Source organism: Micromys minutus (genome assembly GCF_963924665.1).
Source record: "Micromys minutus genome assembly, chromosome: 29".
In the NCBI taxonomy this organism is placed as follows: Eukaryota; Metazoa; Chordata; class Mammalia; order Rodentia; family Muridae; genus Micromys; species Micromys minutus.
This window is the reverse complement of record NC_137964.1, coordinates 8,092,379-8,236,557: the sequence shown is the minus strand read 5'-3', so window position 1 is coordinate 8,236,557 and position 144,179 is coordinate 8,092,379. Positions and strand designations below refer to the sequence as shown.

General features: G+C 46.2%; 2 protein-coding genes across 2 annotated transcripts; one reads left to right on the top strand and one right to left on the bottom strand.

Annotated features, from left to right (window-relative positions):
* The first annotated feature begins 15,652 nt into the window (after nt 1-15,652).
* On the top strand, nt 15,653-34,900 carry HSPH1 (heat shock protein family H (Hsp110) member 1). The gene is made up of 18 exons (XM_080941200.1): nt 15,653-16,001; nt 18,165-18,222; nt 19,887-20,027; nt 20,527-20,649; nt 21,163-21,262; nt 21,555-21,688; nt 21,987-22,231; nt 22,555-22,783; nt 24,176-24,282; nt 24,428-24,561; nt 26,419-26,627; nt 28,003-28,134; nt 30,849-30,986; nt 31,540-31,665; nt 32,424-32,531; nt 32,632-32,751; nt 32,942-33,103; nt 33,837-34,900. Exons 1-18 carry the CDS (start codon nt 15,895-15,897, stop codon nt 34,038-34,040), a joined length of 2,577 nt encoding a protein of 858 aa, XP_080797326.1. The 5' UTR covers nt 15,653-15,894; the 3' UTR covers nt 34,041-34,900.
* A 4,316-nt stretch (nt 34,901-39,216) lies between these two features.
* On the bottom strand, nt 39,217-114,262 carry LOC308439289 (cilia- and flagella-associated protein 337-like; the record flags this gene model as incomplete). Its single annotated transcript, XM_080941017.1, is given in 22 exon segments — nt 39,217-39,247; nt 39,249-39,446; nt 43,972-44,069; nt 50,088-50,281; nt 51,839-51,927; nt 53,035-53,074; nt 53,910-54,051; nt 54,409-54,467; nt 55,975-56,070; nt 60,605-60,770; nt 63,770-63,829; nt 65,097-65,142; nt 66,875-66,929; nt 67,891-67,970; nt 68,052-68,158; nt 69,772-69,874; nt 76,408-76,559; nt 84,574-84,679; nt 86,583-86,826; nt 98,178-98,247; nt 101,327-101,444; nt 114,201-114,262. Coding segments are annotated over 22 exon segments (2,316 nt in total).
* Nucleotides 114,263-144,179: the final 29,917 nt, after the last annotated feature.

Here is a 144,179-nt window from a genome sequence, read left to right as displayed (position 1 = left end):
CATCTCCCCTCATCTTCCTCTTCCTTCTCCTCCTCATCCTCCTCTTCCTCCTTCTCCTCTTCCTCCTCTTCTTCTTCTTCCTCCTCCTCTTCTTCCTCTTCCTTCTCCTTCTTCCTTCCTATCTCTCTTCCAACGAGGTCACTCCTTACCTACCTCTAATCTCTCCAGTAATTGGCTGTAGCCAATTTTGTTTAACCAATAGTTTTAAATCAAGGAACGAGGCTTTCGGAACAAATGCTTGTAAACAGGAGCAGCCTAGAGCTTGCGGAATAGAACTGAGCTTTACAATACATAGCAAGAGGCCAAACCTGAACAAAGGGCATTTGCGATTCATCTTTAACTTTCCCCCTAGAAGACAAAAAAAAAGAAAGAAAGAAAGAAAGAAAGAAAGAAAGAAAAGACCATTGACTTTTTCTAATGACAGAACATATTTCATTACTAAGCCAAGAACAGACAGAGAAGACTCTGATTTCCAAGGACAGATAGGGTTCCCTCAGGCCCACACTGGAAGATGCTGAGGATGCTGTATGCTAGAGTGCTGATTAGGGTAGCCATATTTTGCATAAGAATCTGGGATAGAGATGTGGAGGAGGCTTCTAGATGCTTAGGTAACCTCTAGGGTGATGGTCTAGTCTCCCCACTGTTGGGAGAACCCCTAGGTTCTGAGGAGGCTCCTGGGTGCTGGAGGAGACTCCTAGGCTCTGGAGAAATCTTTAGAATGCTTTGAAAGGCTCCTGCCCGCTGGGGGAGCTTTCTGGGCACAGGGCAGGATGTGATGAGGACAGTTTTAAGCACTAGCTAAACCAACAAGTGGTCTACACCAGGAGTATTTCCTTCCAGGAAGCTGTGCTGTGGAGACAGGACTTGCTCCCTCTTGAGGTTTCTGTTCCTCCAGGCAGCTGAGATGATTCTGCCTGCCCCACCCTCCCACACACACACTGGCTCTGTTCCTAGCCTTGTCTCACTGCCGTGTCATTCCAAAGGCTTCTGCGAACATTCTTTCTGATGATCTCATTTCCACCCTGGCCCCTATAGTGTGGACCTGTACTATACATAAGCCACATGAGACACTTATGATGCTCTACAAGACAAGAATGCACAGGTTTCAATGACATCATGTATTTAGAATGATACGCAAACTCTCACTATAATAAAACACATTGCTTTGAGCTGTTAACAACTTAGATGTATTAAGTTAGGTCAAATATTCTTATTCTCATATTTATTTTTGCCTCTAACTAATAAAAAGTAAGTGTTATGGGGGGCTTGGTGTAGATGTTTTGAATGTTATTTCTTTTCTTTTCTTTTTTTTTTTTTTTTTTTTGAGACAGGGTCTTACTGCATAGCCTTGACTGGCTTGAAACTCACTGTGTAGACCAGGCTAGCCTTGAACACACAGAGAGCTACCAGCATCTGCTTCCCAAGTGATGGAATTAAAGGCATATGCCATTACACCCAGCCTTAGGAAAAAATGTTTAAATGATATACATGATTCACATTTGTAGCTCAGTGTGTGTGTCTCTGTGTGTGTGTCTCTCTCTCTCTCTCTGTGTGTGTGTGTGTGTGTGTGTGTGTGTGTGTGTGTGAGAGAGAGAGAGAGAGAGAGAGAGAGAGAGAGAGAGAGAGAGGGAGAGAGAGTTGGTTGGTTTGAATGAGAATGGCTCCAACAGATTCATATATTTGAATACTGAGTCCTCAATTGGTAGAAACATTTGGGAAAGATTAGATGTGCCTTTGCTAGAGGAAGTGTGTAGCTGGGGCAGGCTTATGTTTCCAAGCCCACATTATTTTGAAAGACCCTAGGGACTTTTTCCAGCCTTACACCCACCTGCCTCTGGTCAAGGCTAGGCCAAGTTCCATTCTTCACCCACAAGAACATTCTTGAATAGAAAATTCTCAGAATGTACTGACTGATGCTTGCTAGCCAGTAGATTTAAAGGTTAATAAGATTAGCCAATAGGTTTAAACTGTAACCTTGCCGAGGTAACTTGTGTCCCTAAAAAGTATAAAAACTGCTTATAATAGCCATCCAGGAATTAATTGAGGGTTGACCCCAGCGCGCTGGAAAATAAACTTCTTGCATCAGTCTGCATCTTAGTGTCTCACTCAGAGGTGGCTCAAAGTAAGTACCACTGACTGAGGGTCAGGGTCTTACAATCTTTAGTTAGATTCTCTTTCCACACATACGCCTCCCAATGGGCCCTGCCTCCTGCTTCTGGATCAAATTTCTGCCTGCCACCATGCTTCTGCCGTAATAGTCATGGACACTAACCCTCTGAAACTGTAAGCCTTCAACAAACTGTTCCTTCTCTAAGTTGCCTTGGTACCAGTGTCTTAGCACAGCAATAGAACAGTAACTAAGATAAAGTATGTGAGCATGCATGCATACAGAAGCCAGAGGTAAGCAGCAGATGTCTTCCACCATTGCTCCCCAACTCATCTTTTGAGACAAGGTCTCTCACTGAACCTAAAGCTTATTGATTTGGGTGGATGTCATCTCCAGAAAGCCCCAGGGATCCTCCTGCTGCTACCTGTCCAGTGCTGGAACCACAGACGTGTGCTACTGCACCTGTTTTTTATGTGGGTGCTGGGTATTTGAACTCAAGCCCTCACTCTTGTACAGCAAGCCCACAACCAGATGAGCCATCTTCCTAACCCTCAAATTATGTTTCTACCCAGGACTTTGTGTAAGCTAGGCATGATGGCCCACACAGGTGGTATATACCTTTAATCCTAGCACCAAGAGTCAGGTAGGCAGAGCTCTTCAGGCCAGCCTGGTCTACATGGTGAGTTCCGGCCCACTCAGCTTATACATAGACTTTGTCTCAAAACAAAACAACAACACAAAGGACTTCATGCAGCATTGGGTCCTTTGAGAATCATGTCATGTCATGTGTCTACTCACAAGCAAATAAAATATCTTACTGTGAGGTCTTTTGGACCGCTAATGACCTTAGACAACACTGAGTACCTGGCTAATCCACTGTCTTGATGAAGTTTGGTCTGTTGCTATGTATTGTAATACTAATTGCCTAAGAGTGAATTCTCAGTTACCCGATTTTGTTGTGCAAATCTTGTTGCTTAATTTAAAACTATTAGTTAAATAAAAATGGCTACAGGCAATTACTGGGGGGGGGGAGGGATGTTTGCAGGTGGGGGGCAGTTAGAGTTACCTGGTTTGGTTGGGGTTTTGGAACAGAGAAGAGAAGAAGAAGAAGAACAAGAGTAGGAGAGACAGAGACAAAAGAAAGAAACTGCCACGAGAGGAGGTGGACCATGAACACATGGCCAGGAGAAACAACACGTATTTCAGGTACACTTCTGAGGAAGCAGCCAGACTGGCAGCTGGAAACTCAGAATAGGGGTTAAGCCCCAGTAATTGTCAAAGCCAAATAAAATAACCACAGTCTGGGTCTCAGTCACTCGTAGGCGAGACTGGGAGAAGTTTAAATTGGCTCAAGCACACTGTGTATCACAGCTTCGGCTGCCTCTCTGTCCAGAGCGGACTGGAAAACATGTCAATCAGGACTTCTGAGAGCTCTCCTACTGCTGAGGCTTTCTCCAGAAAGCAGGATGTCATTCCCTTACTTCTGCTCATGAGGTATCTCCTTATTTAAAATAAAGCAGGGGTCCACACAGTGATTCCTCTCTCTCTCTCTCTCTCTCTCTCTCTCTCTCTCTCTCTCACACACACACACACACACACACATACACACACACACACACACACACACGCACGCACACACACACGCACGTACGCACGCACGCACCCCTCCCCCACTATTCCACTTTCGTTTCTGCACAGCACTTATTGTAAGCTGTTCCTTCATTCTTCTGTGATATTCACAGGGCAAACATTTTTGTCTGCACTGCTTACCACTTGAGAGCCAGAGCACAGAACAATGTCTGGCACTTAGCAGGTACTTGCTGGATGCTTGATGGCTGTGCCATCACAGACAGGGGAGTGATAAATGCAGAAGAAGGAAGCCCCCAGGTCTGCTGCTAACCTCGGTAGGACCCCCTCAACTGCCATACAAGACATCCTCACTGCAATCCACAGCAACAGCTCTCATAGAATGAAGAACTATTGACTGACTTTGCTCTCCATGGCAACTAACAGAAGTGGCTGTGCCAAGGCCAGACTGAGGTGGAGGGGTGGGGGTGGGTGCCTGGTGCCATCTAAAAGCCATTAACTCTATACTATTTATAAAGGTCATTGAACTTTCTTTTCTTTGTCTAGTGTGTGTGTGTGTGTGTGTGTGTGTGTGTGTGTGTTTCAAAACTCTTAAGTAAAAGCAAAAGAAAGCTAAGCCATACAAATAGCATAAAAGCAATTACCGTGGAGCCAGGCTATGGGCCGGCAAGAACAAGAGTCAAGTCAGAGATTGATTACATTTTTATGAGCAAGGCCAGGGTTCCTCTGGCTGCAGCTTCCATCTGTGTCCGGGTCACACTGGCTTCTGTTATCTCCTTTTCCACTGCACAGGTGCCTGGAACATTCTCCTCTGTTCAAGGAGAAACTGGGACAGCAGCTTTCTTGTTACAATCCCTCGTTTTCCAGAGCCCTTTGGCTCACAGCTTAAAATCAAACCAGCTTAAAATCAAACGCTTAAGAACCGTGAATACCTTTCCCCCACCTGGTCCAACTTCTCCACCCCACCCCACCTCACCCCGCTTCCCGCTCAGCCATCTGTGTTAGGTCCCTGTCCCCACTGGGGACTTTCCAATCCCCCACAAGGATTAGTTGCTTGGTCTCATTACCAGGGAGATTGAGTAACAAAACTAAAGCCCCCAGTGGATAATGAGCCTCTGAGGACTGGAGTTATCTTGAGAAAGCAGCCTCTAAAACAGGGCTGTCTCCAGGGTGAAGGACTGTGTGTTCTTTGTGAAACCCCACCCAGACTCATGAAGCTTGGTCCTGTCTCAGCCCCACAAGTTGCTGAATACCAGCCACTAGTCTCTGCCACAAATGGAACTCAAACGTCACGTTCTCTTAAATTTACCCATCCAGAACCTGTGGCTTAAGTGTGCCTAAAGCCAGGGTGAACATTCCTCCAAGGCACTCTGTCCCATTGCCCACATCTGCCTGTCCCAGATCCTCATCCACTCTGTCCCTCCCCCTTTTTGTTCCAGCAAGGGCTTCGGGACCCAAACTCCATTCTTCACACACGTTCCTTCTGGAAACTCTTGAGTCTAGCAGGGCTTCACTCTCATTAGTAAATTGGGGTTAATGGTGGTGTAAGGAGCCATGATTCGCCAAAGATTGGTAACCTGGACTCATATAGTATGTAAACTCAAAGAGTGTTTTATTCTGCAGAAGTCCAGCATGCTGGGATCTCCCATTACCAAGAGAGACCCGGAAGTGAGCTTGCAGGTCCAATTTAAAGCACCTTAGGGGAAATCTTAAGGCTTGTCTTACTCTATCTCTAGGCATTTCAAAACCTTTACCAGAGAATGGTGGCTGAAAACTATTTTGAAGGAATCCCGGGGTAGGTGGGCTTTGTCTTACTCTATCTCTAAGGACATTCCATGACTGGGATGTGGGGCTGTCTGGAAACTGCTGACCCATCGTCCTTGTTTCAGGCCAGGTGATGGGGCAGTTTCTGACTAGCTGCCTGAAGCCTGGGTTTTTAGACTTAGTCTTCTTAACTGCTAATTTGAAGCCTGTCATGGAACCAGCCTAGCCTTCTCCATGGAAGGCATCTATCTATGAGGGCTCTTGAGGGGTTATCTGAGAACACAGGAGTAGTACCTAGCAGTGGACTGAGATGCTATTGCTTTCCCCTAGTCAAAAACCCTGGCATTTACTTTTTCTTCCTTCCTTCCATCCTTCCTTCCTTCCATCCTTCCTTCCTTCCTTCCTTCCTTCTTTCCTTCCTTCCTTTCTTTTTTATGTCTGTGGTGCCACTCCAAATGATTTGGCTGGGGTCTTGAGGTCCACTGGGGTTAACAGTCCTACACTTGCATGGGCCAGGTGTCCCTGTGATATGAGAGGAGACAGGTGACACATGCTTGCTCCTTTCTTCAAGGCTGAAAAAAATAGTGTTACTCTGGAGCTCCTGGGAATGAAACCAGCAGAGAATACCTCAGGTAAGCACCCACACACATCCACCCACCCTAAGTGGTCAAACCAAGAGTTCCCTCCAACCTCTGGACCTAAGAATTAATGCCTCTTCTTTCCTATTGTTATTGTTTTTTGCTATGGTCGTTATTGTTGCATTTTGCTTCCTTCTGTTTCTTTGTTTGCTTGGGTTTTTGTAGCCAGTGACTAAGTCCAAAGAGAAACACTGTTTCTCTGCGTCTTTGGCAGCTTGTGTGTGATGTTCATGAATCTCTGGCTCCCCTGAGTGGCAAAGAAAATAAATTCACGTCTCCAGGATTCGACTCGCTGAATAACGATGCTCATTTCCACAATTTATTTCCCATCCTGTGCTCTAGTTCAAACAGAACCGAGATTATTCCTCATTCGTAAGTGTTTTGACAGGAATTTAGTTTGCAGGTCAGGCGGCTTTCTCATTTGTGGTTGGGCCTTCATCAGGACCTTCTTGCTTTCATCATCCTTCTTGCTTTGTCCTGGTTCTTGGATGTGGGTCAGAGGTATGGCAAGTGGCTCGAAGTAGGGGGCATTGGATCACTCTTCTGCAACTGTTTCTGCAGAAACAGTTGGACAAAAAGCACCACGTTGGCATGACAACAAGTTTGGGCTAGCCAGCTACAAACACCAGCCCAGACTCCAACATAAAAACCAGCTTCTTCTGGATTATCCTGAGGAGGAACTAATTAGAAATAAACAAACAAAAGCAATTGCAAACTGATAAAATAGCTTCGTTGTATCGTTTTTTTTCAGCACAGGCTTAAAGTAAAGGCTTGTCCATATTATTTATGTCTTCTGTCTGTCACCATTATTTCTCAGGGATTTACTGCCCATGCAAGAGGAGTCCTACGAACCCCTACATGCCTTTAAACACTCAGAGACAATCTCCTGCCTACAGGTCTTAGAGCACCGGGGGGGGGGGGGGGGTAAGGTTTTTTTTTTTAAGAGCCTAAGTAAATGACAGTGATGTGTACCCAGGACGAAGTGGATGTGTGTGTTGAGTGAATGAGGGAGGACCCACATTTTAGAGCTAAAAATGGTGGAAGTGTTCAGATGCCATCAGAATTTAATTGAGGCCTCTCTAGTCCCCAAGCTGGGGGCTTCGGTGGCATCTCAGGGTAGTTTCCCTCATTATCTGACCATGCTTTCTTTCTTTTTTTTTTTTTTTTGTTTGTTTGTTTTTGGTATAGGAGAGCAAGTCTGCAGCCTCATATCATGCCACACAAACCCTCTGTACCACTAAGTCACACCCCAGCTACATCCCTCTATTTCTCACCTTAGCAGGCCTGCTACTTTTATTGTTGATGATAATTATCTTTGAAACAACTGCATCCCTTTTTCATAATGGGGATTCACGGGAGGAGTTCCTCGGGCATTTGTTGCATACATGCATGAGTGAATAAGCTAAGGAAACTTCCAGTGCTGGGCCATCAGAGATGGGTGGCTGGCTCATTCATGTATGATACCATGATAGTCTTTTGGGAAAGTTTATAAGCAATGTGCCACCATGGCCTCTGCTTCAGTTCCTGCCCCTGGGTCCCCATCTTGAGTTTCTGCCCTGACTTCCCTTTATAATAAATAAACTGTAATCTCAAGATGAATAAGCCTGGTTCTCCTCAAGTTTATTTTGGACCTAATGTTCAACGCAGCAATAAAACAGCCCTCCATCATGATGCTTCAGACACAAGGACAAGGCTTTGCCAGGTGTAATAGAAGTCAGAAGGCTGAGGCAGATGAACAACATCAAGTTCAAGGCCTCTCTGGGCACCATGGCGAGTGTGAGACTAGCCTGGTCTACAGAGAGAGACTCTTAACTCAAAAAAATAAAATAGAACCAAAAAAGCCAAGCTAAGGTCAGTCCTATACCCACTGAGCTATCTCATAAGCTCACCTCCTTCTTCTGTGTGTGTGTGTGTGTGTGTGTGTGTGTGTGTGTGTGTGTGTGTGTGCAGATTCTCAGTAGTTTTAGTTTCTTGAAAAAATACAATTTAAGGGAAAAACACCTTTAAAATTGAAGGTTAACAGGCTGATTCATTATACAAGTATACAGATGAAGTGGAAGTCATAAAAATTTGGCTGTATTGATTTTGTTATGATCAATTTCATGGAGCCCACAGTGTTGTGGTTTGAATAGGGAATGCCCCTCCACAGGCTGGGAAGGTTGTGAAGGTTTGGGGAGGTAGAGGCTCACTGGAGGAACCTGTTCGTTTCCTTCCCCACCAAATGGAGGCCTCTATCCCATCATGGTCCTCCTCCTCTTCCTCCTCCCTGCCTACAACAAACACACAGGATGATGTCCCTTCGAGAATAAATGTGGGATCAGGAATGTAGCTCGGTTGGTACAGCGTTTGCTGTACATGCGGGAAGTCCTGGATGCTGGTCCTCTATAAGAACAGCCAGCTCACATCCCCACAATTCTTCGTTCTTAAAGAGACCTCACTATCACCAGCAGCACTTAGGGCTGCCCTATGCACCATATTCTTATGTGTTAAAACTCACACTGAACAGAGCTCTCTGGGTTGCACAAAGAGGATGTATTTGTGCACCCGTCTTTTATGTTTGAGACTTCATGTAGCTGAGGCTGGCTTAAAACTCTCTATGAAGTGGAAGATGGCCTTAAACTCTTGATCCCCGTTTCTACCACCCAAGTGTGGGATTACAGGCATGCACCGCTATACCTGGCCTGGTAACTGTGCCTTGCCAGGAAGTTGGAGGTGTGCATGTCTTGCAAAGCCTTGATCCTTTCGATTTTAACCTTGTTTTTCCTGACACACAGGCAGCTGAAATACCTATTTAGAGTGTTTCACCATTCCAGATTGGCAAGAAACTCCCCGTGTGCAATTTCTCCTTTGGGTCTCGGAATTAAATATAGAACCTTGATCTGTGTTTCTTGGTGTAAGTTCTCACTTTCACAGTAGTCTAGCCGGGTTCCACTCAACAAGGTAACTGTGATTACATCCATCCTTGCCTGCCAAAATGTGACCGAGGCTTCAGGAAGGTACTGAGCTCTCCCGGAGTGTCCAGGAGGAAGAATTTCACTCCACGTGGTACAGATAAGGTAAAAATCATCCCCACTTGCTCGATAAAGACAGATCGTGGATTTGAGGGGGCACCTGTCACCTACTGGTCAGGGTTGTCTGGCTGGCTAGGTGCTCTCCCCTTCCTCATCATTTGCAAAGCTCCACACTCGGTCAAAGAGAATAGACAGAGAACTCTTCTTTGGTCCAAACTGTGTGAGTAGCTGCCTTCTTCTGACAGAAACTCAAACAAGCTCTTCGGGTCCATTTTCAGGAGGATGGAGACACAAGCTTCAGGCCTCCAGGCATGTCCATGCTGCGTGATACCTTTCTTTTTAAAAATAAAACTCCCATGCTGCATGATGCTAGCCTGCTGGTCTTTTTAAAAATAAAACCCCAAGGTCTTTCTTTCTCCTTTAATTCTGCCATTCTCATTTTCCTGTGAGAATCATTCATTCCTTTGGGGAAGTGAACACACCCACCCTTGCTTCAGATCGCTCACTGTACCGCCGAGACAAAGGCACATGACTGCAAACGTCTGTACTTAGCAGACAGATCCCATCCCAAACCCGCCATCTATCTGACCCATTTAAGGAAAAAAAAAAAAAAGTACACCAAGACTCTGGGGAACATTTTTTTGTTTGGGACAGGTAACCCCAAAGTGTCTGTGTACAAGGATCTTTGAATTTGCCGATCGAGCTCAGAATAGAAAAGACTCTGGGCATGGGCTCTCCTTCCTGCTCCCCTTTTCTCATCTGCACTGACGAAACAAAGCGCAGAAGAAAAAGAGCCTCTATTTCTGGTGTGTGAATTTAGTCCTCGGGGCGGAAACCCGGGATGTTATGTAAGGCAAGAACTGATCCTGCCTCCCCCTGCAGTGTGAATTGGTTATCCCGTTCTGTGTTCCTGACAGGTTGCTCACCCACCCAGGGGCTTTCTGAATTCAAATGAAAGACAGACAGACAGACAGACAGACAGACACACACACACACACACACACACACACACACACACACCAGTTAATTTTTATATACCTTGGCTAGCTCAAAGGCTGGGCACTTCAAATCTTTCCCTCGCCTAGCAATCCCCCCCATACTTTCTCTCCCCTCAAGAGAACGGCAAATAAAACAAGACTGGTGAGGGGAGGCATTATTCAACTTTCATTAACCACGCAGGCATTCAAATGACCATTTCCTAAGTAAGGAGACGAAGGAGTCCAACAACATTGACCTAGAACGGCTGTGTCCACTTTCACAACAGTGGGCACGTTGTGGGACCTCAGGAGACATGGTGGGAGCTCCCTCCTGTGGGATCTACTCAGGATGCAGCTGTCTGGCTTGTGACCTCTTCTCTTAGGCTCTGTGGCTCAGAAAGCAAACCAAGAACTCTTCTTGACACGTACATCCTAATGCCATACTGTTTTGTACCAGTCAGGCGTACATCAAACTGTCTAGACAGAGAAGGAGCCTCAGTGGTAGCAAATGTGCCTTTAGGACATTTGACAATATCTAGGGACAATTTGGGTTGCTGTGGAGTGAGCAGAAGACAGATTCCCCACAGCTAGTGGCCTGGGATGAACTAAAACCTTTAACACATATAACACAGCGCTATCTAGTTCAAGGTGTCTATAGAACCAAGGCTGATAAACTTGGATCAGAGCCATGGTTCTCAGCCTTCCTAAGGCTGTGGCCCTGTAATACAGTTCCTCGTGTTTCGGTTACCACCAACCATGAAATTATTTTTTTATTGCTACTGTAATCTTGTTACTTTTATTAATCGTAATATAAATATTTGTGTTTTCCCATAGTCTTAGGCGACCCCTGTGAAAGGGTCATTTAACTCCTGAAAGATTCACGATCTACAGATTGAGAACCACTAGATAAGAGAGAGGCAAGCAAAATGACAATAAGGTCAGTGGAATGGTTTTCCATCTCAAAACTTCTATTACAGAAACCAGCAGGAGAGGGAGAGGGAGAAAGGTGGGGGGTGGGGCGGAGCAAAGGAAAATAAAATGGAGAAGATAATGCTCTGTCCCAGAACGCTATAGCCCCTAGAATCTAAAAGCCACTCTGATTGGACTGCTGGATCACATGCTAAACCAATGAGCATGGCCAGCAAGCAGGATTGGGATGTGCTGGTTGGCCCAGCCATTGACCACCTGTCAGCACCAGGGCTGGTCCTAGTTTCTCTCAAAGAGAAAGCACAAAAGCTGGTGCACCTTTGGGATGGGTGGTATATTTCCTGGATGGGTACAGAGTCCTCCGCTAAGAGAGATTAGATCAGGCGCAGTCTGAAGGGTGAGAGGGAGCAGGACTACCCAAGATACTAAGGGAGAAAATGTTTCCCAAACAGGGTAACGCATGCAAATACAGATGAGTCCATGTGGGAGGACGCCGATGCAAAGTGACGTAGTGATTCTCAGAGTCTACCGGACAGGCATGCCACAATTGCCCATGTGTTGCTTCTTCTTCTTCTTCTTCTTCTTCTTCTTCTTTTTTTTTTTTTAGCTATATTTGTTATGAAGGATAGCAATCTTTTCGTAAATTAGAAGTGGGGACAAAAGCTCTAATAGACCTTTTCCGTGTCCTCATTGTTAGAGGGTGTGATAAAGTCCCTTACTTAAAACAATGTTTTAAGGTTTTTACCATGTTTATGTGCTTCAGTGTTGGCATATGTGTTTGCACACCACGTGTGTGCAGCACCTGTGGAGGCCAGCGAGGTCATAGGGTCCCCTGAAACTGCAGTTACAAATGGTCTGCGCCCCACGGTTTCCCCATTCATTGGGGAATTTTTTTTTTCACCGCTCATTATAATATCGATGAAAGACAGAGTAGATTTTTGGCAGAACCGATTAAAGAACAAGACTTAAATATACAAGAAAACAAAATGGATAATCTCGGGTAGTTGAGCACTCTGGGCAGAAAACATAGCAAACATGCCTTTATTTAGACCGGGTTTTTTGCTCCTCCATAACCCTCAGCACATGCTACTGTGCTGAATTAAACTCACCCAGAGGATGCAGGCCTTGTGCGCTTTTCCTATTTCTCTGCCTTTGTCCATCCCTCGCTTTCAAGGACACCGCTTATAGCTTTTTTTGTGTCTGCTGTGAGCGGCAGCTTTGTTTGGACTTTTCTTTATTTCAGTGGTGCATTTTTATTTTATTGCTCTTTAAGGGCCGTCTCTACTTCTAGTTTGAGGCCTTTTCGTGCTCTCTGAAACAGAATAAAATACAGAAGCTGTTATGGATAGCAATTGGGATAAATCCATGTATCTCTGGCGGTAAGCTGGGCCAGACCTTCTAGAACAAGGATTTGTTGGGGCTGGGTTGTTTTATTATTATTAAAATAGAAAATGTATATGAATGTTTTGCCCACATCTATATATATGCATTACTGTACAGATTCAGATGCTGTCAATAAAAAAGCCTATGGCCAATGAACTGAGGCAGGATTAGAAGGTGGGACATCAGAGTTGTGGAGGGGAGGGAGAGGAGGGAGAGACAGAGACAGAGACACAGAGATTGATTGGTTGGTTGATCGATTTTGGGAAAGAGTCAGGAACAGGGATTTGCCTAGGAACTATAGGGAAGATAATCACATAAACCTGCGAAGAGGTAACTAACACCAGGGCAGAAGTTGGACTAGTTTAAACGGGTTATATAAGGAACCAGTAAGTAAGGGAACCGGCCCAAGCTTATAGTCTAAGCATTTATTAATAGGCTCACAGTGGTCATTCTGGGAACAAAGTAGCTGGGTGGGAAAGCTCACGGATATAAATTACTGTATGCAGTGCCCATCAAAGCCAGAGGAGGGCACTGGATCTCCTGGAACTAGAGTTCCAGATGTCTGTGCCCTGCCACGTGGGTGCTGGGAACGGAAACCTGGGTCCACTGTAAGAGCAGCCAGTGCTCTAACCACCGAGCCATCGTTCCAGCAGGGTTTGTTTTCAGGAACTCAGTTTCCACCTAAAATTTCTAACACTGATAAAAGTAGCACGGAACACTCCATGAGTAAAAATTGAGGAGCACACAGTAAAACGGAATGAGGCCAATAGAACGACAAACGGGGCTTCTTACGGCCTCCTGAGAACAGACTCACTCTGTTCAGGCAGAAGCAGATAAGGGAGCTGGCTAAATAAAGACAAGATGGCCATACATCCCTCCACAAGCAGGCAGTAGGAGGTGAGGCTGCAGTTCTGTTATTGAGTTTGAACGCTTCTTCTTATGATCTACCGAATGCTCATTAGCACAGGAGATGTCTTCTTTACATCCAGTCTGTTGGGATTCTGTAAGCCCCACCCCTCAATTACCTGGCAGTAGCCAGGTATGCTCCGCCCCAGTGACCTGACACTATAAAAGGGGCTGCTTGCCCCCTCCTCTCTTTCTTGCCTCCTGGCTCTCTTGCTCTCCCAACCCTACCCCTCCTCTTCCCCTCCCTTTCACCCCTCTCTCTCCACGTGCTCATGGCCAGCCTCTACTCCTCTATTCCTCTCTCTCTCTCTCTCTCTCTCTCTCTCTCTGCCTCTACCACCCTCTTAACTCTCTCATGACCTGAATAAACTCTATTCTGTACTATACCGTTGTGTGGCTGGTCCCTCAGGGGAAGGGATTCCCAACATGAACCCCCCAGAGGCATCTCCCTTGCCCCCAGGCCTTGCCGCACCTCCATGGGCCATATGCCCCCCACTCTCTTCATCCTTCCCCTAACATTGGTGCTGAAACCTGGGACCTCATCTTTTCACAACATTGGTGCCCCATGACTTTTCCTTTCAGTGACTTTTCCTTTCATTGGTGCCCTGTCATCTTTTCCTTACACAGTCCTTCCAAAGTCCCAGCAAGAATGGGTGTTACTGACATTTTACAGGTAGCCCAGCATTACAGACATTAAGTACAATTACATGGTAATTACGTGGTTAGTGTTTTGTATAAGGTTTTGATCATTACAAAACCCCATGAGAGATGACACAGGAAGGACTGATAATTACCAGTTTGCATAGCCCTCAATTTAATAAGAACAGGCAGAACACAAGCCCATGAAGTCCAAATTTGGGTGCTATATTTTATGTAATACATATTAGCAATGAGTGCTAAGATTTGAACCTGACACAAATCTGTCCAGGTCCACATCTTCTCTCCGCGGTTTATTCATATAAACATATAGAATGTGGGAAGTAAATCACATAATTTTGAGGTCTTCTTTGTTAAAAAAAAATAGCTATGATTCTAATGATTTTAAAGTTTTCATATACTAAAAAAAAAAAAAAAAAGGTTGGGGAGTTTATATACAAATACCTTCTCTGTATTTGTATATAAACTCCCATTTAACCAACCTCATCTGTCTTGCTGGAGGAGGCAGTGCCTTATACTTCATCAGTTAGAGTTTAACCTTAGGCCCCAACTCTATTCAGTTACACACTTAGCAGCACACGGTTAGAACTGTGTATATTTCCGTATCCTACAGGCAAAGTCCACACGGGGTTCTCAGGCAAACTTCTACATTTTTAAGGGTACATAAAAATTGAAAGGAGCAGGCAGCATCCACCTCTGCTTTCTCTGTGTCTTCATGGAACCTACGCTTACTTTCTGAGGGAAGAAAATGAAAGGTTAGGTTAAACAAGGAAGAACCCATACACCCATTTATTTAGCCATATTATTAATCATTATATTAAACCATAACCATATATTAACGGTTAGGAGTGGCAGGGTTAAACAAAGTCGGCTTAAACTAGTATCCAAAATGTACAAAAAGAGACACCACCAGCAGCCTCCCAAATTGTGTAGCAATCAAAAGTTACTTTCACTTTAAAATAAGAAACCCCCTCTGGTGTTTTGTTCTGCAACAATCAACAAGCCGATTTGAATGTCTGCAAAATACAAACCACGTTTGCGGCTTAAACTGACGTTCCTAAATCGCAATCCACAAGCAGTCGAAAAAACGGACAAGAACGGAACACAGAACAAAGCATACACTAGAGAAAGCGCGCGAATCAGCAGCAACCAGCTGGGCCTCTTTTTCCTAGCCCTTAAGACAAAGCGGGATCCGGGCACGCACCTCGGACTGGACTACATATCCCAGCATGCAGTGCACCGAGGCCTCACCACTGGACTGCGTTCCCCGGCATGCAAGGCGCTAGGGTCTCCCGGCTAGACTACGCTTCCCGGCATGCTCCCTGCCGACAGCAAGTGGGTGACCGGAGAGGCCTGGGGTCCCGGAGTAGTGGGTTCTGTCTCCTCCCTTTCAGTAGTTCTTCGGCATCGGGAGCCCGGCACTGCCTTTCAGGGGCATTTCAAGCGACAGAAGTTCCCGACCGGTTATTTATCGCAGGGGCCAACTAAAATGCAAACTGCCCCCAGGCTGGGGAGGGCGGGATAGAGGCCGGGCAAGCTCGGTCGGTTTCAGCCAATGGCGCCCCAACAGCTGCCATGTTACCATGGCAACACAGGCCGCCCGCGGGGTGACCAGCAGTCCATTGGGTGGAATCTTTCTCGAAGGCTCGAGAAGAAGGAAGCGGAAGTGGCACGTGGAGGCGCCGGTGAGTAAAATGCCGCAGATTCTGGAAAGTTCTCCTCAGTAGGCTACATAAGGCTGAGCGATTGAGACCTCCCCTTTTGGATTGGTAGCTGAGCGGCGGCGGCGGCGGCGGCTGCGTGAGAGAGGCGAGCGGCGAGAGCGGTGGCAGAGACCGAGCGCAGTCTTGCAGGGGTAAGCCCAAGGCATCTTCCCTGCCGGTCGGGAGCAGGACGAGCACGCAGCGGATCAAAGGCAGAGGCGGACCGGGCCAGCCATGTCGGTGGTTGGGCTAGACGTGGGCTCGCAGAGCTGCTACATTGCAGTGGCGCGGGCCGGGGGCATCGAGACCATCGCCAACGAGTTCAGCGACCGCTGCACCCCGTAAGTAGGACCCTGGGTGACCGGGGAGGGCTCGAGCTCGCTGTTTCCCTTGGGAGATTAGTAGTCCGGGGATTCAGAGAATCGTGACACTGGGCGACCACCTGGTCCGGCTGGCCTTCCAGACTCGCCCCCGACTCCCCGCTCAGCTTCTTCAAGCTGGCACCGTCTCCCACCTCAGCTAGGATCTCTGCGGTGTCTGGGCTCCTGAGCCTTTTCTTCCGCATGGTGAATCTCCAAATGACCTAGAAGGTTCCAGAGCCTGTTCGCTGCTGCTTGCCTAGGGAGGGAGCGGACTGTTGTTAGCGACCACAGAAACACGCTATGGTGGAGGAATCCATCCACCTTCTCTGCTTCCAACCTTCTCTGGATTTGCTAATGTTGCCCTGGTGCCCCCGAATCGCTTTTTGGAAGCAATTTAAAAATCTAATTGTGAAAGACGATCGTGAGAGTTTGTAGACCCCGGAGTTTGTTTATTTTAACACCATTTAGAGTAAGCAGTACACATTTCACGTTGTTGCTGCTAACACGCTGCTATACAAAAACTCAGTGGGAAAGATGGATTTTTGTCTTGGAATTACATATGCTGCAGCAGCGTGGGTGGGTAAAGGGAAGCACGGTAGAAAGCAACTTTTTGAGGGGGTTAGTTTCTGAAGGTTACATAGAGGCAATCAGACCCGCGTGTACACTCTCTGACAACAGCTGCGTGCTTTTTTAAGGAAATCTTTGTAGGTTTTTTTTTCCTTACGTGCAAAGTCCAAGATAATAAATGTTAAACATTGAACCCGAAGGTAAAATCATTCCGACCTTATTAGAAGAACATTTATGAGAGTGGATAGGAGGAAATGAGCCTTGCTAGTAACTTAGTCTAAGCACGCATTGATTCTCTGTCTCTATAAAGCCATGGTGGTGGTCTGTGATTCAGCAATTAGTAGGAAGGATGCCAGTCCTTCATGCCTCCCTCCTATATGCCAAGTGCTTCTTCGTTCTCTGCCTAAAAAGAAAGGAACAAAAAGGTGTTTTAGAGGAAAGTAGGCAGAGCTACCTGGGTCAGTGTGTTGTTGACCAGAATTTTTGACTGAGGTGTTTTATTACCGTTGGTCAAACTAGTTGAAAATGGAGGTGGCCACTGACTCCTATTACAGATGATTGATTGACTTGGAAAATGAGACGAGCCAGTGTTACAGGTCCCTCGGCTCAGGAGCACAGGGCATGTAGACTGAACCGTACAAGATCCAACCATTGATTGAGGCTTTTAGGGTGCATTGAGTACCTGCTTAGACTAGCATCTGGGTCTGCACTGTTTCTGTTACAGCAAACTTAAATGTCCTCAGTATAGTGCCAGTTTACTCATCTCGGTTACCCATGTAGGAGGGATGGAACCCAAATTAGATTTGGATTAGTAACGCACAATGGATTACTCTCTAATCCAAAGCCTTACTCACTGCCTCCTCCACACACTCCATCTTGTCTCTGTTCTGGTTCCATGTATCCCCTTTCCTCTGCCGAGAAAGCTGTCTCTTCATCTTGTCAAAGCAGGTCCAGTGTGACTGCTTGGCGTCTGTTCCCCTCAGCATTTGTTCTCCAGTCAGCAGTAACTTTGTTTCTATTTGACCTTATAGAATCCTCAGGATGGAAACCTACCTCATCCATATCCTTTGCACTCCACAGGCATACCATAGACCTCTTAGGGTTACATAAAAACTTGAAACGTCTAAGTCTAAAGCAGGTGATACATCGGACACAAATAAGTAACAGTGACATTTAGGATCCTATGAAGCTGATGACAGGTAGAGAGTTAGGTTTACTTTTTGTTGGGTGTGCATAATGCCAAGTTCCCTATGCTTTGTGACCTGGTGGCACTGTATTAGCACCCTAGGTATTGACAGCAGCAGACTAGCAGATTTTTTTATGGATATGAGCAGGGACAGAATTGTCAAAGGTGTGATTTTAACCTGCCAGACTTAGTTTTGAGTATCTAATGAAAGTTGTAAACTGCAAGATTGGGCTTCATTTTTGTTGAAATTTCCCTCTTGTCAGCCTAGAAATGCCCACATGGGCTTTCTCTCTTTTTTTCTTTCTTTTCTTTTCTTTCTTTTTTTTTTTTTTTTTTTTTTTTTTTTTTTTTTTTTTTGCCGTGTGTGAGACATTTGTTTTATATTTTAGGTCAGTCATATCCTTTGGACCAAAAAACAGAACAATTGGAGTTGCAGCCAAAAACCAGGTATGTTCTTGAAGAGAATGTTCATCTGTCTTAAAGGAAATCCCAGAAGCACCAGAGAATGTGCTGAACTTGATCTAATTTAAGTTTTATAAATATACCTTGGGGCTGGAGAGCTCAGCCATTAAGAGCACTTGTTGCTCTTTTGGGGTTGGTTCCTAGAACTTACTCGATGGCTCACAGCTGCCTGTAACTCAGTTCTTAACACTCTGGCCTCCTCCATGGGAACCAAGCACACAGACCTACCTGCAGACACTCATCTGTGCACCTTCAAAATAAAAATAAGGAAATCTTTAAAATCTATGTCTATCAAGTGATACCTCACCGCCCCACATTTGTTCCTGTTCTCTTGTTTCTGTTACTTTTAGGTTTTTAGTGGCATCCTTCCTTTTGGGTATCTGGACTTCACTTTAGAGATAGATGAGTGGGGAGTTGGGTGTCTCACTGGCTGGCCTGTAACTCCCTCATAAAGGTGTGTGCCCCTGCTTCCCGAGTCCTGGGATTAAAGGCACATGATGCCATGCTTGGCTTTAAAATTTTTAGATTACAGACATTTTCTTTTTTCTTGTTTGTAGTTTCTCTTATACTTTTGGTTGTGAACATAGCCTGTAATGGCTCAGCCCCTTTTGTAGTTTCTCAAAGGCTAGTGAGGTTCAGGTTCCTCAGTGGGTAGAGGTACCTGTTGCCAAGCCCAACAACAAGAGTTCCATCCCTGGGACCTAAGTGGTAGCAGGAGAGAATCATTTCCTGCAAAGTATCTTCATAGTTTTTGTTATTTGTCTAACTTATGTGGGTTTTAGGGTACATGAGCATACCTACCACACCGCTGAACTTTAGGTACCGACAAGCTGTAGAAGAGAAAAGAGATAATCTCTAGGTGCCTCCAAGTTTAAATGGCTTCAGAAATTTAATCTTTCTAATCTCCATTTTTAATGAGGAGCCTACCTTTGAGTAAAATGGACTCTGAAGTGGGACTACTTTAATTTAGATCTATGCCCCAAAGATGAAGAAACACCATCTCAGAACAACTTGGCATATTTCCATCCAGTTTTCCTGAATTTCATGCCCCTTATTGCTATGTGTACCTGAGAACACCACATTCCAGGAAACAGGTTGCTGGATGCATTCTTTAATGAGCATGTCCACCTTGTTGGATGGGCGTTAGTTTAGTGATTATAAGATCTGTGTGCTGCCCTCCCCGCCCAAAAAAAAGTAATTTGGAAACTTAAAATTATCCTCACCTTCTCCACCTCTGGCATGGCTCAGGTTGTAGGAAGAGACACATACAGTCATTCTGACAGTCCTCCAAGTCTCACTGTAGTTGGGGTGTTGAGCTCGGGTTAGTTTGGGGGAGAAGATGGGATACAGCAGTACAGTTGCTGGAGAGTTTTAGAGATCTGGAGACAGTTGAGTCGTCTTTTCCTTTATCTTGCAGATTTTGAGATCTGCCCCAAAGTCTGATGACACCATTGCCTTTCCTTCTGGCATTTTCCATAGAAGAAAGTACAATAGGAGCTATCCATTCATGGAAAATCGAGGACTGAGGGAAAGTTAGGTATACCTCTCCCAGAGATGGTTTGAGTTGCAAAAATGACTGTCTGAAGTTGCTGTAGGTACTGGAGGTGATGAAATTAGAAAAAAGTTTAAATGTTACATTTCTCTTGCAGCAAATCACTCATGCAAACAATACGGTATCTAGCTTTAAGAGATTTCATGGCAGAGCCTTCAATGACCCCTTCATTCAAAAGGAAAAGGCAAACCTGAGCTATGATTTGGTCCCAATGAAGAATGGTGGTGTTGGAATAAAGGTAACAACTTATCGCCTGGGGTCTGAGCTATCTGTAGAAGGAAGTGCTCACACCTTAGTATTTGTGCTCAAATTAATGGGATGTGCTAGGGTCTGTTCCCTTTCATTTGGCTTCTTTTAAAGTATAGTTAATATAAACTATTTCCTGAGAAGTACTCCACTGATAATGCTTTTCTGTATATTGGTCTGTGTTTCTTGGTTGCTTTGGTATTAAAAATCTAATCTCAGAAATGATCAGACGGAAGTTTGTGCCAAGCAATAGGGCAACAATCAGACATCCAGCTAGGAGCAGTTGTCTGGCTAACATGTGTCTTGGTGACTAGTTTTCCCTCTTTTTTCATCTCTAGGGAAAAGTTTTTTCTTCTTTCCTCCCTTTCTTCTTTAGTTCCTTTTTTCTTTCCAAACACATTTTGTGGAGCAGGGTATATGCTAACAGTTGGAAGTTCATACTAACATTTAGCTGAAGAGTTAAGTATTTAGTCATTTTCTACTTCATGTAGGTCATGTATATGGATGAAGAACATCTCTTTAGTGTGGAGCAGATAACAGCCATGTTGCTGACTAAGTTAAAGGAAACCGCAGAAAACAACCTCAAGAAGCCAGTAACTGATTGTGTCATCTCAGTAAGTAGAGCCCAGCCAAGCAGTGTAGTTTGCTTTCGGCTTGTCTTTATTTTACTCAGTACTGCATGTGTGCAGAATATTCCTTTACCAGGATGCTCTAAACTGAATATTCTGGAGCATTTCAAAGTAAGCTGGAGTGGTAGCTTTTTTAGGTAGCAGTTATAAAGGTTCTTGACTATAGAGATGCACAGGGCCACAGGGTCTCCCATGAAGCTTTCTAAAAATATAGGGTGACTGGTGTCATCTGAGTTCTCTCTCCATGGCAGTTGGCTCTTCTAATACCAGGGCTTGGTATTCTTGAGCTTTTCACAGTGAAAGTCTTCCCTCAGTTGAAAATCAGTGCTTTGGGAATTATTATTTTCTCAAAAAGGTAGCTCTGAAAGTTGAGGAAATTGTTAGAAACCAAGGCTACATTTGTTTCTTTTGGGGGAGCTGGCAGTCACTGTTGGGAATTAAGATTGTTTGTGAAGCAGTTGGAAGCCCTGTGTCTAGAGTTAACATTTGTCTTTGCAGGTCCCGTCCTTCTTCACAGATGCTGAGAGGAGGTCTGTTCTGGATGCTGCGCAGATTGTGGGCTTGAACTGCCTGCGGCTCATGAATGACATGACGGCTGGTAAGGAATGGTGTTTGCTAGTCACTAGAGGGCCTCTTTACTCAGAATGCTTTTAGAGTTGAGAAAGACTAAGTCCGTAGATTAGCGGTCTCTTAGCAGGTTGTGCTTAGAACTAGGTGTTGTATAGAGTCTGATACCATTTGTGACTTGTAGGCAATTGTGGAGTGATGGAAAGTTACCCAAAAGTCAAGAAGAGAGTAGTCACTGGTTCCTTGGAAAATGCAAAGGGTCTTATTATGACGAGAAATTCTCAGAAAAATGACTGACAGACTTGCTTTTGCTTTCCTCATAGTTGCTTTGAATTATGGAATTTATAAGCAGGATCTCCCAAATGCAGAAGAAAAGCCTCGGATTGTGGTGTTTGTGGACATGGGACACTCCTCTTTCCAAGTGTCTGCCTGTGCTTTTAACAAAGGAAAACTGAAGGTAAAGTTGAAACGGCCCAAACTGGAGACAGGTTGTGTGAAACGCTGCATAGAAATAGGTTGTGTGTCCTCTCAACACACCCTGCAGGGTAAGGGCCTCTTCAGTGTCCATAGTCAGAACAGAAAATACTGTGAGAGATTTAAAGAGATTGGCATTTCTTTAGTTACAGCCCTTCTGACTTGGATTTAAATAGAAGCTGTGAGCATGTCAGTTAGCCTTTTGTGTGAATAGGAATATCCAAGATTCTAATTAAAACATGATTGAAAATCTCTCTCCTTTTTTTTTTAACTAACCTTAGGTTCTAGGCACAGCTTTTGATCCCTTCTTAGGAGGAAAGAACTTTGATGAGAAGCTAGTAGAACATTTTTGTGCTGAATTTAAAACCAAGTACAAATTAGATGCAAAATCCAAAATTCGAGCCCTTCTTCGTCTCCATCAGGAGTGTGAAAAGTTAAAAAAGCTCATGAGTTCTAACAGCACAGACCTGCCGCTGAACATTGAGTGCTTTATGAATGACAAGGATGTCTCTGGAAAGATGAACAGGTATTTGTATCTTTAGTTCTATTCCTGAAGTGGATGAAAGTTGAAATTTCAGCCTCACATTTTTTTGTGACCAGTTGACTTACAGTTCAGGATTATGTGCTGTGTCACTTATGGCTGTGGACAGTACTGCTTATCACTTAGTACTTAGGGGAACTTCTGAGAGGAATGCTCTAAGAGTGTGTGTGTGTGTGTCTGTGTGTGTGTGTGTCTGTGTGTGTGTGTGTGTGTACTTGCACGTCCTTACCATGATGCACATGTGGAACTCACCACAAAGTAATACTGACATAAGGTAATGTTTCATGGTGTGCCTTCTGTTTACTAAGGTCACAGTTTGAAGAACTGTGTGCTGAGCTCCTGCAAAAAATAGAAGTCCCCCTTCGCTCATTGATGGAACAAACTCTCCTCAAGGCTGAAGATGTGAGTGCCATTGAGATAGTTGGAGGTGCCACAAGAATCCCAGCTGTGAAAGAAAGAATTGCCAAATTCTTTGGAAAAGATGTCAGCACCACACTCAATGCAGATGAAGCTGTGGCTAGAGGGTGTGCATTGCAGGTATGTGAGTTCCCATGGTCCTCACCTGGTGGTTCATACGTATACACCCTGTTCCTGCTTATGTTCCAGAGGAAGCTACTTTTAGATAAATCCTAAAAGACCGGAGAGACTGGAAGGTGCAGGAAGTGGGAGGTGAAACGGACCACCCGGCTGGTGGTGTCACATGAGGGGTAGAAGCAGACCTGGTTCTGAGGGCAGAAGCCGGCTATGTGGGAACAATTGCTTCCAAGCATAGGAGGCAATTAGAATGCTAATCAGTTGTCATAAAGAATTGATTTGAGGGTGTGTGTGTGTAGGTTAAAAGTATTAGTTAACAAATGGTTTTTAGAAAATAGATACTCTCCTCACTCCCAAATGAATTTTTAATCTGCTTCTCAAATGGTGCAGTGCAGGAGCTAGAAAGTTGGTGAAGCAGAAGCACATAATCTAGACGTTATTTATTAGTGAACAGAAAATGCTATTTACATTTAAGATACCATAGTCAAATTAGGTCGAATCCTCGTGACTGCTGCTTCTGTCAGCCATGTTTGAGCTGTGATGATCTACTTGACAGTTGTTTACAAGGAATGTGAGATTGTGTGAGCAGAGGGGCTCCAGAGGGCTTGCTTTGGGTTCCACAGCATAAGAGAAACAGCACTGCCTGGTGTCTTCTCATAGCCTGGCCTGGCTTGTGGGTTCATTAATGTTTGCTAATTGTACAGAATAGTAGGCTGCTTTAAGGCACTGTCACGTGTGTGTGGGTAGGGTATACTTAGAGTATTTGGCCTATTTGCTGGAACCAGCCCCTTTCCATAGTAGTCTTTTACAGGAGGGGCTTTGTTCTTTTTCCTTCATAGGGAAACCTGCACCCTTACTTCTGGCTCCCCAGAGTGTTGGTTTCTAAGAGGTGGAGCTGAGTTTTGGCTTCTTGTTTTAAGGACACCACTGACCCTCCTTGGTTCTGCGTCCTTTTTTATTTGTTTAGTCAGTTCTGTGTGTCCTGTCCCAACTTTGAATTGCCACTGCTTTTTACTTACATATTCTGTTGAAAATGTGAATGTTTTGAGTTGTTCCCTTTTTTGTTCTTTGACATGAAAGCAGTAAAGCAGAGCTTCCCGTGGGTGTGCACATCAACAGAGTCAGCTTGTTACTGCAAATGCCACCAGGGAGGCAATGCTGGAAAAACCTGTGTTCTCAGTCTAGGAAGCTTGGAGTTAAAATTGCTGGCCCAGGATTCATGATTTGTCTTTATGGCTAGTGATTAGCATAATGTTAAGATGGCACGTTTAAGGAGATAAATGCTGCAAGCAGTTAAATTTGCCCATTCTGTTATAACTGTCATGGTAAAAGATGTTTGGAAATAAGTTTGGGCTCATGATATTTTTAACCTTTAAAAACGGTTGTCTTTTCAAGTGTGCAATTCTTTCTCCGGCATTTAAAGTTCGAGAGTTCTCCGTCACCGATGCCGTTCCTTTTCCAATCTCTCTGGTCTGGAACCACGACTCGGAAGAAACTGAAGGGTATGTAGCTGCAGATAGCTTCCACATACCTCACCACCTTTCTTTGCTTTGTTCCTTGTGAGTGATGAGGTAGAGTTAGTGAGATGGTGGAGTTTGTCTTTGTCAAGTCTGGGCTATTGGATTTCTTTGCTTCCTTCCTCCTTAGTGTTCACGAGGTGTTCAGTCGGAACCACGCTGCTCCTTTCTCCAAAGTGCTCACCTTCCTGAGGAGGGGACCCTTTGAACTAGAAGCTTTCTATTCTGACCCTCAAGGAGTTCCATATCCAGAAGCAAAAATAGGTAAGCAAGTCCGTGGTGCACATCTGCTTTTGGAGTTAAAGTTGCCGCTCACAGTCCAGTGTAGAAACTGATAGTTGTTTTCTGTAGCAGTGTGGTGATTTGTCTTGTGTTTGAACACTGACCTGGAGACTTGCTCTCCTGTTGTGTGAGGTGCAGACTGTATTTGCAGAGTATTGGCCTCCCACACAGACCTCCAAGGGATAAGTGTTGTTGGCGGGGTAGCACTTCCCAGACCTTGTGTACACAGCCTCTCTTGAAGGGGCATCTATCTCTTCGGGTGACATTGTCCTATCTGTTTTAGTTTTATTAACTTGGTATTTTTTAGACTAGGAAAGCTGCCGATACTGCCAGGCCTCTTTAAGATAAGAGTTGTCCTCACTTACAGAGAAGGCATCTGAAGGACTCCATCCAGTCTGGCCAGCTAGGTTTCCTTTAACTGAAGACTACTGTGTTCTGGCCTATCACATACTGCTTTTAGATGTTGTGCACAGTGAGATGGCAGGACAGCTGGAGAAATTGTTGAATGTGGACTACGTTTCTGGGTTGGACTCTGTATTATCTAGCAGTACTCAACAGAGGTGAACAGTTTCACATTTCATGCTCATAAGGTTTCCTGTGCCCAGAGTGTCCTTTCTATAAGGACCATTAAAATGGCAGTTACTAGTGAATTAGTGATTTGCTAGTAAACCAACAAGATTTATGCCATCCAGCATCTTTGAATGGTCTTAATTAAGACCATTCAAAGATGCTGGATGGCATAAATAGAATAGTAATTAATTCTCACTCTGTATATGCATGGGCAGAATATAACTGTTTCAAAATACTTATGTGGGGGAAGATCTATCTATGTAGTCCTGGGTGTCCTGGAATATGGTATGCATTCTTGAGTGCTGTTAATAAAGGCATGTGCCACCATGCCTGACAAAATACTATTTTCAGAATATTATTTGTAAGTGAGTGGCTGAGTGGAGGTCATGGGACAACTTTTGGAAGTTGGTTCTCTGCACTGTGGGTCCCAGGATTGAAGGTGGGTAGAATTCCATCCACAGAGGGAAAAGGTTCGAGGATTGAACACTTGCATAGTGAGCACTTTACTTGCTGAGCATGTCTAAAACCTTCAAGTACTAGGCACTACAGTAAGCACTCATTATAAATAGTGACTTTAGAACAGTGATTCTCACTGTACTTTGGGTCATGTTGTTATGACCCCAACCATAAAATTATTTCTTTGCTACTTTGTAACTATAATTTTGCTACTTCATAACTGTAAATTTGCTATTAATAATTGTAAATGTTTATGATTTCCCCTGTGTAAGAGTTGTTTTCCCACATCCCCCAAGGGGTCTGAAGCATTTCTCTAGAAGACCAGATGATAACAGCATTCCGACAGTTCTTAGTCATTTCTCTGCACTGCAGGTGTTGATGTGTGCCTCGGCTCATACTCCGTATTTAAAACATGACACCAACAGTTTTCATTACCCAGTCAGAAGATGAGTATTCCCTAAAAGACTGGGTTTCTACTGTACTAATAGATTTTTTTTGTCTGCTATGTGCTTATCCACCTGGGAAGGAGGAGGCAGGAGACTGATTTTTCAGGAGAGCCTGCCCCTGGTGTCTGCCCAGCTCATGCCACTGAAAGAGTGTGCTTTCTTACAAAGATTAATGGCATGTTAGGATGTCCATGCGAGTTGTAAACAGACTCCTGAGTGCCACCATGGTACCTGAAGTCGGTTGGGGTTGGGAAACAGTTTTGGAGTGACACTTCTTTCACATTTGGTTTCTTAGTCTTTATTTTCTTGGCTCTCTTTATAGAAATAAAGAGTCCATCTCTAAACTGGCAGTTCCTTTTTGCTCTAGGCCGTTTTGTTGTTCAGAATGTTTCTGCACAGAAAGATGGAGAGAAGTCTAGAGTGAAAGTTAAAGTGCGTGTGAACACACATGGCATTTTCACCATCTCCACGGCATCCATGGTGGAAAAAGTCCCAACTGAGGAGGAGGATGGGTCCTCTGTTGAGCCAGACATGGAATGTCCAAACCAGAGACCAGCAGAAAGCTCGGATGTGGATGTAAGTTGCTAGAGCGATTGTCACGCTCAAAAGTAAAATCGACTTCATTCTAAGCTGTAGGAGGGTAATTGCTAAGATATTTCTTTTCGACTGTATAACACTGATCATAATTTTGTGTGATGATAATTAGTCCTTCCAGTTTTAATGGCAGGATATGGGAATATTGTGTATTGTGACAGGTGCTTGATCCCATTTGAAGAAACTGATACATGACTGAGGAGAAAGATTGCTTTTTTTTTCTTTTCATTCTTAAGGATATATGTGTTAAATCAGATGTTGACTGGCTAAAACAACTATAAAAATTGAAGTAGGAAAGTAGATTTTGTTTCATTTTCAATGTACAAGAAATTTGGCCCTAGTGTCTATTGTAGGACTTGTTTTTATTAACACAGCTTTCTGGGTTGGGGGAGGTGAGAAAAGAAATAGCACGGGTAATGGTGGAGTTGTGACTGCCTTTTTTCTCAGCTTAGGCTTACAGTTGATTTTTGGGAGCAGGCAAGAATGGCTTACAGCATGAGGCAGGCAATGCAGTGCCTCTTGCTGTAAGGTGTTGGTATTCACAGATCTTAAACACATCATATAGTTTGTTCTCATCTGTACATCATTCACAGAGTGGCTAGTGCTGTATCCTTTTTCTAGGTTCTAGAGCCTTCAGTATGAGAAATGCCTTGCCTCTCAAATGTCTGCTTTAGGACTAGAAACTGGGTGGAAATGTGAAGTCGTAAGGGGTGGGCAGGGTATAGTTATCTTGGTAGTTCAGCCTTCCTTCTCTAGCATGGAGAAAGGTGATAGCAGGTCCACAATTGCTGGGGATTGGGGGTTACTTCAGGGCCTTCAGGAGTAATTTCCTTTTCCTTTTGTCTTTAAGCCATATTTTTAGGCAGGGTTGTTAGTTAGTGGGTATTGTTGATTCTGTGCTGAGATCCTTTGAGGTAAGATTGCTGAGTCATGGAATGAAGCCGTGGCATGACCAGTGGTCATTTTCTGTTACTCTGGAGTGATTCCACTAAGGTACATGCTGCTGCTGAAGTTCAGACACTCGGTTTTGGAAAGAGCCTGGGCTAGTAGCCCATGTCCTGTGCTTGTGGGCATCTGTTCATGGATAGGTGAAAGGTTCTTTAAGGGGAGATCTGGGTTGTCACCCATCACAGCCCTCCTGTCTTATATAACTAACTGTAACACTATCATTTATAAAATTATTTACAGGTTTGAAATGTCTAAAGTTTCATGTACTTGTTTTATCTGGTGCCTTTTCTTTTCTACCCACCTATAAAGATTTCAGAAATTGAGAGTACTGTCTTTGGTGCCCTATAATTTTAAATTCATACAAGTACACCTGCTTTCTACATCCTTTGTGCCTGGGCTTTCATTTCAGAAAAATATCCAGCAAGACAACAGTGAAGCTGGAACACAGCCCCAGGTACAAACTGATGGTCAACAAACCTCACAGTCTCCCCCTTCACCTGAACTTACCTCAGAAGAAAACAAAATCCCAGATGCTGACAAAGTGAGTGACTCTTCCAGTTCATTGCATTAGACGGTGTTGCAGTGTGTGATGGTTGGTGGTTTAACCCTGTGCTTTTGAGAGGGATCCTGGTGATTTTACGGGGCTATAGGGTTTTTTCTGTTCTCTACATGTGTTACTCAGCTAAAATCCATCTAGAAGTAGTGCTCAAACTTAAGCAGGAAAACCAGTACTCTTCCTTAATCCCAAAGCTTCTCTTAATGGCCACAAGAGCTGAAAGCAAAAGTTTGATGTGTTCTAAAGGACAGAAGTACCTTCTAATTCCAGAGGCAGAACGATGCATCCCAATGCTGCAAGATTAATTAAAGACTTAATTGGTGTAGTTAATACTTGGGCTGTAGGAGTATAGTAAACTTTTTCTCCTTTTTTCAAATAACCTGTCAATTTTTAATTAATTATAATGGTTTGGTAATATCTATATTCTCAAGCTACATAAAACTATTGTGTCCCTTAAAAAAATGCCAGATTGTAATCAGACCTTTAAAGCTGTCAGGTTGACAGCCTAAGCTGTATTTCAGAGTTTAGTCTCTGTAGTATAAATGATTAACTGTCCTTCATAGTCTGGCTTCCTCTCGAATTCTGAGAATACCTTACTGTCACTCTGGCAAGGTTCAAAACTGCTCCTGGAGGTGAGGATGGATTTTCCACCAAGTTTTTATTTTCCCTCTGTCCTGTTTAATCTTGTAGCCCTTAGCATGAACTGATTTTTGAAAGCTTTTGTTTGTTTCTTATTAGAAAAGAGTTGAGGTAATGGTATTTATTTGGAAAGTAGGTCCTCACATTTCAACATCATTCCCCCCCCCCCCCCCCCCCCCGATTTAGGGTGAAATGTCTACAGACTTCTATAGATAATTTTAGTACCTTTCTAGAAAATGACATTGGGTTTTAGCCTTAAACATTTATTGGAATATTACCGGGCTTTTGAGAATCCTGCTTTTGTGGGCTAATTAAGATATGGATGGAGACTTCTGTATAGTTTAAAGTTGTTGGCCTTTTGCTGAAGCAGTCTCACAGCTAGCCCTCCTGTCTCCCCACAAGGTTCTCACTGCCTGCTTACAGCTCCATTCCCTCCCACTCCCTTCGCTGGGTGCCAGCTTGTTTGTCTGTCTGTCTGTATCTCACCCCCCAGGAGTCCTGCTCCCTTACTTCCTGCCTCAGCCCTGGGCTGTCAGCTCTTTATTACACAAAACTACATTTTAGTCTGAACCAATCAGCAGCAAGACAATACCCACTCCATCTCTTTGGTTGATTTTAGGCATTGAGGGCTACCTGACCTTCATCTTGTGAGGAAGGACACACACTGACGAGGAGAAAGCTTGTAACAGGCCATAGAAATGACAATACCAACATCCTGCCAGCACTTGTCTCTCTGCTGGTACAGCAACCAACAATTAAAAATAGGGGGACACACCTTCATACAATAAGGGAAGGCGGCTCTAACTTGGGTTTTTCATCTATATTGGAATGCTGTTTTGTGCTTATGTTGGTTTGGTCGGGAATTGGTTGAATTTTGGTCCTGGAGTATCAGTTGCACACCTGTGTCTTGCTAGGCAGTGGTTTATTTTTCTCTGTGGTTAAGGACATGATGCTTCAGCACTATAGGCTGACTGCAAGGTCCACTGCGGTCTGTAGCTTTAGTATGGTCACTGCACTTGTGTTTTCATAGTCCCTGTAGCTTGTAGCTCAGGTTCCCAGGGGCAGGGATTGGTGGAATGTCACAGGTCTTCCCATCCTGACCTGCTAGCCTAGGAGTCCTGCTATGGTGAGCTGTACACCTTCTCGTAAATCCACTGTGCACCTGAGTCTCCTCAGCTGTGTATGTTTGGAGATATTTCTCTAGCCTTGTATTTATATAACTTGAAATCCAAAATATTTGCTGTTGTATTCTGAGTGTTTTGTTTTGTTTTAAGTCATCACATTCACAATGACATATTGTAGGGTTAGGATGCTTTCTATACTCCTTGTGAAGCCTGAAGCCAGTTTTCTGCAGTGTTTTTTGGGTATGCCTATCACATTCAGTCAGCTGCGGAGTTTTCTACATGTGGCAGGTACATGCTGGCATCAAATTCAGATTTAAGAGCTTTTTGGATTGGAGATACTCTGTCATTTGCCACGTCATCCCATTTGCTACATTTATGTAGCCTAGGCGGGCCTCACACAAATCTGTAAACCTCTGAGTGCTGGGCTGACAGGCATGACAACTGTGCCTGGCTGTCTTCAAAGTTCCAGAAGAGAAATGAAGTGTCTGAAAGGGAGGTGGTGCCTCTGCATGTAGTAAGCAGGGTGACAATAATAAGCCCTGTAGAGGCCTTTTGAGAGCACTCATCCTGATTGGAACTGGACCCTGCTGGGAGAGAGGGACTAAGATAGGGATTCAGGACCTGAATAAATTCTGACATCTTTAATGTCGGTGTAAGCTTATGTGGAGTTCTAAGTGTAAGATTCTAGGCTAGAAAAGTAGACAGTTTAGTTTTGAGTTTAAAGGGATTTGGAACAGACTGAAGATTACTGTGACTAGAGAAAATGGTGAGTTGATACAAAAAAATGACACACTGAGTTGGCTGTGGTCCAAGGTGTGGTGGGTGGAGGTGTTCAGTAGTTGCAGCATGAGAGTCCGTTCACACAGAGAGCATCAGTGAATATGGTGGTTTCTGTTTTCTAAGCATTAAGGCGTTTTCTTTTTCTTAACCCTCAAGGTAAATGAAAAGAAAGTTGATCAGCCTCCAGAAGCCAAAAAACCTAAGATAAAGGTGGTAAATGTTGAGTTGCCTGTAGAAGCCAACTTGGTGTGGCAATTAGGGAGAGACCTTCTTAACATGTATATTGAGACAGAGGTAAGTGCTTTTCTTACATACTTCTATTGATTGTTTCTACATGTCACAGGATAAGTGACTAATTCCTTACCAGGTGTTAAGTTTTAAATGATTTCAGAGACAGATAAGGCAAAAGGATGGATCTTTCTGTTTATTTAATGAAGTTGGTTTGGTTTGGGACTGTACTACATATGGAGTTGTGTTGTGCATAGCTGAGGATTGCTCTGTTCCTTTGATGCCGTTGGTTGCACAGGCACCATGGGAAGCTGGCTACACACAGAATTACCCTCTGAGAACTGCCTTACTGTCTCAGTGTTGAGAGACTGAGAATGATCAAGGTCCACTTTACTGAGATGAGTGCACTGAATTTAGAAATCTAATAAAAGTTTTCATTATTTAAATGTAAGAGTGTGATGAAATCTGGGATGACCTAATAACGTCTGTGTACTTATAAATCTAAGGACCATGAGGTTTTGAAGAAAAAGTTATGAGGTGTAGAGTGGAGTGATTTTTCTATAATCTTGTTGGGGTGTGGTTTGGATCTCTGAAGGTTGATTGACCTCCTTCCTGACAGGGCAAGATGATCATGCAGGACAAGCTGGAGAAGGAGAGGAACGACGCTAAGAACGCCGTGGAGGAGTGTGTGTATGAGTTCAGGGACAAGCTGTGTGGCCCATATGAGAAATTCATATGTGAGCAGGTACATTTGCGCTCTGCTAACAGCTAGTCAGGGTTTAGTAGTCACTGTGCTTGTGCTCACTTGGGTTTGGTTAAAACAAAATGAGCAGAGCCCTAGAGAGGCTCGCCTGCCCTGAGTGTCAGTGTCACTCTAGTAATTGTCACCATCCAGAAGGAGACTAGAAACATCTTCGCTGGATGGAGTCTGTGGCATGTGACATAGGGGACCTAAAGTTAAATAGGAATTCTTGTGATTCTGTGTTGGTGTTGTCGGGCAGATGTCTACCCCCTATGACACCACTGCAGTGTCACTCAGTGGCTCAGTTCTCTCAGCTCTTTCCTTGCTTACATGAAGCTCTGGGTAAATCCAGAAGCACAGCTGTGGGGAAAGGCTGACAACCACCTGGTGTGGTGTGGGAGTGACTTAGACTTGGGTTAGGACTCTCTCTAGCCCAGCCCGAGTTGTGTTGCACTGGGCTTTGGTTGCCGCCTGTGCCTGGCATAATTGAGATGATTGCTTTGTAGAGTAGGGACACAGTTGCTCCTCCATGACCCAAGCATTGGGTGAATAGATGACCTGGAGCTCTTGGGTACAGCATTGTGAGTCAGAAATGATGTGTTAAAATCGTGTAAGACAGAAGCCATGATGCTAGTGTCTGTCGTGTGTGAATTGGGAACCCAGTGTCCTTCCCCGGAGCTACCTGGGGTCACTGCTGATATGCATGCTTGGGTTAAGAACCTCGAAATTGACTGCCACTAATCTTCATCCTTTATATAAAGGAACATGAGAAGTTTTTGAGGCTTCTCACAGAGACAGAAGACTGGCTGTATGAGGAAGGAGAGGACCAGGCTAAGCAGGCATATATTGACAAACTGGAAGAGTTGATGGTAAGCTCTCTTCTCCCCTAAAAGGTACAGCTTGAGTGTTAAGCTGTAGATGTTTACTAAAGTATGAGTTTGGCAGTTGTTAATTCCTATTCCATTTTAGAAAATGGGCACTCCTGTTAAAGTCAGATTTCAAGAAGCCGAGGAACGACCAAAAGTGTTGGAGGAACTGGGGCAGCGCCTGCAGCACTATGCCAAAATTGCTGCGGACTTCAGAGGCAAGGTGGGCGCCACTCTCATCCCAGGGAGAAACCTAGACTTAGCCAACATATGGCCTAGGATCTCTATACTAAATAAATGTTGCTCAGTGAGGAGCTGTCATTATTTGGGATCAGGTTGAACTTAGGGAAAATGGGTCTGAGTAGATGTGGCTGTCAATATTCTTTAGAGTGTCTTGTATATTTTCTGTCCAGGATGAGAAATACAACCACATTGATGAATCTGAAATGAAGAAGGTTGAGAAGTCTGTTAATGAGGTGATGGAGTGGATGAATAATGTCATGAATGCTCAGGCCAAAAGGAGTCTGGATCAGGACCCTGTTGTGCGCACTCATGAAATCAGAGCGAAGGTCAAGGTGAGTGTGGTGCCAGCTTCTGCCTGGACTCATTTGGATTGGCACTGGTGCCTCCCCTAGAAATCTTGGCCTTCTGGACCAGCACTGGCTTCCTTAGTTCAGTATTGCCATTTAGAGCTGTTCTGTCGCCATCTGTCCTAGTTGGCAGCGTGTCCTTGAACCTTCTATGTGCCAGCAGTTTGTCCTTTGAGGGGAACAGACATTGAGAGCACAGACCATCGTGCTGTGGGTAGACCAGCAACACTGTCGGTCGCTAATCCTGGGGGTGAGGAAAGTAGGAGGACGGATCAGGATGCTGTGATGTGGAGAACAGGCAGGAGGGCATTAGACCTCCTGAGAAGAAAACAAAGGGAGTGTTTCTTGTCTGAAAAGGCACACACAAGACCGAGGAGAAGTGGGCCTTCTCAGCCACTATAAGTTTCAGGCTCCAAACATAAATGCCATCTTGAAGTGACTTGGCCTTGAGCCATTGTCTTCCTCATGTGGAGTTCATAACTCCTATGTTTTATGTTGCAGGAATACATTAGCATCTATAGCTACCTAGCAAAAGTCCCTGAGAAGCCATAGGAGCTAGTCAGTTTGATTAGGATTGGCACTGTAGTTTGTTGTTTATGCAGGTTTGATGAGAAGAGTGGATAAGAAAACACTACACTGTCAGGTGTGTCAGGGGGTCATTGAATTAACTAACTAGATGGATCACCAGTTACCATAATGACTAATTTTGTTTTCTTAGGAATTGAGCAATGTTTGTGAACCTGTTGTAACTCAACCCAAACCAAAAATTGAGTCACCTAAACTGGAGAGAACTCCAAATGGCCCAAATACTGATAAGAAAGAAGATTTAGAAGGCAAAAATAATCTTGGTGCTGAAGCTCCGCATCAGAATGGTGAATGCCACCCTAATGAGAAGGGTTCTGTCAACATGGACCTGGACTAGGCTCTGCACTGGCTTCCTCCTCCAATTCATGAAATGTGTTTGCCATAGTGTGTAATTCTGTATAACAGACTGAGTCTATTTATAGTTTCTTTTTTTAAGATTGTCTAGACATTTTGTGTATTATGAGGGGAAAAAAAAGGAAAAGCTTGAGTCTGTAGTCTCTGACCCTAAAGGAGAATGACTTTGGTGACAGGTTCCTGTGGAGCTCTGTACAGTTTGCTGCTCATATCGCTGAGGAGGTGGGTTTGTCTTCTGAGGAAACGAACTGCACTGCTTGTTCAAGAGTGCTGGGATCAGAATCAGTTGTTCTTGCCAAGGGGTTTTTTGTTTTGTTTTGCATTTTGCTCTTCATTTCCGCATGTGTGTGGCTGTGGTTGTTTATAAATGAGACTAAGTCTGATTTGCATAAGGGCTTTCAAAAATTAAGTCTGTCCAGTAGAGTGATTTTGCTTTCATTATTCCCAAGTCAAGAGTACAGCAGAGCTAGTGAACTGTAGCAGCATGCGAAGCAGAGCTGTAACTATCACCACACATGCACTGTCCCGTGGAGGTGTGACACGGGAGATGTGTGGACCATGTGATCATTGTGAACACCTCGTGAGCTTTAAAATAAAGTCCACCCTGTGGTGTCATTTCTAAACTGTTGGCTTTGTCATTGACTTGGAATGGCATTGGGAAAAGGAACCCATCTTAGAGAACAGTGCCTGCTGACCCGGTGCAAAACCTAAGCACCAAGTCCTACCCTGGAAAAACCCTGCTGGTACCTATGACTGTCCTGGCCCTTGTCTTTTCAACTGGCCGACTGGATGGGTCTACTAGTGTTCTACAACTTTGTGCCCCACAACAAAAACACAGAAGTTAACCTGTCAGTATTGTCCAATATTAAAATTTGACATTGGTGAATTCTGTTATTTTAAAATATTTGTCATCTTGAGTTCTTTCATTGTCCTTCGGGTTTTACTACGTAGAGTTCTTTGGTCTTTGATGGTATGGCTCCCCAGGGCCCTTGCCACATGATGGCTGTGAGCAAGTGGCAGGAGAAAATTCTTCACCTTCTGTCAGATGGAAAAAAAGAAGAAAAAAACCATTTGTACCCAGCATCCCCTTCGAAGACACACCTTCCTGCTAGTCCCTGACCAGTTTCCCCAGCCATGGAAGAGTGCCACCAGCTGGTGACCTCACTCAAATACAAAGTCTTAGTCTTTGGGCATTGAGAAGTTTGACACCTAAAATGCACTGATACCATCCTGGTGGCTGATTTTGGTATCTATAACAAAAATGCCTGAGGGTTGACACATAAAAAGATCCATTTAATTCCAGCACTTTGGAGGGCAGGAGCAACTGGATCTCTTTGAGACCATCCTGGTCTATACAGAGAAACCCTGTCTTGACTCCTATGCTCTCACACACACACAATGGTGAATGCCCTCAAGGATGGGATGGAGAGAACACTGCAGTGTGGGGAAGCCAGAAAGACTGGGGGCTGCTATCCTGTCCAGCCTTTACAGCAGTCCTCTGGATTGATAAGCATGGCCCCTAAGGTATCAACCTCTGGGGGCACTGCATCCAGGGACCTCATGGGCACATGCATTCATAGGTTTGCACTTGTCCATGGAAGCTAGTAGAGAACATTGAATCCCCAGGACTTGGGGGCAATGAGACATCACATCAGTATTGGCAACCACTGTACTCTGATCCTCTGCAAGAGCAGCAAGTGATCTTGGTCACTGAGCCATCTCGTCAGCCCTTGGGTCCTATCTAGTTCTAGAAGGACTTAAAGTCTTGTCCAAGCAACACCATTTCCAGTTTGCTTGGAGTTGACTTCCTGATCGGTAAAACATAACAGGAAAGTACTGAGAGGGGCTCAGCTGAGTGGGGAGGGAGGAAGATCTGGACAAGGTTACCAAATGCTTGCCTGATTAACTCAGACACAGTTGAGATCCTGGTAGTTTTCCATAGTCCACACAACCTGCCCTCAGCTAGTTCCCTCTGTGCAATCAGATGCCTTCATGTGGTGGTTGAGGATTACTAAAGCAACTAGTGCACTATATATGAACTTGCACAGTGAGCATCCAGTGAGGTCTGATGACAGCTAGTGAGCTGCCTACCTGCTTGTCCGTCCCTACTGTCTCCAGTACCCCAGCATTGCCAACACTGCACACAAGCATGGTCCCTCCTTGGTGCTGTCTGAAAGTATGGCTTCATAAATCAACATGGCTGTGAGACAGGAGCATGCCTTTCTCCATGACTGGTGAACCACACAGCTGCTGAGTGTTTAGTGGAAATCCAGTCTGTTAACTGTTGAGTGCCCGGGGCTGTCTCTGGGTTCAGGTGCATCTGTGAGCCAGAAGGTACCAACAATGTCTAGAGAATCAATTTGCAGCCTAGAAACACCAGGTGGTTCCTTCTAGTCTCGAGGATGTGCTGACAGCTGAGGGTCTCCCGAGTTGTACATTTACCTGACTTGGTTGAGAAGCACTTTCTCAGAGTAGTGGTGGAAAACATGGAGACACTCGAAGAGAGATTTCAAAAAGCAAAATAAAAGCTACAATGTACTTTGAAACCGTAATTCTTGGGCTTAGGAGTGACAGTTACAGACATCTAGAGACAGATAAGAGTGAGGCTGGGCCAGGCTTGATAGAGTCAGGGTTGGGTGACTTGGGCAAGACTGAGCCAAGGAGGATTCTTTGTAAGGGTGCAGGGCCTTGAGGTTGTGGTGGTGGTGGTGATCCTTGTGGTTTTAGCAAAGCTTGTACTTAGACCTCTGGGGTTTTCTGCTTGTTGCTTGTGGCTTGACACAATTCCTTTTGGATTCTGACAGCTTTCACACACACACATATGTATATGTATATATCCCTCTCTGACATCTCTTAAAAAAACTCTATCAAATCAACCCATATTCCTGTGATGCTCTTATCTCTCGTTTATGTAGGCAGAAAGTAGTTCAGTGATCATGCGGCCACTCCCTCTCAGGCTCAACACGAATCTTCCCAAGCACAATCCCACGGGGACTTCTCCTCCCAACACGGCTGCCACTGTGCCCAGGAAACATTCTCTGACACACCTCTTCATCAGGGTTCAGGTTCCATTCTCTTACAAAATGTCCTTTACAGCTCTTTCTTGGGTCTGAGATACAATCAAAGATCACAGGCTGACCATGGTTACCCTAATCAGCCTGTTTTGTGATCCAACTTTTGTTTGAGAATATTTGGATGCTCCCCACCTCCCCAGCAGAACTGTTTAATCCCAAGAGTAGCTTGAAAAGATATCAGTCACATTTAGAGCCATGGAAGAATTAAATGCCGCCCACTGAGAAAGGCTGACATCGAGTAGAAAGCATTTGGCTACCTGATCATTAAAGCTACTGGGGCAACCTGATTAAAGTCCTATTTGTCTTTATTGAATGGTACATATCTAAGATTACATGATTTCTGGGTTTAACAGTTGAAAGAATAAACTTGTGGTACCTCTCCTAGGTAAACAGTGTTTCACGTGTAGATAGCAAAACATGTCTGTTCTGGACTCTTGAGCTGGTGCATTTTCAACAGCAATGACTGTGTTGTGGTCATGATCCGCACAATTCCTAACGGCCTGGGATTTCTCTGTATAAGTCTGAGCCCTGGTCCTCAGCGGGGAGGTGCTGCTTACTCTGTACTGGACCGCCCAGTTTCGGTGAAAGAAAACCCAGCTACCACACATGGTCCGAAGGGTAGACTATAGAAAGAGCAGAGGCTGTGTCATTCAAAGCAGCAGGGCTCTGGATGTGGAATTCAGAAGGCCAAGCTGGAGCAGACTCTGGGCAGTGGTCCAGGGAGCAGGTGTGGATGCTCAAAAGTGTTCCGAAATAACCCCAAATGGAACCTGGGTTACACCTGCCTCTGCTCAGCATCCAGCCACATTCTCCAAAGCAGAGGAATGTGGCACCACCGTCTTCATTTTGGCAGACAGTATTTGTTGACTGGCTAGTGAGAAGGTTCTTACAGAAACCTTCGGAAGGCTAGCAGCTCAGCACTGGTGCTCTGTATGCCCCGGGAGTCTGTGCTCCTCTAGAAAGCATGGTTGCCTGCGTTCCTTTTCTGGGCCTGCTGCTGGTGCACAGGAGCCAAAGGCTGCCTTCAGACACACCTTATTCTCTCATAGCTCTGGAGACCGGAAATGTGGAACCAAGATGCTGGTAGAATTGTGCTCCAGAACTGTTTGGGGGTATCCTCCTTCCTCTTACAGCCTTTGGAAGCCACCTGGCTTACTTCCTCCTCCCCTTTCCCCCCTTCCTCCTCTCCCTCCCTTTCTTCCCATTCCTCCTTTCCCCACACCTCCTTTCCCCTCCTCCTCTCCACACTCCTCCTTTTCCCTCCTCCTCTCCACACTCCTCCTCCCCCAACTCCTCCTCCCCTTATCCCCATATGTCTCTTATAAGGAACTAGAAAAATGCATAGTAATCTATCTCAAGATCAGGAGGAACACACCTCAGTCTGCAGGGGTCTTTCACTGGCAGCCCAGGAAGGGGCCAGAGCGGGGTGGGGGGAGGATAACATAGTCACATTACCTTTGATCTGCCCACTGAGCTGATCAGAGGAACTGATCACAGAGGAACTGACCTGCAGCTCCTAGGAGCCACGCCTAGCCTCTCCTGAGTACTGGGGTTGAGAAAAGTCCCCGCCCCTCCTGATCGATCTCCTACAGTGAGTGGATGAACATCTGGAAGCCCCAGTTTTCTTGTTGGGAAGACGGCTGCAAACAGTGTCTATTCCCAGGGTATTGTCAGGAATTGAGAACTTCCATCTGTCTGAAAGCAGGCCTTTCTGGCATAAAGCACACTAGCAAAGTGTCTTCTCTGTTTCCAGCAGTCTCCCTGCTTTTCACTGTCCTTAGCCTACCCCAGGCAGATGCCCTAAGTGCTAGGTGGCCCATTGGAGGAGCTGTTTGGGGGCCACTCGCTGCGGCCACCTGCTCTGGGTTTTCTCTACACGGCGAGACGACGTTGACGTTCCAGAAAGAACACTGCGAATTCGATTTGTTCTCTGAAATTTTAGCTCTAATTGTTTCAGGATGAGCACACGGGGGCTGAGATCATTTCTCATCTTGTTCTTTTCTGCGCCTCAGGGCCAAGCCTTAATCTCAGCCAGACCTCTCCATTACACTGGAAAGAACTGGCCAAGCAAGGAGGTCGAGGTCCTTAGCACTCAGGCAAGAAACTGCTCCAGGGTTAGCTTTTCCTCCTTTCCGGCTTCTCTTTCCTGGCTGCAGGAACTGACAGGGAACAAGTCAGAGCCAGTAACCGAGAGATCTGGCTTCTCCCCGAGAGCAGGCACACAGGCGAGTTCATGGCACTGGAGGGCCTGGTAAATGCTGGGCCATTTGAGCTCAGGCACCTTCCAGCAAGGCTTTCTTCGAGCTGATAATAGTCTGGGGGAGGCAGAGACAAGTGTGAGGATTCTTCAGGTGTCTGAAGGCTGGCAGCTACAAGAGCCCCTCCCCCCACAACGCCCCACCATGCCTTTTGAATACATATGTCTATGTAAACCCTTTCCCTGGACTGTCTCTCACCAATTCTCCCCTTCCAGTCCTTTCTAGGTACCTTGGAAAGCCAACTGCTCCTACCTGTTTCAGTTCATTTCTTGCTCCAGTGGCTCCCGCAACCCAACACCACTTCAGTTGCACTGAATTACTCAAAGCCAAAATGGCCCCTCTACTCTCTTCCTCAGGGGCTTTGCTCCTTCATCTTTTTACCTCTGCACTTTTTAAAATTTAAAAACATTTTATCTCATATGCATGGGTGTTTAGATTGCATGTGCATCTGTGCAGTGTGTGTGTGTGTGTGTGTGTGTGTATGTGTATGTGTGTGTAGTGTGCAGTACCTGGGGAGACCAGAAGATGCCCTAGAACTTGATTACAAGTGGTTTACAGATGGTTTTGAGTTACCACGTGGGCGCTGGGAACTGAACCTGGGTCCTCCAACAGAGCCACAGTGTTCTTAACAGAGTCACCTTTTTGGTCCTCCCGCCCCAGTTCTTTATTTTTAATTTCAGTATTAAATACATTGTATAAGTTACCTGAATCAAATCCATATTTCATACATTCACACCGCTATGCAACCACTGTCCCCATTCACTTCCAGAACTTTTAGTTTTCTGATACAGGGTCTCACACAGCCCAAGGCTGGTCTCTGGCCTTTTCAACTCCCTATGTAGCTGAGGGTGAGGTTGAACACCCGATTTTCCTACCTCTGCCTCCCAAGTGCCAGGACTATATATACATTCCACTATGGTCAGCTTCTAAGCTCTTCTACCTTACAAAACTGAAAACATACACATTAAGCAGCAGCCCCTTGTTTCCTTCTCCTCAGCCCCTAACAGCAGCCATCTTACTTTGACTCCATGAGTTTGGTTGCTCTGGGTGGGTACCTCATGCCTTGGAATCAGGCAATATTTGTCATTTTGCAACTGGTTTGTTTCACTTAGCACAAGATTCTCGGCCTCATACGTGTGGTAGTACTTCTGTTTCCTTCTAAAGCCCCTTTCAAGTGGCCACGCCCTAATATTCACACTAATATTTTTCAGGCACCAGCATGAATTCCCTCTCTCCAAACACTCTCCCATCACCCCCTGCACCAATGTTCCCATGATGCTTCACGTTCCTCCCATTACATAAGAGCTGCATGAGGAAACTATGGAGGCTGGCGACCTGTCTTTTTTCAGGACTCCTCTCTGTTTGTGGGTGTGTCCCATGTTTTATTACAGTGCAGTGTAGGCACAGAGCAGCCCCCAACAAGTACTGTGAAGCAAATGCCTAACAGCCTTTCTCCAGAGGCACTTCAGGCTTATGTTCAACAAGACCTGGAATGCTCAGAAGAATGAGGGGTACCTAACCCTGCTTCCTACAACATGATTTGTCTCTGGATCTCTGCTGCCATCTTGGTCCCCTGTTCTCTGGCCTGGCCTGCATTCTCTGCCCAAATGCAGATACCGCTATTCCACTACCCCCTTTTCTGTGCGGCACATCCTTTTGGGCAGTCTGCTCACGGCCCTGTTTCCATTCATCTTGAAATGATTCCTGTGCTGCACCTCACCCTGTTGAGCCAGGGAAGCAACACCTCTGAGACATCTTCCCACCACTCTGTTTAAACGTTAAAGGGACCCCAGGCAACAAGCACCTCCGTGAGTTGCCCTGGCGCCAACCCTGGGGCTGCATTCTGCAGGGGTGGATGCTTGATTCACAATCATCTGCCACTTGCTCAAGGCATTCCCGTGTTTAGAGCAGGTACAGTCTGTGTTTTCTTTTTATGTTCACAGAAAAGCCCAAGGCTTGGTCTCAGAGGAGAGCTGCAGGAAAAGCTTAAGAACAGCGAGAGAATCTTGCTGTGCCTGATTAACTAGTGACTTAACTTCTGGTAGGCAGCACCATCTCCTTGAGCCTCAGTTTCCTTTTCTGTAGGGATCCCCAGTGGGGTGCCTCCAGTAACATAATGAAAATGCAAACAGAGTCTTATCGAATTTCCTGCCTAAATGTCTGAGACGCCCAGGTGGGAGATTCTCCACACAGTGGAGAGAGGAGCGGCTTGTCTCCCATCAAGATCTCTCTTGCTTTCTACGTTTAGTCACATGATTTGACTTCCGAAGAATCTGTTACATAATCACTGTAGTAGATGCTTTCTAAAAGGACCCTGTGGTCTAAGCGACACCATCAATACCCTCCCTGAAAATGCTCAACAGCCTTGTGAGTGCTCCCATGTGCCGGACAGCAATGGAAGCCTTCTCCCCAATGGGGAGAGAGGTGTGCGCTTAGCCAGAACCAGCTGTGTTTGTTTGCACACCTGCCCGTGCCTCTTGGACACTGGATTGTGATTATAAATCTATCCGAACAAAGCAAAAATTATATTAATGTGAGAATAATGAGAAAAACAGAACAGCCTTTGCTAGGGCTGAAGGCACTCAGCTGGCGGATGGTAAATGGTAGTCTGGGGAAATTCTAGAAATTGGGAAGAACACTGCGCTTATGTGCTTTGCAGATAGATGTCTGCTTCACTTTTGTAAAAAGCAGGAATCAAAGCTCATTTACGATGCGCTGAACACCCGAAGACAGGTGAATGGATGTGCAGTCTTCATGATGCAAATCGATCTGGCACATTGATAGAATGTGTGTGTGGTTTCTAAGGCTTCCTATCCCACCAGGGTTGATGGGTTAGGACCCACCCAACAGGCCCACTGCCTCCTCTGTCCTTCCCTGCATGCCTCTCCCTTCACAAGCTGCTCATTTGATTCTTGTGGTGAGCAAACACAGAGAATCAAATCTAAATTTAGAGTTAACTCCCCTTCCGCCATTCTGTGCTGACACCGTTTGGGCAGAAGAGAGTCAAACAACACCTATCCAGGTGGCTTCTTGCTGTACTTAATGACATTTGGAACCATTTATGGTCTCATATGCCGTGTCTGTGTCTTTGAGGGGAGAGGCAACCGGAGGCAAAAGAGGGCCTGAGGGGGTGTGTAAAGAACAGGGCTCAGATGGGCAGTGGGGGTGCACACTTTTGGCAGAGGCAGGAGGATCTTTGTGAGTCTGAGGCCAGGCTGGTCTACGGAGTGAGATCCAGGGCAGCCATCTCTACCTGTCTCGAAAAACAAAACCAAAGACCAGGGCTCAGTCTGCAGCTGCTGGCCACCTTGGTCTAGGGTGGAGATGCTAACGGTGTCAGTGGACAGGGAAGGAGCCTGCTGTTTCTAGTTTCCAACTGACATCATTCTCTGGTACGCCACCACATCTGCCCTCTTACTGTATCCCGTACGTTCTCGGGAGGTCTCCAGGTATATAAACAGGAAGTTGAAATGATCCAGTCACTGTTGCTAAATTCCAAGTCTATGTTGTTCTCCCATACATTCACTATTTGCCCCAGACAACCTTTGGATTTGTGGCTTCCAGACACCTTCTAACATGATGCATCACGGTGGGCAGAGTTTCTGTGTGACAGACCCTCACATTCTAAAAGCACCCAAAGCCTTTTCCATTCTTAGCTTCTGGGTCAGAGCTTGCTACTTGTCTACCAGAAACCCTTCCTCACTCTCCTCTCCTCAGACATGGCCTCAGTTGTGACCGTCTGTGGTCACGTGACTGTGTGCTGTCCCTTGAGATGTAAGCGGAAGTGAGCAGACACTCCTAGACGATTCCAAAATGCATGCTGAGCCAGCTGGAAAGCATGTGCCTTGGATCCTCTACTTTCTGTGCCCCTGTTTGTGCTTTCAAGGGTGTAGGTGGAAGGCAAGGGGTCCCTGTAGCTTTCTTTACTGTTAGATAACTGTGCAGATGGAAACAGGCTCTTAGACATGACACATGGGGAGGATGGAGCCACCACCCATCCAAGCTCTTAACCTAAATTCTGTGGTGAGAGGAGCATCATGGAAGGGGCTGCTTCTTTGGGTCTCTTGGTGACTGAACCCTCGGGAGGAAGATCTCCGAGAACTGGCAGGGAGCACTCTGCTTTTCTAGAACCTGCCATGTCCCAGTGCATAGGGACCTGGAGAGCATATGGGGCTTTGAGGTACCCTGGGATTTGTTGCTTTGGGGGCCCTGGAGCCTTTATCCTTACCCTAGGCCCTTAGGAAACCGTGTGAGAGGTGGTGAGGCCACACTGCCTTGTGTTCTGTCAAGTCAGGTAACACCTGCCACAGAACTGTCGGCAAAGACAAATGGATGGGCCTTGGTCATGGGTGGTTGCCTGATAAAATGGGGGGTGGGGCGGGTTTAAGTCACATAGGTAAGATGCTCAGTGGGTGACACTTGAGTAGTGACCTCAGTTATACTCACAGGCTGGGGGAGCTGAGACAAATAACACATGTAGGAAACAGAGAGCGATCAGACCTCGGCCAACACCAAAACGATCTTCTGGAGGGAAGGGAAGAAGTGGGTGGCTCCTTTGACCAGCCTGATTGTCCAGACTGACCTGCCATGGCAAAACGCAGACCACCGGCTTCTATCTGGCTTCGCCTCGGCTTCGACAATGGGACCTTCTGGGGAGGGAGGATTAGGGGTCTTCTCAGTCTGGAGGGAAAAGACAGAGAAGTGAGATCAGAGGCCATGACCACTCTGGTAAGAGGGACCAAGAGCCAACAGTGGGGAATGTGTCTTTTCCATGGTAGAACAAGACTCGGGCTGGCTGAACTGGCCAGAGGACAGGAGAACTTCCCCTGGAGCGTTTTCCTGTGAGTTCTTAGCATCTGGTCAACTCACTTGAAGGATGGTTGTTATAAAATCACCTGGCATCTTGGAAAAGGCACTATCAACATCCAGAGTCCAATTAATGCGTTAAGTTTTCCTTGAACAGAAAATACGACAATCTCATAGTTTTGAAGGCTGGAAAGAAACTTCTAGATTGCCTAATACACCTTCCATTTCATATCTCAGCAGGAGGGACTACTGAAGATCACATGACTAATAAAGGTACTGGAGCTTGGGGTCTTCTCACAAACGGCAATGAAATACCTTCTGCAATTTTACAATTTGGATTCCTGGTCCAAACATACCATATAAGAGCTTGGAGTTTTGTTTCCTGTCCATTTTATCACAGAAGTAACTTTGTGGTGTTTTGAATGAGATGTCCCCTATAGTCTTTTCTTCTGTTATGGTTTCTATACCTTCATGAAATACCATGACCAATAGAAACTGGGGATGAAAGGGTTTATTTGGCTTACACTTCCATATCATATCAAAGGAAGTCAGGACAGGAACTCAAGCAGGGCAGGAAACTGGAGGCAGAACCCTGACGAAGAAGCCATGGATGGGTGCTGCTTACTGGCTTGCTCCACATGGCTTGCCCAGCCTGATTTCTTATAGACCTAGGATTACATTGGGGATGTATTGGGGATGGCAACACTCCTCAATCAATCACTAACTACGAAAATGCCCTACAGGCAGATCTTATGAAGACATTTTCTCAATTGAAGTTCCCTCCTTTCAGATGCCTCCAGCTTGTGTCAAGTTGACATAAGACTAGCCAAGACAATTGACCCTTGTCAACTTGACACAAAAGCATTCATAACCATAACCTTTTCTTTTTTGTTCATTTCCAAGATCACACATTAATATCAACATCATGGCATAAAACATTTTTACAATCTTTAAAAGTCCCATAGTCTTCCCAGCCACACAAAACCTTTGAACCTACAATTTGTCCTGCCTGCAAGATGTCCTGAAAAAAAAAAAAAAAACAGGTGATACAGAACTTATAGGAGTGGCCAACAAGTGACTGGTCCAACTTGAGACTCATGTCATGAGAGGGAGCCTATCCCTGACACTGCCTAGAGGGCCAGGAACCAGGCTACATAACCTAGAGTCAGGTAGAATCAAATGTCATTGGCAATATAAAGAGAAGTCAATGAAATGTTTTCTAATGACACTCTGCTATAGTCATAGACTGGAGCCTAGCTAGCATCATCACCATCAGTCTTCAGCCAGCAACTAGTGGTAGCAGATGCAGACATTAGACAGAGTTGGGGTGGGGGATCCCTGCCGAAGATGGGGAGGTAGGATTGGAGGAGCCGGAGGGGGCAGGACACCACTAGAAAACCCATAGAACCAGCTAACCAGGTTCACAGACTGAACTGACAATCAGGGAAGCTGGTATGGGTCTGAGATGAGGCCTCTGCATGTGGGCTGTAGTTGTGTAGCATGATGTCCTTGTGGTACTCCTAAAGTGGGAAGAATCTTTGATTCTTTTGCCTGCTTTTGGGACTCTTTTTACTCCAACTGGAGTGTCCTGTCTAGCCTTAATTTGAAGATGTGGGAAAAACTCTGCTAATTAAAGTCAAAGCCTACTGTGACTGGATAACCTCTGAGTTCAGTGCAATACAGAAGACTTTCTTCATTGGCAGGGTTTCCCCTTCTCTGACCTGGTCTGGGAAATTCAAAACCCACACACTGTCTCTACCGGAGGAATGCCACACAGCCTCAGTTAGATAACAGGATCAACTTCCTTTCTCCTGATAAGAACCTGTTCAGTGATAACCTGAGATTCTTAAAATGATTCTGCATGCTAATTTAGGTACCTTAAGCCTTCAGCCAATGACCTTTGCCCATCCTGGATGTTTCTACACACCATTCCTAGGAACTTTGTAAGCCTTGAATCACCCAAAAGATCTGCCTCCAAAGGGAAACAGAGGATGACTTGGAAGAGAGGGAAGGTTGGGAGTAAGGGCCTGAGAGGAAAGGAGGGAAGGAAAATTACAGTTGAAATGTAATATATGAGAGAAGAATAAAAAGTTTCATAATTTTTACAAAATCAAACACCTTAAAATTCATTCTTTAAAAAAATGGAAGTTTCTCTTTAAAACTTAAAAATCATTTATAAAGTTCAGTCTTTCAACTGTGGGCTCCTGTAAAATTAATAAAAAAAAAAAAAAAAAAAAAGAAATACATTCTTACTTCAAGATGGAAGATCCAGTCACAATCAAATAAAAGCAAAACCGTTCTCCAACAGTATAAATAATATCCAGTGTCTGGAGCTCACTCACAATCCTCCGGCCTCCTCCAAAGGGCTTGGGTTGCTTCTCTGGCTCAGCCCTCTGCAGCACACACATGAAATGGGAATTTCTGGTTTCTTTGGTGTCTCAATGGTGTCCTGTGATGTTTTTCAGGAAGCCATCTTATGAGAGGATGTTTTGCTGAGAACAAACACGTGGGGTTTTTTTTTTTTTTTTTTTTCTGGAAGCTGCCTTGTGAAAGGGCGTGTGATGTTTTGCAGGTTTGCTTGACAGGACACATGATGTTTAGGAAGAGTACAACCCAACGGACAGTGGACAACACTCTGGCATTCGTTCGCCTTGTTGGTCTTCGCTGACGACGCTGTGGCATTGGTTTGCCTCACTGATCTTTGCTTGTTGTGACTTTGTAGAGAGAAGCACACCAAAGAACTCCTGGTGGTGCTCTGGCTGCTTCCTGTCACTTTGGCGGACTCCTGCCTATCAGTGGGGGCCTCATGGTTTCTTATGGATTGAGCTGCTGCTGCTTATTTGTATTTGATGCTTTGCTAGTGGGGTGGATTGCAGGTAATAAAGACTGGATCTGCCCCAGTGTGGAAAGCTCTTGGGGCCACTTCTAGAAATTTGGCAGGAATTTGACATTGGGCCAGGAAAAGGAAGTAGGCTCAAGATCTTGATCATTTTGATAAGTCCCTGAATACCACAGGACTTTGTTTATTGCCTTGTTTTTTTCTTGACCTAGAACTGATCTTATTTGTACTTAGAATGGCATAAAGTCAGACTGCAGAAAAATAAAGCTGCTTCAGCCTCAGCATTGAGTGGAGTCATGTTATAGTGTTGTCTAAATGTCTTTTATTTTTCAGTCCTTGATTCCTCCCTTGAGACCCTGCTGACTGACTGAGCTGGCTTGGTCATCCCAAAGAAGCATGAATAAACAGGTCCATGTCCCTGTTGTCTGATTAGCCATTTTCCTCCCATCTCTTTGGTCAGTTGGGTTATAAGAGTGTTTGGAGTGTTCAAGAACCCTTACTAAAATAGGTTTTGAAAAATATAAACCTATGCATACAGGGCACTTTCACTCCACATCTGCTATTCCTTGTGGTTGTCACATGGTACTGGCATCTCTAAAACTGCTGGAGTCCCTTGCTGGAACTGGGCTGCACTTTCAACAATAGCCTTTCCTGGATGCTCGTCACAGGCTCCAGCCCTGCTACACATTGCCAAGCTTAGGCTGCTCTCCTTTATGCTTTCAAAATCAGTACCACTGATTCTTACACTACCAAGTTTGGCTGCCAGCATGAGGTGTTCAAACTTTGCTGCTTCTGAAACACAGCGTCTGTGTCCTGACCCCAAGGAAACATGTTCCAGAAGATTTCGCCCTAAGAATGCTGGTCTTTTTTTAATCACAGCTGATTCTTTGGTCCTAGCTAATGGGAACCACAGATTCTCAACTCAAAATAGCAAACGGCCCTGTCAGAGTCTTTAAACTTTCCTCCGAAACTTTACAATCCAGGCCTCCATAGTCTTCACTGCTCTCAGCATTCTTAGCTTTCAAGACTCCATGGCTTCACAAGCCCACAATTCCAAAGTCCTTTTATAATCTCCAAAACACAGTCAGGTCTATCACAGCAATACCCTACTCCTGGTACCAACTTGTCCTAGGGTTTCTACTGCAGTGATGAAACACCATGACCAAAAGGCAAGTTGGAAAGGAAAGGATTTGTTTGACTTACAGTTCCATATAACTGTTAATCACCAAGGAAGTCAGGACAGGAACTTAAACAGGGCAGGATTCTGGAGGCAGGAGCTGATGCAGAAGATATAGAGGGGGGCTGCTTACTGGCTTGCTCTTCATGGCTTGCTTAGTCTGCCTTCTCATATAACCCAGGACCACCAGCCCAGGCATGACACCACCCACAATAGGCTGGGCCCTCCCCCATGAACCACTTATTAAGAAAATGCCCTACAGGCCTGCCTAACAGATCTCATGGAGATATTTTTCATTTTCTCAGTTGAGGTTCCTTCCTTTCAGATGATGCTAGCTTGTGTCAAGTTGACACTAAACTAGCCAGGACAGCCCCTCATTGGTGGTGCTGTTTGAGAGTCTTAGGAGTTGTGGCCTTCTTAAAAGAAGGGTGTCACTGGAGGTGGGCTTTGAGTGTTTAAAGACTGGTAACATTTGTAGCGCACTCTCTAGGCTTGGGGCTTACAGAACCTTACCCCATCTCCGTTGCTCACTCTCTGAGTCAGTCTTTAGGGTATGAGCTCTCAGCTGCTGCTCCAGGTGTCACATGATTTGCTACCATATCCCCCTAGTTTGAAGGACCATTATCTCATACAAGATCAAAATCACTCAGAAAGACTTAGTTCATCCTTAGAGAGCAAGCAGCACACTATAAATTAAAGTACCCTGATTTTGTTACTCTGAGCATCCTGCCTCCTTCATCCTTCTTCCTGCCTTACCTTTCTCCTTTCTTTCTTTGTCTCCTCTTCCTCCCACTGTACCCTCCAGAACTCTCCCCAGCCCCTTCCCCTTGAGCCTCAATTTTGATTTCTCCCTAGATCTGTCTCTGAACTAAGAACTGACTGGGGCTTTGTCATTTTCCCCCCTCTTTCTCCTTTCTCTCTTCCCACCTCCGCCTGAGCTTTTGTTTGCTAAATTGCGGGCCTATCAGAATTAATGAACACATTAGAGTTTTCCATATTGAATGGTAGCTGAAACGACTGTGTTTCTAAATCAGCCAGCAGTGCATGCCACATTCCGAGTCTCCCCAGACTGCCACTGTGGTATCTACCATTCCATAACCTTGAGAACGAGGCTGCAGGAGCTTCAGGTGAGGCAGAAGCTGTTCCTGGCATGTGCTTTCCTGGATCCTTTGTTTCTATTTTGAACACCTCTGGGGCTCTAAGCTGGAGTCCATAGCTGGGTTATACTGGAAGATCTGTATTCTGTGAGGCTGCCAAGAAAAAAACTGAAGACGTGATTCTGCTGGCAGAGCAGGTGTCCTGCTTTGAGTTGTGACATAGCTGGCAAGCAATAGCTCATGAAATGACCTTCTTTTCAATTTAGTAAAGGGCAAGCATTTCTTGGAAATGCATATATTTCTCGAGAGCTCTAAATCAAGGTTGCATCTCCCAGGGCCCTCTCCAAATCTTTTGCTCTGACGTTGATTCTCATGGAGTCGGGCATTAAGCCGATCATAGCTTCCTGTTAGTTATTAGACGCTTTTAAATGCGTCTCAGAAGAGGAAGCATGGGCTGAGTGTGCAGGTTCTGCCCTTCTCAAATTCAACACTAGGACTGATGAGCATGCTGCTATGTTCTAAGGCCAGGGACAGCTGCCTCTCTGTAGGAGAAAGGAGAAAAGGGCCCAGAGATCCTGTCCTTTATTTCACAGATGAATCACATGTGCTCCTGGTCCAGATCAGTGAGTGCCACTGCCCAGGATGGAGGAGACACTTTCTCCTTCTCCTGTTGCCTTGGTTCACCAGATCATGCTTTGACTTTCTTAGCCTGTGTGTACATCCTGCTGATCAGCAGAGAACCCACAAAGGAAACACGCGTGTTTGCTTCAGACACCAACCTCACACAGGACCTTCTCCTCTGTCACGTGGCCCTGCTCCTGCCATCCCCCCAAGCATCCAGCAGGAACATCTGTTTCCAGTACCGGGTGTGTAGGCAGGCTCTGAGGGTCTGTCAGAACCTCAAAGGGGACTCTTGGGTGAGCCCAGGAGTCAGGAGTGAAGACATCCCAGGGGCGATTCTGCCCAAAGGTCCCTGGAGGAATAAAGACAAATGAGCAAGGACCATGCACATCCCAATGGGAAATGGTAACCCATCTTCTAACCAGAGTAAAGCTTACTGCTAACCTGGGTAGAGACCTCCTTAAGACTAGCAACGCCACCGCAGTCCAGTTAAGCTATTCCCTGGTAGCCTTATAGCAAACAAATACCGGGCAACTAACTAACCCTTGAAAGAGAATCCTAGAACGCCTCTGACCATGTAGGTGCAGGCTGCTCAATAATGTACTAAGAACTTGAAAGATAAATTCGACCAGACACAGATCTATTTCAAGAAACACAAGCTACTGGTCAAGATGCCGTAACCAGACGGTCCTTCTGCTGTAATAAATATTGAATAATGCTGCATCCGGGTTTCTACCTGCCTCAGACTGGTTATGTTCTTGGAAGCAAGACACACATGCGGCCTTTTTATTTCAAAATGCTTTAAGCAGCACAATAGCTGGGCAGCTGCCTACCCTCCATGCTGTTAGAATCTATCTTCCTATCCATAACCCAAGTTATTACTTACTGTGTTTCATCTGGTCTGCTCTTAGCTCCAGTTGGCCAACCCACATGGCCATGGTTTTTATGGCTCAGCTAAACCATGGTGACTCTCCATTCCTCCTTCCAATTTATCTAATGTCTTGTACAATACTCTATTCCCCCCTTTTTCTTTCCAACCCCCTTCCCTTTACTTAAGAAGGAAAGGACAGAGAAAAGAAAAGGGAAGGTAGAAATCCCCGAGTCTAAGCTCTTTAGTTTCTTCTTTGTTTAAAACTACAACATTTGCAAGTTATCCCTTAAAATGGCAACGTATCTATAATTCATAAGATACCAAAAACCAGACACCCCAACTTAAGGGACTGAGATGATGATTTTCTATGACTGCTTCCTGATGGACTGGGGTGAGGAATTCTTTTTTACATTTAAAAAAAAAATTTTTAATACGGGTAGAAAGCCTGTGCCATGACTGTTTCATATTTATTAGGCTATTCTTATTGCTATGGTCCATACATACAGGCCTTTGCCCACTACATAGCTGAATGTCTCTACCTGGCTATGATCCTCATGATAAAACTTCCCAAAGATTTCAATGAGTTCAGATGGCTTTGCTTCCCCCTCCCCAGTTTTGGATACAAGAAGCTAATATTATGGTATAGACCAAATCACAGCTCCCCAAAATGTATATATTGAAGCCTCAACACCACTTCCCAAAATGGAAGAGACAGGGACAGTAAATAGCTTTAAGTAAGGTCATAAGACCTGATACTTATTAGTGTTCCCGTTAAAAGATACAATGGAGAGCTATCTCTATCACGTGTGGATCAAGAGGCCAGTGCTCTGAAAGCCAAGTAAATTCATTAGGTCATGTGGAGGCTACCATCCTGGAGCCAAAGTTCAGAACTCAGAAGGAAATAATTTTTCATTAAGCAACCCTGTCTACACCACTCTGCTCATGGCAGCCTGGACATACTAACACACTTTACCACAAATGTGTGACTCGGTGGAGCCACGGCTCCTTGGCCCTGAACGGAGCAAAGGCGGGCCTTACCGATGTATGCCCCGTCCTTGTCCCACAGGCGCACAGTGCCGTCAAGGGAGGATGATAGCAAGATGCTGTCCCCTTCTATCAGCTCCAGACTAGCAAGATAAAAGGGGGGAGTTGATTTGTCAAAAAAGGAGATCAGATCCAAATGAAAGGAAGAGAGAAGCTGGATTTATTCCCAAACACCATCTTTTCTTCACCTTCCTCTCACACTCCCTCCAGAATCCCAGACCCACCCTGAAGCAGCAGGTGGAAGGGATGGGAAAACCACTTAACGGGTGATCGGCCTAGGTGGAAGAGCAAGCGGTCAGAAAAAATGAACTGGTGAAAATGCGCGCTCTCTCTCTCTGTCTTTCTCTGTCTCTCTCTCTCTCTTGGCATTCAGTCCTTTCAAGCTTCATGTGAATCCAGACCAACTGAGCTCATACATGTGCAGTAGACTGCCAGGTCAATGTGCTGTTGGAATTGTTATTGATAACTCCACTAGTTTTTATGATGACCCTGCCAGTCCTCCTACCCCCCCCCCCCAATAGTCAAGGCAGAGTCCTATCAATGTATTTCATTAACTTTAGCCCAATTACTGGATGGTCACCTCTGAACTATTTTCTTAGACTGGGTATTTCTCAGCTGTACTCCCCAAGTCACACTGTTTGAGTCTCACTGGACTGTGCCTGTCAGGGGGCACTTCTCTCTGCCACACGCTCCTGGTCCACCCCTTCTAAAGAGGCCCCTTGATCTCTCCATCTTCTTCTTCCCTTTCATTCTCACAGTTCTCCTCCCCACTCATTCTCATGGTTCCTACCTGTGAGACACACACACACACACACACACACACACACACACACACACACCAGCATGGTAAAGGAAGCTCTGCCTGCCTCTATTCTCCCCAGTAATTGGCTGGTGGTCATTTTTTTATTTAACCAGTCGGAGAATAAGATGAGCAAAGTTTACAGTCATTTGGTGTATGGATCCTGGGGTTCAGCATTTAGCATTTGAATTCATGGCAGTACCAGCCCAGCCCCCAGCATCTCTCCCTTAGGTTCCATGAGGATCGAATCCCTCTTGTTCCGTCCTGAGCAAAATGGAAATGTAGTTTTCCTCCTTCAGCCAGCTCACAGGGAGTTTGAAAGGACTGATGTGACCAAGACTCCAACGGTTTTCCTTCTTTTAGAGATACTCTTCAAAAAGATGATACTCACGACGTTACCGTGCTCACGTGAGCTCTCCAGGATGTCACGGCTAAGTGGAAAAGAGAGAAAGGAGTCCAGTACGGATGTGTGCCCAGTGGGAAGTGGCATTGTTGTCGTGGTGGTGTTGGTCTTTCTGCTTTAATTCCCTAAGTGGTATGAAATAGGACCAATGGAACATGCTTACCCAGTCAGTGACTTTCCTCGGTGATTTTTATTTTGTGTGTTCATGTTCATGGTGTGCTGGCGTGCTTGCGAGTGTGTGGGCACAGGTATGCAGATGTAGAGAGCACAGGTTGATGTGGGGCGTCTCTTCCATTGCTCTTCTCATTTACTGAGGCAGGGGCTCCTGCTGAACATGGCGTTCATCTAGCTAGCCAGGGGGATCCTCGGTCTCTGACTCCTGAGCGCTGGGATATATCATGACCACCAGTCTTCTCTTAGGAGACAGGGGACGTGTGTGTGTGTGTGTGTGTGTGTGTGTGTGTTGCACCTGGCTTTTATATGAGTGTTGGAAGTACAAACTCCAGTCCTAATGTAGTCTCTCTCTCCCTCTCTCTGTTGCACAATCTTGCAAATAAATCTCTGTGCACATTTGTCACTTCCTTCGCCAAGTCTCTACAAGCGGAACTGCCATTTGTGGCCTTAGACACAGCTTGTCTCAATGGACAGCAAGCAGTCACCCTGTTTGGTGCCAACAGATGCCCCTTTCCTGCATCTCTGCTGACATCAAACATTTTCAGGAAACGACTTCCCTGAGATTCTGCTTTCTGAGAGCTTTGAGAGTAACCCCTTGCACTGGGACAACTTAATTTTCCCACAAGAGCATCTCCCAAGAAACAAAGCAATCTTATCTAGGGTTGAACATGAGGAAATTCACTGCGTACTGGTGGGAGCCTGAAGCTCTGTTCCCCGGAGGCCATACTCCTGGATGTCATACACATGTATAAAGCCGTGCTGGTCAGCCAGGTAGGCAAGAGTATCTCCTGACGTCACCACGATGCCGCTCACCTGGGCTTTTTCTCTGGACTGAGAAATAACAAAGGCAAAGATAATACAAAGGTAACTCTGGCAGCGGCACAGGCCTTCAGTCCTAGCGTTCGCTCGAGAAGTAGTGCAGGCAGATCTCTGCGAGTTCAAGGCCAGCCTGGTCTACAGAGCCAGTTCCAGGGCAGTCAGGGCTACACAGAGAAACCCTGCCTCAAAAACAAAACAAAACAAAACAAACAAAAGCAGTAACTCACCCTCAGCCACTTAGAAATGTCAGGAAGATATCAAAGCGTCGGAACCTGGCAGACAATCCTGATGCCTAGGCCAGTGTCGGAGAGCAAACAAGCAATAGCAACAGTGAAGCCAGAATGTTACCTAACTGTTCCCCCAACTCACCGGAGTGAAGTTTGCAATGAGGCCAGGCCCACTGAAGAGCTTCCAGAAACTGACAGAACCTGGGGAAGAGGGAGGTGGTAAAGGGTGGGCTGGACTCTGAATATGTGCTGGGCCCATTCTGCGGCCTCACACCAGGGGCAAACATCTCTTCCTTATGTGGTGCATTTTTTTTTTCCAGTTAGAACTGTAAGACCATATCGGGGAGCAGTTTTGACCTTGATGACTAGGTGGGTTCTCCTCTACTAATCAGGGTGACCTTGGCAGAGGAGGGGGCCAACTGTACAATATGTGCCATGCTGAGTCTTCCTGTGTGTGTGTGTGGTGTGTGTAGTGTGTATGTGTGTGATGTATATGTGTGTGTGTGTATGTATGTGTGGAGCATGTGTGGTTTATGTGGGGGGGTGGTGTATATATGTGTGGGGTATGGTGTGTGTGTATGGTGTGTGGCATGTGGTGGGATGAGGAATGTGTAGTGTATGTGTGTGGTGTGTGTGGTGTATGAGTGTGTGATATATGTGTGTGTATGTGTGGTGTGTGTGTGTGTGTGTGTGTGGTGTGTGTGGCGTGTGTGTGGGGTGGTGGTGGTGTGTGTATGTGTATATACCTGGCCTAGTGGCCTCAATTCTTGCATGTGGTTGACATGTAGGTTCACTAGCAAATCTCTGTGAAGTGGAGAAGCCCAAGCAGATCTTGGATAGCTGCAGAACCCTGCTCTTCTTTGGGGAAGGGGTGTATGCTCCCTCCAGGTAAAGCACACAGAGTGAGGATGGGTCCCAGAGGAGTCAGAGACAGCTGAGCTCCCCCAGGCCTCAACAGCATCTGATAGCAAAAGACCTGCAGTGTGGGACTGAAACATGTAGAAGGCGGCCCCTCTCAAAGGTGACAAACAACCAAACACCCAGGGGTCAAATACATACAGCTTAGCCTTGCCCACTACCAGGACAGCAGCCACTGCCTGTGTGACTTCATCAAAAATCCTAGAACATCTGGGGGCTTGATCTGGGCCCACTTGTTACCGTTGAAGCTTAGAAATCATGTTCCTGGGTTAAGGTTGGCTAGCTTGCTATCACCCCTGCTGAGCCCTCCCTTCCTTCTCCTTAGGAGTTGCCAGCTCCACTGATGACCTCAGCATCCTTTTAGCTCTTCACTGCATGACCCTTTGGCCCTTCTCCTTTGGTTCCTCTGTGAGGCCACCTGTAGCTGCCTAGGCCAATTTCCCTTGCCTTGTGCTCTTCTGTTTGGCCCAATTTAATTGTGTCACGGTGGGCCTCACAGTCTCTTTGAGATTCCTGGCATCACCCTCCCTTGAGGGTGGCCTGGGGCCCAGCAGGCTGTAGGAACAGCAGGGCAGAGACTTGATTTGGAGGAAGATGGGCTGGTATCCTGGCTACACAGCTGCCCTCCTGTAGGGTTGGCTGTGGTTGGAGCAGATTGGAGTGTTAGCCTGGGATCTGTAAGGCCAGTGATGAAACAGCAGAGGTAGATTGTGCCACTCGGGGTGGGGTAGGGGCTTCCTTACCCAACCTGGACCAGGGATGGCCTTATCTCAGAAGTAAGAGGCCTCACCTCCGGGCCCATTGCTGATGAGAGAAGCGGCTGCTGAATCCAACTTCGTCAGTCGAGTCTTTAGAAAGGCAAGTCGGGAAACACTTCTATCTGGACCTAGAAATGAAAGGTGGGCCTGGCGGGCCTGTTGTTTTGTTTTCACAATCTCCCTGCCTGTTTTCACTGGGCCCTGTCTCTGTCTCTCCCTCCCCACAGCTCTCTCCCTCCCTCCCTTCCTCTCAGTCTTTTTCTCACTTCTCTCTCCCCAGCACATGCTTATGTGTGGTTCCCCCCCCCCTCTCTCTGAGATCTGAGAAACCCAGGCAGCATAAATAGTCAAGCTGGTGGGGTCAGGGTGGGCATTATAGCCCAGGATGCATAGATACTTCCCCAGAGTGCTCCTGGGTGAGCAACTTTTATTTAACCTTTAATTAAGCACACACCTCTTCACCCATACAGTGGTAGGCTGCTGCCAGAAGGGGAGATTCACATTTAAGCAAATGGGAAGACCTAAAGATCAACATTCCTTTTTGTTTATTTTTCATTTCCATCTAAGCATGTCTGTAACCCTTCCTGCCCCCTACGGGCCTTTAGCCAATATTGGTCCACGAGGGCAAATGGAGCAGATGATGGACTGAGAATAGGGTAAGGTGTCAGAGGTGGGGTGTCAGGGGTGGGGTGTTCAGAAGCCCATGTATGGTAATGACAAGATACAGGGGACCAGCTTCGAGGAGACAAATCAACTTTACTTGGGGTGATTCAAGGGATATATATATATAGTTTTGGGGAGGTGGGTAGGAATATCTAAGGTGGGCAAAGGTCATTGGCTGAAGGCTAAGGTACTGAGATGCCTCTTTAGATGGGAAGGCATTCCAGGAATCTCAGAAGCTAGGTGAATGGGTTCTTATCTGAAGAAAGTTGAGCCTGTAATCTTAACCAAGACTATGTGATACTCTGAAGGTAGAGGTACCTGTGTGTCTGTGTGTGTGTATGTGTGTGTGTGTGTGTGTGTGTGTGTGTGTGTATGTAGGGTGGATGGGGGGTAGGGTTGTTGGAGCTCCCAAAACAAGGTCAGAAAAAGAGAAGCCCTGTTTGTAAAGGAAGTCTGCTATTTTCCACAGAGCCCCAAAGGCAATCCAGACAATGGTAGACTTTGACCGTAAGTAGCAGGGCAGTACATGTCTTTGGATAAGGCCATGTGTCAAGTGTAAGACAAACATCAGCAGAGACCCCAAACTAAACTAACCAAAACTCCCAAGCAACCCACAAAATGGCATGTTCAGGAAGGGACAGAGCCAGGGAAGGTATCTCACATGGGCTGTGTTTGTGTTGACTCTTGGAAGATGGCCTAGGTAGAGGAAGCAACCATCAAACCAGGACTCAAAGGACACTGCCAATTTCCAAATAAATTAGCTTAGCTCTAGATGCCTAAGTTCCCCCATCTGCCAGCATTGGGGACTCTTTATCCCTAGCCCCCTAGTGTCTCTTAGTGAAACTCAAGACCCACAAAGACTATTGTAGAAAGGGAGCCTGGGAAAAGCACAGTCCTTCCATGACCCTCCCGGAACCAGGCCAGGATGGGGGCTTCAGAGAGGAAATGGGCAGCTACATATACTGAATGCTTACAGCCCCCCAATATTCAATATAAGGGCATTAGTAAGTGGATCTTTGGGAGGTCACAAATGTGACCTTCCTGTTTATCTACTCATGCTTATCCCTGGAATGGCTACAGAAGAACAAAGGTGTGCCAGCCTCCTTCTTATCCATGTGGGGTCCAGGAGTGCACCCTTCACAACACCTCAGCCGTGCCCATCTGTCCAGTGGAGATGACCTCCTTCACAGTGGAGATCCCATGAATCTCTTACATAACCTCACTGTGAAGCCGGAAGGGATTAATGGCCCCAAAGCGCCCCTCTCTCAAAGTTGCTCAGCCAATGGCAGCTGTTAACAGTGAGCCCAGTTTCATTCTCAAGTGTCAGGCTCCTGTGGATGTAAGCAGGCAGACACTGCCTATCTCTCAGGGTCAGTGTGTGCAGTAGATAAAATAAGCTGATGGGAAGATGGCTGACAGAGCTAACCAATGGGTACAGATTACTTTCCTATACAACCTCCTCTGTCTCAGGTGGGCCAGCTTTCTTGAGCTTTGACCTGGTTGAGATCCCCTGGTTTCTCTCATAATCAAATTCTTTTTGGTGTGGAAGAGGAATCAATAATCCCCTTTAGGCTGAAGAAGGGAGCTGAAACATTAGTGAATCAGCTGAATAAAGACTTCACTCTGGGGCTGGAGAGATGGCTCAGTGGTTAAGAGCACTGGCTGCTCTTCCAGAGGTCCTGAGTTCAATTCCCAGCAACCACATGGTGGCTCATGACCATCTGAAATGCAATTTAGTGCCCTCTTCTGGTGTGCATGAAAACAGCATATAGATATATGTTAAATAAACAAATTAATTAAAAAAAAAAAAAAAGACTTCACTCTGTCCAGCTTTGCAAGCCCCTTTCCCAAAAAGTACTGTGGTTCTGCATGAAAGATGGCCTCCTCTTCACCAAGCCCATGTGAGAAAGGCTTTGGTGTTACTGTCAAGAAACAACCAGGCTGCTCCTTCACGGGAGGAAGGGTACATATACCTTGTGTGCATGTGCCTATGTACACATGCCTTTGTGTTTGTGCACTGGAGATGGCATGTGTGGGGGGGGAGAGGAAGGGAGGGAGGGAGGGAGGGAGGAAGAGAGAGAGATTCTGCTCTTCGGAAGTGTTACTGTGGTGGTGGTTGGGTTTGTATTTCTGTAGCAAAAGGGATTCTCCAGAAGAGCCTGCTTACAGTCTACAGTCCTCATGGGTTTTGCATCCCAATTGCTTCCTGAAGCATTGGCCTCACATCCTAAGCCAGTGACTTTAATTTCATTTTAATGGCAAAGAAACTAAACTACTGGAATGTAGCGAACGCCATCTCTTTCCTCCCTAAAGATTAAAAACACCAAACACAAACAAAAAGGAGCAGTTTGATGTTCTCAGAGAGAGAGAGAGAGAGAGAGAGAGAGAGAGCGCTACGGAGAATAATTTTTTAAAACAAACGGGGAAATGGGGATCAGAGGCTGACTTGGTGACTGTCCGGTCAGAATTCCATTCTGACGCCTAGGTTGCCAGAGGCTTCACCATCTATTCCCTCTAGGTGGCACTCAAACCGACCACGTGACTTACCCACAGCTTGCCTCTGCATTAGATTAGAAGCCCCTTAAGATCTTATACCTCTGACATCACTTCTCAGAGTGTCATGCACCTGGGAACAACTCAGAAGTACTTTCTGACTAAACGATTCAGACTTTTTGTGTTTGTTTGCTTTTCTTTTAAAAACAATTTATTTATTACATGTAAGTACACTGTAGCTAGCTGTCTTCAGACACACCAGAAGAGGGCATCAGATCCCATTACAGATGGTTGTGAGCCACCATGTGGTTGCTGGGATTTGAACTCAGGACCTCTGGAAGAGCAGTCAGTGCTCTTAACCACTGAGCCATCTCTCCAGCCCATTCATTTGTTTTTAAATGCTCAAAGCAAGGGATCTGATCTTCACTCATGGATTTGTGGGTCTGGGCCTCAGGAAATGAAAGACACGTTCTGTATCATCTCCTTTCCTGTGGCTCCAAGGCAGACAGCTGCTGTTCGGGAAGGATGGGCTTGGCCCCTTAGGTGGGTGGGGGAAGGGAGGAAGCATATTTGGCAACTGGCTTTAGCCAGTTTCCCAGCGCTGCATACCCAGCTGTAAAACTGGTAGACATCTCTACCTGATTTCTTATTTGCCATGCACAGTTACTAAGAGGTTCACTTAGCCCTGGACCAGGCACATGGCAGAGGCACCCCATCATTGTTTTGATGAGAAAAGAAAGGAATGAAGCCATGATGTTTAGCAGACAGAGAAGACACTGGAAAAAAAAAAAACAGAGCCAGTCCCCGCCCCCCAAAAGTGGTGAGTGGGGTGAAGTTTTGCAGTTGAATACTTAAGTAGTAAGGATGGATTGAGGTTGAGGATTATTGTAAGACCCCAGGAGTCTTAGCTCAGGAGCGAGAACCACAGAACACAATTAAACGGATAGACTGCTGTAATAACAAGAGGTTTAGTTCTAATTCCGTGTGAACGGGGTTGATCATTCTCTCAGGGAGGTGGGTCATGGGTCACCAAAGGAGGTGGAGGATGGGGACAGCATGGAGAACTTCCAGTCAGATGAGACATTGAGGGAATGCTGCATGGGCTGAGCTGGGGGAGATGGCTTAGTGGCTGTGTGGAAGATGCACGTGGCAAGTGGATGGTAAGAGAAAGAAAAAAATGAAAGAGGAAAGGGGGTGCCAGCACAGCTGGGGTCTCAGTGGGGACACTCTTCAGGTTGGGGGCAGATACAGACCTCAAAGATACTGAGATAGACTTCTACAAACAGACGTGGGGGCTGGGCTTTTAAGCTCTTGCCCAGCTTTGCAGGGAGGGGTATGGACAGGGATGAGGACAGGGACAGACATGACAGGCACATGGCAGAGACAGGAAGGGATGGAAGGACGGACATGACACAAAGCCAATCCCTTCCAACCAGGTCATAGTCCAGAATGAAGACTTTAATGAGGGTCTATGTACAGAGGCTATGGGACCTGCTCCTCACCTACCTTCTTTATGGTCCTGGCCATCCATGGGGCTAGGGGTGTTCAGCTTGCAGTACATGTGGCCTGAGATGACATTCCAAACTATTATCTCTCCATCATAACTGGAGGTGGCCAGAAGAAAAGGTGGGCACTGGGCCACACAGAGAATGTCCTCCTTGTGCCCGTGGTTCTAAGAAAGAAAGACAGGGCTGAGAAACCAGATCCCAAGTTTGTGGGTCACAGCCACCAGAGGAGGTGGAGGATGGACACTGCAGGGAAGCCTAAGAACTTCCAGTTGGATAAGACATTGGGGGGATGCTGACTGGGCGGAGCTTGGGGAGATGGCTCGGTGGCTGGGAGGAAGATAAATGTGATAGGGATGCCACATTTAGGAATATTCCCAAATTAGGATAAATCCCAAATTTAGGGATAATTTGATCTCTAAAATCAGACGCAGAGGGGTTCTCTGTGACTTCTACCTCTTCATATGAGAACCTCTTCGTATGGCAATCCCTGTGTTGGCTGTCACCTCTAGAGACCTAGCTTTCTGAGGGAACCAGTCCATCCTTACTATGCCATCCTGCCAGCAAGCAGGTTGTTGACAAGCTATTCCTGCTCAGGCCACTTGTGGGACAAGGGAACTAAGCTATGGTCTAAGGAGGTTTGGTTTCTGTGGAGAGAATATCATGTATTGTATGGCTGCATCGCCTGTCAATTAAAGAGCCTATGGCCTATGGCTTAGGCAGGAAATGGAAGGCAGGACATCCGGGAGTGAAAAGAATTCTGGGAGAGAGCCAGGCAAGGGAAGATTCATCTGGGAAGATACAAGGGGATAGACGCATGGTACCTGAGCACAGGTAACCAGCCACATGGCAGAATGTAGGTTAAAGTAATTGGGTTATTTTAGTTATGGTCCAATCAGAGAAGAGCCAAGGTATTTATAAATACATTTTGAGTCTGAGTCTTATTTCTAGAAGCATGGGGCTGGGAGAAAGAACCAACCTTAACTTATATAGTTTCTCACCAGCCACAAATCCACATACCATAGTAGAGTGAACCCGTTTGCCCTTCTCTGGGGCATAACTGTGAATGGGGATTGAAGCTATGTGCTTCTCTTTGCCCAGGTGCCTCTGCGGGAGACAAGAACCTGAACCTGATATGTGGAGACCAGAGCTGCAGAATTTAGGGGTCCCTGACCATGAGCATTTTACATTTCTCATGTGGGTGCTTACTATGTAATGGTCATTGCTCTCTCTCCGTCTCAGCTGTATTAAAACATCCTAACCCTGTCTTCATGTACTTGCCAGAGAGCATCCCTTGAGGGCTTGGCTTAAATTGCCAAAGAGACTCTGTCTGCTCTTGGATTATATTGTGAGACTATTGGGAAAGCAAAGACTGATGGATATCTCTTTCCCATGATCCTCTACTGCCAGATGTCCTACCCCCCCCCCCAACTGTAAAACAATGTTTTCTATTCTTAGGCTACATGTTTGAGTCCCCAAAATTCACATGTCAAAACCCCAATCCAGTGAATCTCATCCTGTGGGTCATGACCCCTTTGAGGCGGGTGTCAAATGACTCTTTCACAGGAGTTGCACATCAGATATTTAAATTATGATTCATAACAGTGACAAAATTACAGAGGAACTGTATTAAAGGTCACACAGTGTACTGGCTTGTTTTGTGTGTCAACTTGACACAAGCTGAAATTATCACAGAGAAAGGAGCCTCTGTTGAGAAAATTCCTCCATGAGATCCAGATGTAAAGCATTTTCTCAACTAGTGATCAAGGGGGAGGGCCCAGCCCATTGTGGGTGGGGCCATCCTGGGCTGGTAGACCTGGGTTCTATAAGAAAGCAGGCTGAGCAAGCCAGGGGAAGCAAGCCAGTAAGTAACATTCCTCCATGGCTTCTGCATCAGCTCCTGATTCCTGACCTGCTTGAGTTTCAGTCCTGACTTCTTTTAGTGAAGAATATCAGTGTGGAAAGTGTAAGCTGAATAAACCCTTTCCTCCCCAACTTGCTTCTTGGTCATGATGTTTGTGCAGGAATAGAAACCCTGACTAAAACAGGCGGTGTCAGAGCTTGCTTATTACTATTGGAACTCCTATAAACAACACATATTTGGTCCACAAGAGGCACTTAGTAGGTGCTGAATGAATGAGAACATATTACTGGGTAATTATTATAACCTGGGCACTAGACAAGGTCTTCCGGACCACAGAGGACGTCAGATGAGGACTGGCTACTGGTTAATTTTATGTCAACTTGACACAAGCTAGAGTTATCAGAGGGGAGGAACCCTCAACTGATAAGATGCCTCTATAAGATCAGGCTGTAGGCAAACCTGTTAGACATTTTCTTAATTAGTGATTGGTGGGGGGCGGGGGGGGGGAAATCCAGCTTCTATGAGAAAGCAGGTGAGCAAGCTGTGAGGAGAAAGCCAGTAAGTAGCATCCCTCCACAGCCTCTGCATCAGCTCCTGCCTCCAGGTTCCTGCTTTGGGTTCCTGTCCTGACTTCCTTCCATGATAAACAGTGACATGGAAGCATAAACTGAATACACCCTTTCCTCCCCAAGTTTCTTTGGTCGTAGTGTTTTATGACAGCAATAGTAGCCCTAACTAAGACAATGGAGTTTGTATTTTATGGACATGTGCCCTCTGGAATATTTGTAGGGCATGTAATAGCTGGTGCTGTGGCCGGCAGTTGGGCACCGTGGCCTTATTCTTTATTTTTGTCTTAAAGCCTTGGAATGTAAACAGTTTTGAAGGAAGTCATTCATCCCTGGGAAACTGTAGGGAGCTGGGGACATTCAGATCCCTGACAAGCATTGGGCCTCTAACAAGCCACTGAGAGACAGGAATGTTATGACATCACAAATACAATTTGTCTCTCCAAGAAGAAACAGGTAACAAAAGCTTCTTTGATTAAAAACCACACCCTCCCCATGTTGAGCTTCCTGCTCATGGGGACTCCCCAGCTGGACTCCGCCCTTCGGGGCGCAGCTTGAACTCCGCCCCTCGTGCCCCACACTTCAACTTTAAACACGGGGCCATCGCCTCTCCTAGAGAGAAGGCAGCTGCCTGGACCTTCGTAGGCAGAAGAAACTGAGCATGCGTGGCAGCCTTTTGAGTAAAGGAGGTCTTCACTGTGTGCTACTGTAGGCCAGACAGTGGGCTGGGGCTCACCAGGTCATCCTGCCAGTGGGGCTGAGGCTTCCGGAAGTGATGAAAATCACGAGGTATGTCCTGTGTACAAAGCCAAACAAGACCCATTGTGCAAACCATAAAATGAGCTGCCAACACATTCGCGACGTCAGAGAGAAGGTGTTGGCACATTTCATAACCCTACCCCTCACCCCGCCACCGATGCAGATTTCTGAAATGTCAAAGCAAATTCCCCAAGTGCCAGTGGGAATAAAAAGCAATCCTCTCCTGACATCTGGGTGATTGCATTTCAGCAAATCATATGTCAACTGACAAGCTCTTCTTGGATCCACCGCATAGCTTTGCCTTCATAATAAGACCCAGAGCTGTTTCATGGGCTAAACCCGACGCCATCAGCCGGCGAAGCTGTAATACCAAAGGACAGATTCAGTGCTGAAATTTCCCAGGTAGTCATCCTTCAAATCACTCTCAGGATGCAAGGCTTAGGCTCTGAAATATAGTGAACTTTAAAATGAATAAAGAGAACAGACCGTGTTTAAAACCTTTCGGAAATCCAGGACCATCCAGCAGAGCAAGCAGGGTAGTAAAATGTCACAAGGTAGATTTAAAACTTAGTTTTTTGGGCGGTACTTTAAACTTCTGTCTCCTAATCCCTTCCATAAAGTGGGATTTCATGTCTGCAGAGACGGTTATGAGTGGCCTTTTATTTCCTCTTTCTGATTGGAGACACTCTAGGATGCTTTAAAGTCAGGCCGGGAGGAAGGAAGTAAAAGCCTGTGAAACCCGGCCATCCGCCTCCCCACTCCTGCTTAGCCTTCTCTGGAACTTGTGTCTTTGCAAGTAGGCTGGGGAGGAGGGGCCAAGTAGCGGGTGGGGAAGCTGGAAGGTGTGAGTCATGAATAGAACTCAAGACCTGCACCACCTCTGTCTCCCAGGATCCCAGGGTCCCTGGCAGCTCTCCTAGCTGGTACATCATCCCAAGGAGGGGTTTGGGAAAGACACAGAGAGGGAAATCTTTAGAAACAAACAAGAAGAAAGAATAAGGAGAAATAAAGGAAATCCTGTGTGTGTCATGTGCCTTATACCAGGCAGCAAAAACACGCTCTAATCTATTTTTAAAGAAGCTGGATGCTGGAGGGATGGCTCACTGGTTAAGAGCACTGGCTGCTCTTCCAGAGAACCTGAGCACTCAGCTGTGGACATCTGCACTCACATGCATTACTCTCCTCCCCTCCCCCACATAATTAACAAAAACAATACAAATACATCTAAACAATGAGCTGGAGGGATGAGGTCATCGGAGAGGAGGGCTTTTTGGAAAGGCCTTCATTTGTTACTTCGCACTTACAAAGTATACATTAATTCTTCGGTTCCATCCGACAGCTATGACACACCTAAGACAACAACAACAACAACAACAAAACAAACCAAAAAAAAAAAAGATACATTTATAAAAGTTCAGCTTTGGTTTGTTATTAACTTGGTGGTTTAACCCTGCCTTAGCCACAGGATACATAAAAAGACAGGAGCCTTTCTAATGCTTATGGAGACCAACGGGGAAATCATCTGACAAACCAGGGTGAGTCTTTAAAGCATCCGGAACCAGAAACAGGCCACCCCTTCATTTCTGAGGTCTACAGATCCTCTGTGAGCAGCTGCCTGGGTGGAGAAAGTGGAGTGGGGAGATTTACTTGATCTTCAGAGAATGTCTGAACTATCCAGCCGAGGTTGCTCACAGAAATAGCCTAAGGGTTACTTCACTCTTAAAGAGTGTTCAGGGAGGAGCCACTGTATTTTTGCTCTTTGATTTATGGTGGCTGAGGTTATTAGCTCCACTCTGGTTTGTCGCTCTGACATTTAAAACTTAGTATTGCTGCCATTGTTATTATTTCTAAACTATTTTTTTTTTTTTTTTTTTTTTTTTTTAAGATTCGTTTAGTTCATGTATGTGGGTACACTGTTGCTGTCTTCAGACACACCAGAAGAGGGCATCAGATTCTATTATAGATGGTTGTGAGCCACCATATGAATAAATGCTGGGGACTGAACTCAGGACCTCTGAAAGAGTAGTCAGTGCTCTTAACCTCGGAGTCATCTCTCCATTTCCTGTTATCATCATCATCATCATCATCATCATTTGAATATGGGCTGTTTTGCCTACATTTATATGTGTGCCTGTGGAATCCAGAAGAGGCTGTCAGATCACCAGACCTGGAGTTACAGATCATCATGAGCACTATATGGTGCTTGGAATAGAACCTGAGTCTTCTGCAAGAGCAGTCAGTGTTCCTAACTGCTGAGCCATCTCTCTAGCCCTGCTGATTTTTTTTTTTTTTTTTAAGTTAATAAGTCACTTGGTGGGGAGATGGCTTTCTAAACAGTTATCCCAATCAATGTGCAGAGATTTCCTTCAGCAGAAGGAAAATGGCAGAGCCTAGTTGCCTAAATTACCTCCAGGAAGCATCCAGGATCCCCCCCCCCCCAATTCTTCAAGACATTTTATTCTGGAAAATTCTCATCACTGTCATTACGGACATCAGAACCCCAAACAGCTAAGATGTTGAAGTTTTACTTTCCATCTGGTGGTGACTGGATTAAAGGGTGCTAACTTCTTCTATGGGTTAGCACACTGATAGATCAATGGCTGACTATGCTGCTAAGAGGTGGGGTCCAAGACCTTGGCAATTAAGAGCACTGACTGTTCTTGCAGACTACCTGGTTTTGGTTCCCCAGAACTCTTATCAGGGGGATCCCAACTATAACTCCGTTTCCAGGGCATCTTATACCCTCTGACTTCCATGGACTCATTCATACATGTAAACTCATGTAGGCAGACATACATATACACAATAAGTAAATATTTAGAAGAGGTGTGCCTTGGTTGGAGGAAGCGGGCCACCAGGGATGTGTACGTCTTTGAAAGCTGTGCCCGGTCTTTTGGGTCTCTCTCACCTTTTCTCATGACCTCTGCCACTGCCCTTCTAACCATGATGTCCCCATCTTGCCACTGAGACCTCAGAAACCATGAGCCAAAATACACTCCCCCCCCCCTTGTTGACCTGAGGTGTTATTTTTTCACAGTGATAAAGAGCTAACTAACACAACCCCAGGCTGAATGGAACTCACCTACTTCGGTTTACTTCCACGTAAGTACAGTCACACACTTCACTCTGATTTTCATCTAGAAATACATTATCATTTTATGTTAAACAATTTCTTTACTAACTCTTGCTTGAATCAGCACTCATGGGTTGCCCTAATGTATCAGAATAGACTTCATCATCTACTTTCTAGATGCCTGGTCCTTTAAAGCACCGTTCATTTGTGACCACCTTCTCTGTCTGATTCTGCCCTTGATCAGCTGCAGGAAGAGGCTTGGCTTCTCCTGACAGGACCCAGTGGCAGGTGACATGGAGTGAGCGAATGGGCAGATGGTCAAAGCAGGTTTGGGGATGAGGCTCATGAATTTAGCTTCATGTCTCTTTCACCTTGACTTTATTTATTTCCTTTTAAAAGGTGAAGAATATGCTTTTTACCTGCTCTGTTGGCATTGTACAGGCTAGAATCAGTTTTTTTTTTTAACCAAGAGTAGACATAGCAAATGAATGAATGACTAGCTTTGAGGCAGGTGAGATTTTATATCTATATATCTACATATATATATATATAGATATATGCACACATATACATACATACATACGTATATATGTGCTCACACACATATATATACTTATATATATGCATATATAATCTTTATTTATATACATTGATGTTTTGCCTGCATGCACGTCTATTTGAGGATGTCAGACCTTGGAGTTAAAGATGGTTGTGAGCTGCCATGTGGTTGCTGGGAATTGAACCTGGGTCCTCGGCAAGAGCAGTCAGTGCTCTTAACTGCTGAGCCATCCCTTTAGCCCCAGGTGAGAAGATTTATAATAAGAGACTTGCATTTCATTGGTGTGGCTGTATCTCCATGATATATAAGTCCAGAAACATTAAATACCGTGAACTAGAGAGAGAGAGGTGATCTCATACACCTGGGAGTCACAATCTTACTTGATTCATTTTCCATTTATGATACACGCACAGTTGTGCACCCACACTTCATGGGGACCACCTGCTGGAGTGCCCGCCTCACTTGCCGTGCTGAAGGGTGTGCAGACAGTGTCCATTGTTGTAGCTCCATATTTTCAGACAGCCATCTCTTCCCCCGGTAACAAGCCTAGGAAACGAATCGTCCCACTAGGATGACACAGCTCAGGTCACCGTGCTGAAAGTTCGTGATGGGAGAGAAAGGCTGTACCTTCTTCCGCTGGAGTCAAAGGTCACACAGGTGATGCCAGCATTACCATGAGTGCCAATAAACTCAGACACCTGTCCTCCTGTTTCAAGGTCCCACACTTTCACTACCTGTATAAAAGTTGAAAGGAAGACGGCTCAGAGATAATGACTATCAAATCACAGGAAATTTGCTTTTGGAAGTCTGGTGACATAAATAGTAATAAAGATGACAGTTTAGGGGAGCCGGACAGATGGCTCAGAGGACCAGGGATCCAGTCCCTAGCACCCACATGGCAGCTCAAAACCATCTGTAACTCCAGTTCTAGGGGATCCAGCACACTCATCTGGTCTCTGCACACAGTACGATAACATGGTATACATGCATACCCGCAGGCAAAACAGCCAAGCACATTAAATAAAAATAAATAAATCTGAAAAGTAAAAATGTACCTAGAAACTGTACTCCCACACAGCTGGCTTCCTTAAATGTATTCATTGGCTTAGCACAGCCACAGGAAATTGCCATGACCAGATCTCTTAAACAACAGAAATGTTATATTTCACCGTCTGGAGGTGAGTCCAGAATCAAGGTGTTGGTGGGTGTGATAGTGTTAGACATCAGCTTGACAAAAATCTAGAATCACCAGGGAGGGGCGTCTCAGTGAGGGCTTCTCTAGATCAGGCTGGCCTTTGAGCATGCTCAGCAGGGATTTTCTGAAGCTTGGGTGAACTAAGGTAGGAAGACCCACCCTGAGTGTGAGAGGCACAGTTCCTTGCTTCTGTCCTGGAATGAATGAGGAGCTAAGCTCTCGCTTGTGGGCTGTGGATCATGTGACCTGGGGTCATGCTTCTGGGCTGTGGGTGCAGTGTGATCTGAGCTCACACTTTTGGGCTGTGGACGCAGTGTGATCTGAGCTCACACTTTTGGGCTGTGGACGCAGTGTGATCTGAGCTCACACTTTTGGGCTGTGGACGCAGTGTGATCTGAGCTCACACTTTTGGGCTGTGGATGCAGTGTGATCTGAGCTCACACTTGTGGGCTGTGTTGATGCTTCTGGACTGTGGATGCATTGTGACCAGTCTGTACCTTCAGCCCTGTTGACTACCTGGTGACAACAGTAGGCTGTAATTTGGAACATGAACTAAAATAAACCCTTGGACCCAGAAGTTGCATTGGATATTTTGTCAAAGCCTCTGCAGTGGGGCTCATTTCCTGTACCTTCTAAAGTTCCCTTCCTATGACCTCCTTCGGCACAGTCGATTCCCTTCTTACAATTACTCTATTTCAGGCCCAACCCTTGAGCAGCCTCTGAGTGAGAGTCCTCCTCCAGGGAGTCCAATATCCTCTGTCTTGATGGCTGAAATCAGTTAACCACCGCAGGGAGGTTTCTCAGCCTGCTCTCAAGGTCTTCTGAGCAGACAGTGGAGTAGTGTGTCATCCAGTTAATGAGAAGTATTTGCTGTACATGTACGAGAAAACCACAAGGATATAATACTCTCAGAATGGATGTTCTTTCCAAAGAGCTCATACTGGGAGCCACCGGGGAAATGGCAGGCTCTTCCACTTGACTCTAAGCAAAGATTGTTCAAACAATACAGGGTCATAAGAGAACAGAACTGGATGTTCACCGCACTGTTGATTTCTAGGAACAGAACATACTACTCAGCTTTAATGGGAAGATGGAGAGGCCAGGCTACCTCACAAACATGTCCTTGCTAAGGTATCAGGAGCAGATACTTACGGAGGCTTCGCAGCAGCTGACCACATGCCTGAAGGCTGGGTTGTATCTACAGCACACCACGGGCTCTTGGTGGGAACGCACCAGGTGGGGCGCTGGGACAGACCTAGTTCATGAAAAACAGAGACAACGGACACCTGAAGTGACTGCTTGCCAGGATACCCAGGAGGGGTTCATCTGGTGCTCCATTACACAGTGGCCCGCAGGAAAGGCTTTAGGCTCAAACGATGAATCCAGGACCCTGGGAAATTTGCCTAACTGCTTAAAATCCCACTCTCTAATCTGCAATATGAGGATAGTGATACCTGTTTTACAGGGTTATAAGAGAACATGCTGGCTGGTTTTTTTTTTTTTTTTTTTTTTTTATGTCAAATTGACACAGGCTACAGTCATCAGAGAGGAGAGATAGTCAATTGAGAAAATGCCTTCATAAGGTCTGGTTGTAGGTAAGTCAGTTGGAGGAGGGCCCAGCCTATAGCGGGTGGTGCCATCCTGAGCAAGCCATGTGGAGCAAGCCAGTTACCAGCACTCCTGCATGGTCTCTGCATCGGCTCCTGCCTCCAGGTTCCTGCCCTGTTTGAGTTCCTGTCCTGATTCCTTCAGTGATAAACAGTGAAGTGGAAAGTAAGCCAAATAAGTCCTTCCCTCGACAACTTGCTTTGGTTGTGGCGTTTCATCAGAGCAACAGCCGTGGGGATTAAACAGGAAAAGATGTGTGGGCATCTTCTCAGGGTAGTACACGTGATTGACACATGATGAGGCACACAAGTGACTGGCACATGATGAGGTGTAATGACTAATAAAGAAGCAGAGAACATGACCTCCGACTGATTGATTGATTGATTGAGACAGCGTTTCCGGTAGCTCAGGCTGTCCTCAAACTCAAGAGCCTCCCGAGATTCTGTCTCCTGAGCAGTAATTGGATCACGGGTGTGTGCCATCACAAGCGGCCACGCGGCTCCTTGTAGGGCCGGGGGAGTGTGATTCGATGGTTCATGGGGTGATCTAGAGCAATGGGAATTTACATCTCCTCCCAAACAAACATAAACAAGTGAGTACACTATGAATCCTTCTGCCCCGAAGGCAAAACTTCTCAATTGCTGCAGGGATGAGGCTGAGCAGATCTCAGCAGGCCCCGTGCTGTGACTTCCAGGGGTACCCAGGTACAAGGGGCACGCCAGAGTAATCAGTTCGGTTCCAGACTCTGCCTCTGGGAAGCCAGCACTCAACAGCCAATTGGAGTCCCTTGGCCTCATTTCCTCAACTGCAAAATACAACCCCTTATGGAAATGTGAGGAATAATTAGGAGGAAATGCGTATAAATATCCACATGCAGTAGATATAATACCGAGTATCAATTCCCTGTGTGGCCTCCCTGCCTCCTCCTTCTTAATTGTTCTTCTGCAGTGATTCCTTAAGCTTGGCCACAGAACAGCAGGGCCTCCCACTGATATGCAGTCTCAGATGTGATGCTCAGACAGCAGCCTGTTCATCCCTGGGCTTGAGGAGGTGATGGTAGGGTCTGGCACAGGCAGGGGGAGAGGCAGGAAGTCCAAAAGAAAGGGGGAAACAAAGGGAAAGAAGAAAAATCTCTGGGTTTGTCTGCTGGTCAGATCCTTTTCCCCAGTTGCTGGGGGAGGAGCTCAGGCCTTGCAAACCAGAATCAGGTAACTCTGGGTTGCACAGCTCCTGAGAAACAGCAGGTGTGGGGTGGTCTAGGACAGGGGACGCGGTCTGGCACCTAATTGTTAGCACTAGAGATTGAGATTGTGTTTGCCACGAAGCAGAATTTCCAGTCATTGCGTTCCAAAAGGAATCAATCAAGTGAGCTGTTTGTTCTACACAACTCCATCATGCAGAACAAACAGGCGTTTGATTGGCAGAAGCTTCCACTTCCAGCGGGCTGTTTTGGCATCCTGAGTGAAGTACTCAGGATCTCCGAGGAGCCTGGCTGTACCAATCATTTAGTTGCACCTCTATTTGATTTTTCTCAGCCATTCTAGCTGACTGCATGGCTTCACTGAGATTAGAAAAGGGAGCAGGTAGCCACGACCAAGGTCATATGTGATGCTGTAAAAATGTGCTTGCTTTTCCTAGAAGTTAATTTTAAAAATGCTTTTAATTATGCGCATGTGCATATCTGTGTGTGGGCTTATGCACATGAGTATATGTGCCTGTAAGGGCCAGAGGGGTCAGGCCTTCTGAAGGAGAGCCACAGGCAGTTGTAAGTTGCCTGATGCGAGCGCTAGCCATCAAGAGGCAGTATGTTCTCTTGGCCACTGAGCCATCTCCAGGCCCCTTGAAATGAACTCCTAACATGCAGTTTGACCTCTGAGTACAGCAGATGGATTGAGAAATGCCTGCCCATGCCTGTATTCACAAATCAAGAGAAGATATGGGGAGGACCGAGGTCCTGATTTGGGGCTCAGGAAGCCAGTCACCATTGTGAAAAAGTATCTGAAACACTTAGGCTATGACGGTCACTCTAAGGATTTTCTGCATTCTTGTCTTGGAGCATGCATGCTGGTTAACACTGGAAGAAGCTGTGGTGGCGAGGAGGAATGTATGTTGTATAGCCAGGAGAAATAACAGGGGATAAAGAGTGAGCCACATGGGGCTGGGGAGATCAAAAACACTGGTTAAGAACACTGGCTGTTCTTCCAGAGGACCTGGGTTTGATTCCAAGTATCCACATAAAAATAAATAAATTGAAAAAAAAAAGTGGGCCATACTTTTACTGGGCTGGCTGTAAATGAGGGCCATGCTTTTGGATTGCAGAGCGCCTTGCAGTTCTTAAAACATGTGCCTGGGAGTAGGGGCATCTTCATGGAAGCAAGGGAAGGGGGAATGGGGGAGGGGGATGGGAGAGGAAGGAAAGGGGGATAATATTTGAAATGTAAATACATAGAATATCCAATAAAAATGATTTAAAAAAGCATATGGCAAGCACTCCATCTCTCATGCTAGCAGGGCAGGGCAGAATTCCACAGAAGGGTGAGGCTTATTCCATTGCCTTTGGGCCTCTAGGGCAGGCTGTGGGAAAGGAAGGACATTTCCTTTTGCCTGGTGCTGGTTTATTTGTTTAATGTGCATGACTGCTTTGGTTGCATGTATATGTGTGGGTACTGCATGGGTGCCTCAAGCCTCCAGATCTCAGAAGAGTGCATAGGGTCCCCTGGAACTAGATTTATGGATAGTTGTGAGCCACCAAGGACCATATGGGTACCAGAAACTGAACCCAAGTCACCTGCAAGGGCAGTAAGTATTCTTAATTGTTAAATCCTCCCTCCCAACTCTTAGGGGTTTTGTTTGCTTCTTTGATTAATATTTTTCTCTTTCTTTCTTTTTTATTGGATATATTTTTATTGACATTTCAAATGTTATCCCCTTTCCTGGTTTTCTCTTCATAAGCTCCCTATCCTATCCCTCTTCCCCCTGCTTCTATGAGGGTGCCCCCCACCCTTCTACCCCTTCCCGCCTCCTGCCCTAACAATCCCCTAACCTGGGGCATCAAGCCTTGGCAGAACCAAGGGCTTCTCTTTTCACTGATGCCCAACAGGACTATCCTCTGGTGATTGATTTTTTTTTCATACACTATATTCTGATTATGGTTCCTCTTGCCCCAGCTCCTCACAGCTCCTCCCAACCAACGCCATCCACCCAATTTATATCCTGTTCTGCTCTTTCATTAGAAAACAAATCAGCATCTAAAAAAGATAAACAAACTTAAAGAAGGACAAAAACAAAAACAAGCAAACTTCAGTAAGAGGAAAACAAATGAACAAATGGAGAAATAAGGAGCCAAAGATAAAGCACAGGAAGCACATATAGACGCAGAGACACACACACTGGCACACACACATTAGCACATATAGAGGCAGACACACACATTGGTACATATAAACACAAATTAGCACATATAGACACAGAGACATATATTGGCACATATAGAGGCAGACACATACATTGGAACATATAGACACAGAGACATACATTGGCACATATAGAAGCAGACACATACATTGGAACATATAGACACAGAGACACACATTGGCACATATAGAGACAGATACACACATTGGTACATATAGACACACATTAGCACATATAGACACGGAGACACATATTGGCACATATAGAGGCAGACACATACATTGGAACATATAGACACAGAGACATACACATTGGCACACAAAGATGCAAAAACACACATTGGCACATATAGACACAGACACACATACACAATGGCATATGTAGACAGATAGGCTCACAAATTGGAACATATAGGTACAGAAACACACACATCGGCATATATAAAAATCCCCTCAAAGCTCAAAACACTGCATGAGATGGAACCTATCTCCAACACTGCTTACTGGCCAAGAAACTGAGACTAGATAGACCAGAGACCCAAGGAAACCAAGTACTCTACTACAGGAAGATAGCAGCTAAATGACTCCTGGTGGCATTCCAGGCATGCAGAGACGCTTCCTCCTGCAGTAGATGAGAACAAACACAAACCCACAGCTGGACCTTGGAGCCCTCCCAGTGGGCTATCTCCATCAGTCTCCTCCGCTCACAGCTCAGGGAGGTCTGCAGAATAGGAGGCAGAAAGATTTTTAAGAGCCAGAGGGGATGGAGAACACTAGAGACACACGGTCTTCTACACACAGCAGATCCGGCGCCCTGTGAACGCAGAGCGACCGTGGCAGCACGCACAGAGATGGCAGTCCCGGAGCTGAGAGAGGATGCAAGCTCTCATCCTAACCCAGAAATCATCTCCAATCGATAATCACTCCCAAATGAAACTTCCGTTTTCTCTAATGGAGTCTCACTTGGCATATGAAGAACTCTTAAGGCCAGGCTCCCCTGCCCAGCAGCATGTGACCAACACAAAACAAACTCAGTGACAGGTCTTTTACTTACATTTCATAGTTTGCAATTTTAGGGTTTTTTTTGGGGGTGGGAAGGGCAGGGGGTAGATTTCTGTGTGTGCCAATTTGTGTCTCTATATTTCTGTGTTCCTTTTTTCCCCCCTTGCTTTGCTTTTTAATGTAAGGTTCCTTCTCATTTTTGATTCATCTAAGCAGGCTGGTGGGTGCAGAAAGAAGCCAGAAGTCAGAACCCAGAACCCTGCCTTCTTCCAGAGGTAGGATGTCTTGATTTTGCTCCTGGCTCTCATGCCCCTTGGCAACCCATTCCCAGCTTCTGGATCCCTAATTATACATCTATAATGGGTTGACCCAGGCAACCTCTGTATACCCGAAGTTACTGTAAGATTGGAAACTGCCCTCAGTTCAGGCAGGGCAGAGGCAACCAAGGTACCTAGAACCAACAGATACTAATGTTCAGAGTCCTCTCCCAGTACATAAGGCCAGACAGCTTCAGCCCATGGAAGGCTTAGGTGGGAGAGAAGGCAAGTGGCCACTAGATCGTCTGTCACAAAGGCAATGATGCTATAGCTGGGGCTTGGGGTAGGGTTTAGGAGTGTCAAGGAAACTAAAATGAGTGTGAAATTAAGGAGACTCTGCTCCCAAGGCATTATAGCCCCAGTATTGGGGAAGAGAATCTACTCAGGAGTCCCCATCACTTTAGCATGTGCTGTCCTGCATGGCTAGCTTGTTTTATGGATGGGGACAGAATGTGTCTTGGTTAGGGTTTCATTGCTGTGAAGGGACAACATGACCAAGACAACTCTTATAAAAGACAACATTTAATTAGGGCTGGCTCACAGTTTCAGAGGTTTGTCCCACTGTCGTCATGGCAGGAAGCATGGCAGCAGCCTGGCAGGCATGGTACTGGAGGACCACCAAGAGATCTACATCTTGATCTGAAGGCAGCCAGAGCAGATGTCTTCAGCAGGCCAAGAGAAGGAGACTAGCTCATGGGCATAGCTTGAATTTAGGAGACCTCAAAGACTGTCCCAGTTCCTCCAACAAGGCCACACCTTCTAATAGTGCCAGTCTGCATGAGCCAGCCATCCAAACACATGATGATTCTATGGGGGCCAAACCTGTTCAAACTACCACAGGGGATATACCTATATCTATATCTGTCTATTTATATCTATATCTATATCTATATCTATATCTATATCTATATCTATATCTATATCTATATCTATATCTATATCTATATCTATATCTATATCTACATCTATATCTATATCTATATCTATATCTATCTATATCTATATCTATATCTATATCTATATCTATCTATACCTATACCTATACATATATCTATATCTATCTACATCTACCTCTACCTCTATCTCTATCTATCTAATCTATATCTATATCATCTATATCTATCGATAGATAGATAGATAGATAGATAGATATGAGATGAGATGATATATTGGATCCAGATGTAATGAACTACTACAGGATTAAGGCTGGTGGGTGGGACAGGCACAAAAGGAAGTCACTTCTGGATGGAACAGGCTACTCTGGTGTCACTAGAGGAAGCATTGAAAGATCCTCATCAAATATAAGCTGAAGACTAGAGGCCTAGGGCTGCAGTTTTAGAGCCTGCAACCTAAGCGCTGAGTAGAATATTGACAACCCCCCTCCCACCACTGGGACTATCTAGAACCCTCTAGAACACTGCACGTGTAAAGCTCAGATGGCAGCCTACCCCAGTTTCAGGTGAAGGAAAGCTAGAGTTCCCGTTGCCACACACAGGGCTCTAGGTCCGGGGAGATAGAGGCAGGCTGTGAGTTCTCCCTTGATGCCGCTGGCTTTGGAAGAGACTGTACAGCAGCAGCCATGGGTCTCCAGATCCCAGATCTGTGGAGAAAATGGAGGGAAAGTAATAGGTGTGGGTTCTTCTCTCTGTAGATGGGATCTCCCTATGTGGCCCAGGCTGGCTGCAGAATCTAAATCTCACGTGTGCCACACACTCTGCTAGTAATGCGTTTTGCATGTCTGCTGTATGTCCTTGGCTATTGTCTGTTATGGGATCAGGCTTGACCTGACCACATTTAAACTCCAGCTCATGTCCCTCCCCACCACAGGTTAAAATCCTGAAAGAGGTGTGAAAGGTGACCAAAGAGAGGGGACAACTGTGGCCATGAATCTCTAGGCTCTATCCTTCCCACAAGGAAATGACCAGTCACCTTATTCTTCATGGACACAGCTTCTGTAGCTTGGATCTGGTTTGTGGAACCCTAATGATCAAACCTGTTTCTAGTTTTTAATATAAGACCACCAACCCTGTCACCGGGCAGATACTTGGGAGTCACATGGAATGGCTTCCTGTGTGGCTGTTGTTTGAGGACATGTGAGAGTCCATCTACCTGGTTTGGAATCCAAGTGGTTCCACCTGGGTAGCCTAACATCTCTTCCCCTCAGAACTGTCTGTAATGTAGAGATACATACCCACAAGCACTCAGACAAACACATACATATACACGCACACACACATGCATATACACACATAAGTACACATATACACAGAGGCACACAGATGCATATGTAAACACACACACACACAGACAGCAAATGCACAGATCAAAATTCAGCTCGGTGGCAGTTCTATTCTGCCTGAAGGAGGCTTATATTTCCCCCTGATAGTGTTGTAGAGAGAACTTTAGAAACTCCATTAAAATACAGTGCTTAGAGACATAATAGTGGTTCAACATGATCACAATAATGTTGCTGTCAATCATTTGTTAGGCTTGTAAATCACGTCGTGGCTCTGGCATTCTTTTAGTAGACTGAGCTGGTGAAGTGTATGAGAGGAGCAGCTGGATCCAGGGGTGAGTGGTCGGTGGTGGTGGGAGGGGGGTGTTGGGGGTGCAGATGGCACATTGCCGGCGATCCCAGCACTGGGGAGGCAAAGGCAGATCTCTGAGTTCGAGGCCAGCCTGGTCTACAGAGTGAGTTCCAGGACAGCCAGAGCTACACAGAGAAACAAACCAACCAAACTAAAGAATAAAACAAAGGAGCGAAGAGCAGGCTGGGCCAAGCACAAAATGAGGATGTCCATGACCATCGGAGAGACGGTGGTTGCCCTTCGAAGCGACAGGTACCTGCCCGTCCTGTCAGCTACCTCGAGTCCTGGTTTCCTTCATTTTTGTTATGATCGAATTGCATCCCAGTTCCTCAGGATGAGGAAATGGGGTTATTGAGATTGAGTAGTGAGGACGAATGAGGTCCACAGAGCAGGCTAGACTTGAATCCAACACAGCGAGTAGCTTTGCAAGCACAGGAGAGTTAGAGAGAGGCAGTGGGACAATGGTACATGACAGATGGTGGCAGAGGTCAGGGCATCTCCAATCAAAGAATACCAGGATTGCCAGAAGACTACTGCAAGGCAGGTTTGGGGCCTGGGTCCACCCCACTGTCACAGCCCTCCATAGGCCCCATGCTACCTGACACTTTGAGCTTCTAGCCTTGGAACTGTAAGTCAGTACATTTTTGTTATTTAACTCACTCTGTCTCTGGCACTTTGTTATGGCAGCTCAGAGAGTCGGCTTTCTATCACTACTAAGGACAGTTTCAAAACTAGAGGGAGGAAAGGTGTGTTTTGACTCACAGTTACAGAACATCCAATACAAAGTCTGGTGGCCTTGCTGCCTTAGGCAAACAGCACCTCATGGCAGAGGCATAAGTGAGGGGGAAGGGCACACAGAACTGCTCACCATGGCCAGGTAGCAAAAAGCAAGGAGTGAGATAAGGTCTCACTGTCCCCCTCCAGACAATGCTCCCAACAACCTGAAGAGCCACTAGACCCCACTTAGTAGTGGTTTCTCTACTTCCTGATAGTTCTGTGCTGGTGACAAAGTCTCTAATACTCAAGGTCATTGAAGCAAACGATAGCACACCCTTGCAAAGGATGCTCTCTTACGCCAGCTCTGGGAGATAAGGTGTTAGCCACCGACTCCATACGAAGTTCTGAATTTACAGGCTAACACATAGCCGAGATAGGAAATGCTCACAAGAGTGAACTTGCAACCCTGGGCAGGGCTTGTCTTCTTGGCCCAAATGCCAAGCGCCTCCTTTTGAAAACTCTGCCCCTTGACCTGCACTCTAATCTTCTGAATTTACACTCTGCTTATTTTCCATTTGCTCTCTGAGCTGCTGGCAAACGGGCTAGGAAAGTTCCAGCTCATCCCTGCATCTATGTGGATCTGTGCCTGCTATAAAGTCAGCAAGGCCAACCAATATTGAATCCCCCATGGAAAGGGCAGACCCAAGGGTGACTTGCTCAAGGGACAGCCGTCTCCTTTCTCTGGTATCAATCCACTGGTGCACACTCATTTTACTGGATGGAAAGGTAACCCGCACAGCCATTATCAGTTCCTTTGCCGTGGGTACCGATTTCTTCTTACTGATTTCTTCTCACTTCCTGACAGGAGCTGCTGTGATTTGAGCATGCTTTCAAAAGTTTCTATGGCAAACTCAATCCCTAAATTCATGTGTTAATGGTATCTAAAGGTAGACAGTAAGGATTTGATGAAGTCATGAGGATAAGGATGGAGTGATGGAGTTAGTAGCTCCATAAGAAAGGAAAGACAGGGGGAAGGGTACAGCTTCGTGGTGGACCGTTTGCCTAGTGTGGTGGTCTGAATATTAATAGCACACATAGACCCACATGTTTGAATGCTTGACCCATAGGAAGTGGCACTATCAGGAGGTGTGGCTTTGTTGGAGGAAGTGTGTCACTGTGGGGGCGGGCTTTGAAGTCTCCTGTGCTCAAGCTCTGCCCACTATAGTACACAGTCTCCTGCTGTCTGTGGATCAAGATGTAGACCTCTCAACTCTATCCAGCACCATGTCTGCCTGCACGCTGCCATGTTTCCCACCACGATGATAATGGACTGGACCTCTGAAAGTCAAAATAGCCCCAAAATAAATATTTTCCTTTATGAGAGTTGTCATGGTCATATTGTTTCTTTATAGCACTAAAACCCTAAGACATCTAGCATGTGAAAGACCAATGGGCTCCACCCTGGGCAACTAAAACTGTATTGAAAAACAAAGAGGAAGAGAGAGTTAAGATGGCACATTTGCCTTGCCTGACCATGTAATGCCTCATATTACAACATTGCAAGAAGACCTCCGTTAGGTGCCAGTACCATGCTTTTAGATTTCCTAGCCTTAGAATTGTAAATTAAACACATCTGATCTCTTTTGTAAATTGGTTTATCTCAGGTATTTTGTTATAGCACCAAGGAATGGACTAATACATAAGGTTCCTGAGAAGAAACACAGGAAATTCTGGAGTCTGGGAAAAGCCATCTCAGGCAAGATAAGTTGGTGCCTAAGACCCATGAAGGAAAGGAAGCCAGGCACTTGTTACATAAAAGTTTAGACTGAGTTATCAAACTGACAACAAGGTCCCCAACTAAGAACAGCTTCTGCAAACATGACATGAAGTAGGAGTTTCCAAGGTCAACATCTACCAAGGAACGGAAGTGAGATGCTTGAGCAGACAGGCCCATTTTTTAACCCAGCTGCTCCTCGGTTTATTTCTGACTTTATCCATCCAGCCTGCCCTGGTATTTAGGCTATTGCATTTCACCCCCGTTTCTTAGGCTAAAATCAGCCTCACCCAATAAAACCACTGTGCAGTGAACCCAGTATGCACGCATTGCCTTTAGCGAGAACAATTCTTCTACAAGGTGGGTCTTTCTCCCATCTTGGGCCAGCGTAAACCTCTAAGGAGCTAAGTCAGTTTAGAAGGACTGAGTCATTGACCCAAAGATGCCTGGCTTGTTGTGGTCTCCAGAGCTTTCTGTCATCCTCTCCCTAATCTGAACATCCTCATCCATTTTCGGAGTTGTTGCTGGGAAGAGGGTACCTACCTAAGGCATGTGGCTGTGAATTTTGCTCGGACTATGAGACGAGGTGGCTGGAGTTGGAACGGGCAGCTGTACCCTTTTCACCTGCCTCTTGGCGTTGGATGAGGAGGATGGAGCCCCTAACTGGAGAGACACCAGCCGCTGAGTGGGAGCCCTCACTCACAGAAGCATGGTGCTGGGTTGAAACAGACAGAAGTGAACCTGTTGTCTTAACCCACAGAAAGCACGGAGTGTGCCTGGGAGAGGTGCCTGACTTATGCCAGGAGCACGCCATGCTGCCTTCCTTCAAAGAAATAACTTTCCCTGAATTCTAATTCCGGTTGACAAATGATAGCCCTGTTCTCGGCTTGCGGCATTGTATTTATGGAGAATCCGAAGTGGAAAAGGCACTCCGAATCTGTCACTCTACTCCCTGTTAAGAGACTGCCAGAAGCCAGCAGCCTCCTGGAATGTTTGTATGTCCCTGTGATTTGGAAGAGTAAAATATTTGGGCTGAAAGATAATTCAAAGAATGAAGACTCTCTGCTCACGCAGGCTAGACATGGAACTACTTGGCTCCCGGTTCATTAGCTGTTGTTTGATAGGACTAGTACGGTCTGAAGTAACGTACACACCATATTTCTGAGATGGGGTTTCAATATATTTTAAGTACACATTGGGAAGCTATTCAATATGCCTGAATCATCACAGGCTAAATGCTAATCTTGTAATCACGAGTCGAGATTGGAAGAAAACGGAGAGGCGATGGGAAAAGAAAATAGAATAGAAGGCATGCCCCCACATACAGAATTATGATTATCCGAGAGCCGCGAGATTCAAAGGGAAAAAAAAAAGCTCATTAAAAAACTTGGAGCTCTCTACATGGCGACTTTGGATAAAGCCTTTAGATGAATTTGATTTTCAAAATAAATCAAACTGTGGAGTTCATAAATCTCATCATTTTAATCAAGTTTGCCCAGAGGACTGAATTGCTTGCGTCTGGGCCCCAGTTATATTGCTGGCTCTACTCTCCGCACCTAGTTGGACAGATTCACTTCCAACCTCACTTGCGGGGTGAGTCCCAAGTTCATGGTTGCTGGAGCCATCTTGGACCCACACAGAGGAAGCTTCGGCACAGCCCAGGCTCTGCACACCGTCTTCGGCACACATCCCCCCTCCTCTGCTTACTCAGTCCAGAGTTTAAGATTCTATCTAAATGCTAATCAAGCCCGATTTTAGGCTACCAGCCGCTGCCACTCTACGCCCCACCCTGCAAATCCCGGTTGACTCTGTCCAACACATCTGCAGCTGCGCTTCCGGTCTTAACTCCCATTTGCCACACTCCCCATCTCCAATTTTGGCTTAGGTTCCAAATCTTGGTGTCATCCTTGATTCTTCTCTTGCCTTAAAAACCGCTTTATGGAAATATAACTCACGTATCGCGAAATTCACATTTTTAACATGTTCAACTCAGAGGGCTTCAGCGGGCTATGGAGTTACGCTACCTACTTTCCGGGCATCCCGTCGCTCCTTCAGAAACCCCGTGCCCATTGTCAGCCGTTCTGTATTCTGTCCACACTTCAGTCCCTGGTTAAAACACTTCCTGTCACTTGGTGTCTTTTGCGTGTTTCATACAAATGGAAAAAGCGAGCCAATGTGTGGCTTTCACCTAACATCATGCCTTCAGGTCCACCAATGTTAGGAAGCAGATGGGCGCTTCATTCTTTTGCCTCCACACACCACATATTTATTTTCTTTTTCCTACTTAGAAGTTGCTGGGCATCTACATTGCATCTACCCTTTAACTGTGGTGAATGGCACTGTTTTACACATCGACATGTACATTTTTGAGAAATGCATGCTTTTAGTTTTCTTGAGCCTATCTCTTGGGGGGGGGTGGAAACCCCAGGTCCTATTTACCTCTTGAGAGCTGATAAAATTATTTTAAATGGCATTTTTGTATCAATATATAGATATTTCAATTTCTTGTCATTTTTATCAGCATCTGCTAATCCTCACCAACCCCCTCCCCCTCATGAAGGTAAAGTTGTATTGTATTGTGGTTTGGATTTTAATTTCCCCATGACTGATCATGCCATGACTAGCTACTTTTAAAGAAGTGTCTCCTCAAATCTTTGCCCCATGTTTCAACTGGCTATCATGGGTTTTTTGTTTGTTTGTTTGTTTGGTTGTTTTTTGTTTTTTAATTACTAAGCACTGAAAGTTATAGTCTCGATGCAAGTTCCTTATCAGACATATGGTTGGCAATATCCCCTGTTACATAAGCTGTCTATTTCTTGTATTAACAATGTTCCGTGAAGCACAGATGTTTCTAATTTTGGCAAAGTCTCACTTATTTTCTTTTGTTTCTTAAACTTTTGATGTCATTTCTTAGAAACTAATGCCTACCCCAAGGCCATGGAGCCTTCTCTCTCTCCCTCTCTCTGTTTCTCTCCTTCTCTCTCTGTCTCTGTCTCTCTGTCTCTCTCTCTTGAGGCAGGATTTCCCACCTCCTACTAATTTATTTCAAGTTCCTACTCCAGGGCCACCAACAGCCCAGTAAAGTAGGCTGATGGGTTGCCAAGTCTAGTCACATCCTCTGAAGCAAGTATAATGACAGAGAAGGAAGCCAATTAGACCGCTTTTTGCATAAAAAACAGTGCACTACAGAGGTCCTAGGACAAGCAAGCATTAAACAGAGACAGGCTGTTCAGTATATGAAGGAAACAAAGCCAAACTGTGATGTCATCGCCTTTCTCTGGGTCAGAAAAGCTCGGGTTCTGAGGCTCATGAGTAACATTTCAGGAAGGCACGTGTCCAGCATGTATTGCAGAATAGGAGCTATCCACTGGTGGCAGGGGACAGAATTCCCAGCTCCACCCCTGTCTCCCAGACAAATGAGGAAGTAGTTGGGACAGAAACTATCTAAACAGTGTGCAGGCAAGGACACACATGCTGGAAGGGCTACACACCACGCCAAGAAACAGCATGGAGAGTTCCAAAACAATCCAAAACCTGCTTGTGCACATATGTACAGATAGAGATTCAGACACACATCCACAAGCACACAAACACATACATCTACAAACACTCATACATATACATTCATACACACACACACACACACACAAACACACACACACACACGTAAGATGATGTCTTCGTGCAGGAAGGCAGGTACAAGATAAAACGAGGCCTGTCATTGGATAACAAGGAAGGGTGGAAGAGAATAAAGTTTTAGAAAGGGAGGGAGGAGCCAGAGCGCAGAGTGAGAAGAAGGAGATGGAAGAACATGGAGGCAGATGTGGAAATTTCTCTCTGTGCATCTCTGCATAGATACAGGTCATGAATGTTTTGTAAGAGATGGGTGTGTACAGGATGATCTGTGCTGTGGGAAAACGATATCATATCGGTTGGATTAGAGTCTATTGTGTGGCGTTTTCCTTCATGTGGCGACTTAATTGAGTTCAAGAGAAGATGTAGTAGTGGGATGCACCAAGCCTGCCATGGAATTGGGATGTGTGGGCCTGGTGTGGTAAACAACACAGCAAGGGAACAGCTTGCAGACCGCCCAGGTCAGAGAGTACCTTAGGGGCAGCATGTAGCTGTTGAGATAAATCACTGTTAGTTCCATATGGCCCTATGGTACCAGAACTAGCGTGGGTCAGAGAGAACCCGGGATCCTAGTGGAGCAGTGACACATAGGCAGTGGTTGCACCTTTTTTACACTTCACCACAACACATATACACAAATACACACAGACATGCATGTAGGCACACACACACACACACCCTCCTAAAGCAAATCTAAACTCCTCATGAGACACCCCCCTTCCATTACCAAAGATGGAAAATTGCTTGGAAGGCTAGGGCATGAGGATTGTGGGGAGTTACAGGTCAGTCTGGGTTACAGTGGGAGACCGTGTTTCAAAAATAAATAAGTATACATTAATTAATTAATGAATAGACAAAATCTGCCTAGAGGATATGTACACCAAAGCAGGAGAGGGGCAGACCTTGACTGTGTTGTCAGCAGACATGGAAAACACTTTGTTTTCTTCAAAAGCTACATGTATGTACATCACCGGAGCCGCGTGGCCTCTCAGCACACCTATTGGTTTTCTAGAAAGAAAATAAGAAATGAGCACAGTGCCCTTCTATCTGCTGTTCCTATTCCAAAAATGCAAAACTCAGCTTGGCCGGGATGTGGCGGCTCTATTCAGCCTGGAGGAGGCTTATGCTTCCCTCTGATAGTACACACAAGTATAGATTTCATGTAATAAAAGGACCGGGGCAAAATAATAAGCAGTTTCAGCAACAGAGCTCGGGGTGAAAGGAAGCCTGGGGCTCTGCTTCTCCAGCTGTTAACAATAGCTGCATAAAAGGAATAGGTGAGGAACAGCCCGAGGTGGGGTGGCCGTCCATTCCACGACCCGTGAATACTTTCTGCAGGCTTGAGTGAAAAGCATTAAAGTCTGCACTTGGCGATATAAGGCTATTTTGAAGTGCCCTTGCAGGGGCTGGGTATTCTGGGAGAGTCAGGACATAACAGGGAAGTGGGGGGAGTGAGGAGGCGGGGAGCGGAGGGAAAGCCTGGCTGAGGCTGATGGAGGGAGCACATGCCTGCTTTTAACCATAACAGAACCAGGCAGGAAACTGCCTCCCATTTCTATTCTGTATCTCACATTGTTCTGAGTCTTCCCATTATTAGTTTTCTTTATTGCCCTAAAGGGCGAGCATCCTGTCACAGTTGTAAGTGGGGAAACTGAGTCCGTTGCAGTTGGTCAGGACAACCTCCTGGCTAAAAAGTCAGCAGTGCAACCAGATTCAAGGCATTTTTCCCACTTTGCCTCGTGGTCCCGGCTATCACCTGTACCAGGATTCCCTTGTGGGACCCCTAGATAGGAACCTGGGCGTATCCCATGTAATTCCTGCTCACCAGAACAGAAAGATCAGCTTCCTATTCCCCAGTCCCCACCCGTCTACAGCACTTCTGTGGGGGGTTCTGACACTTGACTGGTAAGTGGACCTGATGCAGGGGCCAGAGATGGGTTACAAACGTCACGGCACAGTAGGTCTCAGTATATAATCACAGAGTTATATCTGGGGAGATGGCTCAGGGGACAAAGTGCTCACTGTGCAAGCAGCAGGCACAAAGAATGGAGTACCTATCCCCAGAACCCACAGAATGTTGGATGGGAGAGGCAGCCTACTTGTAATCCCAGCACTCTGAAGGCAGAGACAGAGGATTCTGGCGCAGGCTGGCTAGCTATACTACTGGTAACAGCAAACTCTGGGTTCTCTGGAGAGACACTGCCTCATTCCCTGAGTGACTAAAGTAGATGCTGGTCTGCTTTCTGTTGCTGTGGTAAACATGGCAACCAAAAGCAACTTGGGAAGGGCAAGGGTTTGCTTCACGTTACAACTCCTGGATCACGGTCCATCATTGATGGAGGCCTGTTCTCACCTTAGGTTCCTTTTTACCCAGATGACTCTAGTTTATGTCAAACTGACAAAAGTCTAAATCAGCACAAACTCTGGTGTCAGTTTTAGGAAACCACGCACACATGTACAAGCACTCACAAAGGCATGCCAACCTGCACATATGTGTGTGCATGCCACACACATGTGAACAGAACAAAGTAGATTAAAAACCAAACTATTTCTGGGTGCTTGCTCAGAAGGGCATACTGTGTGAAGTTCATGCCTGGCCTAAGAGGTCAGAAAGAGGGAGTTGGATTCCCTGGGCCTGTAATTATAGATGATTTTGAGCAATCGTGTGGGTGCTGGGAATAGAACCTAGGTCTTCGGGGTGAGCAAAAAAATGCTCTTAACTATTGAGCCATCTCTCCAGTGGCCGCTACAGCAGACTTCTATAGGTTAAAAATGGAAATGTTCCAGACTCTGTGAGTGGGAGATTAAATTGGACATCGGCTTTTAAATGATTCGCGTAGGGAATTTCCAGTCATAGTTTCATTTACTTTATGACAGCAACAGTACTCTAGGTAGGAGCGAGACAGCTTACCCAGGCAGGTAAGGATTCCAGACCCTGATGATGCGATCCAGCCCACCTGTCACCAGCAGGTTTTTCCTCCTGCAGAAGGAGAAGGCCTTGACTCCCTTATGGACACGGAACACTGTGCGATTGCATTCTGCTTGCCTTTTGGGCAGAGCAAGGGATGCTGAGCTGTCCCCCATCTTGACAGTCTTACCGACGTTTCTTATTTCGTTTAGCTTTTCCTTGATGTCTGTTGCTCCCACAGTGAACCCTAAAAATATTCACAGGCAAACAAGACAAAGTCTCTTAATTCGATCCCTCAGTTCCCCCTGGCCTACTGTTTTTATTAAGGTCTCAGACTCTTCCTCAGTAATGACGCTGGTATTTTCTTTCATCCCCTGGGGTTAAATTCCAGACAGCCTGAAACTAAAAGTGATGTGATTAAGAAAAAGCTCTTTTCACTTTTCTGTAAAGGGGACATGAGACACCTGGGAGAGCACACACAGCATACTGTCTAGGCTCTCCTCATCCAGTGGCCTGACATCTCCTGACAGTGCTTCTATTTGAGTCCTTGAGAAGCTCAGTGATTCAAGCACACACATCTCCATCTCATAATACAAGAGCACAGAACACTTGTCATCCAGAAAACATCAGAACTATCCTGGAGAGATGGCTAGGGGGTTAAGGGCACTGGCTGCTCTTGCAGAGGACCTGAGTTTGATTCCAAGCATGCACATGGTGGTTTACAACCATCTGTGACTTCAGTTCCAGGGGATCTGATGCCCTCTCTGGCCTACCCAGGACGTGGAATACACACACACACACACACACACACACACACACACACACACGAGAGAGAGAGAGAGAGAGAGAGAGAGAGAGAGAGAGAGAGAGAGAGAGGTCATATACATAAAATTATTTTAAAATTACAAATAAAATTGCAGGAAGAGGCATTGAAACCAGGACTGTCTGAAACTACACTGAAGTGTACTAAGCAGCAAGCAGTTTTTAAAAAAAAACATTTATTGGAGAGATATGTTCAGCTGAACGATGGGTACACTTATGAATCCTGTCAACCATCAGAACCATCAATGTCTTCCTGTGGGTTTCCAGCCTGGGTCTGACTGAGGATGGAAAAAGAGGATCCTCAATATACTCGGCAGGGCCTGCTGGTCCCTGTCAGTGGCTTCTCCAGGGCACGCACCTCTACTGTGCTCCAAGTGGCTGAGGAGAAAGAAGGCTGAAGAATAATATTCATTTCCCCACACTCCATTTATTGCTTGTGACTCCAGTGGGTTAGAGTTGTTTGGTGTTATGTCTGTCGCCACAAGTTACAAGGTCAGTGAATGAAAAACAAATGAAAGGCGAGGAAAGGAAAGGGCTGCTCCTAGGTATGCTGGAGAAGAAAGTTTTTTGTAGATGTGTGGGAGAACATGGCCAGAGGTAGACACATCTGGGAGAGTCCAGACTGGTCCTGACCCTGAACCATGTGGGGAGAGAGGGAAGGAAAGGGAGAGACGGGAGCCAAGTACAGCAGCCAGAAGACCAAAAAGCACCAAACTGAACAAAAGAAAGGCACAGAGGCAGGTAAGAGAAAAGCCTCTGGGGGAAGGGTAGCTCCAGCTCTTAGGCTGGAGAGCTCAAGAAAGGGTTGGGGTTATGCCAGCCATGCCCTGTAACAGGTAGGACCTGAGGGATACCCACATAACCTGGAGGTTCAGTGATATGTTAAGCAGGCACCTCGGCCACTTGTCTTATGTTTGAAACTTAACCATCAACACTTTCTCAAGAACAAGGAAGAAGAATGGGCCATTCTGCAAAGCTCCATCTAATGCAGGCTCCATCTTCAGAGGCATACATTGCTCCACTCAACAGACCATGTCCAGGTTCAAACTCTGCCATGAGCTTTCTGATTCCTCCAGAGAAACGCAAAGTTTTTGTTTGTGGTGCAAACCTGTGGTTTTCAATGTCGCCACTATTCCGTGGTCTGCCTCTTGGCACCTCTGGTGTGGAGAAACATCTCAGTAATGGGGTTCAGAAATATGTCTAGAAATGTAGAGAGGGAATCCATCCACCCCATCCATCCATCCACCCCATCCATCCATCCATCCATCCATCCATCCATCCATCCACCCACCCATCCACCCACCCACCCATCTACCCATCCATCCATCCATCCCATCCATCTATCCATGCATGCATCCATCCATGCATCTATCCATCTTTCCATGCATCCATGCATGCATGCATCCATCCTTCCATGCATCCATCCATGCTAGTCATCCAGTCCATCAATCCTGCTAGAGAACGCAGAGCATTGCTGAGCACCTTGTATATGGCCCCATGTATTCACAGCTGCCATCCAAGTCTGGGGTCACCTTTAGTGACTCTACTGACAGATAACTGAAATGAGAACCCTGTTTGTCCCTCCCCAACAGTTTTCACTGCATTGGGTAGAGAAACTGATTAGCCATTCAGCCTGCCTTGCCTCCTATCCTCCTTTATAAGACAGCAGAACTAGCCAGAGACAATCAGGGTGAGCACTTTAAGTGTCGAAGAGACACGTTGCACATGCCTCAAACAGCAGCTTGACTTGGTGTTCACCCTCCTTGTTTTTGAACAGAGTTCTGAAACTTCTGAGCAGGTGTGTTTCTCTATTTGGATTCTATTTTATTTTCCAAGTAAAAAAGAGAGTCAGTCAGTTCATTTGCATGAACTCTAGCGACTCTCTTCCAATAGAGCCAGACAAGGATACACGTTTAAGTGGTTGTCATGGAAACCAGAGAGCATAGCTCTTCTCCAAGGTCTGAAGGAAGGATGATGAGAAGTTTAAGTGATTTCCATGGAAACCGAGAACAGATTCAGTGCTGGTTCAGATCCTCAGCGCATTAGCTAGCAGGGATGACGATGTTAGAAGATCTGAGAGTCTGAGTCTTAGCATCGGGCCGACCCAGGTGCCGTTTCCAAGCCAGATTCACATTAGCCTGTGGGGTCAGCAGCCAGGTGACAATACTCCCACAGAGCTTAGCCCTTGTCTCCTCTGACTCAAGATGTATTTTGAGGCTTCTCTTGCTTATCTCCCCTCCCCCAGTGTTTCCCCCTTGCTCTCCACTACTTTCCTCACCAAAGTGGGCACCCCTCAGATCTGGGGTCACAGAATGAAACCCTAGTCCTCTTTGTAGGAGACAAGACACTTTTAAGCATTCAGCCCTGATTTCCCTGCAGCCTTAACCAAGTTGTTTCCCTTTGCATATTCATTAATGACAAAAATGAAGCTAGACATTCCTGCCTTAAATAAGCAATGGTTCTGGAAATGCCCCTAATAGCCTGGCAGTGCATAGTGGTACTCAGCAGGCAGACATTTTTTTCTGTTATATGTTCTCCTTTCACAAGGTAAGTCTGCCTGCGAGTGAGCTTTAAAGCCCTGAGTATATAAAGGAGGGGTCATCAGGCTCTGTCTCTCTGCCTAAAACAGGGCAGTGGGGAGTCCTAGGAATGAAAAAGTTACCTCTGTGATGAGGTGATACTGAGGGTGAAGGCTGGTGCCAGGCATGCACACAGATATGCACGCACAAACACAAACCCATATAGACACACACAGGTACATATACGCACACACAGACACAGACACACACAGACATGCACATACATAGTCCCACACACACATAAATACATACACAGGCACACAAACACACACAAATACATATACCCACACACACAGGCACACACATACACACACCATATATACACATACATATACCTACGAACACAGGCACACACACATACATATATACATACATACACGACACACAAATACACACACATACATATACCTACATATACAGGCACACACACACATACATACACAGACACACAAATACACATACATACATATACCTACACACAGGCACACACATACATATATACATACACACACAGACACACAAATACACTCACATACATATACATACACACATATACATACATACATACATACATACATAGACACACAGGCACTTCCACACAGAGACACACATACTCACAGATACTTGTGCACTCACACATAAGCTCATAAGCACATACACACCGATACACACACACAGGCACACACATATACACACACACACAGGCACATGCACACACACAGCCTGAAGCAATCAGCAGGCACTGGGAACTACATATATAGACTTGAATTTGGGGAGGTGGGATGCTCTAAGAACAGTGATGTGCGAGAAAATTATTTGGTATAATTGTTGCCTCAGTCCTCTGGCTGCTCCTGAGTGTGACACTTCAGAGCCCTGTGTGATGTGATTGTAATTATATAATCTAGAAAACCTGTATAAAAGACACACGATCCTGGTGTTTTCTTACAAGCTGTGAGCCTAGATTTGGCAGTTTGGAGCTATTCTAACTCACATCCCGGCCGTATGTCTCTTGTTGCTTGCTGTTTCTCCTGACCATGTGCTCATGGTCCATCTCCTTTCATGGTGGCCTCCTCTCCTCTTCTCCCTCATCTCTCCTAAGACTCCTCACTTGATCCTCAAGTCCCACCCCCCTCTCTCTCCTGCCCAATCACAGGCTCTAGCCTCGTATTAACCAATTAACTTTAAATTGGAGAGCAAGGATTATATAGCGTCACTTGATGTACTTGGGGAAGCCAGATCTTGGTGGCCAGTATTTAGTACTTGAATACAGAGCAGCAGCAGCAGACCAGTCCTCAACAGCACTGGGTGAGAAATAGATATGGCTTGAGTTCTGGCTTCACAAATGCACTCACTCACATCTTTGCTGAGCACCTGTTAGATGCCAGGTGCCATTCTAAACCCTTAGGAGCTAACAATGGGTAAAACAGTCCAGAGTTCCTGGCACCGGGAGATGAACCAGGAAAGTTCCTGGCACTGAGGTCTCCCTATGAAGGACTATGAAGAACACACACAGCATGTTAGAAGGAGTCAGATCTGTGGATTCAAACAAGGGAAGACCAAGGCAAGGAAGGCTGGGGGTAGGAGGATAGGCAGTTCCCAAATAGGACAATGTGGCAGAATTAATGTGAGAAGCCACAGATGAGTAGAGGTGAGGAAGGTGGAATAGCTATGTAGTAATGTGTTAGGTTTTGGGGTCAGTCACAGAGCCTTGCCAATTTTGACTTTCATTCTAAGTGAAATGGAGCTTAAATAGGTATACTGCTTAGTTTTGGATGACACAAGCTAGAGTCATTTGGAAAGAGGAAAACTCAACTGTGAAATGCCCCAGTAAGAATGGCCTGTAGGTATTTTCTTATTGATTGATGTCTGTGTGTGTGGGTCCAGCCCACAATGGGTGGTGCTACCCCTGGGCAGGTGGTGCTGGGTGGTATGAGAAATCAGGCTGAAGAAGCCACCAGAGCAAGTCAGTAAGCAGCACCCTCCAAGGTCTCTGCTATGGTTCCTGCCCCCAGGTTCCTGCCTTGCTTGAATTCCAGTCCCAACTTCTGCCAGTGATGTTCAGTGATCAGAACACGAGCCAAATGAATCCTTTCCTCCACAAGTTATTTTTGATGTTTTATCCCCAAAATAATAAACCAGGGGACCTTGGGAGATGTGACACCTTGTTTTACTGTATCTTTCTGGTTGGTATGTGAACAGAATGTAAGATGCTAGGGTGTAAAATGGAAGCAGAAAGACTAGCGAGGCTCTTGCAGCAATTAGAGAAGTGAAGATAGCAATCCCCAGTGGAAGCAAGAGATGGTCCTGGTGTGAGGTAACCACATTCCTGGTACCAACAAGTCAGATATTGATTGCAAGAGAGAAGATTCAAGGCTGACTGTTCGGTTTTCTAGATGTTTTGACATCTAGAAAAGATGGACTTAGCCTTAACTGAGGTGGAAGAGGTTTGAAGGAGAAGAATAAATTCTGCTTTGGATGGAATGAAGATGTACATTATTTATTTAGGTCAATAGGGAAGTTAGAAAAACCCTAAGGGGATGAGGAGAGGTATGGGTAGGCAGTGTGCTAATGGTGCTGTGAGGATCGCCAAGGGAAAGGTGCAGAGATGGAAAGAAGACGGTCCAAGACTGAACTCCGGAGGATCCAACATTTGGTGGGACAGGAGAAGCATGAAAGGCAGAGAAAGGACCATCCTTAGGATGGGAAGAGAAGCAGAGAAGGTTGGAATTCTGAAGGCATGGGAGAGACAGGAGGAAGGAGGCCGGGGTGGCCAGATATCTCAGACACAGAGCAAGAATTAGATAGCTACTATCAGGTCATAGAATTAGAAACATGAAGGACATTGGTGAGCCTTTGATGTGATGGTGGGGATCAAGGCTGGGTGGAAAGAGTGTCGGGTGATCTTGTGCACTGCATATAGATTCTCTTTGTATTATTCAAATGCTGGTTTCTGTATGGGCAGAGAACTAAGTACTATCTGGACTTTGGTCTTGATATTTTTCGGGATCAGTGCATGTCTTGGTGTTTGGCAAGCATACACCTCCCTCATCTTCTGATTGGTTTAATAAAGATCTGACGTCCAATAGCTGAGGCAGAAGAGGAAAGGCGGGACTTCTGGACAGAGATAGGCTCTGCAAGAGTCAGTATCTTACCCATCACATTCTAAACACCATCAGAAAGCTCTTAGAATGATGTTGATCTGGGGCTAATTCTGCCCAGTTGGAAGCATCTAGCTCTCCAGAGAGATTTAGCTGAGAAAAATCACAGCAATTTAGAGCTGTGAAAACTCTGTTGGATGGGAGACAGAAGCCAATCTGGATACGTAGAGCAGAGTGAGCGCTTAGAATCTGAGCAGGTAAGGTTCTTAGAGTTCCTATCACATTGTATTAGTCTTAGTTATGTTCCTATGACAAGATGCCGGAAACCCAATGCTCAGAAGGAAATAGATGCTTGTTCATTGATGGGGTCTTCCTACATAGCCCCAGCTGACCTTGAACTTGTGATCCTTTTGCCCCAACATCTTGAGTGCTTAGCACCATACCTAGCTGGACCAAACAAGGTGTATTTTCATCACAGTTTTAGAGACTTGAACTCTAGGATGAGGTAGCTCACCCATCCAACCTCTGGTGAGGGTTCCTTTGGGTACTGTCCTGGTTGGGTGATTGTTTGTTTTTCAATTAAACGTAAGCTATAATCATCTGGGAGGAAAGAACCTGAACTGAGGGAAACTCCTCCATCAGATTGGGCCTGTAGGCAAGGCTGTGAGGCATTTTCTTGATTAATAACTGATGTGAGAGGAGGGCCCAATGCACTATGGGTGTTGCTGTCTTTGGGCAAGGAGTCCTGGATTGTATATGAAAGGTAGCTGATTATGAGCCTGAAGAATGAACCAGTGAGCAGGGTCCTGTGTTAGTGGCTGCCTACAGATTCCTGGTTGAGTTCCTGCCCTGCCATGTGCCCTTCTGTGATGAATCGTATGACGTGAGATGAGATAAGCATTTTTTTTTTGTCCCCAAGTTGCTTTTGGGCCTGGTGTTTTGTGACAGCAACAGAAACCTGGCTAAGGCAGGTACATTACAATATGAGAGATGCCATGATGGTAGAAGTGTGTATGTGTGTGTGGGATATAGCAAATATGGAGCTACAGCAGAAGAAAAGGGTACTACCTCTCTCTCTCTCTCTCTCTCTCTCTCTCTCTCTCTCTCTCTCTCATGCACACACACACACCCTACTCTGAAACTAGCCAAGGTCTCAGGAGAATTACATTCATTCTTTCTAAATACAATGTCCCCAATGAACTTACTGATTTCCATCAGACCCTACTTCATAAAAATCTACAATCTCTTAATGCTACCACTTTGGGGACTATGTCCCTAGCACATGAACTTTTGAGAGACACATTTAAACAAAACCTATTTAATTCTGGCAAACCGATGCCCAACATTACAGTTATATTAGCAGCCGAGCCAGAGCCAGAACTCACTGATCCTTACTCGGGAACAATTGCTTTTGATCTCCCCAAGCTGCTGCAGCTCCAAAGGCCATGCCTTGGCTTCTCAGAATTTGGACCCACTAGCCGTCAAGAAAAGAAGCTCTCCTAGTTCCAAGAAAAACCAATGAACGTTCCCAAGAAATCCAACCCCTGAGCATTTCTTTCTAACATTCTGAGGCCTTTAATGTCACTAGATCTGAACTCTATAAAGAAAATCTAGGACATGAGCTATGAATCAGGGAGCCGGAGGAAGCATTAAATGGCTTCTATCAGGAAATCAGCAGAGAGCTGATTCACAGGAGGCTGAGACCCTCCTACAAGTTGTATTGATTTCCCAGGATGTTCCATAGCAACTGAAACTAGCTTTTAGAGAATAAAAAGTGTGTGTGTGTGTGTGTGTGTGTGTGTGTGTGTGTGTAATGTTTTTCAAAGGCTCAAAATGCTCAGAGCTAACTAGGCTGACCTGTGGGTGACTGATTTGAGTTGCAGCAAAGGGTCTTAAGTCTTTCATGCATTACAAATAGGTGGTGAGCTCACACCAGACCCTTAAGAGTCAGAGATTAGGCTTTAGAAGAAGTAAAGCCTGGGTTGGGGAAGGCATTCTTCTGAGAACTTCATTTGACCAACTCAGCCAAAATCTTGGAGGATAAAACTCAGGTAACCAGATTTTACAAAGTTCCACAGGGCATCCCTCTGGAAACTGGGGACCACTGACAAGTGTCAAAGTCTCCTTTAAACCGTGAAAGGGATCATGACCAGCATCAGCGTGAAAAATTAAACAGGATTCTGGTGCCATTGAATAATTGCGGGTGTGTGTGTGTGTGTGTGGTGGTGGTTGGGGGCGGATTTCCCAGCATGGTGTCAAGAGCTTCCCAAGATAACTGGGAAGCATAATGAAGTAACCGTGAAGAACTGAGGACATCTTCAAGGGGTAAGCTAGCACAGAGCCAGTATGTTGCCGCAGCAAGAGAATAAAAATGCTTCCCCGAGTTTAACATGCATGCAAGCCATTACTTGATTTAGCTGCAGACTCATTCCATAGCTCCAGGGCGGGGCCTGCACACTAGTCAGCTTCCCTTTTCTGGGACAAACAACCTAAGGGGAGGAAGTTTAATTTTAGCTTAGGTTCAGGACTTTCAGTAGGCTGCATGGTTTCTGGGCTGCGTGGAAGCAGAATGGTGGAAAACACGGAGGAGCACAGAGGATCACCTCGTGTCGAGGAAGCAAAAAGAGAGAGGGGGGATGGTGCCGGGGACAAAAATATACTCTCTGAATGAAAAATGGGGACATGGCTGCTTGAAGGTGTAGTTGAGAAGAGATTTATTGTAGATGTGAGGGTCACCACAACCAGAAGTCTCTGGAAGGGTCCAGACTGAACCCAGACATGAAAGGAAATAGAAACAGGGACAGCGAGAAGGAAGAGACCAAGAGAGGAACCAAGAGAACCAAGAAAGCGTGCAGCCAAAATGGCTGGCTTCTATAACAAAGAAATGCCAGGGGCCGGGGGGGGGGGGGGGAGCGGGGAGAAACCCAGTCTGGAAGAGGGAAAAATTTAAGATAAGGGGCAAGCTGGGAGGAGCCAACGATATGGAGTGAGACTTGTCCCAGGTTTCTTTGAGACCTACCACCCTTCAAGGGAGGTGACCCCTGTGACTCACTTCCATTTCCAGGTTCCTGCCTTGGTTTACAGACTTGACCTCCCTCCATCGTGGACTGTAACCCAAAATAGACCCTTTTACCCCCAAGTTGCTTTTGCTTAGTCGTTTAATACAGGAGCAGAGAAACAAAGCAGGACAAAATGCTATGGCTGGACTGTAGGGGGAGGGTCCTTCACCAAGATCTTGTTTCCCTATTGGTTCTTGACTTGTCAATAAAGAAGCGGGGGGGGGGGGGGCAATTGCTGGACGGAAGTTACAGGTGGGACTTCCGGGGCCCAAGAGGAAAGGGAAATGCGGAGAAGGAAAATGGGTATTTTCTGCCATGCTTTGGAGTAAAGAGCACACTGCAACCTCGGGGCAGCTAGGGCCTGCGGCCTCCACTACAAGTAGGAGCCAAGGAGGTTGGCTGGGGGGGTATGGGGGGGCAAGAGAGAAACAGAGATCATAATTGACAAGGGCGAGCATGCCTTTCCAGGAAGGAGATTCTGTACCGAGCAACTGTGCCTAAGCCGGCAAGTTCTAAAAATAATAAAGCAGTCTGTGTGTACTTTATCGGAGGATTCTAGGGTCTTGGGAGTGGGCTGGTAACGCAACCCCTCCTGGAGCAAAGACAAGGTAGAGAGAAACTGGGTTGGGGCTGGCAGCCGCTGATCCCAGAGCCAAGCTGGAGCAAAGGGGGTTAGAAAAGGAAGTCAGGGTGGGGAGTGGTTGTGATTGATCCTGGAGCTAAGTTGGTTGGAACAAAAGGGAGTCAGGAGGGGCTGGTAGTGGGGTTGCAGCTCCGGGGATAAGGCAGTGACCTGTTTTTAAAACTACACGCAATACTGGACTGTGTCACCCACAAGTTCATGTGTTAAGAACTTTAATTCACAATGCAGCGCTGCTGGGAACCGGGTGGAGAAGTACAGTCTCGGTGGCCTCCCCCTTTAGACTGAGGCCATTTCCTTGGGAACGCCTTCTCTCGCCCATTTGAGTTTCTGTCATGGGTTGACCTGCCTTGGAATTCACTTGGTGTAAGATTATCTTTTAGACATCGTGTGTGCCCAAGGGTTGGCTCTTCATAGATCTTTTAAAAAATATCTTTCCTTTAAAAAAAAAAAGATTTATTTATTTTATTTTATATGTCTGAAGCGTAAACAGACGGACTCCTACCGAGTAAACAGAGGGATTGTTACTGTGTAAACAGAGGCCTAAATTCATCATTCTTTAGGAACCCCATAGGAGGTTCAGATTAAGACCTCCCTTAATCGCGTCCCCCAGAGTCAACTGCCTCAGGCAAGGACACCTAGCTCAGCCTGCATCAGCTCAATGACGCCCCCCACCCACCTCTCCCGGCACATTAAACCGGCTTGCTTTTCCACCATTTTGCTTTCCTCTCTGCTCCCTCCACCCCCATCTCCCTGAGGCAGACTTAGTAGTTTGTTCCCCCAATAAACCTTTCTTCCTATCCATGAGTAAGCTTCGAGCTTCGTCTGGTAGTTTCATTGAGACCTCGCGTACAATTTATGTGTGTGGCTGTTTCAAGGGCATGTAAGAGCGCCAAGTGCATGCAGTGCCTGCAGCGGCCGAGAGAGGGCGTCGGATCTCCTGAAACCGGAGTTTCAGACAGATGTGAGCTGTCACGGTAGGTGTTGCAAACTAACCCTCTTAACTGCTGGGCCACCTCACCAGTCCTGCTTTTTGAATTCTTAAAAGTTCCCATCTCCTTTCGTCAAGCAAACACTCCATCATTCCGTCTCACAGCTACGTTCCCACGCACATAAAATCATGCAGCGTGTTTGAAATACTCAGTCAGACGGCTGAGCCTGGTATTGCCATAAATAGATTTTGCTCGTGTTTTAACCCAAAGCGTATTGATCAACTTCTCCCGTCTCATCTCTCCAGCAGCCTCATGGTGTGAGACTTAGGAACCTAACTACCGACTAAAGGACGGAGGAGGTCCATTTTGAGCAGCGTGCCGAGTTCTCAGGATATAGAATGTCTGTCTCAGAGCGGAAGCCGGAAAGGTGGGAGACCCCGCCCATAAAGCGGGCATAGACAACCATACCTATCACTAAAGCCGTGGGCTCGTGATTGGAGCTGGAAATGACAGCATTCATAGAGTCATAGTAATTCAGCTAGAAAGAAAAAAAAAATGAGAAAAATGCAATTACAGCGATCACCCACGAGGTCAAATAACAGTGCTTTTACAGCATTTCCCCACAATGCTCTCAGAAGGGAGAAGGATCCACATTTCTGGAAATAAGAATGGCTTTAAAAATACCTTTTATTTATTTATTTTTTGGTGGGCGCATATGTAGGTGGCTTGGTGGAACACTTAGTTTTTTTTTTTTTTTTTTTCCCCTTTACAGGGCTGGAAGCTAATACCCAAGTAAATACTCCCTGGGCATTCGCTGGCTGGCAGAGTCTGTAGCTGCTTCTCCTGACTAGTTTAGCTGATTCAGAGTAAAGCAGAAAGCTGTACCCGGTCTGCAGAGAAAACTATTATTTCCCCCAGGAAATCTTCTCTGTCTCCGAAGGGACCCTGAACATCATCCCGGGATAGTGAGACTCTTCTTCGGAAGATTGAGCTGCACCTGGAGCGAGTGTGTGGGGTCCGGGCGTTCAGGGAATCGGGGCGGGGCACTGATGGAGGGAGGGAGCCAGTCTTAGATGAAAGGAGCCATATTTGATGGATGGGGTCTGAGTTCTTATGTCAGGCAACCTCCCCCAGCGGAGGCCCTTAGCTCTCAGCTGTAAATTGGATCAAGCTTCGATCTACAAGAGCCACTGTGATCTACAAGATTGATAGATTGCCTTATCAGCTGGTATATGTAAGGCGGGATGCTAAGCTCAGAAGAAACTGCAAGAAAGGCAACCTTTGCCTCTGATCCTCATGGATCCCGGAAGCCAGAGATCCAAAGCGACCGAAAGGAGGCTTTCAATGAAAAGAGAATCTGGAGGCTGGAGCCCCGGTAACGGGTCAGTGTGGCAAGGATCAGGAACTGCTGGCAGGCATCTGTTCATCAGTCTGTCCGCTCAGAAACAAGGTTAGTGACCTCCCCCTCCATCCCTGCCACCCTTGGTAGAACAGGACGGCAGGGCCTAGAAAACACTTACTGTGGTCCCAGGACTTCAGGAGAAAGACATCAGCTCCAATGCTCGGCTTTTTGGTGTGGACTCTGCCTCCCCCACCCAGCCCTCTGCATGGTACTGCCTGTGCAGCCCTGGATCTGCGGGTCTGCAGTGGGATTGTCACGGTCTATGAGAAGTCTGGCTCCATTTATACTAACTGAAGAAACCAAGAGAGAAAGGCACGTGTATCCTATGGCTCCCCCCCCCCCCTTTCTTTAATGCATGAAATGGGCTACCAGTGGCAATTTCAATGGCAAAAGTATAAAGTAGTGATGGCTGGAAGTGGGCGGCTCTGAAGGAGTCTTCTGGGATGATGGAGAGGATTCCATCCAGTGTGGGATTGGTGGTTTGTGTTCTTAACCTGTTTTGATGTCTCGCTGGTCTTCATGTTGTAGAAAAACAAACTGTTTTCTTGACCCAACTTTGCCCTTCCTTTACTTCCCCCTTTTCCTTTCAAAGTAAGTTTAATGGTTTCCTGAACTTTTTTCTTATACTCAATAATTCTTCAGAAAACTTTGTTTTGTTTGTTTGTTTAGAATGTATGTGTGTAACAGTTTGGTCTGGATCATGGTCCCAGCCCTATCTCCAAGAAATAAGACTCAGACTCAAAATATATTTACAAATACCTTGGCCATACAGCTAGGCTCTTCTCTGACTAGATCATAACTTAAATTATGATTAATTTAATTTAAACTTAAATTAGCCCATTTATTCTAATCTACATTCAGGTACCGTGCATCTGTGCCCTCACATCTTCCTGGGAGAAACTCTCTTTTATTCTCTATTTCCCAGAATCCTCTCTCTTCCTGCCAGTGCCTCACCTCCTATTCCTGCCTCAGCTCATTGGCCATCAGCTTTTTTTATTGACGGGTGATTCTTATAAGAGACTCTCTCTCCACATGTGTGTGTGTGTGTGTGTGTGTGTGTGTGTGTGTGTGTGTGTGTGTGCACAGCACGAAACACATGTGAAGACGAGAGGACAAATTGTGGGAATCAATTCTCTCTACTGTGTGGGTCCTGGTTTTTAAACTCAGATCCCTGGGCTTAACAGCAGGACCTGTGGGTTTATTTGGGGGGGGGGAAGCTGAGCTATTTTGACAGACATTTCTTACCATTTGTAGTGGTTTGAGTAGGTTGGCCCCCATAGACTCATTTGTTTGAATGCTTAGTCCACAGAGAGTGAGACTATTAGGAGGCATGTCCTTGTTAGAATAGGTGTGGCCTTGTGGGAGGAAATGTGACTGTGTAGACAGGCTTTGAGGACTCTTAGGCTCTGCCTGTTATGAAAGAGAAAGTCTCTCCCGCCTGCCTTCAGGTCATGACACAGAACTCTTAGCTCCTTCTCCAGCATCTGCCTGAATGCTGCCATGCCTTTGCCATGATGATATGGACTGAGCCTCTGAAACTGTAAGCCAGCCCCAATTAAATGGTTTCTTTTGCCTTGATCATGGTGTCTCTTCACTGCAATGAAACCCCAAGACACCATTTCTTTCCTGAATAAGCTTCTTAGTTTAGAATCTTGTCTATCTGGCTTAAGCCTGGTGTGTTCAGTGAGAAGAGCCATGGTGTAAGATTGCCCACCTTGTGTCTAGCTCCAGTCCTGATGTCCCTGCACGCCACTCTGGGTTGTAGACTTTCTTAGTATAAAAGGCAGTCCTTGCTTTCCTACTTATCTGAGAAACAAGGGGTTATGTTTTCAGGGCCAGTGGAAAGCTCAGGGACTTAATCCTACAAATACAACCCCACTATCATCCTAAGCCATCCAGATCTAGTAAGTTGAATTTCTTTCAGCACTAAAGAGGAAGGGAAAGAGACTTACAATCTTTAGACCCTAGGATACTGGCCAAGGACCGATCTTACCCCCCCACCCCCCAGGAGTTCATTTCACAAAACCAGCTACTCATTCTTATAGCAGTCTGAATTTTAAGTGATGTCTGTTTTCAGCTCGGTTTGCAACGTCATTTCAGGAGCGGTGGTGGCTTACTAAACAGTCCAGCCTGTTCTTGCCTATGGCTCACGTGGTATACCTGGCCAGAGAGAGGGCAGCCTGGAAGCTCTAGCCTGCCTCCTGTTTATTTTTACCTGAGAGACAAAGTCTCCATGCACCTTCCAGCGGACATACTCTGCATTCGGAGAGGCCGTGGCGCTGTGAAGGGTGATGCTCGACATGTCCTCAACTTTCGGCATCTTCTTCCATGTTCTGAGGAGAAGAATACAAGAATCTTCAAAAGATAAGAGTATACACTGCCCTCTTACATGCTGCCTTCAGCCAGAAACTTTGCCGCTGAGGAACTTTCGGTCAGAGACGCCACGCCGCCTGCCTTCTTCCTCTCATCCTTATCCGTTCTCCTAGCCCTCAATGCTCTGTCAGGGGGGAGCTCTCTGAATGTGCACACCCTTCAACTCTTCCTTTTCTAGAGTGCAGTAAAAACAAAACTAAACAAACACTAAGCATGTAACTGCCACAAATCATATACCTCCCCCTTCCTGCTTTTTTTTTAATTTTATTTATTTTATATATGTTGATTACACTGTCTTTAGACACACCAGCAGAGGGCACCAGATCCCATTACAGATGGTTGTGAGCCACCATGTGGTTGCTGGGAATTGAACTCAGGACCTCTGGAAGAGCAGTCAGTGCTCTTAACCACTGAGTCGCCTCTCCAGCCCCCGCCCCTGCTTTTTAAAAATGAGATGTTTGTACAACCCAAAGGCAAATGTGCTTTTTTTTATTAGAGCCCTCTGAGTTTCTGTAGGGAGGAAAAAAAATCAAAATAAAAACAAAACAATAAAAACAAAAACAAAGAACTCACTGGGTGAGCAATGTTAGTATCCTCCTCCACAGAGAAGGAAACAGAGGCACAACAGATAAAGGACTTGCCAAAGCGAATACACAGGAACATCAGACTTCCATCTTGGGCAACCTGGATTTCAAGGGCAAAATGTTCTGAATGGATTGACCACTGATTCATAATTGCACATGACGATGACGATGGTCTCAGGTTGACTAAACCTCTGAACTGTGATTCAAATATCATCTTCCAGTAACTGTCCCCAAAATGGAGATCACCAAGGCTGCAGTTCCTACTCATTCCCAAGCGATGCCCTGGCCACAGGTCCAAGGTTAAAGGCATAAGGGTGGGGGATGGGCCTGATTCCAGGGCTTGGTCCTCCATTCTGGGGTGCATTTGATTGAATGTCTTGAAGTTATCAAGAGATAACTTTTCAGTGGGCTGAAACATGTGAACATAATACTTGAGAGGTAGTTGTGGTTTGAATAGGTTTAGCTCCCATAGATTCATGTGTTTAGACATTATTTGGAGGTGTGGCCTTATTGGAGAAGGTGTGGCCATGCTAGAGGAAGTATGTCACTGTGGAGGTGGAGCTTGGGGTTTCATATATATGCTCAAGTCTGGCAAGTGTGACACAGTCTCCTGCTGCCTGTGGTTCAAGATGCAGAACTCTGATCTTCCAGCACCATGTCTGCCTGCAGCCTGCTGTGCTTCCCACCATGATGATAATGGCCTGAACCTCTGAGATTGTGAACCAGCTCCAATCAAATGTTTTCCTTTATAAGGGTTGCCATGGTTTTGGTGTCTCTTCACAGCAATGAAACCCTAAGACAGTAGTCAAAATTTTTAATGACTTAGCCAAAGAAGTATACTGCCATGTGTGTGAATTATTAAAATATCCAAGGGGGAAAACCATGAAAATCTTAATAAAATAGAAAAACTACCCCAGATTGAATGTTTCTATAAACTTGTAGAATCTGAAATGTGCCCCAAATCCAAAAGACTACAAGTGGCAAATTCCACACTTGACCCCACAAGACAAATTGTAGCTGAACCACAACAGTTCATATGATCTCCTTCAGGCATTTGGAGAATGCAATCAAAATGTATTAGGTGATTTAATAAATATTTTTAATAATTATTATTCTTAAAATTAATAAAATATTTAAAAACAACCCGTACTGATAACAGGAGCAGCCAGCATGTTGCAACTTCTCTCAACATAAGAAAAAAATATGTCCCAACCCTCAAATTCTTCATGGACAACTGTTAGAGATTGGTTCTAATGCTTTGATTCAATCAGGAATCTTCATGTCCAAATGCTAAAGGTCCTTGTTCCCAATTGGTTTTTGATCGATCAATAAAGATGCCGATGGCCAATGGTTAGGTACAGGGTGGGACCATTAGAGTTACACTAGCTAGGATGCAGAGAGAAAAGAGACTCTCCAGAACTTGGGGAAGAAGGATGGGACACAGGAGAGGCAGGAGATAAAGCCAACAGCCGTGTAAGATTTCCAAGAAGTGGCCACTGGCCACTTCCCCAGTTGGGCCTTGGATAGCAGGGAAAGGTTTAAGAGTGCTCAGCCTTTGATGTAACCATGTCATTTTAAAAATAAGCTTGTGTGTGTGTGTGTGTGTGTGTGTGTGTGTGTGTGTGTGTGCTTTATTTGAGGATCCAAAGATAGCTCCTGGGCCAGTAGGTGCATGATTCTCTGGGGGCACAAAGGGGTGTATCACAAACCACTGCTACAGACAACACTGGGAAAAAAAGAAGGAATCAGAGGTACTAATGCAGGAGAGAAGCCTCCCTGACAAGATGCAGACACAAAGCAATCACTTGCAGTTTCATAATGCACGTGACAGAGGTTGAGAGGTACAGGGGCAGCTGAGGAAGGTGAACTCAGAGTGCAGACAGCTAATTGAAAAGTGTCAACAAAAGCAAGCATTTCTGAAGTTTGGTCAATGGGAAAGTAAGACTGTGTTTACCAAAGCCTTTCTTTTTAACACGATTTAAAAAAAAAGAAAAGAAAAGAAAAGAAAAACTACCATGGGCAACTGATGAGTCCATATGTTTACAGTTTCTCATACAGACTCTTTCAGCCAACTCTTGGTAGCAGAGAAGTAAATGTTATACTGTTAGGTTTTTGAACGTTTAAAAATGTGAAACTAATTAGAAGCTAAAAATAGAATCCCTTGAATTCAAGATCAGAGGAGAAAGCTGGCGTTTAACCACCATCCATCTTCCTGCTTCTTTCACCCTCTCTTTATGCAGTCTTCATTCACCTCCATACATTCTTTGTCTGTCTGCCCATCCATTCATCCATCTATCCATCATCTACCCAACATCCATCCATCATCTACCCATCCACCCACCTATCTACCCACCCATTAATCCACCCACCTACCCATCCATCCATCTATCCACTCATCCATTTAACCACCCACCTACTTACCCACCATCCATCTATCCACTCATTCATCACTCATTCATCCATCATCCATCCACCCATCCATTCATCCACCTATCCATCCATCCACCCATCCACCCACTCACCCACCACCCATCCATCCATACACCCATCCATTCATCCACCCATCCATCCATCCACCCATCCATTCATCCACCCACCACCCATCCATCCATCCACCCATCCATTCATCCACCCATCCATTCATCCACCCATCCATTCATCCACCCATCCATTCATCCACCCATCCATTCATCCACCCATCCATTCATCCACCCACCCATTTACCCACCTACCCACCCATCCATTCATCATCCATCCATCATCCATCTATTCATCCATCCATCCATCCATCCATCCATCCATCCATCCATTCACCATCTACTGGGGTTTATAAACAAAACTTATAATTTCTATGCTATGGAAGCAAGCCAGGATGATTCTTCCTCTTTATATAAACCATCAAAACCAACCAACCAACCAAAAAAAAAAAAAAAAAAAAACCCAAACCTACCATGACTGAAATAAGAAATGCTTCCCACAGACTCATGCTATATAGAAAGACACAGCACATGCTGGTGCTAGTTGCTGCCACTGTTGTGGAGGCTGTTGAAACTTTGGATGTGAGGCATGGCTGGAGGAAGCATGTCACTTCAGTGAGGATTCTTGGGGACATATTATTCCTGGCTCCTTCCTGTCATTCTAAAGGCTGTCTGCCAGGAAGTGAGGCTATCTCTCACCACATGCTGCAACCATGGTGTTCTGCCCAAGAGACGATCCATTACAGGCTGAACCCTCTCTGAAACAGGAGTGGTCAAAAGACGTTCTTCCCTAAGCTGTTTCTGTCAGGTAGGCTGGGCATGATGACGTATAGCTCACAGAAAACTCCATCTAAGGCAAATGTCAAGTATTTTTATTCTTGTTCTATTTTCCCACTGACATCCGGAGAGCATGCGCTCTATCCCAGTACATCCCCCAGAAGCCTTCTGGTATCCCCTAAAACTAGGATGCCCTTGGCTAGTCCACTACAGATAGGAACAGATGCACTGCAGACTAAACCTGGGGGGTAGGGGCTAGATTTGTAAGTAGCCACATGAGTCTGGCTTCTCTCCAGCTCTGGAAGACTGTAAACTCCTCTGTGATAAGCGGTGCCCACTTGCTAGAATCCTCCCCGTTCTTATATCTCCCAGATGGTTCCCAGCTGCCTAGGGCTATTTCTTGCATTCCAACCCTTTGATCTTGCTTTTCTTTTTGATCGCTTATGTCTGTCCCCCTCCTTCCCCCTCCCACCCATAATTCTAAGTTCAGTGAGAGAGGACCTATTTTCTAAAAAAACCTTGAAGATTCTTTTTTGGGGAATTGCCCCCTCCCTTTCCTGTAATTTTTGGATCATAGGGATAGCCGGCTGCAGAGCTATACAGAACCCCAGCCCTGACGACTCAGCAGATGGGTAGCTGTCCCTGAAGGCAGGCTGGGAACCCCCTACGTCATAGAGGTCAGAATGTACTCTTTCCTGAAACAGCTTTCTCAAATTTTCTCTGCTCCTTTTTCTTCAAAATTCTGACAAAAGAGATGCCTACCTGCTTGGTTCTACATGGGTCAGCCAGAGCATCGTGACACTAGGTCTTGTGCTCCTATCTGGGTGCTTTTCTGTCCCCTACTACTATTCGTTGGAGCGCTGTACCATTGATCACGATAAACGGATTGCATTGCTATCCTAGCTGGAATGTCGTTTGAGATGTCAATTGTGTTTGCGTCTGAGTGTGTCAGGCCAGGGAGTGTCCATCTGTGTATGCCTGAGTTTGAGGGGAGTGCATCTAGCAAGCCCCCAGTGGTTTCTGCAAATTCTGCCTGAGGCGGGCGCATTATCATGGATACCAGCATCTTGCCTGCACCAGAGTGCACAAGGCTGTGTGTAGGAGACTGTGCTTACAGGAAATTCCCTGTCTGTCTGTCTCTCTCATATGAAGGATTAGTATGAGTGACGATGTGTGTACAGGTGTATATTTGGGTTTCAGGCACTGTGAGGCTTTTTTCCCCCTGGGGGTGTTGCAGTATAATATGACCTGTACCACATGAGGGTCAGGAGCCCTTATGGGGTGTTTGGAAAGGGGGTGTCTGCTTCTTAGTTCATGCTCATAGGGTGAAACTAGAAGCTTTATTTGGACATGTGACAAAGATGATCTGTGGAGAATGTGTTAGAGATGTCCTACACACACTGGGGATGCATTTTGAACTTCTTTTGTTTTTCAGGGGTGGGGCTTGGGGGGTCTTTGTTAAAGTCTCTGGTGCAGATGTCCATTGGGGTGTCTTGAGAGTTTCTGTGTGACATATGGGATCTTTAGGGATGACTGTGGGACATCTGTGCTGTCTGGGCTCACAGTGATGGGTCCCTGGAGGCTCTGTAATGCTCTGCATGACTCTGGAGTGGGGAGAAATCTGCCCATATCTCTCCTTGGTTCTGAGTATCAGCAAAAGACTCTGGTGGAATAAAAAGCCTTTGCCTCATAGTCTGATATAAGGACAGCTCCCTCCCAGTGGCTGTGAAGAGAGGTGGGTGTTGACCATGTGTGTGTGTGTGTGTGTGTGTGTGTGTGTATTTCTGTCATGCTTTGGTTACACCCATTCCTAAGTCACCTACTAACACCCCCAGACCAAAAAATCTTACTTATCTCCAGTGTTGTTCTGGTGGACGCCGAGGAGGTAGTGTGTCAAGTGCCCTCTCTACCTGCCAAAATCTGCAGGACACTAAGTGTGGGCACGGGGACAGACCTGCACTCTGTCCACTGTTTCCAGAGGAAGTTTGGGAGTAAGACAACATCAAACAAGGACACTTCCATTCGGAGGAGTCTCATAGCTCCTCACCGAGAGGCCACGTTAGGACACAATTATTTCTGCTGCTTCTGTAGCTTGTGCTCAGGAAGAATGATCATATCCCACCAGCATGCCCAGGGTGCAGGGAGACTGGCATTTTCTCCCAGTCTCACTGTGAGGGACCTGAGGAAGTTCATCCTCTTATGCAAGGCTCTCACGTGGGATAGGCTCACCCAGCTGTCCATCATTGTGAGTGATGCCTGTTTCCCCTCCCATCTATGGAGCATACCAGGTCCTCTCTGCTGGTCCCCTAGCAGCATGAGCAACATTACAGGAACTGCACAGTCAGCCTGCCTCTATGCAGGTTCTGCAACCTCTGGTTCAGACAAGCAAGCAGCGAACTTGCTCAAAACAAACTGCATCTATACTTAACAGAGTCTTCTTGCCAGTGTTCTGTAAAAAACAGGACAACAACCATCTGCATACCATTTTCATTCCATCAAGTATTACATGCCACCCAAAGACAGTTTAAAGCACAGAAGAGAGCACAGAAGAGGCCCTATCAAATAATACATTCATCATGCACGAGTCTCTGCACATGTTGGTATGGAATGTCCCGGAACCCAGAACACTAAGGGTTTATCCTTAGCTTTTGGCTATGTGGTGATTTTTTACCATCTTTTCTTTTCATTTGAAAAAAAGGCCTTTAGCTAACTTCGAAGACAAGTTCATTTCTGACTTATACTTCCTGAGTCATATCAGGAGACCATCTCCAGTTTCCAAGAATCAGGCCAGGTAGCCACCCAGTGAAACAGTGTTTTTGCTACACCACTTTTGTTCCCAGTGGGTTGTGTGCTTCTAAGAACTCTTTGGATTCTCAAATGGAAGACACACACACACACACACACACACACACACACACACACACACCAGTTAATTTTAAAATGCCTTGGCTACCTCAAAAGGCTGGACACTCCTAAACCTTCCCCTGCTACACAGGCCCAATTAGGGAAGCAGCCAGTGGCCATTTACCTGAATACTTACATGGCTCATTGGCTCTCTCTCTCTCTCTCTCTCTCTCTCTCTCTCTCCTGCAGTTCTTCCACTATATCCCAGTGACCCTTTGTCTCCTTCCCCCTGCATCCTAGCCCCGGTAACCCTAAGGGTCCCACCCTATCTCCCTTTGTGCAACCATTGGCCACTGGCATTTTTATTGATGGATCAACAACCAATTGAGGATAAGGACCATTAGCATTTGGACACACAGACTCCTGATTGAATCAAAGCCTTAGAACCAATCTCCAACAACCCAGTCTGCAGGGTCAGTTTGTTCCTCTCCAGGACAGATATGAGTTTGCCTCTCAAGTTCTGACCTCAGAACATTCTGTGTCACCTCAACTGTTTAGTGGGACTTTTCTCCTGGATGTGTCTGAGTTACCTTCTTCAAATCTCAACCAGCTCTAGGTAGGTGGTAATGTTTTCTGGGTAATCCCGCAGGACTCAGAGGCAGATGAAGTCCTTGCCAAGGACCACACCTTTGGGCTGCTATGTAAAATGATGTCTTTATGCAGAAAGGCAGGTACTAGATAAAACGAGGCCTGTCATTGGATAAAAATGAAAAATAGGTGGGAACAAAGTTTTAGAAAGAGAGAAGGATCCAGAAGAGGAGGAGGAGCAGAAGCAACATGGAGGCAGATGGTAAAGATTCTTCTCTGCGCATAGATATTGTTACAGATATTTTTAAGAGATGAATGTGTACAGAATTTTGTGCTGTCTAGATGAGTAAATTATGTCATATCAATTGGGTCAGAGGTTATTGTGTGGTGTGTTCCTTCATGTGGTGACTTAATTGAGTTCAAGAGAAGGCACGGTGGCAGGATGTGCCAAGCCTGCTACGGAATTGGGATGTGTGTGCCTGGCATGGTAAAAACCCACCAAGGGAATTGTGAGGGAAAGCAATGTGGCTCTCGGATCGCCTGGGTCAGAGAGGACCCTGGCGGCCAGTGTGGAGCCACTGAGATAAATTAGTGCAAGTTTGTAGAGCTGGATGTCGCCGGAACTAGGGTGGGAGCTACCGCCTAGGTCAGAGAGAGTCAAGGGAAGCACAAGTAGTACGCGAGGAAACCGGTGCCCTTTATTAATATTTACCACAACACTGGAGTGCTATATCTTCTCATCCCTATAGTGTGGATATAGAGAATCCCCCAAGGGCTTAGTGTATTTGTCCCAAGTCCAACTAGCAGGAAGTGATAGAACCTTGAAGCAGTGAGGTATAGAGGGAGGAAGTTAGATCATGGGGGGGGGTGCTTTGGAAGGGATATTGAAATCCCAGCCCCTCCTCTTCCTGTCTCCTTTGTTTGTAGGTCACCAGGAAATGGTAGTGTCCCCATGGGCTATAAGCAACAGGCAAAGTGATCAAGGGCTGAAATTACCCAAACTGGGCAAAAAGACCCCTTTTCTCTTTAAAGTTGTCCATCTTGGGTATGTTGTCTTGGTGCTAGAAAGCTGCCAGACGCCATCTCTGTCTTTGCAACTGTGAACTGAAATTCTTCTAAAGGGCAGGTGCATTTGGTGGTAAGAAAGTGCTGGGTGTGGCCCACGACACGGGCAATAACAAAGGAGGGCTCTGAGCTGTGATCTGAGACACTTTCTGGAGGAGATAGGATTAGACCCCAGGATTGCTGGAGAGAAACATTCAGAATGGAGGAGCGGGAGAAAGGTGCAGTAAAGGTGGCTCTGTGACTGGCCTTGGAACGCAGGCTGTGTTGGTTTGAATGAGAAACAAGCATCTCCCAGCCTGCTCTGATGCCTCCCCCACCATTATGGGACCTATCCCCACCCCCAGAACAGCGAGCCAAAATAAACTCTTTCTTCCACAAGTCGCTTCCACTTGTGGTGTTTTATCACAGCAACAGAAAGGTAGCTAATGCGTTAGGCATGGGGTGGGAAACTTCGTTGTATCATCCCTCTCTTTGTGTTTCTCCTACTTGGCTGTTTGGGTATAGGAGGAGCTTGCTGTCTGAGCCACCACATGACGCATTCCCACCATATACGTCTATTACTTGGACAATTACTTAAACTTTGATTTGAATAGCAAACAAATTTCCATGGTGAAAACTCACTGAACTGGGGGATGTTTGTCACACACTGTCTTAGTCGGCGTTCTATCGCTGTGAAGAGACTACATGGCCAAGGCAACTCTTACAAAGGCAAACATGTAGCCCGGGGCCAGCTTACAGGTTCAGAGGTTTATCCCACTATCATCGTGACAGGAAGCATGGTGGCCTGAAGGCAGACTTGATGCTGGAGAGGACGCTGGGAGTTCCACACCTGGATTGGCAAAGCAGCAGCAAGAGAAGAACACCAGGCCTGGTTTGATCATTTGAAACCTCAGAGCCTACTCCCTCTAACATACTTCCTCTAACAAGGCCACGCCCACTTCAACAAGGCCACACCTCCTAATCCCTGTCAAGCAGCCCCACTGCCAAAATGACCAAGCATTCGAATCTATGAGTCTATGGGGACCATTCCTATTCAAAATACTACACACAGCTTGCTCACTCTGAGTTATACAACCAATCGTCTGATCCTCTGCATATTTTATGCTTATGTGAAATACCCATCTTGATTTTTTTCTGTATTTATTATTATTTGCTTTGTTCTATGGAGAACCGTTTCTTAAATAGGTGAATGAATCCAGCTGTGGAGGCTCGTTTGGTATCGCAGTCACGGCAGGCGTGTGAAGGCCAAGCTAAGAAATGAGTATGGAACGGAACAAGAGTGTGAAGCGGGGATGTGAGCCCAAGAAAATTAGAAAGGAGAAAAAGCAAAGCTCCCGAGCCCCCAACGTGTGTTCGTGTGTGCACGTGCATGCACGCATGTGCAGCTTCATAGATCCATGTGCTGTGGTTGACATTAGGTGTATTTGTCATTTACCCTTCACCTTCTTTAAAGACAGCGCTTCTCACTGAGCGAGGGGCTCAATTAAGGGAGACTGGTCAGCTGGCCTCCTCCAGAGATCAACCTGTCTCCATTCTAACCCCACTGCTGGGATTATCGGTGTGCTGCACCCAGCTTTTATGTGGGTGCTGGGGATATGAACTCAGGTCCCCACATTTGAACAATAAGCACTTTACCGAGTGAGCCATGTCCCCAAGCCCCTCAGCCATCCTGAGAACATTCGGTTGAGTCTTTTACCCTATGACGACACATATACAAAATATTGTGAAAAAAAATTGCCTTGAAAACATATGGCTCCATTGCTTCTGCGATCCCATTTAAGCTTCAATATTTACCTTAATAGTTCACCTACAGATGCCAAAACCAGAATGTTCACATATCCCTGCAATGAATTTGAAAAAGAAAAGAGAAGAATGAGCAAAACCTCAATGCCCCACTTGTTCCGAGAGTGCTAGAAGCATGCACTCTAAGCAGAAACAGCAACCAGCATTTCTTCATGCAAAAGAAGTGGGTGGCTTTGCAGATGTCTCCCCCCACCATCCTAAAGCAGACGGGATGTCACTTGCAGAGACACTGGGCTGCTATAACTCTGAGTGGGACATGAGCTCAGCCAGACTGCCCCTGTCCAAGTGTCAGGCCTCAGAGTCACAGGGCCCCGCCCAGTGGCACCCAGAGGACCTTGATCAATACTGTCACAGGTAGCACAGTGAGTGGTGGAAAATCCTGGCATAAGAGCAAGGGATGCATAACAATGGTGGAACTGTACTTTAATTTAAAACGGAAAATAACAACAAATACCCTTGCTGCCATGGGGGTATCTAACAGACACTATGTATTCCTGGTGGAGATGCCCCCCACCCAGTATTTTCTAGTATTCACATGACAGGAAATGATGTTGCATATTTTAGTGAGTGAAATTCATGCAATAGTCTTGTAGGATTTATGAACATGGTGGTGCACACATGTAACCTCAGAACTCAGGAGGCTGAGGCAGAAGGATGATATTGAGTTCAAGTTTAGACTGGGCATCAAAATGAGACATTGTTTCAAAAAAAAGAGTAATAATGAAGATGACAATGATGATGACATCATTTGGCTGCCATTTTATGATTTCTGCTTTGTTTTTTATCTCCAAGATGGGAAAAGTGTGGTTGAATGATGTACACAAGGCAATGGAAATTGTAATTTGTAGAGTAGGGTCACACTGGGGGAGTCTTTGAGTTCAGACAAATGAATGTAACAAGCCAGAACTCTTGGCTGAGTCAAAACAGGTTGATTCCTCAGTGGTTTGTGCTATTTTCTTCTTCCTTCCTTCCGTCCTTCCTTCCTTCCTTCTTTTGTTTCCTTTGTTAAAGATTTATGTTATGTATATAAGTACTCTATCTGTATGTACACCTACATACCAAAAGAGGACATCAGATCCCAGGATAGATGGTTGTGAACCACCGTGTAGTTACTGGGATTTGAACTCAGGACCTTGGTGCTCTTAACCCCTGAGTCTCTCCAGCCTTTGCATCATTTTCTTGATAAACCACTGTGGTGGTTTGAATATGCTTGGCCCATGGGAAGTAGCACTATTAGGAGGTGTGGCCTTGGAGGAGAGCTAACCTTGTTAGAGGAAGTGTGTCACTGTGGAGGCGGGGCTTTGAGGTCTCATATATATGCTCAAATCTGGCTGGCCAGTATGACCAGACCCTTCTCTTGGCTGCCCATGGAAGACAGTCTCCTGGCAGGCTTCAGATCAAGACGTAAAACTCTCAGCTCCTTCAGCACCATGCCTGCCTGCACACTGCCATGCTTCCTGCCATGATGACAATACACTGAACCTCTGAAACTGAAAGCCAGCCCCAATCAAATACTTCCTTTTATAAGAAAATATGACCTTAGTCATATTGTTCCCTTCACAGCAACAAAATGCTAGCCAAGACAACCACACACTCAGGATGCATGGATTCCTAGTCTGCTTGGCCTTTTAAAACTCAAGCATAGCATACCCCCCCCCCCAAAGTCCATCTCTTTTATAAGTTTATTCCAGTGCTTAATCTATTAATGGGACTTTGTCAGCATCCATGGGTCTTTCACCTCCTGATGCCATTACAAGGTCACAGAGGTACTCATTCTCTATGTCGGAATCTCCACCTCCTCCTCTCCCCAGACCTCTCCCCCAAATCGACAGCAAGGCACTCTGTCTCCCTGTGCACCCCGCCCTGGAGCCCTGCCACCTGACTTCTCTCCTGAACCCGCCACAACTCTTCTCAAGATGGCTCTACTTCTCATGCTTCTGAATGGCATCTTCTCAGTGACTGTCTCCCTCTGCTACCAAGCAACCCCTTCTTGCCCCAGCACCTCTTGGCCCCGTGGCTGCACAGGCGCCTCGCTCCTCTTAGCTCCTGGCTTGTGTTATAGAGCTGTCTTCCCTAAACCAGTGGTGTTCATACCCATGTGGCTCCCGTGAGCCCCTGGGACTTGCGCCTACCCATGGACCTCTGTGCTAGCCCTTCACTTCACTCTGAACACTTACAAAGCCAGACCAATGACCCCTAACGCAGCCAATCAGAAAGCTCCATGGCCTCATTGGCTTCCAAAGGCTTGTCACTCTCTTGGTGTCCTAGGGACCTATACTTGGAACATAGGACCTATACTAGGAACATAGGTGGGGGAAGCAATCAGCTGGGTTGTCCCAAAAGGCTACCTTCTCATTCCCATTTCCCACCTGCCTGGTGTGCATATGGCTGTCAGGTCTGGCTGCTTTGGAAGGGAATTCCAGCTACATTCCCTCCCATTCACCGCTGGCCACCTCCAGCAAACGCCTTGTCCATCTGACCTGGGGTGACGGACGTCTGTCTGACCTTGGACCCCATCTCCTAGCTTCAATTTCTCCAGTGACCTCTCTGTTCGCCCACACCAACCCCGAGCTCTCACGCTGCTGCTCTCCTGCAGCAAAGCAAGATGGCAGCCTTGATATCGACCACCAGCTGGATCATGTTGAGACCCTTTAAGACCTTGGCCTTCAAGCCTCCACCAATGGGGCCTCTAATCCATTCATCATTTCCACTCCTGTGCTCCGAACCAGAGCTTCCTCCCAGTCTACCTAGCTGGCCACTTCCTTCCCTGCCCACCACGGCTATGCTTGGTTTATGGGATGCCTACCATTCATTGGTCATCCTCTCCCTACGTGGAGCTGGTACTTGTAGTACGAAGTTGGTTCATAAAGGTCTCCTCCCTTTCTCCAGTCTGGTGAGTGCTTTCTCTGTACCAACACTGAGGATCACTATCCCATACCCACTGTTAGTGTTAGCAAGTTAGCATTCCTTCTAGGTTCCACCCAACAGTTACCTAGCAACAGCCAGGGGGGATCCTGGGTTGCTGTAAAAAGAACTGTTTGGCCTCTCTTTACTCTCTCTGACCCCCTTTTCTCTCTCTGACCATCCCCTCTCTGACCTCCCCTTACACACACACACACACACACTCTCTCTCTCTCTCCTTTTCTGTCCCCTCCTTTTTCTCTACCTCTACTCCTTTCTCAACCCCCTTCTAAACATTTTATACTAGACCCGTGCAGTATGGCTGTTACCTGGTAGCGGGGGGGGGGGGGGTGTGGAGGGGGACAACCCACCAAGGCACCCCTTTCCCGCCTCGGCACACTGCACTCTACAAAACCTATCAAGTAGGATAACATCTTACTATATGTAAATCACTAATTCAGTTACTTCTAAAAAAAGAATTCCAAGAGGTCAATGTCTTGTTTCCTTCTGAGGGAACTAAAGCAACCTTGGCCCAAATCCCATCAGCATTTGACACCAAGCCTGAGTCTTTTACTAGTCACTAAATAGACACCCTTTTTAAAAAGTCTGCCAAAGGCTTCGGTTGCAAAGCGCGTTTATTATGTGACGCCCTCTCCCCCAAAAAGGGCCTCTGGGTTCTGAACACACAATATGTCTTTGATCCACCCACTGATTCGAGCTTCTGGCTTCCCATGACCCCAGATGAGCAATTTATGGCAACGACAGTCACCAAGATCATTCGCCCTGGTAAATGACAGATGATAAACCATATCGGGACAAAGTGACCGGCAACATCCTCGGAAGAAACCTTCTCAGCCTCTGTGGGCTCCCTTCTCTTTCCTCTTGTGAAAGAAGAAAACCCAGATCAGACACCTGAGGACTCATTGCCAGGCTGCAGTCAGATTGCTTCCAACTCTCCTATTCAAACCACCCCAGGGGACTTGTGACATTACCTGCTAAGGATTCTAACTCATCTTTCCAAACAAAGAGGCACCAGCCTGTCAAACAACAGCCTTCCCTCCGCAGAGAGCTGAGGTCCCCTCCAGACTGGCAGGATGGGTGAGCACTTAACATGGCTCCCACCCCCATCCCCCGCCAGGGCCCCGGGTGCATTCTATGGGGTAATATTTACAGTGCTGGATGGCTGGGCCCCGTGGAGCTTAATGGGTTTCTTAATAAAGGCAGGCTTCATTAAGACAGAGAGCGCGGGCGGCGTGCCCTTGCTTTGGAGGAGAGGACAACCCAGCACAAGACGAATGCTCTCCCTCGGCTTGGAAATCATGCAGGTCAAGTGCCTTGTCACGCATTAACAGCCTTTTAAGTTGCTAGGCAGATCGAGAGGAGCTGCGCGGATAAACCAAGGCGGAGGAATTATGCGATCCATCCTGGTAGCACAAATGCGGTAACACAGAGCTGCCTTTAAACAAAGTAATTTGCTAAATGAGCGGCTGGCGGTTTTCCAGACGGCCAATGTGACACGGGCTTGGATGAATCCTTTCTTCAATCACGCGTTTGTCTGGACCGGGACATGAAAGGCCAGGTTAGAGCCATTGCCGTGGCTGCTGTAGCTTTGAAGCCCTTACATAAAACTCTCCTGGTGTGGGACTCCAATGAAACAGCTGGAGCGGGTGCCCTGGCGTTGGTGCTTGGGATGCCGCTAAGACAAATGCTTCTTAGCCGGATGACAGCCAGCTCAGAATAGGGTTCCTCTGTCTGCTTACCACATCACTTCGCACAACAGCAGGTCTCTGGACATGTGACCTTAGTACCAGATGAAACTAGTTGAAGGCTAAGGAGCAGAAATGCTGTCATTTAAAATGTGAATTATTAAAAAAAAATCACTTAAAATAATTTACACAAGTTTTGTCTTTTTCCCTCCTCTGTTCTGAAGACTGAACCCAGGGCCTTATATATCTTAAGTAAGCATTCTGCCATTGAGGTACACCCCAGACCTCTAGGTCAGTTTGAAAGTGCCCAAGATAGATGGGGGAAAAAATCCACCTGAATTTTAATTTAGGTTTAATGGAAGCTATAAAGAAGATCCTGACTTTCAGACATGGTCTTTCTCAGCTGTGCCCTCTTCCCACTAAGCTGTACCTCTGGTTGAGGACTTTGCTAGAAATGTTGATGATCATTCAGCCCTGGGACTTCGAGGTCCATGAAACACAGCAACGGACTGAAACCAGGTGGTCTGGAACCACCCGAAGGGCATGGACTGCACTGTAGAGAGCACAGGGGGCAACGGGGTAAAATAGATAAATAAATAAATAAATAAATAAATAAATAAATAAATAAATAAATAAGCAATTTTACAAGCTGCTTTTCCTGTGCCAAGCAGTATGCCCCCTTCCAAGCAAGTTTGATTTGGATTAGAGCGAGTTCTTCAGCAGCCCTTGGGATTTCTGTTCAGTTGCTAAGAAGTCTAGCCCCACCCCACGATGGAAGTCACTGGCCAGACAGTAGCTTTCTCCCTCGGCTCCCGTTCATTTCTGACTCAAGAGGAAAAGTTTAAAACAAATGAGTCACCAGTAAAAGCTTCCAAGGCATGCAGAGGAAAACTACAGTTTGCTGAGGAAGGTTCCCCAAAGCACCTTGTGTACTGTGGTTTCTGATCTACACAGGGTGGAAAATTTTGTTGCCTGACTTCTATTTCCTGTGTATGTGTGAATGGTTTCCTCTCCTAGAATGGTTTCCTCTTCCTATCACTGGGGCTAACTGCCTGAAGTAAGTAAATGCACTGAACAGAGACGCCGGGAAGGAGAGCAGCATGCTCTGGATACCACCACCTGTGACCAGATTGCCTCAACCAATCACAGTTTCTTCAACAGGGCCACAAATCCCAGAGCGCTGAGGGATAAAATTCTCAAAGCATCGTTCCTTAAGGACGGGTGAAAGCTGACCCTCATGTTACACTGCCCTAGGGTGTGGTTGGGTTGGCCCAGACTTTTTCCAAAGAGATCTAAGACGGCAACAGTCTTGGCTATTAGAAAGGAGTTGGTATAGTCCACAGAGTCACAGGGAGGTAAGGAAGTCACAGAGAAAAAGGAAGGCATTGAACTCTGGCTTAGTTCCATTTTTACAAACACCCTAGCAACAACAAACTCCTGTAGAAACTGTAAACGTTACATACTGATAGGTTGGGGCGGTGGCCCAGTGGTTAGGGGTTCTGGCAGCTCTTCCAGAGGACCAGGTTCGGCTCCCAGCATCCACATGGCGGTACTCAGTTTAGGGCTGGTGAGATGGCACTTGCCACAAGCCTGGCAAGCCTGAGTTTGATCCCTGTATCCCATATAGTGGAAGGAGAGAATCGACTGCTGCAAATTGTCCCCTGACTGCCTCATGCTTGCATGTGCACGCGCGCGCACACACACACACCCACCCCTACCTAATAAAAATGTAATAATAATTTTAAAAGTGCGTTTCAGGGCTGGAGAGATGGCTCAGCAGTTAAGAGTGCTTACTGCCTCTTTCAGAGGATCCAAGTCAGTTCCCAGCACCCACACCTGTAACTCCAGCTCCGGCATCTGGCGCCCTCTACCGGCCTCCACGGTCACCTGCACCCACGAGCCCATACCACATACAGAGATCCACATAATGAAAAATAACAACTTAAGTCTTTCTTTTTTTTAAGAAAAAGCAGATCCTTTAATAAACTTCCTGTGGCACAGCCAAGTACTGTTGAGAGTGGTCTTGTAACGCATGCTATGAGCCATATCTCTGCAGACATCACAGGACAGGAAGCAGCCTTCATGAGTGTGGTAATAAAGAAGGTCCCCTGTCACAAAGGTGGCGCCCCTTATGCTAAGAGTGACTGGGTCCCTGGTGCCATGGCTACAGGACAATAAAGAACTATGCGAATTGTAAAGCCTCTGAAATCTATCAGAGCAGGGTCAGGATGACAAAGGACCTCGGTGACTGCCTCTGCCTTACAAATAATCTTGTTTCTCTTTCACGTAACCCTGAAGCTCAGCAAAATGCCAACATGAGATACTTAACACTACATCCATTTTAAACCTTTTCCCAGACTAAGGGAGAAAAAGAATTTTTTTTTTTTTTTTGAATGATCATAAAATGAGGTCTTAAATATGGTTTGAAAATGCCACGACTTTTTAACATTCAGACGCAGCTCCACAAAGTCACCCGTGATTGACATTTAATTCCATCTCAGGGCTGCTAATTAAGAGGCACAGAGACGAGCAGCAGAGATGAAATCAGCAGGAGCTGCAAGCCATTCTTAAAATAAAACGCAACCTCGATTTGCTTAAATCCTAAATCAGCACACACAGGGTGCCTATCGTGTCATTCACATGGACTCCACTAGGGGGCAGTAGATGATTGCGTCTCCAACCGGAGGGCTCTCGTGATGGCTGTTATCTATGCACTTCAAGTGTGGCAGGCGCTTCACACAATGATCAGAGCTGCAGTGGTGACAGGTAGGGAGCAACCAGTCATCGCTCCCAGCGTGTCTGTCAGAAGGATAAGGTGAGATGGGTCATTTGCATTTTCAGCAATGAGCTTGCTTTCTAATGAGCAGCCGGTGCTGCCTGGACCTTGTTCTGGCTTCCCCCTTCTGGCTTGTGCTGGAAAACAGCAACCAGGCGAGCCTATCTATATCCAGGAAAGCATCCAAGAAGAGGCAGAGGCAGGGAACTCCACTCACAGGGGCTGGCTGCCACAGGACACCGAGGACATAGAGAGGCTTCCCTCTGCCACACAGTCCTGCCAGCTTCCATTTGGGGAATTCCAGCCTGGAGGCTGTGTGGCACAAATCCAGGGCACCATTCCCGTACCAGTCTTTATGAATGGTGCTCCCTACAGCAGGGCAGCCCATTGCCTGTCCCCGCTTCCACCGCGTGGGGCTTGGGTTACAGGTCTCTGTAGGATTAAATACGTCATGGGTATGTGTGTGTGCGTGCGTGCATGTGTGTGTGTGTGTATGTGTGATGTCTGCTCTCTTTCCTCTTCAAATAAAACCTCTATGTGAAAGCATTTCAAGTACCACAGAGACACAGTGCCTGAGAGAGATTGGGAAGTGGGGTCGGGTGCAATTCTATGCATGCTCCATTCCCTTCTGACCCGCCTAAATCAGCCCACCAGGAAGAGTCTAGAAAATCCAGTCATCCCGTTCCAATTTGCGTTTGGGTCACTCGGTCTCCTTTGCTGGGGGAACCCAATTTTAAGCCTTATTTCTAATTGTGAAGCAAAATGCAGCTGAAGGATTTCTCGGTCTTGGCTGAGTGAAGGCCCCCCCGGGGGGGGGGGTAAACCTCCCTCCCGCTGTCCCCAGCAGGACTCTAGGGATTTTAGATAGGGTCCTCTATTTCTAGCCAGTGTCTTCAAACATCTATTTCACTAGGGACATTTTTGTTTGTGTACTTGGTGATCATGAAAGCCCGGAGCCAAGGGCGTAGACTAGTCACCCATCTTGGAAACGCGGAGCCTTGGGCAGATGGCAGTTACTGCACTTCAGTTTATTCATTCCTATAAGCAGTCACGGTGACCTCGGCCTTGTGGGCTGTAGTGATGTGAATACATAGTACTAAAAGCATCAGGCTTCTGAGTGAGCACAGTGGTTGTATTTGTGAGCCCGATTTGTACGTTAGTGAGCACCCCACATGCTAGAGAGCACCACACTCATGTTAAGGAGCAATATGTATAAGATAGGGAGGACTATGCACATGTTAGCAGCACCACTCACATGGCAGCAAGCACCATTCCCGTGTTAAGAAGTATCACACATGTTAGGGAGCACCACTCACACATTAGGGAGCATCACTCACACGTTAGGGAGCACCACTCACACGTTAGGGAGCACCACTCACACGTTAGGGAGCACCACTCACACGTTAGGGAGCACCACTCACACGTTACGGAGCACCACTCACACGTTAGGGAGCACCACTCACACGTTAGGGAACACCACTCACACGTTAGGGAGCACCACTCACATATTAGGGAGCATCAGTCATGTTAGTGAGCACCCCTTGAGTGCTAGGGAGTACCACACAGGTTACTGAGCATCACTTGAGTGCTTCCTGAATGTTCTTGTCCTCGTCCCACCTTATCTGCCTTTCTACTTTCCTTCATGGTCTGTCTCAGCCTCAGCACACAGATATTCCATGAAATTTCGCCCCTGGAAAGTACAGTAGACATCATGCTGGATCTTGAATCTGTGCACCCCCACACCTACCTGGTCATCGCCATAGAGGATCAGGCACTTGTCAGGCTCCACGGAGCTAAAGCAAAGACAGAAACACAAAACACTATCTTCAGACAGGGCTTGGGGAACAGGAGCCGCCTAAGGCCTCCGCATAAAGCCTCATTTGTTAGTCTTGGGAGCACACTCGTTTGCCTAGATGTGAAGTGTTTTTATCTCTCTTTAATCATCTACTTTTGCTGTGCAGATTCATGATTAAAAAATTAAAAATTAAAAACCAGTGCAGTTGGGGAGCTAAGGGACCCACAGGGAGATGCCTGGGCCAATAGGCTTTCTGAATCAATTGTGTGCCATCTCAGTGGTCTGGAAGGAGGCTTGGGGACTCCTCTGACATGACCACCCACCTGTCTGTCCCAGAAGAAGAGGTAAAGAGAAGGGGAAACTCGTTCGAGTGGCTGTCTACTTTCAGATGCCATTATGTGTTGGTCTACTTTTAGATGTGTTGGGGGCAAGTAGAATTTAGGGGGGCAAATCTCCTAATAAAGAAAGACATGTGTAGGATGGGGCTAGCCTGGAGCAGATGTGACAGGCAGAGAAGAGAGGGGGGACCTTGTGGGAGGACATGAGAGGCATGACGAGCCACAGGACTGTGTACAAAACTTCTACAGCACTGGCTGGATAGGAGGAGGAGAAGGTACCAGCTGCTGCCGTAAATATTAAAGAATAGCTTAACCTTTTATCGGCCTCCGAGGTCTCACTCTGTGAACGTCGCTCTAGTACGGGGCCGAGCACACACCATGCAGTCCCCACACCACTTCTCACCCCAGGCCACCTCTAAGAACTCTGGCAAGGCTCAATCTACCGCCCCTGCTGCTTTGTCCCCGGTGGATACAATAGCCCCTTGGGTGCTGTTGCCAAGCCTTAGACACACACATCCCAACCTCGGTCGCGGGCTTTACGCGCTCTGCCACTACAGCCTTGAACTCAAGTAGTCACATCAAAGAACACACCAAACTACTCTAATCCAACAGACATAATATGATTTGCCCACCTAGATAAGTCAAATGATCTTGTACAATTCTATCCCTTATAAAACATTCATACAATCTTATTTATGAAGCGATGTGCCTAGAGAAACGTCCACATCTGCCTCCATCTTTGTTCCTCCCGGATCCCTCTCCCCCAGTCTCCGCTTCCTGCCTCCTCTTTCACTCCTAGACCTTTCCCCGCCTATCTCTCTCTTGTCCAATCATATTTCGCCTTGACATAAACCTACACCAGCTACATCCAGGAATCATCCCATGGTCACTGCAAGGCTTGGTGGCCTTGGTGTGTGTGGCTCTACTACATGGTCATGCTCCAGTGAATATCAGCTCTACTCAGTTCCATAGAGAGAGGGGCAGATGAATGCATTTGTTTCTTGGGTCAACATCGGAGAACTGCCTGTCTCTGGAACACTTTAATTACAACCATCCTCTTAGATGCTGTATAAACCCCACGCCGAACACTGTTTCTGTGCGTTTCTGGAAATCTGGGCAGCTCGAGGAGAAAGATGGCATTTGTTTCTTCAGATTGTCGAGGGTATTAAGGCTATATTTCGTTTATTGATTTGTATCTTTGTGTATATATTTCACCTTTTCTCTCTGTAAACGTGTGTTAGAATCCTGTTGTATACAGTGTCTTCTGTCTTCACCACCCTCAGCATCTCTGGTTCCTCTTCTGGACGGTGGTGAGATTATAAATAAAAGCACAAATAACGACGCTTTGTCTACACTACATGTTCTGGCACCTTGACCCTTTACTGCATACACAAAATAAAAATAAAAAAATCTGAAGCTCCATTCTTGTGAGCCTTCTCTCATCTTTGTCTTACCACCTCGTTCTTGTAAACATTTTTTTTCTCACCCCACCATGATGAAGAAATTCTCCTGATCTGCCAGGAAGCCACATGCCTTTAGATCCCAGCACCCAGAAGAGTCAAGTGAGATCTGGGAGTTCGAGGTCAGCCCGGTCTACACAGAGCACATTAGGCCAGCCCGGGCGACACGATGAGATCCTATCTCAAAAACAAAATGATAGTAAACCAACAAAAAGAAATTCTCTTATATTTTCTTCTATCATACAGCTTAAAAAAAGTTTTAGGTCTTTGCCATACTTGGAATTTTTATATTTATTTATTTATCTTTAGCATGAGAGCATTAGGTTTTGTTATGACATTTTCCCAAAACAACCTTTTGCCTTGGTTTTCTTTTTCTTTCCTCCTCCTTCTCCCTCACCCTCCCTCCTTGACCTCTGCACTTTCCTGTCACCTGTGCCTGGAATTTACTGCCATATTAACGAAGGAGCTCTGTTTCTTCCCTACATAATGTGTGCTCTCATTTTCTTCTTTGCTGTTGGGGTAAAACACGGAGCCAAAACAATCTGGGTTTAGTTCAGCTTACAGGTCATAGTCTATGATCCAGGGACCATGGAGGCAGGGATTTACAAAGGCCATGGAGCAGTGGTTCTTAACCTGTGGTTCTTGACCCCCTTGGGTGTCACATATCAGATATATTTACATAATGATTCATAACAGTAGTAAGGTTACAGTTATGCAACAAAAATAATTTTATGGTTGGGGGGTGTCTTAGTCAGGGTTTCTATTTCTGCACAAACATCATGACCAAGAAGCAAGTTGGGGAGGAAAGGGTTTATTCAGCTTACACTTCCACACTGCTGTTCATCACTACAGGAAGTCAGGACTGGAACTCAAGCAGGTCAGGAATTAGGAGCTGATGTAGAGGCCATAGAGGGATGTTACTTACTGATTTGCTTCCCCTGGCTTGCTCAGCCTGCTTTCTTATAGAACCCAGGTCTACCAGCCCAGGGATGGCACCACCCACAATGGGTTGGGCCCTCCCCCCTTGATCACTAGTTGAGAAAATGCCTTACAGCTGGATCTCATGGAGGCATTTCCTCAAGGGAGGCTCCTTTCTCTGTGATAACGCCAGCTTGTGTCAAGTGGACACACAATCAGCCAGCAAGGTGGGGAGGGGGGGAGGCTGGACCATCATAACACGAGGAACTGTATAAAAAGTCACAGCATGAGGAAGGTTGAGAACCACGGTCGGACAGAAATGCTGCCCACTGGCTTGTTCTGTGTCTAGCACAGCCTGCTTTCTTACTAGGGCCCAGACCCACCTGCCTTGGCACAGCATGACCCAAATGGCTCTTCTACATGAAGAAAAGAAATGCCCCATAGATACGCCTACAGTGCAATCTGATGCAGAAAATCCTTGAGGAGGTTGCTTCTCCCCAGATTTGACTAGGTTTGTGTCAAGTTGCCACTGAAACTAATTACGGCAACAAAGCCGGTATTTGCTGCGCAGCTACCCTCATTTGAAATCTGGGTTGTATGGAGTACTCTCTGCTCTCCTTTGTGTCCACCTTCCACAGCTCTCATGACTTCAGCTTAATGATAGGGTTTGGCAGCTCTTTATCAACATTTTCTTAGCATCAGCACATACTGATTCTTCCAAATAAACTTTAGAGTAAAGAGGACTAGCTCAAAAAAAAAAAAAAAAAAAAAAAAAAAAAAAAATCTCACAGAGGTTCTGATTGGATGTTGAATTTAGCTTTGTTGTTTCAGCATCTTGACCATGTTGAGTTTTCTATCAAGGGAGGAGCATGGAGACTTTCTGCCTATATAAGCTTTCTTTCATGTCTTTGGAGAGGTCCTCGGGAAGATCTTTTTCTGGGTACATAGGATGTGCCAACCCATGCCTTCAGGTAGAAGTGGGAAAGAGGAGTGTGGAGCGCTAAATTTGGGTGGCTGAGACCTGTCATACTAACTGGCAGAGATCAGGCAGAGCGTCCAGCAAAGACACATTCAGTCACATAGGACATTGACAATATTAGGTAAGAGTGTTTAGATGCTTGAGCCAGCAGCAAAGGTACAATATTGTTCATACCCCCAGAGAAAGTTCTCTGCAAGAATTGGAGCAATGATCCAGAAGCTAATACAGGTTTAGTTAGTTCCTGGCACCACATGATGGTTCAGAGCCATCCATGACACCAGTCTCAAGGGATCTGACATCCTCTTTTGACCTCTGAGGCACCAGGAATGCACACAGTATGCATGTAAGGCATGCAGGCAAGATTACTCATATACATAAAATAAAATAAAATAGATCTAGAAGAAGAAAGAGGGGGAGGAGAAGGAGGAAGAGGAGGAGGAGGAGGAAGAAGAGGAGGAGAAGGAGGAAGAGGAAGAAGCAGCAGCAGCCATGGCCACCAAGATGCCTTTTTGGATCAGAAAATTGTCTTTCCCTACAGCTTGTATTTCTACTATGGAATTTAAAGAAAGAATTTATCTCCTTGTAACCTGATGTCTTCTTAACGTTTGCTGCCAACTTGACACAATCTAGAGAGAGCTACTCGAGTAGGGAATCTCGACAGGTGGATTGCCCAGAGCAGAATGGCCTGAGGGCGTGTCTGTGAGTTGTCAGTCACTGGGCAAGGAAGGGCTCGGCCCACTATAGGAGCAGGTAATCCTGAGCTGGCTGAGAAAACCAACTAAGCGAGGCTCTCCAGTGGTTTCTGCTTCTAGTTCCTGCTTGGGTTCTGACTTCCCTCAGTAATGGTCTCTGACCTCTGAGCTGACATAAAGTCTTTCTCTCCTCTGGGTTATTTTGGCAATGAAATTTGTCACAGAGGCAGAATAAAGTCTGTCTATGTGTCTTGATGATTTTAGTATCCGTTTTAAACAATTCCTGTGGTCTACTGGTCTCTCACTCCCTTGATCTCTTGTCTCCTCACTGTCCTTGCCTTGGCAGTCACTGGGACACTATCTCCTTACCCAGCTCTAATGGATAAGATCACACTGATATTTATTTACACAAATGTCTGGCTTGAACCCCACAGCCAAGCAGAGCCACTTCCTTCTACACCCATGGCTTCCTTGCTCCTTTGCCTTGTCTGTTTTTGCTTAGCAAAGCGGCTCTCTGGGTTAAGCCTGGCTTGATTTGCCTTCCTCCATATGCGAATGTGGCCGGAGACAAACCACAGAACTGAGTGGTTTGTCATCAACTTCATGGCCACAAACCACTAATGGGTTCTGAGTGCTCCGGGCACTGTGGTCCTCATCTTCGTTCTCTAAGACTGGTTCACCTCCCTTTTCCTGTGCAAATCTCCATGACCTCATCCTCAGGGCCAGTTCCCAGATAGGAGCTGTCCTAGTTTGCATCTCTTGCTGCTCTGATCAAACAGGGGACCTGAAAAGAGTGGGCATCGAGAAGAGGGTCTCTTACGCCTCACAACTTACAGTTTGTTATTAAGAGAAGCCAAGGACAAGAATTCCAGGTAGCAGCCTGGAGGCAGGACTTGAAAGCAGAGGTCATGGAGGACAGTGCTTATGGGTTTGTTCCTCCCAGTGTGCTTAGGCTGCTTTCTTCCACAACCCAGGCACCGCCCATAGTGGGCTGGTCCCTCACACGTCAATCATCAATCAAGAAAATGCCCCATAGATAGGTCCACAGACTAGTCTGATGTGGTCAATCCCTCAACTGAGGTTTCCTTCTTCCCAGGTGATTCTAGTTTGTGTCAAATTGACAAAAACTAACCAGCACAGGAACTTTCTGGAGCACGGAGAAACTGTCCCAAAGAGACCCTCTATCAGTTCTTATAACACAAGCATACATAGTTGTATCTGGACCTCCTAGCTCAGCCTTCCCTCAGGTCCCTCCAGACACACCAGCCATGCTACCCAAGAAGCCAGGCCCGACACATGCGTTAGGTCCCACCCATCTCACCCAGGGTTAGAGCTCAGCACCACCTCTCTTCTTCCTCTACACTGTATGGTTTCCAGTTTCTACTGGATTCTTCCCTCTAGTACTCACAAACACACCCCATTTCTCCCACTAGGGAAAAGAAAGGAGGTTGCGCAATCCTGTTTGTCTTATCCTTTCCCATGGTCCTTTGACAACTCTCACAGCAGCTTCCCCCACAGTCAGCAGTGGTCCCCATGCAGACAGAGCTCTTGGGGAGCTTCAGCCGTCTTCTCTCCAGCAGCTGCCTGGGATCCCCATCTCTCCAGGCTCAGCACCCGCTTGCTGCATATGAGCTACTGGAGAAAACAACTGTCAGTCACAAGGCTTTAACTCCAGTTCTCTGAACTAACACACACACACACACACACACACACACACACACACACACACACACATTGACACACAGACACAGACAGACAGAGAAAGAGAGACAGAGATACACAGAGACACACAAAGAGAGACAGAGACACACACAGACATACACACTCTGCATTTCTGATGCCTTTACCTGGCTCCTCTTAATCCTTGGCATTGGTCTTTTCTAAAGATTTATTTTATGCATACATGTGTGCTTATGTGCTCCTTATGCATACAGTCCAGAAGAGGCTGTTAGGTCTCCTGGAACTGGAGTTATAGGAAGCCATGCGTCAGTAAATGGGCCTTGGGAACTGAACCAGAGTCCTCTGCAAGAACAGCTTGGCCATCTCTCCAGCTTCTACATTTGCCTGTTCTAGCATCCTGACTGACCATGTATTACGTGGGTAGTTACCATCAGCAATGGTTCTCGGCCTTCCTGATGCTGAGACCCTCTAATTCACTTCCTCATGCTGTGAGGACTCCCCAACCATAACATGATTTTCACTGCCACTTCATAGCTCTACGTTTGCGTATGAATCTTAATGTAAATATCTATGCTTTCCAATGATCTTAAGGGCATTACCGACCCTCAAGCAATTCCAAGCCACCACACACACTGCCTGTACACACCAGGTGTGCAAAAACCGCCCAGCTTCCAGACTCCCCAGGCTGCCCAGGGGCCATGACACTCTCCCTCCAGGCGTCACCACAGTGCTGCTTTGCCACAGACCCCTACCTGCCACTCTCTGGTCTTTCCTATGTCACATGGCTCCCCTCAGCCCTCATTTTCTCTGCGACAAGGTGTTCATCTCGTTCCACTCCAACATGAGCCCCTGAGCCCCATGGGGCCTTAGTTTTCTCCCTGCAGTTTGGTCAGCTCAGAAGAGATAGTGACGTCTGCTTTTTGGAGGGAAACTCATAAAGCTTTCCTTGTTTTCTGTATGTCAATCAATCAACACGGAGGGTGGAACTCCAATTTGCTGAGTGAATGGTTCGGCCCCCACCTCTCGGCATCCTGTCTGCCCGCTTACAACACATGGATTCCCAGAGATCTGCCGTTCGCTGCTGCTGCTTGAGGAAAGGCCCATCTGGATCCAATCCTGTCTCAGCCTTAGGATTCCTACTACACTCCTCTGTAGCTCTGTCCCACTCACACGCATACCTGTGGCTTTCCAGATGTCTTATCCCCACTTGCCACTCACCCACCCTAAAGTTGCTGTCCTACCCAGTCCTGCTGTGTTAGAACTATAAACAAAAGCCACCCGGGGGAGGGGCAAGGAGAGGGCTCATCACATCTTGTAAGTTATAGTTCCTTGTGGCAATCAAGGGTGGAAAGTCAAGGCAGGAATCTGGAGGCAGAGACGGAAGCAGGAGCCACGGAGGATCAGTTGCATTTGCCATGAGCAAAACAGGAGTCATAACACAATGTTTATTCTGCTCACAGTTCCCAAGGGTTCAGCCCCCTGTAGTGGGGAGAGCATGACTGTGCAGTTATCTGACTCTGGCATCCAGAGAGCAAAGCAAAGCAGTTCCCATTACGTATGGTGGCCAGGAAGTATACCAGAAAGATAGAGCCCCAAAGACGTGTCTCCAGTTACTTCGTCTCCCACCTATGAGGCTGTCAGGAAATCAAATTATCCATCAGGTGAGAGTCCTTATGATCTCATGGAAACTCCCCCAGATGCACTCAGAAGTGAGCTTTACTAATTGACCAAGCATTTATTAACCTGGTCAAGTTGCCGATCTAATTAACCATTGCTTTCTTGAGTCTTGCTTCCAATTAAATGAATGTGGCATTTAGCACAGGGCCTGGCAGGTTCTGGGAACTTTTCCAAATCCATCCATTCTTCATCCCAGACCTTTGGGGCATGATGAATGAGGACTCTCCTAACATGACACTGGTGTTTTAATGGGGGTGGGGTGCCTAAAATAAGAAGCTGAGCCTAATGTACATAAGCTATGTCATGTGAGGGAAAGAGGTGTGGAAGTAAAGGAAGGAGGTGAGAGTCACGAAGAATTCTGGGTCTCGGGGTGGGAGAAGGGCCTCTCTGGGCAGGGTATGCAGGGTGAGGGGCACAGTCAGGAGGGTCTTCCATGACAATGCTGAATGCAGAGGCGCTGGTGCCAGGGACTGTGGGGTGTTGGAAGAACACAAGGAGTGGGTGTCCTGCAGCAAAGGGAGTGAGCAGGGGTCAAGGAGAGCAAGGACACGGTGGCTCAGCAGGCAGGCATAGAGTGAGGATGTTCCCAAGAGCAAATGGGCCCTCTAGGCTGGGGAAGAAGAACTACAAGAGAAGGGAGACCGAGAAGGTCGTGGGTGCCAGGTGCGGGTACCAGCTGTGGGGTACTGTGGGGAGGAAGGCAGTGGGCATCCAAAGAAGAGGGACCGTGATGTGAAATGACCCTCATAGGCTCCCATGCTGAGTGCTTGGTCTCCAGTTGCTGGTACCATTTGGGAAGGTAACAAGAACCCAGAAGAGAAGGGTCTGGCTGGAGTTAAGTTGTAGAGAAAGTATCTTGTGTATTGTCTGGATGTGTCACCTGTCAATTCAAAACCTGTGGCCTGTAGGAAAGGGTAGATTAGAAGGCGGGACATCTGGGAGACAGAAAGAATTCTGGGATAGAGCCAGGTGCAGGAGATTCACCTGGGAAGATGAGACCAGACCTACCTTCTACAGTAAGCCACTGGGCATGCACTTTATTTAGGTTACAATTAGAACTGGTGGCTTCCTATCTACCACAAGTGAGCCACTTCCTCCTGAACATCTACCTGCCATGATATTCAACCTCATCTCAGGTCTGAAGTAATGGATGCAGCTGGCTAGGGGGCTGAAGCCTCTGAACTGTGAACCTAGGTGTGAGAGAAAGCTAATGCTACACAGAGGTGGAAAGAATTCGGTGTGGGCTACCATGTGCGGAGTCTCGGGTTGAATGATGCAGGGCCTGAAGCCTTTGTTGAGTTGTTTGGTCCATGTGCTGGGAGAATGTGCCCTCCCCTAAGGCACCACCATTTCCTGACGGTGGGACCTTCTGAGGTGGGTCTTCCAGAGAGTCTTTAGCCACTGGGGACCTGGGGGGCATGTATAAGCCTGAAGGGGTCATGAGACTTGTAGTCTCTTCCCTTTGGCTCTGAACCCAAATAACCTTTTGCTTCTTATAAGTTGATTATCCCAAGTATTACGTTATAGTGACAGAAAACTGCCTAGTACTCCCTATGTGTTCAGTTGATCATGAGTAGATGATGTTCTATCGAAGGTCCCTAGAAGTAAGACACCATTACTGAGGAATCCTCAAAGCAGCTGATATTATTATCAGTAGTAGGAAGTCAAAATAGGAATGAGACTAAGTTTAGGGAAGTAGGGTACATTCTACGGTCTGAAATCCATGCCTGCTACAGCACCCTTGGGACGTACAAACAAGGCACAGACAGCATGAAGGTGGGTTTTTGCTTCTGGGTCCTGATGTGATTTTTTTTTCCCCAGAAGATTCTTGAAAAAAAAACTGGAAAGAACAGACTGAAGTGGAGATTCCTGCTCACCACCCCCCCCCCCCCGCCCCGTCTCTGATTCTACTTCAAAGAATAAAATGATCCAGCGCTTTAAGAGACAGACTCCCAAGACAGTTTGCTCTCACCCCGCCCCCCAAAATGCATCCATCTCAGTAAAAGAGCCCAGAAATTATTCACATTGCTCTAAAGCTCTGGCAAGAGGCCAAAGCCCGGGAGAATTCGGGCAGCCTGCCTGTTTCATTGGCCCCTTAGCAACAGCAACCGTCTCAGACAGTAACCATGCTGGATTTCCTTTTAAGACTGGAGGAGGCCAAATTTAGACCTGGAAGGTCCTTCTGCAGGGGTTTCTCAGCTGTAGCCACTAGTCTACAGGCTTTACCATTGATATACAAAGCAAGTGAAACCACCTCATTTGGGAGCTGAGGCTGACAATAGCGAATTTACTTAACTAGCTTCAAATGCAGCAGTGGGCGGGAGCTCCAGCCTGTCAGTGTGCTCAGGACTGGGCAAGCTCCAGTAAGGGACCTGGGAAGTTACAAATGCCCAGCTGTGTCTAGACCAAGTCCAGTTTCTGTTTCTTTGAACTTTTCAGAATCTCAGGAAAGGCAAGGGAGGCAAGTTCTGATACATCACGGTATTCGAAATCCTGGTGACCTCACCACCTCCCCACTGAAAGTGCTTTTGATTGTCAAAGGGCCTTTCTTCTCTTTTCTCCCCTCCCCCGCCCCAACCATGGGGTGCAGAAGGATGAATTACAAAACAAATCTAGCTCCCTCTTCAAGATGGAGAGGATCATTGACTCCTGTTTCGAAAGGTGATGGGGCAACTGACTGAGAGACCGGAAACTGTGTACAAGGGGCCATTGGCCCTTTCAGAGCATATGAAAGAGGAAGAGGCCACTCGGATTACAGTGCAGGCAGAAATGTCTCTGGTTACTGCCATCAGATCTTTTCTGGACTGCCAGAAATAACAATCCCACACGTGGCCCAACTAAAGAAAGACAGGAGGTCATCTCTGGCTTAGTGTGTGCCTACTATGAACAAAATTAAAGGTAGCCAGAGCCAGGTCAGTTAGACTCATTGGGAACTGTCCAATCTTGAGAGGGGCAGTGTGTGTCTTAAATTCCATCCAAGTGGAATTGGATAGAATTTAAGACCAGAATAGATACATTCTGCTCACATTTGCATTTCAGAGATGCTAAAGGGGGGGGGGGGTTGCAGCACCCACGCCAGGCCTCAGGGAGCACAAAGACTCACTGCAGTGGTAGCCGAAGCCCATTGGATCTGCTGAAGGCTGTTGAGCAAAGTACAGTCAGACTCACCCAGAGAGCCTAGGCTCTAGAAGCAGACCTACCGACTAGCATGGGTAAGAAAGGGTGGGGTCTCAGATGGGGACTCAGACAAGAGGACATTGAGGATGAGAAAGAGACCACTCCAGGAAATCCAAGGCCAGAAGTGAACTAGGAAAATGGAAGTGAAACCATCCGTCACACACATTTGCAAATAAGGTGGTGCACGCTCGCGTGTGTATGTGTGTGCCCGTGCGTGTGTGTACATGTGGTGACCAGGTTAACATGGGTGTCTCTTTTTTTTTTCAGTTCTTGACTCAGTTTTCTGAGACTGGGTCTCGCACTGGACCTGCAGCTCCCTGATCTGCAATGAACTCTTTGGCCTCTGAGCTCCAGGCATCTTCCTGTCTCTGCATTCTCAGTTCTGGGGTTACAGTTAAATGGCCACCACATGCAGGTCTTTTTGTGGGTGATGGGGATATGGGCCTCTGACTTGCACAGCAAGCATGTTTTGAGCTGAGCCATCTCCCCAGTCCCTGGTATTTATACTTCATCCACAGCCTCCTCCTATTCAGATCCTCACTATCCGAGGGCTTGAGGATCCAGAGTCCAGAAAGATGTCTGGCCCACATGGTCTCACTGCTGTCTTTGCTGAGTGATTGTTTGTCCCTGTGATACAAGACGGAGGGTGCTGATGTTGGCACTAGAGGTAGAAATAAGATACTCCGGGGTCTCAGAGAAGAAATTAATTTCAGTTCAGGGGATTAGCAAAGGCTTTGAGGAAATGATGCATCTGAATCGGATTTGGGGGCTGGTGGGATGCTAGTGGTGAGAGGCGGATGGGCGGTGTGTGAGCAGGGAGAGGGCACTGAGCAGGATGCTGAGCTGATGCTACTCATGGGTGCAAAGAGAGGCAAACAACCCAGAGGGCTGGTACCTGAGCCTTGGTGGGGGGAGGGTAAACAGTGAGGACCCCTCACTGTCACTGCCTTAATGTTTGAACACCTCTGTCAGACTTCAAGGTAGGGGAGGTTAGGGGGCGAGAGGGTTATTTGAATATATATGAGGCAGAAATTTGGGAGAATGGTCCGTTGTGGAGACATGGGGAGTTGTGAGCATTGTGCTGGTATTTAAAACGGACTAGAGGAGATCACCAAGGGGAGGAGTATAAAGGAGCAGAAATAGGAACTGAGCATGCTCCAAGAGTGTGACATCTGGGAGAAGGAGAGGAGCCTGCAAAGAGTGGCGGGGGTGGGGGAAGGGCTGGAAAAGGATGCTAGGGAGACAGAAAGAAATGGGGAATGGAATGTCTGGAGAGGGAGACGAAGAAAGTCTATCAAGGACCAGATTGACTCTGCCTATCTCACTTACGTTTCTATTGCTGTGATAAACACCATGACCAAAGGACTTACAGAAGGAAGGGTTGGCTTCCCTATGGTTCCAAACTGAGTCCACCATGACAGGGAAGCATGGCAGCAAGTGGCAGACGAGTTGGCTGGAGCAGAATCTGAGAGCTCACATATTGAGGTAGAGAGAAACACTGGAAATGGTACTAGTCTTTTGAAATCTCACGGCCTTCTCTTCCCCCTCCTGTTACATTTCTTCTCCAGCAAGGCCACCTTCATCTGAGTCCTTCCCAAACAATTCCACCAACTGGGTCCAAGTATTCAAAAATGAGACTATGGGGGCCATTTTTATTCAAACACCACAATGACTGATGTGCCAAGTCAGGAGAGCTCAAGAACTGATGAAGGATGCTTAGTGTAAGTACTGTTGGTTGGTACCCAAGGAAGGAATGCTTAATGTAGGCAACACAGGGGAGAGCTTGGTTGAAGTAGATTGGAAAGAATAACTATAACTGATCTATCATCCATCCATCTATCATTTATCTGTCTGCCTGTCTTTCTGTCCATCTATCAACCTACCATCTAGCAATCATCTGTTTTTCTATCATCCACCCATCTGTCAATCATTTGCCTATCTACATAATAGCCACATACTATTATCTATTTATTCTTTATTTACCATCTATTTATTATCTATCATCTACCTACTACCTGTCTATAAATCATCCATTTCTTCATCAACCATCTGTATCATCTACATACTATCTATCAATCCATCTCTCCATCTACCTATCTGATTTATTATTGATTTACTTATTTATTAGAGACATGGCTTCATTGTGTAGCCCAGCCTAGTTCAAAATTCAGTTTATAGCCTGGACAAGTCTTTAAACCTCAGTCCTCGGCCTCTGCTTCCCCAGTGTTCTAATTACCAGCATGCACCAGTCTCAAAGCAGTTCTGATGCAAGTTGGACGGTTCTGTTTGAGTGCATTGTTCCTTCTCTGAATTCATGGGCTGAAAATTTAACCCCCAAATTGATATGTTAATGGTGTTTGGAGGTGCAGCCTTTGGGAGCTAATTAGGATCAGAGGAGGTAATGAGGGTAGAGGCCTGCGATGGGGGGTGGGGTGGCTCTATAGGCCAGGGAAAGAAAGCTGAGCATGCTTACACTTGCTCTGTCCTGTGTGGTGCCTTCTACCACACTGTCATGCAGGTAGAAGACCTTCCAGATGTTGAGTGAGACGATATTCTCATAAACTCCCCAGCTCAGATGCTCTGAAAACAGCAACAGACTAAGGTATTGACTAGCAGAGCAATAGTATTAGAGATTTTTTTTTTTTCTTTTTTCAAAATATGGAAACAGATCAGTGGTATCTAGTGAGGAATGCAAAGTTAATGGAAGACGAAGGGAAGGAATGTTTTGTTTTGTTTTGATTGAGGAGGTGTGGCCTTGAGTATCTGAGCCTACATGGAGAAGTTAGCAGAGGGGCAAGGAAGGCTTGTCTGACAATGGAGAAGGCAGAGCACTGGTCTTGGTGCTGGCAGAGGAAAAGAAGAAGAAAATATAGTTGGTGGAATTTCTTCCCTGAGATAGAGGTTCTATTCAGTGAGATCACTGACTGAGAGGATGGGCACTTCAGGAGAAGTCACAAATCAAGGAGACCCACTGAACAAAGGGCGAGCGTCTCAGGGGTATTGTGTGACATGTCCAGCCAGACGCGGGCTCTGGCTTTAGCTTCCTTTCGCATTCATTCCCAACTTAGTCCCTGACGGCTGAGAGAGCTGGAGAGTCCAGCAAGCTGGCTGCACATTTGCCCCAGGGCAGAGGTCCACAGCAAACTCAGGCAGAAGCTTGAGGGGGGGGGGTATCCCTGTGTATCCTAACGGTGCATCATGGGGGCTTCTAAGGTCTTGCTTGTTCTCCCAGGCTGCCCTGTTACTGTAGAGGATATGATGTTGGGGAGGCATGAGGGAAAACAGCTAAAGAGGAGGAGCCCTAAAGAGCATAGAGTCACTGAGAATAAGAGGAACCCCAAATGTCCTGGTCCTGTGTGGAGAACGGCTCCCTCAGGTCCCACACTCGTGGCTTTCATGCCCTGGCTCTTAGGCCTGCTCCTCCAGGCAGGACAAGTCCATTCAGTTGGCCTCCTAGGAAGTTCTACCTTGACTCCTTCCTCTTTGACATCCCTCTTGCAACCTCTGTTGGCCTTTGTGCTGCCCCGCTGGAGAATCCCAATGATAAGGGCAGCTGGTTGTTGGGCATCCATTACATGCCAATTGGTAGTTAAAAAGTTAACCTGATGTCCACTGAGCAAAGCTCACATTTTCCGAGTGAGGAACCCATGACAGCTGCTAATACATTCCTCATTGATCTCTCTCTGGCCCCTCACTAATACCTTTCCCATTTTATCATGAGTGTGCTTCCTTTAACATCTACTTAAATATACATTCTGGGGCTGGAAGGATGACTCGGTGGTTAAGAGCACTGGCTGCTCTTCCAAAGGATCTGGGTTCAATTCCCAGAGCCCACATGGTGGCTCACAACCATCTGTAACTCCAGTGTCAGAGGGTATGATGCCCTCTCTGGCTTCTGTGGGCACACCAGGAATGTACAAGCATGCAAGTAAAACACACATACACTATATATATGGTAATGAAGGGTTACTCCTGTCACAGGACAAATGGTTCTTCATTACCAAACTTGACTGTGTTGGCTGATCTGTTTCTTTCCTTCCAATAGGTCCTTCGGTTCTTGTCTCCTAAGAATCCAGGTCCTACCCTCTTCCCCGCCATTCCTTATGCTCTGTAGACTAAAATAAACACACCCTGTCACTTCTCTTCCTTGTCCTCCAACACAAGGGTGTTTCTTTAGGAAGGCTTTATGGTGAGCCCCACTTCTCTGGCAACCTGAAAGGAAATGACCCCTCCCCAAACCCTGCTAGCCCTTGACCCCAGTCATGGGTATGGGTATGTATTTGAAGAAGTAAACCCCCTGTTTGGGTCTTTACTTCCCATTTGTAATGTGTGTGTGTATGTGTGTGTGTGTGTGTGTGTGTGTGTTAGTGCGCATTCATGTGCTCTTGTATGCTCCTTCAATGCAAAGCTGAATTTTTAAAAAATTCTGTAGTTTAGAGCCCATTTCTTGGAAGATAGCTTCAAGACTCAAGCACCCCTCTTATGCAAATAAAGCTGGAAGCTCTCTTTAGGCTAGATTTGAGGCCAAGCTCTTTTTCTCTCTGATGCTCCTTAATAACACGAGGTTGTGAACTTTTATTCTATGTTTGAATAAATTCTGGGTAGAGGTTGATATCATATCCCCAGTTTTAAAACTATCTATCTATCTATCTATCTATCTATCTATCTATCTATCTATCTATCTATCTATCTATCTATCTAACTATCTATCTATCTATTTCTCTGTCTGTCTGCCTGCCTGCCTGTCTATCTATCTATCTATCTATCTATCTATCTATCTATCTATCTATCTATCTATCTATCTGTGTGTCTGTCTGTCTGTCTGCTGCCTCTTGTTTAACATAGAATGAGGTCAATATCTTTCTCTGGGTGAGCATATGGATTAGTAAGAGGTCAAGCAGGAATAATAAAAATAGTTGTTGCTACATATATTAATTTATTTTGTCAAAAGTAGCTGTTGAATGACTTCTGCCATCTGCAGACTCCATGGGACAGGCATTTGTCACTCATATTAACAATACTCCTTTGAGGATCCAGCTCAGAGATTGAGCACTTGTCTGGTGTGCTCTCAGACCCAGGCTCCATCCTAGAAAAAGAAAAACCCTCTTGCCTCCTTCTGTTTTATGTTTGTAGATGTTTTTGGGCTGAGGTGTACCTCGTAGTATGTCTACAGTGGAGTGAATACATACAACAGAAGTAGGATTACATTTGAAATCATGCATTATGGGTAATGATAGAGTGAGGCCTCAACATGGTAATTAGTTTACAATGTGCTCCCGTGAAAATACTCAAAGACCATGATTAATGTTCCCCGAAGCAGCCAGCCCCTGTAAGTAGCTCCCATTGTACTTCCCAGAACTCCACTCTCCCAGGATATTACGATAAATACCACATTGGTTCTTCGGTTGTGCTAAGTGATTAGGTCTGGGTGTGAGAGGGGGGTAAGGTGAAACAGAGATAATGTCCAAGTGCTTGCTTTCCTGCTCTGCTAGACTCACAGAAAGAATGAAACAGCCAGCCATAGAGGGCATCTAAGGGTTCCAAGACACACACAATCCACAGCCCTCCTCATGCATGCTTGGTCTGTGACGTTATAAACTGCTCTTCCAAAAGTGGTTCTAAAATGATGTTAGCACTCTGTGTCATTTCAAGAAACCATAAGTAAGCATGAAAAAAAAAAAAACATCAATGCCAACCATTCACCAAGCAAACGCCTGTAAAGGGAGGCACTTATGCTTGGAGTGTTTGAAGCGCCCCCTTCTGGCCTCATTGTGGAAAGGAATGGAAGGGGTGGTGAGGATCGGGCCCTCTGACAGATGCTAGATGACAGAAAGAGGCAAGCAGGGTCCACTTCAGAGTGGCAAAGAAGCGCCTTGATTTGTGCTTTGAGACTCTTGGGACAATCTTCCCTTCCCATAGGATATGGGGTCATCAGGCCATGGCTTTCAGGTAATGATATTGTTACCAGACAGTCCCATTGGTCCCTAGGTCTAGCTCCATCCCAGATGAGCTTTGGGGTGTTTCGGTAAATATAAAAAAGGGTTTTGTTGCTACCGGTCCTGCGGGGTCTCACTCCCTGGTAGCTGCTCCAGTGTGGAGCGGAGCGCCTGGTCTCTTTTTCTACTATGCAGTCCCCTAGTCAGTTAGTTACCAAGCCTTGTACACACACATCTCATTCCATGGAGCCCGCACTGGATCTGCACACTCCAGCTGCCTCTCAGTCATTGCTTTCACACACTGTCCTCCACAGCCCAGGTAAAATCATGACTCAATAACTTATCAAACAGATTTATGTGTCAAATTCTCATTCCATAATCCATCAACACAATAAGCTTGCAACCAGTAGGCAAAGATATAAACCACCCTCCTAGATAAGATAAATTGACCTATAGAAATCCATCCCTAGAAAGTACACATATCTACCCATGGCTACTCAGAGCCACAAGGATGGAAATGGATTATCCTCGTCTTCCATATTGAATCTCCTGCTTTTTCCATCTCTTCTGCCTTACCAAAACTTTGTCCCCGCCCCACTCTCTACTGACCAATCATGTATCGCCTTGACATCAACCTAAATCAGGGCTTCAGGCTTGATGCTTGTGTTCAATTCAAGAAGTTTGTATTTTCACCTCCCATTCTAGCTTCCTCAGAACCCTGGTAGTGCCTGGAGTCTAAGACCTATCTAGGGGCAGCCATCTTAACAGGATAAACTGTATTCCCGTGATTTTCCTATCTGGTCCTTCCTCAAAGTGATGTTAGCACACTGTGTCACTTCAAGAAACTGTAAGTGAATATGGATTTAAAAAAAAAAAAAAAAAAAAAAAAAAAAAAAAAAAAAAGAGCCATCAATGCCAACCATTGACCAAGGAAACTCCTGTAAGGGAGGAGGGCACCTACACTTGGAGTGTTTGAAGTGCCCCCTTCTGGCCTCATTGTAGACCCCAGGTGGAGAGGAATGGAAGGGGTGCTAGACTGGAGCCTCTGGACAGAAGCCATTTGTACAAGGCTCCTCACTCCTAGTAGATGCCAATAGATGTGTAGGAGCCAGAGAGTAGCGGCAAAGCCCAAGATACCAGAGACAGCCCTGAATCACTCAGGATCCGTACACCAGTGGCTGGGTGCAGCAACAGCGCAGCCAAAGGCCAGAGTACCTTGGGTCTGAAAGCACCGCTAGGGAGTTTTCTCAGAGACACCAAGAATATCAGTTTTAGTGGGAGCCTACTCAGAGCCTACAAGACCTTGTGGGAGCCAGGTCTGATTTATGAATGTGTCCCCCATATTCAACAATATGGGCTCACAGTGGGTGCTCAACAAACACTGTGGGAAGGGGTGGTCTGAACAAGGAGCAGCACTGGGTGTAACGTGAGGTCACCTGTCTGGCATGTGTGGGAGGGGTCCTGTTCTTTAGGTTATCATGTCTGTGACTTGAAAACACTTCACAGTTGGAAGCTGGGAAATCAGAGGAGCTGGGGTACCATCTGCTGTAGTTTGATATTTATATTCCTAGACTCATGCTGGGACTCAGTCCCACGGTAGCAGGATTGTGGGGTAGGGATCAATGGAAGTTTGGGTCGTGTGGGCCAAGAGTGGCCGAGAGACACTTGTTACAGATCAAGCCCAGCCCTTGGGTTTTATCTCTTCCACACCTGGGCACTTCCCTTGCCTGTGAGTCAGAGCAGCGTGCGCCCTCTCAGAAGCGGAGTCGAAGCTGGTACCACACTGTAATGTTTTCCAGCTGCCAGAACCTCAAAGTATAAATAACCTGTCTTTCTTTAAAACTTCCCATTCTCAGGCATTCTATTACCGAAGCAGGAAGCTGACTAAGACACCATTCAAAAGCTGTCGGTATGGCCAGGCAGGGACTCGGTAGATAGGAAAAGCTGAGTACTCTGATCAGAGTCGACTTTCAAGAAAATTAATGTAGCCACATACAAAGTATCATTGATAACTGCATGACTCAGAAGCCAGTTTTGGTTCTTTGTCTTATTGATACAGGTGTGTGTGTGTGTGTGTGTGTGTGTGTGTGTGTATCCTGGAACTACATCTGTAGAACATGCTAGCCTTGAACTCACAGAGATTTGCCTGCCTCTGCCTCCCACATGATTCAAAGCCCATGTCACCACTGCCCAACCCAGTTTTGGTTCTTTGATTGTCATCTCTTTGCTGGATGAAGGATGGTCCCTCAGCTAAGTGTAACTGGGCTGTGTGACATGGTGGGATTATGTTAGGTGGAGCGCTAGTGTGTGCTGTCCAAGGAGCAGTCTGGGGGTGAGCCATCACAGGCAGTCTCCCTCCTTACCAGTAGTCCAGTTTCAGGGGCACAGCTTCCAGGCCGCTGATCTGACAATAAGGCTCCAAGTTTGAGAGCTCATACAACTGCAGCTCCCGGCTCCTGTTCAAGGCAAGCATAGTTAAAGGCAACTGGAAGCTCCTCACCCCATCTCTGTGCAAGTATTTTAAATCTCACAGATTCCATAAAGAGGGGGGGCCCAACCAGTGAAAACCCTGCCCCATGGGGCCTGAATCCCAGACTTCCTGAAGCTCTCTATGGTAAGGACATCTTTTCAGCCAGGTGCTAAGCCCAGACACATGGCTGGCCCTTCTCCATTGGGTTCTGGTGCCGTTTTCTGCTGCCTCAGCTCTGGAGCCCAACTGGAGGGAACTCAGAGCTCAGCTCACCACTGAGGTCCCTTCTCTGTAAAATGGGGTCCTAACAGTCTCTGAGTTAGAAATGAGCCCCTGAGATGCCGCGAGGTGACACGTGAGAGAGTGGTTGGTCCAAAGTCTGGGAACTACTCAGAAGGTCATAGGGAGTATAGGACATCAGATTGGAACAAGTGGGGCGAAGGGCTCTTCACTAGCTAAAACATCAACCAGCCTTCCCTCCTTTTCCCTCTTCCCTAGATCATTACTAGTACCTTAACCCAACCCTCCTGCCTTTGGCCTACCTTGGAGCTGCTGAGAGAGAACAACTTTGTCAGGGCAACAAAAACAACCAATAGCGGCCCTCAGCCTGGGCCTCCTTGTTCTAAATGTCATTTCCTCTCTCTTCCTTCCTAACAATGCAGTTCAAATGTGGTTCCCTGGATCCTGGTGAAGTGTGCCGCTGGCCAGCTCTGAGTGTTTAGTGACTGCCATGTCAGTCAATGAACCGTGGTGAGATCACACACAACAAGGCCATTAAGCATCTTTTTCAAAAGCCAGACTGGAGGAGGTCACTGTGTCAAGTGAAATAAGCCACAGAAAGAAAAGACACATAGTGTGTTCTTGGTGGAGGTGACACACATGGACCTCAAAGAACTTCTCAGTGTCTAGAGGCCACTAGACACTGAGAAGGGCAGTAAAGAAGGTCAGGGTGGTGGGAGAAAGAATTTAAATTAGGAACCCAAAACAGAAAGAGGATCAATTCTTACTTTCTATAGCACAGCAGGGTAGCTATTGTTTAAGATAAACTGTAACAACTTCCATTTTCTCAATGACACATAGACATAATTAACATTTGATTGATGATTAATTGAAGTAAATGTCATCACAATTTGATGATTACATGTAGTATCCATATATCAGATTAGCATACCATGTCCAAGGTACGCAAATGTTAAGATTGTTAAAGAAAAGAACGTGGGAGTTAGAAACATGGTTCAGCCTGATGCTCTTCCACAGGACCTGACCTCTATTCCCAACACCCACATCAGATCTGACACCCTCTTCTGGGCTCTTTGGGTATTGTAGTCATGTGTGTGTATGTGTGTGTGTGTGTGTGTGTGTGTCTGTGTGTATGTACAGATATAGTTCCATATATTTCCATAATATATCAATATGTATATATAATTCCATATAGATCTATAATACACACATAATACACAGATCTTTTTTAAAATGATTAAAAATAAATATAAAAAATTAAAAAAATTTAAATTCAGCCAAATTTATAAACTTATATTTGTTGCTTAATATAATAGTATTATAATATAATATAATAGTAGTCAGCATAATATTAAATTGATTACATTAACTATGTTGATATTTCAATGCATATATTTTGATGATGAGTTAATATAAAGTATTAAACTGCATAAACAGTTCTATTTAATAAAATAGCGGGGATAGGTTGGGTTGCTCATTAAAGCCTACAGTCCCAAGGACATGTGGAAGAGAGTTGTGGAGAGGGCTTTTCAGCAGTGGGGGGCTTGTATGGTAGGTAGGTGGAGTTGTGAGAACCCTTCCACCTGCCCCTTAACGGTAGCCACACCCTAAAGCCCAGAGCACAAGGAGCCTTTACATTCCACCCTCCCTCTGCAAGCTGAGTTCACACTCCTGCGAGCCTTAGTCCTCTGTGGGCTAGAGCCCTCTGTGAGCCTGAGCCCTTTGAGAGCCGGAGCCCTCTGTGGGCCTGAGCCCTTTGAGAGCCGGAGCCCTCTGTGGGCCTGAGCCCTTTGAGAGCCGGAGCCCTCTGGACCTCAGTTCACAGCAGCAGCAGCAGCAGCGAGCGAAGGTACTGAAGCGTGTCTATGTTCTCGCTGTGTATTTTACCCCGTGAATTAGTCCAGTACAGTCAAGACTCAATTTAGACGGATAAGAAAACAGATATACCATTTAATCCAAATAAAGTGTGCTTGAAAAGTACTCAGACTAATTTTCCTCCTGTGGCCCTTTCTTGGTTTCAGAAGTATTTTCTACAAGATGGCATCCTCTGAGAAAATGAGCGCTCGGCATGAAGCCGCACAAAGTGTACCTCTGTTTACACATACGGGCTCTAATGTTTTAAGACGCCAGCGTTCACCTCACACTGCAAATGTGTGGCCTCAGACATGGACATGCGTCTCTTCACACCAGGACTGCTCACTTTTGGGAGTGTACTTACCCAGTCCCAATGATCAGTTTGTTGTACTGTGGCATGCTGACAATGTCTGTCACCCATCGGGACTTCCGGCCGGTGGACTTGCGCTACAGAGTTGAAAGGTGAAAATAAACAAGTGTATATGCCTTTGAAAACTGCATTCCTTTAATTTTAGTTTATCTCATTTTTACTGGAAATAGCTTACTTTTATTTCATGTGCATGAGCGCTCACCTGCAGGTATAAGGTATGGGCACGACATGTGTGCTTGATGCTCTCAGATGCCAGAAGAGGGCATCAGGTCACCTTGGAACTCGAGATACAAATGGTTGTGAGCTCCAGGTGGGTGCTGGGAACTGAACTCAGGTCCTCTGGAAGAGCAGCCAGTGCTCTTAACCACTGAGCCATCTCTCCAACCCCTGTAGTTTTCTTTAATTGATTTTCTCCTTCAAGGGGAGGAACTTGGTACATTCGAAGAGCTAATTCAGCGATCTCCCCTGGAAGGGACTATTCAGCAGCTTGAAGGTTCACTTGTAACTTCTAAGCTGCCAGGGGCAGACCCTGGACTTTCTGTCCCCAGCACCCAGCACGGAGTTACCACAGGAGCTCAAATATTTGTTGAATGAAAGGAGTCGAGGGAGGCAGAAATGGGCCAAGCATTTTCTTTCTCCTAATTGCACTTCCCAAATGCATGCTGGCTTCTGAGTTTCTGATTAGTGATTCAGAAGGAAAACCTTAGCGGAACTGCCTCTCGGGTACAACCACAAAGGGGGCGGGGATGCCTTTCCATCTGTCATTAAGACACATGATAAATTACATGACAGAAGCATGTGTAATTCATCATTTCATCTCAATTTAGAAGCAAAAAGAAGCATTTATCTTGGACTCCTCGTAGGGCTTGTGTTTTACTCGCATCCCATAGACTCGCAAAATCTGCCATGGATACATTATATTCAAGGGCACAATTTATGTAATCACGCCACTTAAGGAGCAGTTTAAAATAGCAAATAAAATCAAACCCGTAGCACTTAGCATCCTTATCAGATGGAAATCACATACAAAAATTGGCTTTTTTCTTTTCAGCTTCAGCTGCGGGGACCAGAAATAAATAGCTCCGTCTTCTCGGATGGTGATTAAGGTGTCATCGGGCAAAGAGAGAATGCGCAGCACGGGTCTCCTGTATGTCAGCCTCTGCTGAACGGCAGGCAGCAGGAGAGAGGCCTCTGCCTGCCGAGCCGCAACCTTGGCTTGCTCTGAGTACTCTAGCTGCAGGTATGTGCAGAAACTGTCCTGGAGAGCAAAGGACAACCGGTCAAGCCCTCTGTCATTTTGGCTTTCAGAAATTCTCTTCTCCGTCAGGGAACGGATAAAACTCTGTTCTTGGGCAGCGATAGAATTGTTAGCACATGCTGCCAACTTGGGGAGCGGTGACTGCGGGGTACATTCAGCTGGGCCTGGGGGTCTGTTGCTCAGCGTCTGCCTTTCTTCCTTCTGCCTTCCCTCTTCCTCTAAGGGTGGTCTGGGGGTGAGGTGGCCATGAATGATGGTGGCAGTTGTTTCTAGCCACGTACCATGCCTGACCCACATGACATGGGCTTTCACCTCAGTTCTCACTAGGAC

Bases quoted from the DNA above. Each gene is read 5' to 3' on its own strand.
- HSPH1 (XM_080941200.1), top strand. From the start codon at position 15,895: ATGTCGGTGGTTGGGCTAGACGTGGGCTCGCAGAGCTGCTACATTGCA. The intron at 20,650-21,162 runs GTAAGTAGAGCC...TTGTCTTTGCAG, and splicing joins TAACTGATTGTGTCATCTCA to GTCCCGTCCTTCTTCACAGA. The intron at 26,628-28,002 runs GTAAGTTGCTAG...CTTTCATTTCAG, and splicing joins CAGAAAGCTCGGATGTGGAT to AAAAATATCCAGCAAGACAA.